We start from the raw sequence: 134,012 nt of genomic DNA, 5'->3' as shown, positions 1-134,012 counted from the left end.
AAAAAGGCAAATATTTTCTTGGAGCTAGAGATCTTTTTCACTGGTAAGACACGTGTGCAGCACAGGAATCCCTACTGACGAAACGCTTCGTCTGCGCTGCAGGCGTCATTAGTAGAATACAAAGATGACACGCACTCCTGGAGACATCAGGGTTGGTGGAAGACGAAGTAGAGGAAGTGGAGAGGTAATTTGATGTAATCAGACCATCACCCTCGATGTAAGATACCATCGTATCGTAGTACAGAGGATGTCTTCAACAGCTCTTTTTCTAACAGCTGTTTAGCATGACCAACTTCACCAGTGGGCCCAGCTCACCTGTGACCTCCAAGGTGCTACACCTCACCTTCCTGTAGTTTAGCGCTTCCCCCTTGATTATAATAATAATAATAATAATAATAATAATAATAACCTTCCTGTATATAAGCCTAGCCAAGTGCTTCTGCTTAAAAAAAAATTGATTGCAATTATAACCATAATTTTTAAAGGGGTGGATCGGTAAGCCAGTCGAAGGTCTTGGTCAGACGACCAAAAAACTTCAGCTGCAGATCATCATATAACTTAGACCCGCGTCAGGAAACACTTGTCCTGCTTCGTAACAAACCTACCTAACCCAAACTTCTGTTTTAGATTAAGAGACTGATCATCTTGCACCTAAGGTGATGACCACATCAAACTACCTTTCAGGCTTCGTCTCCCACCAACAGTGATGTCTCCAGGGGTGTGTGTCATCTTTGTATTAACTGAAGAAGTCTGAAGTGCAGGCGAAACCCATCCTGTGGGCGGTAGTCAAAAGATTACAGAGGTACATAATGGGTCCAGGGACTGGACCCCAAAGTTATGATAGCTGAACTAGTTACAAAGGTAATGAACTCCAGGTAGATCTGGTCACAATCATGAAGAAGTTACAAAGGTAATGAACCATCTACACTCCTATACATGGTTACAATTATGAACAAATTACAAAGTAATGAGTTACCGACATGTCCACACCCGGTCACAATTATAATGAGTTATAAATACAAATATTAAGTGGGTCATACAACCACACGAGCGCGCGCGCACACACACACACACACACACACACACAAGAGGGTGTTCCTAGACAGAGACAGAACAAAATCAGAACGACAGCAGCTGAGGGAGAGGACAAAAAAGCGAAAGGAGCTAGGAAAAGAGACAAGGAGGGAATCAGCAGAGGTCAGTCAGACCAGGACAGAACAGCAAGGGCAAGCACACACACAACTACTCTCAGAACCATACAACCTATCACACCATCCCAACACACACTACAATCCATACCCACAGCCTCCACCCAACACCGAGCTATAGAATCCCACAGTATGCCACCAGGTCTCCCACCCCCACAGGCCCCCCAAACCACAGTGTTGGAAAGGAAACTGAAGGTATGGTACACAAACGCTGATGGAATAACAAATAAGTGGGAGGAGTGGCACGAAAGAGTCAAAGAAGCATCACCGGACATCATAGCTCTCACAGAAACCAAGCTTACAGGTATGATAACAGATGCCATCTTTCCAACGGGATACCAAATCCTGAGGAAAGACAGAGGGAACAGGGGGGGGTGGAGGAGTGGCGTTGCTGATCAAAAATCGCTGGAATTTTGATGAGCTGGAGAGAGGAGATAGCGGAGAAGAAAGTGATTACATAGTGGGAACACTTCACTCTGGAGGTCCCAAGGTGGTAATAGCAGTGATGTATAACCCACCACAGAACAGCAGGAGGCCAAGGCAAGAGTACGACGAGAGCAATAGAGCGATGGTTGACACACTGGCTAGAGTGGCCAGAAGAGCTCATGCATGCAGGGCAAAGCTCCTGATCATGGGTGACTTTAACCACAAGGAGATCGATTGGGAGAACTTGGACCCACATGGGGGCCAAGATACATGGAGGGCTAAGATGATGGAGGTGGTACTGGAGAACTTCATGTACCAACACGTAAGGGACACTACAAGAGAGAGAGGAGAGGATGAACCAGCAAGGCTGGACTTAGTATTCACCTTCAGTAGTGCAGATATCGAGGACATCACATATGAAAGACCCCTTGGGGCCAGTGACCATGTGGTTTTAAGCTTCGAATACACAGTAGAGCTACAAGTGGAGGGAGAAGCAGGAAGGCCAGGACGAATGAAGCCAAACTACAAGAAAGGGGAATACACAGGAATGAGGAACTACCTGAACGGGGTTCAGTGGGACAGAGAACTGGCAGGGAAGCCAGTTAATGAGATGATGGAATATGTAGCAACAAAATGCAAGGAGGCTGAGGAGAGGTTTGTACCCAAGGGTAACAGGAGTAATGAAAAAGCCAGGATGAGCCCATGGTTTACCCAAAGGTGCAGGGAGGCAAAAACCAAGTGTGCTAGGGAATGGAAGAAATATAGAAGGCAAAGGACCCAGGAGAATAAGGAGAACAGTCGTAGAGCCAGAAACGAATATGCACAGATAAGAAGGGAGGCCCAAAGACAATATGAAAATGACATAGCAGTGAAAGCCAAATCTGACCCGAAACTGTTGTACATCCACATCAGGAGGAAAACAACAGTCAAGGACCAGGTAATCAGGCTAAGGAAGGAAGGAGGAGAGACAACAGGAAATGACCGTGAAGTATGTGAAGAACTCAACAAGAGATTCAAAGAAGTGTTCACAGAGGAGACAGAAGGGACTCCAGAAAGACGGAGAGGTGGGGCACACCACCAAGTGCTGGACACAGTGCACACAACCGAGGAAGAAGTGAAGAGGCTTCTGAGTGAGCTAGATACCTCAAAGGCAATGGGGCCAGATAACATCTCCCCATGGGTATTGAGAGAGGGAGCAGAGGCGCTATGTGTACCCCTAACAACAATATTCAATACATCTATCGAAACAGGGAGATTGCCTGAGGCATGGAAGACAGCAAATGTAGTCCCAATCTTTAAAAAAGGAGACAGACATGAAGCATTAAACTACAGACCAGTGTCACTGACATGTATAGTATGCAAAATCATGGAGAAGATTATCAGGAGAAGAGTGGTGGAACACCTAGAAAGGAATGATCTCATCAACAGCAGCCAGCATGGTTTCAGGGACGGGAAATCCTGTGTCACAAACCTACTGGAGTTCTATGACATGGTGACAGCAGTAAGACAAGAGAGAGAGGGGTGGGTGGATTGCATTTTCTTGGACTGCAAGAAGGCGTTTGACACAGTTCCACACAAGAGATTGGTGCAAAAACTGGAGGACCAAGCAGGGATAACAGGGAAGGCACTACAATGGATCAGGGAATACTTGTCAGGAAGACAGCAGCGAGTCATGGTACGTGGCGAGGTGTCAGAGTGGGCACCTGTGACCAGCGGGGTCCCGCAGGGGTCAGTCCTAGGACCAGTGCTGTTTCTGGTATTTGTGAACGACATGACGGAAGGAATAGACTCTGAGGTGTCCCTGTTTGCAGATGACGTGAAGTTGATGAGAAGAATACACTCGATCGAAGACCAGGCAGAACTACAAAGGGATCTGGACAGGCTGCAGACCTGGTCCAGCAATTGGCTCCTGGAGTTCAATCCCACCAAGTGCAAAGTCATGAAGATTGGGGAAGGGCAAAGAAGGCCGCAGACGGAGTACAGTCTAGGGGGTCAGAGACTACAAACCTCACTCAAGGAAAAAGATCTTGGGGTGAGTATAACACCAGGCACATCTCCTGAAGCGCACATCAACCAAATAACTGCTGCAGCATATGGGCGCCTAGCAAACCTCAGAACAGCATTCCGACATCTTAATAAGGAATCGTTCAGGACCCTGTACACCGTATACGTTAGGCCCATATTGGAGTATGCGGCACCAGTTTGGAACCCACACCTAGCCAAGCACGTAAAGAAACTAGAGAAAGTGCAAAGGTTTGCAACAAGACTAGTCCCAGAGCTAAGAGGTGTGTCCTACGAGGAGAGGTTAAGGGAAATCAACCTGACGACACTGGAGGACAGGAGAGATAGGGGGGACATGATAACGACATACAAAATACTGAGAGGAATTGACAAGGTGGACAAAGACAGGATGTTCCAGAGATTGGACACAGTAACAAGGGGACACAGTTGGAAGCTGAAGACACAGATGAATCACAGGGATGTTAGGAAGTATTTCTTCAGCCACAGAGTAGTCAGTAAGTGGAATAGTTTGGGAAGCGATGTAGTGGAGGCAGGATCCATACATAGCTTTAAGCAGAGGTATGATAAAGCTCACGGCTCAGGGAGAGTGACCTAGTAGCGATCAGTGAAGAGGCGGGGCCAGGAGCTCGGACTCGACCCCCGCAACCTCAACTAGGTGAGTACAACTAGGTGAGTACACACACACACACACACACACACACACACACACACACACACACACACACACACACACACACACAAGACCACAGACAGTATAGGCTAGATGGCCAAAGACTGCAAACCTCACTCAAGGAGAAAGATCTTGGGGTGAGTATAACACCGAGCATGTCTCCGGAAGCACACATCAATCAGATAACTGCTGCAGCATATGGGCGCCTGGCAAACCTGAGAACAGCATTCCGATACCTTAGTAAGGAATCGTTCAAGACACTGTACACCGTGTATGTCAGGCCCATACTGGAGTATGCAGCACCTGTTTGGAACTCGCACTTGATAAAGCACGTCAAAAAACTAGAGAAAGTACAAAGGTTTGCCACAAGGTTAGTTCCAGAGCTAAGGGGAATGTCCTATGAAGAAAGATTAAGGGAAATCGGCCTGACGACACTGGAGGACAGGAGGGTCAGGGGAGACATGATAACGACATATAAAATACTGCGTGGAATAGACAAGGTGGACAAAGACATTATGTTCCAGGGAGGGGACACAGAAACAAGAGGCCACAATTGGAAGTTGAAGACACAAATGAGTCAGAGAGATATTAGGAAGTATTTCTTCAGTCATAGAGTTGTAAGGCAGTGGAATAGCCTAGAAAATGACGTAGTGGAGGCAGGAACCATACACAGTTTTAAGACGAGGTTTGATAAAGCTCATGGAGCGGGGAGAGAGAGGGCCCAGTAGCAACCGGTGAAGAGGCGGGGCCAGGAGCTAAGACTCGACCCCTGCAACCACAAATAGGTGAGCACACACACACACACACACACGCACATGGGTATGGAGCGGGGAGAGAGAGGACCCAGTAGCAACCGGTGAAGAGGCGGGGCCAGGAGCTAAGACTCGACCCCTGCAACCACAAATAGGTGAGTACAAATAGGTGAGTACACACACACACACACACACAGTGCACAAAGTCAGGGTATTTCTCGAGAATGGTCTGTGATATACCACTGTGGATAAAATACTTTGCCATTTCTTGAACATTTCTGAGTGAGTTGTCTCTAAATTCATTAATTTTATCGCACTCCAGTATATCATAATGACGCAGGGTGTGACGCACTCCAGTACATAATGACGCAGGGTGTGACGCACTCCAGTACATAATGACACAGGGTGTGACGCACTCCAGTACATAATGACGCAGGGTGTGACACACTCCAGTACATAATGACACAGGGTGTGACAGTAGTGCATCTGGTGATTTAACCTGCCTAAGATACTTGTAACCCAGCCGGAGCCGGGCGATAGTGACATCCAAGAGTCTGCTTATTTTCTTGGATGCCCCATAGACATGTGGCTCCTCCTGCATGATAGAATGATGATAGATGGACTGACTTGTGTTAATCTTGCCAAATCTTAAGTCAATAAAGTTCAGTTGAAGTTCTTTTCCTATTATTGTTCTCAAACTGCTAACTGACAACCCAAGATTGTAATCTACTCCCTCTTTGAAAGCATACAGCTTAGCCAATTTATCAGTTCTATGAGTGAATATCAAAATGGTATACAATACCGACATGTTGGTAGGTAAGACACATATGCAACATTTAAGCAACTTTATTCCGAAACGTTTCGCCTACACAGTAGGCTTCACATCTCTACTGTTCCTGCCTACTTTCTGTACTCGACTGATGAAGCCTACTGTGTACCTGGAGTTTACCTGGAGAGAGTTTCGGGGGTCAACGCCCCCGCGGCCCGGTCTGTGACCAGGCCTCCTGGTGGACCAGAGCCTGAACAACCAGGCTGTTGCTGCTGGCTGCACGCAAACCAACGTACGAGCCACAGCCCGTAAATGTTGCATATGTGTCTTACCTACCAACCTTATCAGTTCTATCATGCATCTGAAGACCAATGTGAGACGGAATCCACAGCATGTGCACTCTGACTCCACTGTCCAAAATCTTACCATACCTACCTGGAGTTTACCTGGAGTTCCGGGGGTCAACGCCCCCGCGGCCCGGTCTGTGACCAGGCCTCCTGGTGGATCAGAGCCTGATCAACAAGGCTGTTACTGCTGGCTGCACGCAATCCAACGTACGAGCCACAGCCCGGATGGTCAGGTACCGACTTTAGGTGCTTGTCCAGTGCCTGCTTGAAGACAGCCAGGGGTCTATTGGTAATCCCCCTTATGTATGCTGGGAGGCAGTTGAACAGTCTCGGGCCCCTGACACTTATTGTATTGTCTCTTAATGTGCTAGTGACACCCCTGCTTTTCATTGGGGGAATGTTGCATCGTCTGCCGAGTCTTTTGCTTTCGTTATGAGTGATTTTCGTGTGCAATCACTCACTACGAAAGCAAAAGACTTGGCAGAATATGCAACATCCCCCCAATGAACATCAGGGGTGTCACTAGCACGTTAAGAGACCATACAATAAGTGTCAGGGGCCCGAGACTATTCAACTGCCTCCCAGCATACATAAGGGGGATTACCAACAGACCCCTGGCAGTCTTCAAGCTGGCACTGGACAAGCACCTGAAGTCGGTTCCTGACCAGCCGGGCTGTGGTTCGTACGTTGGTTTGCGTGCATCCAGCAGTAACAGCCTGGTTGATCAGGCTCTGATCCACCAGGAGGCCTGGTCACAGACCGGGCCGCGGGGGCGTTGACCCCCAGAACTCTCTCCAGGTAAACTCCAGGCAAGTTCGGTACTAGTCCCTCTAGGATTTTCCAGGTGTATATAATCATGTATCTCTCCTGCCTGCGTTCCAGGGAGTACAGGTTCAGGAACTTCAAGCGCTCCCAGTAATTGAGGTGTTTTATCTCCGTTATGCGCGCCGTGAAGGTTCTCTGTACATTTTCTAGGTCAGCAATTTCACCTGCCTTGAAAGGTGCTGTTAGTGTGCAGCAATATTCCAGCCTAGATAGAACAAGCGACCTGAAGAGTGTCATTATGGACTTGGCATCCCTAGTTTTGAAGGTTCTCATTATCCATCCTGTCATTTTTCTAGCAGATGCGATTGATACAATGTTATGGTCCTTGAAGGTGAGATCCTCCGACATGATCACTCCCAGGTCTTTGACGTTGGTTTTTCGCTCTATTTTGTGGAAGGAATTTGTTTTGTACTCTGATGAAGTTTTAATTTCCTCATGTTTACCATATCGGAGTAATTGAAATTTCTCATCGTTGAACTTCATATTGTTTTCTGCAGCCCACTGAAAGATTTGGTTGATGTCCGCCTGGAGCCTTGCAGTGTCTGCAATGGAAGACACTGTCATGCAGATTCGGGTGTCATCTGCAAAGGAAGACACGGTGCAGTGGCTGACATCCTTGTCTATGTCAGATATGAGGATGAGAAACAAGATGGGAGCGAGTACTGTGCCTTGTGGAACAGCTTTTCACCGTAGTCGCCTTAGACTTTATTCTGTTGACTACTACTCTTTGTGTTCTGTTTGTGAGGAAATTATAGATCTATCTACCAACTTTTCCTGTTATTCCTTTAGCACGCATTTTGTGCGCTATTACGCCATGGTCACACTTGTCGAAGGCTTTTGCAAAGTCTGTATATATTACATCTGCATTCTTTTTGTCTTCTAGTGCATCTAGGACCTTGTCGTAGTGATCCAGTAGCTGAGACAGACAGGAGCGACCTGCTCTAAACTCATGTTGCCCTGGGTTGTGTAATTGATGGGTATTTAGATGGGTGGCGATCTTGCTTCTTAGGACCCTTTCAAAGAAACCATACCCCGGCCGGGATTGAACCCGCGGTCACAGAGTCTCAAAACTCCAGACCTTTCAAAGATTTTTATGATATGGAATGTTAGTGCTATCGGTCTGTAGCTCTTTGCTATTGCTTTACTGCCCCCTTTGTGGAGTGGGGCTATATCTGTTGTTTTTAGTAACTGTGGGACGACCCCCCGTGTCCATGCTCCCTCTCCTTAGGATGGTAAAAGCTTGTGATAGGGGCTTCTTGCAGTTCTTGATGAACACGGAGTTCCATGAGTCTGGCCCTGGGGCAGAGTGCATGGGCATGTCATTTATCGCCTGTTCGAAGTCATTTGGCGTCAGGATAACATCAGATAGGCTTGTTAGGTAAGACACATATGCAACAGTTAGGTATCATTCTGTCAGACACTGCAACACAAGGGTATCTTGGTACAGACCATCAACTTCGACAACCTCTACTAGTGAGAACGGCTGGGTTTGAGAGGGACCTGCCCTCCCAAAGCAACCTACGTCTCACCTCCTGGCACTATATAAGGCCCCATCCAGTCACTTCAACTTCATATTGTTTCAGACAACGGAACAATGCTCTTCTCCAGACTGAGGGACTGACCACCTCAAAACTTTAAGGGTGATGGACTGATTACATCGTCTTCAAGTATCTTCTGCTTCTCTCAACTTTTCTGTACTCGACTGAAGAAGCCTACTGTGTAGGCGAAACGTTTCGAAATAAAGATACCTAACTGTTGCATATGTGTCTTACCTAACAATCTGTCGGTATTTTATACCATTTTAATGTTCATCAGATAGGCTTGTGTTAACCAAATTCTGTGGCTCTCTCATAAAAAATTCATTTTGATCTTCGACTCTCAGTCTGGTTAACGGCTTGCTAAAAGCTGAGTCATATTGGGACTTGAGTAGCTCACTCATTTCCTTGCTGTCATCTGTGTAGGACCCATCTTGTTTAAGTAGGGGCCCAATACTGGATGTTGTTCTCCACTTTGATTTGGCATTAGAAAAGAAATAATTTGGGTTTCTTTCGATTTCATTTATGGCTTTTAGTTCTTCCCGCGATTCCTGACTCGTATAAGATTTCTTTAGCTGAAGTTCGATGTTTGCTATTTCTCTGACCAGTGACTCCCTACGCATTTCAGATATATTGGCCTCTTTTAGCCGCTCTGTTATTCTTTTCCGTCGCCTGTAAAGGGAGTGCCTGTCTCTTTCTATTTTACATCTACTCCTCCTTTTTCTTAAAGGAATAAGCCTTGAGCATACATAGAGTGCCACCGAGTTAATCTGTTCTAGGCATAAGCTGGGGTATGTGTTGCTTAGTCTATCTTCCCAGCTATATCGTTTTGGACTTGATTTACTTGGTCCCACTTTATGTTCTTGTTATTGAAGTTGAATTTGGTGAAGGCTCCCTCGTGACTAATCTCATTTTGTCGGTCGTGGGCTTCGCGCATACATGTTTGAACCTCGATTATGTTGTGATCTGAGTATATTGTTTTTGATATGGTGACATTTCGTATCAGATCATCATTGTTAGTGAAGATGAGGTCTGGAGTTTACCTGGAGAGAGTTCCGGGGGTCAACGCCCCAGCGGCCCGGTCTGTGACCAGGCCTCCTAGTGTATTCTCCAGTCTAGCATGCTCTATTATTTGCTGGTTTAAGTTGAATTTTGTGCAGAGATTCAAAAGCTCGTGTGTATGTGAGTTCTCGTCAGAGCTGCCTCCTGGTGTTATCACTAACAACTTTATTTGCTATATTCCTCCATTTTAGGTGCCTCAAGTTGAAATCCCCCTATGTCTGGCTTCTGACACAAGCATGCCACAATTTATACTTATGAGTTGAAAGCATTTATGGATGACAGAGAATCAGTTACAATTAAAGTGTCAACCTTAGATACATGGACGCATTTGAGTGCAAGGAGTATGGCAAAGAGTTCTGTTTGAAGGGTAGAGGCCCAGTTGTTGAAGATTCCTAATGCTGCACATGTCTTATTTATTAACTTATCAGTATCTTATTATACCATTTATAATATACATTTTCATCAAGCTTGACGGCTAGAATATAATATACCCTTGCAACCACAAATAGGTAAGTGCACTGATGCAGTCCCCCAGACTTACACACTCAACACTAGTAGGGAACCCACACCTGGTCAAGCACGTCAAGAAATTAGAGAGCATGCATAGCATGCATAGTTCCTTTGTATAAAGGCAAAGGGGATAAAAGAGAGTGCAAAAATTATAGGGGGATAAGTCTGTTGAGTATACCTGGCAAAGTGTATGGTAGAGTTATTATTGAAAGAATTAAGAGTAAGACGGAGAATAGGATAGCAGATGAACAAGGAGGCTTTAGGAAAGGTAGGGGGTGTGTGGACCAGGTGTTTACAGTGAAACATATAAGTGAACAGTATTTAGATAAGGCTAAAGAGGTCTTTGTGACATTTATGGATTTGGAAAAGGCGTATGACAGGGTGGATAGGGGGGCAATGTGGCAGATGTTGCAGGTGTATGGTGTAGGAGGTAGGTTACTGAAAGCAGTGAAGAGTTTTTACGAGGATAGTGAGGCTCAAGTTAGAGTATGTAGGAAAGAGGGAAATTATTTCCCAGTAAAAGTAGGCCTTAGACAAGGATGTGTGATGTCACCGTGGTTGTTTAATATATTTATAGATGGGGTTGTAAGAGAAGTAAATGCGAGGGTCTTGGCAAGAGGCGTGGAGTTAAAAGATAAAGAATCACACATAAAGTGGGAGTTGTCACAGTTGCTCTTTTCTGATGACACTGTGCTCTTGGGAGATTCTGAAGAGAAGTTGCAGAGATTGGTGGATGAATTTGGTAGGGTGTGCAAAAGAAGAAAATTGAAAGTGAATACAGGAAAGAGTAAGGTTATGAGGATAACAAAAAGATTAGGTGATGAAAGATTGGATATCAGATTGGAGGGAGAGAGTATGGAGGAGGTGAATGTATTCAGATATTTGGGAGTGGACGTGTCAGCGGATGGGTCTATGAAAGATGAGGTGAATCATAGAATTGATGAGGGGGAAAAGGGTGAGTGGTGCACTTAGGAGTCTGTGGAGACAAAGAACTTTGTCCTTGGAGGCAAAGAGAGGAATGTATGAGAGTATAGTTTTACCAACGCTCTTATATGGGTGTGAAGCATGGGTGATGAATGTTGCAGCGAGGAGAAGGCTGGAGGCAGTGGAGATGTCATGTCTGAGAGCAATGTTTGGTGTGAATATAATGCAGAGAATTCGTAGTTTGGAAGTTAGGAGGAGGTGCGGGATTACCAAAACTGTTGTCCAGAGGGCTGAGGAAGGGTTGTTGAGGTGGTTCGGACATGTAGAGAGAATGGAGCGAAACAGAATGACTTCAAGAGTGTATCAGTCTGTAGTGGAAGGAAGGCGGGGTAGGGGTCGGCCTAGGAAAGGTTGGAGGGAGGGGGTAAAGGAGGTTTTGTGTGCGAGGGGCTTGGACTTCCAGCAGGCATGCGTGAGCGTGTTTGATAGGAGTAAATGGAGACAAATGGTTTTTAATACTTGACATGCTGTTGGAGTGTGAGCAAAGTAACATTTATGAAGGGGTTCAGGGAAACCGGCAGGCCGGACTTGAATCCTGGAGATGGGAAGTACAGTGCCTGCACTCTGAAGGGGGGGTGTTAATGTTGCAGTTTAAAAACTGAAGTGTAAAGCACCCTTCTGGCAAGACAGTGATGGAGTGAATGATGGTGAAAGTTTCTTTTTCGGGCCACCCTGCCTTGGTGGGAATCGGCCAGTGTGATAAAAAAAAAAATTGCAACAAGACTAGTCCCGGAACCGAGGGGTATGTCCTACGAAGAGAGGTTAAGAGAACTTAACCTGATGATACTAGAGGGTAGGAGGGATGGAGGGACATGATAACGACGTATAAAATACTGAGTGGAAATGTCAAGGTGGACAAGGCTCGAATGATTCCGATATGGGACACTAACAAGGGGCCACAACTGGAAGCTGAAAGCTCAGATTAGTCACATAAGATAAGATTTCGTTCGGATTTTTAACCCCGGAGGGTTAGCCACCCAGGATAACCCAAGAAAGTCAGTGCGTCATCGAGGACTGTCTAACTTATTTCCATTGGGGTCCTTAATCTTGTCCCCCAGGATGCGACCCACACCAGTCGACTAACACCCAGGTACCTATTTGCTGCTAGGTGAACAGGACAACAGGTGTAAGGAAACGTGTCGAAATGTTTCCACCCGCCGGGAATCGAACCCGGGCCCTCCGTGTGTGAAGCGGGAGCTTTAGCCACCAGGCCACCGGGCCACATAGATGTTAGGAAGTACTTCTTTAGCCTTAGAGTTGTCAGGAAGTGGAATAATCTGGAGAGTGTAATAATGTTGGTAGAAATACCGACAATATGTAAAGTAATAGGACACAAGTGCAACTAATATGACATTTTTATTGTGGCAACGTTTCTTTCTCCTGGAGATTTGTCAAGCCGTTAGAGCTTGACAAAGCTCCTGGAGAGCGAAACGTTGCCACAATAAAAATATCACATTAGTTGTACTTGTGTCTTTGTACCTTACAATCTGGAGAGTGAAGAAGTAGGGGAGGCAAGTTCCATACACAGTTTTAAGAAAAGGTATGATAAGGCTCGAGAAGCAAGCAAAGTGACCTAGTATGAACCAGTGAAGAAGCGGGTCCAGGAGCTGTAAATGGACCCCAGCAAGCACAACTAGGTGAGTACAGTGGCAGTGCGCCAGGCGCTGCGCTACACAAGGTAGTGAGAGTAAAGATGTCGGTGGTCAGCTGTCTCAGGTCTGGCACCAACCTCCTCAAAAATGTCTCCAGCCCGGCCAGATGCCTCTTCATGAGTGAGTTATACTAGTAATAATGTTATGTGTCTTCCCTCACGGGGTTTACACCAAATTATACCTTCATGTTGGCTCGAAAAATATATTAATGCCGCTGGCAGTAGTACCGGTACCTCAATAAGTTCGTTATATATCAATGGCACAATAAACTGAAAGTATTTCAGGTGAATCAGGAGAGGATATATTCTTTGAGGGATGTATTTCCCTGAGAGTATATGTACTTTAAAGAGTTATGAACTTATTTTGAGGGATTAAAGTATTCCTGAGACCCTTGTGGGTTTAACGCGTAGTTTTCATTGCAATAATAATAATAATAAAGTGTTCATATCTGATAGTTAAAAGGGTTATCATGCATCCTTAGTGACCCTAGTGTAGTTAATAGACTTTAATAACATTAGAAATAAGTCACTTTGACTTCCTCGGTTATCTTAAGTAATCTACATATATGCTGCTAGTCTAGATTATGTTAGGTTTGCTTGAGCTAGGTTGGGTTACATTATTAATTTTTACTTTATCAAAGCTTCTTTCCTATTTGTTCCCCGTCAAGGATGGTTCCTTGATGCTGGTGAAGGGTTCCCCTCAAGGAAGGTTCCTTGATGTTGGTGAGGAGCTCTTGATTTAGGGTATTGGATCTGTGCTCCAGTTCCCCGAATTAAGCCTGAATGCCTTCCACATCCCCCCCCCCCAGGCGCTGTATAATCCTCCGGGTTTGGCGCTTCCCCCTTGATTATAATAATAATAATGGTGAAGGGTTCTTGATTTAGGGTATTGGATCTGTGCTCCAGTTCCCCGAATTAAGCCTGAATGCCTTCCACATCCCCCCCCCCACAGGCGCTGTATAATCCTACGGGTTTAGTGCTTCCCCTTTATAATAATAATAATAAAAATAATAATAATAATAATAATAATTCCTATTTGTTCAACATATATCTCGTTTCCAGTGCAAAAACCTACTTGGTAAAAAGAATTTACATATTGGTTATTTTTGCCTAAATAAAAATTTTCCACATCAGATATTTATTTTTCGTGTGGAATGGATAGCAGGGATGTTTATTTATAATATAAAATATTTGCAGATTTCTCTCCTGAGGAAAAATAAACTGTGACCAAATTTAGTAAAATTATTGCAGATAGTAGTATAAGATAACCTATAATAAGCCCAAATTATTCTATTGGATAACTTATTTTTTAACATGTCACTGAACCTGATGATGGTGATAGGAAGGTTCTGTAATGTCACTGGATGTTGTATATTTCCTTGGTACTGTAAAAGGGGTTGGATCATTCAGGTTTATGCTTTGCCAGGGTTTTTTCAACATAATCACCTGTGTTGATTCAAAGTTTATTTAGAACATATTGCTCGAGTTGTGTGGTGTTATATATGTATTAAAAAATTTGTGAAATCTTTAAATATTGTATATCACTTGTTTTTTTCCTGTGTACATCTATAGTACAGTTCTGGTAGCTATATAGAAGGAATTTCTTTTTCTTTTCATCAAGCTTAATGGTTAGACTATAATATATGTAAGAAGCTGAGTTAGGATAACAGCTATTTGTAAAAGTCAGCTGTGTTAAAAAATATATCATGAAAGCTCTCAATATCCTCCATTTCTTATACTGCAGATTAACTTTAGTATAAAGTGTTTTATGAAATCATAATTTTTTCAACATGTTTTGGTAACAAGGAATTATGAATGACTCATGAAATCATAATGACATGATTGCAAACAGATCATACCACGGGTGCTAGCCTGGAGTTTTACAACTCGCTCACCACGAGTTCAATCCCTGCCTGTGGTATGGTAAAAAATTATGAAATGTGCATATTTTTTGCAGTTACCAAATATATACATGTATATATATATGTATTTGGCACATTTCCTAAAAGCTCATTAATGTTATGCATAATATAATGTTGTTGAAAATTAAAATGTATTGGCTGTTTTTTAAAGTAAAACTAAGAATGTGAAAGACTGTTGGAATGTGCTTTCCGAGCCTCTGATCTTCAAGTATTAATATTTGTCTTTGTGTTTGCAGTCCAGCGAGAGATGGGGGGGCATGGGCCCAGAAAAATGGTGATCACTCCCTCTCGTTGGCAGTGGCACAAGTTCAAAGATATGCTACACTTCTATTTCATGCTTGGTGTGATTCCCCTTGGAACATTGGTGTTTCTTGTCAATATCTTCATTGGTCCTGCTAAACTGTCTCCTATCCCCGAAGGTTACATTCCTAAAAATTGGGAGTACTACCCAGTAAGTACTGTGTTCAGATTTCACATTTTTGTTGTTTAAAGCTTATGTTTTAGCCCATCTCAGTTAATATTTAAATACTAAATTTACAAGAGACCACATGGAGATCATGTGTGCTTACATGGTGCATGTTGATCAATGATCTTATGGAAAGTTTCTGAGTAAATTTTAAAAATAGCGGTCTATTTTAGTGTGACATAATGAAAAATTAGTTGGGAAAGAAAAAAATGAAAATTATGAATTGTTATAGATTCTTTAAATGAATATAGAGTAGGAATGATAATGGGAGAGTGGGAGATAAAAGTAAGAATGTGCCAAGGGAAGAGTGAATGTGTGCTGACAGCCTTAGTGAATTAGATTGACCAGAAGCGTTAATCAAAACTGTCCTAGAAGTTAATGAAATTTAACCCTCTTTTTTTTTGGGGGGGGGGGTCATCCTTCCTTGGTGGGGGATGGCCAATGTTTGAAAAACTAAAAAGTGATAATGACTTACAACTCATATAGTGGCTAAGAAAGTTTCAAGATTGGCACAGCAGGAAAGTCTTCTTGAAATAGCACAGCTATGTGGGACAGTAATGGAGCTGTATTGAATAAGATACTAAATATCATTGTAGAAAGTACACAAAATAGAAGTAAAAACCCCTGAAAAAAAAGTAGTTGTGAGGAATGAGGCATTCTAGTGTTAATAAGGTGATTGTTTGCTTGTGATTAATTTAGTGGGAGAGGAAAGTTCAAGAAGCAGGCCCACACTGAATACGTCATCTTGGCAGTAGTAGTGAAGTGTGGTCAAGACCTTGCATTATGAAAAAATCTTGTACATGTACAACTCATTTCAAACTTAAGTTGAATATGAATGATATAAAAACAATCATCTGGCTTGTACCTACCATATGTATGGAAGGAGGTACCTGCAATATATAAAAATGTGTGTTATTTGGTTAATAAATGTAGTTTTATTTTTGTTGTGCAACTTTATTTGCCATCCATTTTGCATAAATACACTTGCATTTTCTTTGTCTTTCAAGATTTTCTGCAAATGGATTAAATATTCCATACTGCAAGATGCTGTGCTGGTTCTGTGTGTACTAAAATTTTGGGTGAATTCAAGTGTTTAAAAAATATTAATGTTGAGCATTGTGTATACTGTAGATTTTATCTGCTTAAGGTGTGGCCCTTGTAGTTATGCAACAGGAAGAGTGGTGGAGGCTAGATCCTCCATCCACTAACTTCAGCCTCCATCCACTAATGGCGATTGTCCATTTGGATGAATTATCTGATTCTTAAACGTAATAAATCCTGGCTATACAGGCTTGAAAGCTTCTGATAGCTGTATATATATTGAGAAACCATCTCAGTCTTAATTAAATGCATTGCAGTTGAGTGCTTCCTGGAATTTAATTACAATGTTGCTCAGTTGTCATTACTGTAAATTTAGACTGGATTTAACCCTTTGAGGGTCAACAGGCCCTCTCCGAGACTCGTTCTCAGGGTCGGCCAAATTTAAAAAAAAATAAATAAATTTCTCTTATGAAAAGATAGAGAATCTTTTCCCGATCATAATGACACCAAAAGTTTGAAATTTGATGGAAAACTTACAGAATTATGCTCTCACGAAGTTAGCGGTCTCGGCGATGTTTACGCATAGGCGATTTTGCCCACTTTGAGCCCCATTTTCGGCCAATTCCACTGTACTAGTCGGCAAAAAACATGAATATTTCGCTAGAACTCCATTTTTTTCTATCGAATGAGTGCAAGAAACCACCCATTTATCAATTTCAACTATCCAGTACAGTGGTCAGAATTTAGCAATTTTGCCAATTTCACACAAATTTCAAAAGATACCAATTTCCGAATAGGGTCCAGAATAATCAAGAAAGACATTCCTGGCACTAAAATGACATTTCCTCTGTTCATTAGTCACGTCTCAAGGCCCCTCTTATATTCTTTTGCTTTCCACTTTGAATTTTTATTCTCACAAAAAATAGAAGATTTACTGTTATGCAGACTACTGCATTAGTGTAAAAAATGGTATAAATAATATTGGCGCACTTGCAAAAGAATATTAGACTCACCAGTTGACGTGTATTGGAACCTTGGCATGATTTGTTTACTTTTGAACTTTGGTAAAAATCGAACATTTCTGTTACTTTGAGCTCAATTTCAAGGTACTTTTCATTGTAAAACCAGTCAAAATCATCTCAATTTCTGTAATATGTCTTCCATTCTATAAAATGAGACCAAGAAAACTAGAATACAACAATAAATACCATACGAAAATACAGTGCAAAGTCACTGTTTTATTTCAAAAAAACGGTCACAGTTTTTTTTTTCTCATGCAGTGTGTGCTGCACGATTTTTTTTATACTGTGCACACTGACCACATAGACCCATTCTTTCATATGTAGGCCTACCAGCTTTCTCCCACTAGATTTGAGAGTGCTAGAGTTTAGGCGTACTAGTACGTCAAAAACCCTGGGTTGTAAGCCGTACTAGTACGGCCGAAACCCTCAAAGGGTTAAGGTAAATGATGACACTGATGAGTTTTTATCTTTCAGCACCCAATCTCCAGATTCTTGGCACGATATTTATACACAAGTCATCAGCAGGACTATGAGAAGTACCTTCACTTCATGTATGAGGAGAAAGAGAAGCAACAGATGAGGTGAGTACAGTACATGGGGTAAAGAATGCTATATTCTTTTGTGTAGTGCTGTGACTTCCAGTAGTTTTAATGGAAAAAATTATTCAAGAAAGCTTACAAGTAAAATTCAGTAGCAGGGGCATATATATTTATTTTCACTAGATTTCATATATGTAAAATTTTCACATACAACCTCTCCTCACTTATTGACGTACTCGTTTACCGACGACTCGATCTTACAATGGGCTCTGACCAGTGTGCATACCTAAATAATGTATATTAGAGCTGATTTCCTCTATTCTGTATTACAATGTACAGTACACTACTGTATAAACATTTAAAAATATACCAGAAATGTTGTGGTGCAAAGATGATATTAAAATTATATCAATGATGGTTGACATAAACCCACTACCATTATAGTACACTCCTCACTTAGCGTCGAATTCATTTACTGACATGGTCTTAGGAGCGGAACTCTGTTGTTAAATAAAGAGAGGCTGTATTGCATTCTAATTATTTTCATTGAATTGAGAATTTGTAAAGGATGTTATATATTTAAGTAGCTTCTGAACAATGTTTTATGTTTAAAACATCTTTAGGATTACAGTCCCTGAAAACAATTATTTTCTCACTCTTCAAAATTCCCTAAGCATTCATTTACCTCCCAAAATCTGATTGCTTCAAATATTGTCATTCATTTTTTAAAACAAGTTTGGGGCTGATAGGGTTTTCAAATAATATACTTTTGTTATTCTTCCAAAGGTTGCTTGAGAAGAAGATTCGTACCTTGATGGCAGAGCGTGGAGATTCTCAGGCAATGTTCTACCGGCCAATCCTCACAAAGTACCATCGCTATGTTCGTGAAGAGTATGATAGATTGGAACACACTACTGGCCCTACAATTTAATTTGTTTTTAAAAGTTGGATTCTGTTGGTAAAAAAAGTTTTTGATGTGCAGTGAATCATAAGTGACTTTCCAAATTTTTAGTGAATTTACTGTGCTAATTAATAGTAATTTATTTATTTAGTACATAATGGTATAATTCATGAAGGATTCCTTGAGAAGAATATTTTGTATGACATTAAATACAAGAAAGAAGGAACACTGCAGCAGGCCTACTAGCCCATGCTAAGCAGGTTCAACTCACACCCACTCTTGTACTTGTCTAACCTATTTTTAAAGCTACACAAGGTTTTAGCTCCAATAACTATACTCGGGTGTATTTATCATACCTTCCATAGATATCAGGCATTGTGTAAATTGTAAATAAAATGCTTTATTATATAATATGTTGTTATATATCGTGTTTTATTAAACTCTATTTTGTTTGAATTTCATGATCATAGAACTCGTGAACAAACAAAGGGGTATTTGGTTCTTAATTCTTTCAAAATTTAGAGCAACACTTGACAGTTTGAAATTTTGCAGCCGATCTAATTTCAGTTATTTTACAATTATCACTGAATGACTTTCATTTAGATGAATGGTTCAGAGAGCTGACATGTTGTTGAATTAAACACATGTGCAACTCTTGGGTATCTTTATTGAGGAAACGTTTCGCCACACAGTGGCTTCATCAGTCCATACAAAGGAGAAACTTGAAGAACAGGAGGAGAAAGAGGTAATCAGTCCCTCAGCCTTGAGTCGATGTGGTCAGTCCATCAATCTTGAATAGAATATGTCATATTAGCGGAGAAGCATCTTATAAACCGTAGACAGGTGAGGGGCAGCAGTCGTAAGTGGTGTCACATTTGTCCAATGTGGAAGTAGGTCGTGCCCAAGGGTTAGGCAAGTGAAGAATTCCCAAGTATTCAAGATTGATGGACTGACCACATCGACTCAAGGCTGAGGGACTGATTACCTCTTTCTCCTCCTGTTCTTCAAGTTTCTCCTTTGTATGGACTGATGAAGCCACTGTGTGGCGAAACGTTTCCTCAATAAAGATACCCAAGAGTTGCACATGTGTCTAATTCAACGACTTTCATTTAGCGCTTTTTTTATGAATACAGTATAGTAATATTCAAACTACACTGAATCTCACTGTTTATTCAGATGAGCAATAAGATATTTATTTCCCATGGCTCTCTTTTATGCCCCTTAATATTTAGAAGGCATGTGGACCTAGGTTTCATTCTTACCTAAAAAAATGCCTACTGTTAGGTAATTTTTTAATTGTCATTATTTGTATTAGTGGTAATACTGCCAACACAATGAATGATTTTGAAAGTGTTTCCTTCTTTGGGTCATTACCTTGGTAGGAGATTGTTATTGAGGAAAAAAATTTAAGTGGACACAAACAACTAATGAGGCATTATGGCTGTTTCACACTCCAGGAGCTTTATCAGGTCAGTGTAATACAAGGACACAAGAAGGGATGTAAAGGGAACAAAAGGAGGTGCAGAAGGGGAGGTGTATTCACATGAACAGCAGAACACCACCAGGTACTTAGGAATTAAGGACCCAGAAGCCTGCATATGAGAATGAATAGAAGAGGCAATTATCTCTTTTTCAAAGAATTACACAGAACAAAGGCAGCATGAATCCAAGAGAGCTCACCATCACCTGACTGTACTACTACTACTGCTACTACAGATTTGTGCCTCTTCAAGGGGGGCTCCTTGGCGTGGTGAAGAGGCTCTTGGTCTGAGGAATTAGACTTGTCGGTCTCCTTCCTCAGACCGAACCTAATTACCCCCCAATCCCCCGTTCCCTATCCCATCCTCCCCTTTTTCCTTTCCTGCTCCTCCCCACCCCTCCCTTTTGCCCTTCCTTTTTGGCCTTTTTTTTTTTTTTTTTTTTTTTCCACAGGCACCCTAGTTCTTAGGTAGGGGAAAGGGTACCGGGGTCCATCCCATTCCGTTGAGGTTCTTGGCAGTGGCGTAGTTTGCCGTGGAATCTGGATTGCCTGGGGATGTCCCGATCCCTCTCCGGTATCCCAGAGGGTGGCTTTGGGTGTCTCTCGGGCGACGGGTGTATCTCTGGAAGCCACCTTTCGGATTCCGGGGGTGGTGGCCGAAGGAGGTATGCTTTGTGGCGGATTTCCGGCCGCCCTCTCTTTTGTCCACCGAGGTAGCTCGGCAGATGTGAGGTTGCTATCCCGGATTGCCGGTTTACTGGCGTGATGGGTAGGGTATGGCACGGGTTCCATGCTGCATCTGCACTACTTGCGGTGCTGAGGTCCTCTTGGGCCCGGAGGGAGATTTCTGGCCCTTTCATTCCTCCTAGGAACTATCCCTCCCCGGTCCCCCCTTTTTTTATTCTTTTTTTTTTATTTTTATTTTCTTTTCTTCTTTCTTTTTTTTTCTTAAAAACAAAAAGAAAGAAGTAACCTAACCATGGCAGCCCTAGTCCATGAACCTGCTACCCCCCGGGCCCCTTCTTGATACCGCACCCCGTTCTGACCCCGCCTCGTCTTTGGACCACTCTTCGGACACTCCTCATGCCTCTGTACCTCTTGCCGGTGCTGTTTCCTCACCCGCTTCAAGTACTGAGGCCTCGACTGACTCCTTCGATTTATCTGACCTTCGCTCTCCTCTGACTATGCTTCCGGCCTCTCCCTTTACAGTGCGGCAATTTTCGAATCGCCGACCCGTTTCACGTCAGACCAACTCTGGTCCCACGCCTAAACGCCAACGACAATTACCTGCTGATGATACTTCTCCACCTTCTCGTTCTTCTCAGAAAAGATCGACACGTCCTTCACTACCTTTCCACGCTCAGTTTAAGACTGCACAATGGACTAAATTCTTCACTTTACGACCGACTTCCTCTACTGCCTATCTTTCTGACCACAGTATTGGCAAGGCACTCCTACGCCATGTTAGTAAAGATATTTCTTTTCATGCTCTTAAGAGCGGTACGCGCATCATCACCGTACAGAATGCTACCCAGGCTCATGAGCTTTCTCGTCTTTCCCATATCGATACTGTTCCTGTCACTATTGAAAAACATCATTCCCTCAATTCTTGTAGTGGTACCGTCATTCTGCCCCATACCATAGTTCAACAAAATTTCCAGACATGTGGCACTGACATTCTTGAACAGCTGCAACTCCAAGATCTCCCAATCCTCAAGGTAGACACTTACTTTCTTCCTGCCCGTGGGTGGAGACGATACCCTAGCAATGTGGCTCGTTTAACTTTTGACAGCCGTGAACTCCCATCCTCAGTTTATGTAGCAGGACATCGGTTACAAGTTCGAAAGGTGATCCCTACACCGCAACAGTGTAGAAATTGCTGGCGATTTGGCCATCCAGCAAAATATTGCAGATCTATCGCCGAATGCCCAGTCTGTGGTGCCGATGACCATTCTAACACATCTTGCAATCGACCTCCCTCTTGCCTTAATTGTCATGAGGCTCACCCTTCGTACTCTCGCCGTTGTCAAGTCTACTTAAACGAGCGGGAAATCCGTTAACTCAAAGAGGCAGAAGGTCTCCCTTATGCCATGGCAGTTTCTCATCTCCGCCTCCAAGGAAGACTACCTCGTGTTTCTTATTCCCGTGTTTCAAAACGTCCCCCCACTTCTGGTATCCCATCTGCACCCACCTCTGTGGTTACCTCTCCCATAGTCACTCCTGTATCTAATTTTTTTGCTGTCCTCGGCTCAGATGTCCCTACTTCAACGCCTCAGTCTGATCTCGCTTCTTCGTGTTCTCTCTCACAAGCCTCAGTAGCGACGAGATCTCGTATGACACCTCCTCCCAATCGTCCCTCTACTTCTCAAAAGCCAAAAAAAGGTCCGTTAACACCTCCTACCCATCTTCCACCTCCTCATTTTACCTTCCCTGTCTCTGTACCTGGTTCTCCCCCTCTCACTGGCTCTGTTACAAGTGTAGAGGTTCACCGACCTCCTCGTACTGTACTTTCCTCCCCTGTTCCCTCCCAAGTTTCTTCCTCTTCTGCCACCTCCCAGGTTTCTGCCTCTTCTGTCCCCTTCCATGCTTCTCCAGTTCCCTCCACCCTTTTGCCCCCCCCCCCCTACCTTGGTAGAGTCCAATACAGTTCCAATCTTTACTCATCCTCCCCCTACCATTTCCAATATTGTCTCCCATACGACGTCTCTGAATTCTGAAACACTTGAAGCAATCTCTGAATATATTGCAGAGACCAAACCATCAATGGACACTGATCCACCCCCCACTCCTTCTCTCTCCTCTGCTCCATCTGCGCAACTCCTTTCTTCACAGCACACCATTCCTTCACTGCTTGAACGTTTTCCACTGCCTCCACATGTGGACTTTTCTAACCCCTCTAGTCCATAGGAACCCTTACCTGCGGATTTCAGGTATCTTTATCATTGCCAATCATGGCCTATATACAGTGGAATATACGCGGCCTCAGGGGTAATCGGGGTGAGCTTCAGATGTTACTCTCCCAGTTTTCCCCTGTTGGTGTTTGCTTACAGGAACCAAAATTACACTCTGCTGTTATCTCTCCCATCTCAGGCTATAATTTATTGTATTCTTCAGATCCTTTTCCTGATGGGACCTTTAATGAAAGTGCCCTTCTTCTACGCACTGATATTCCGTTCCATCAGCTATTTGTTCGTACTTCGCTGCATTACACAGCAGCCCGTATCCACTTGCATAGGTGGTATACGCTCTGTTCTTTATATCTCTCTCCTTCTCGGGCATTATCTATTCCGGATATTGCCTTTCTTGTTTTGTCATTACCGCCACCGATTCTGTTACTTGGTGATTTTAATGCCCACCATTTCCTCTGGGGGGGTCTTACTGTGATTCCCGTGGCATTCAGTTAGAGGCTTTTCTTGCCACCCACCCTCTCCATGTTTTAAATATAGGTACTCACCCATTTTGATCCTCGGACTCACACTCTCTCTTGCATCGATCTCTCAGTCTGCTCTTCCTCCGCCGCATTAGACTTCACTTGGTCTGTTCTCCCGGACTTACATGACAGCGATCATTTCCCAATCATTCTTACTTCCCCTTCATATTCACCACCTCTTCGCATCCCGCGCTGGCAATTTGATCAGGCAAATTGGAACCTTTACTCACACCTAACTGTTTTTAGAGAGGTTCCTTCTTCGTCCTCCATCGATGAGCTTTTACACCTCTTCTCGTCCTCAGTTTTAACCGCAGCTTCTCATTCTATACCCCAAACTTCGGGCAGGCATTCTCAGAAATGCGTGCCTTGGTGGTCTCCTGCTTGTGCTCGTGCAGTACGTTTGAAATGCGCTGCATGGGGCAGGTACAGGTACAATAGAACCACAGAGAGACTTCTTGATTTTAAGCAGAAGCGTGCGATCGCTCGCCGTGTCATACGTGACGCTAAATGCACTTGCTGGCGAGATTATGTCTCCACCATCACCTCTGCTTCCTCTGTGAGTGCAGTCTGGAAAAAAGTACGAAAACTGAGTGGTAAATATTCTCCTGACATGGCTCCTGTTCTGCGGGTTGCCGGTGTTGATATAGCAAACCCACTAGATGTTGCCAATGAAATTGGCAATCAGGGACTCCATCTATACCCCCCATTTCTTTCCTCAAATTCTGCCAGAGAGTTAGCACCCTTGGACTTTTCTTCTCTCAGAGAAGAACAGTATAATGTGCCTTTTACACTTCAAGAACTGGAGGCAACACACTCAGCTTGCCGATCATCGGCAGCTGGGCCCGATGACATTCATATTCGTATGCTACAACATTTACATCAGTCAGCCCTTGCAGTCCTATTACGCCTTTACAATCTCATTTGGTCACAAGGAGTTCTTCCACAGCTGTGGAAATCAGCCATTGTTCTCCCTTTCCGCAAACCAGGCACTACGGGACATGAAACCTCCCACTATCGTCCCATTGCTCTTACCAGTGCAGTTTGCAAAGTGATGGAACGCCTAGTAAATAGACGTTTAGTGTGGTATTTAGAGACACACAACAGTCTCTCCACTCGTCAATATGGCTTTCGTAAGGGACGTTCTACCATAGACCCCTTACTACGCTTGGATACGTATGTTCGTAATGCCTTTGCGAATAACCACTCAGTTATTGCCATATTTTTTGATCTTGAGAAGGCATATGACACAACTTGGAGGTATAATATTTTAGCCCAAGCCCACTCCTTAGGCCTTCGAGGCAATCTACCATCCTTCCTTAAGAACTTTTTAACTGACAGGCATTTCCGTGTTCGGGTTAATAATGTGCTCTCCCCGGACTTTATCCAGGCTGAAGGTGTCCCTCAGGGATGTGTTCTGAGCACAACACTTTTTCTCCTTGCTATTAATGATTTGGCCTCTAGTCTTCCATCAAATATTTGGTCATCACTCTATGTTGATGACTTCGCTATTGCCTGTGCAGGCGCTGACTGTCACCTCCTTACAGTTTCTCTCCAGCATGCAGTCGACCGTGTTTCCAATTGGGCCACCACATGTGGGTTTAAATTTTCCAGCACTAAAACCCACCAAATTACTTTCACTAGACGCTCTGTCATCTCCGATCATCCTTTGTACCTCTATGTTTCCCGTATCCCTGAACGTGATACAGTCAAGTTTCTGGGCCTCCTCTTTGATCGTAGGTTATCCTGGAAACCTCACATTACCTCTCTGAAGGCAACTTGTCACAGCCGGCTGAACCTTCTTAAAACCCTTACTCATCTTTCATGGGGAGCTGATCGTCGAACCCTCCTTCGCCTACATTCCACCCTTATTTTATCGAAACTTGATTATGGTGACCAGATCTATTCAGCGGCATCTCCTGATACTCTCTCTAGCCTTAACCCCATTCATCACCAAGGATTACGTTTGTGCCTTGGTGCTTTTCGCTCTTCCCCTGTCGAGAGCCTCTATGCAGAAGCGAACGTTCCATCCTTATCCGATCGCCGTGATGCCCATTGCCTTCGCTACTATGTACGCTCTCATGATCTCCGCAATCCTTCCATTTATAGAATGGTCACTGATATTAGTAGACATTCTTTATTTGTTCGCCGCCCCTGTTTACTCCGTCCCTTCTCTCTTCGCCTTCATTCGCTCTTGTCTTCTCTTCAATTACCACCTTTCTATGGTCATGTAGCATCTCACTTTTCCCTACCCCCCTGGGAAGTTCCAGCTGTTCGAGTCTGTTCTTTCTCTCTCCCTTGCTCGAAAGCCCAACTGTCTACTGTCGCTTCCCGCTCTCTTTTTCTTGACCACTTTCACTCTCATTCTCATGCCATTGCTGTGTACACAGATGGCTCTAAGTCTTCTGATGGCGTAGGATTCGCAGCATTGTTTCTGGACAGCGTCGTACGAGGGCATTTACTATCTTTGGCTAGTATTTTTACTGCTGAATTGTATGCCATCCTTGCAGCACTTATCCGTATTGCATCTATGCCTGTGTCATCATTTGTGGTTGTCTCAGATTCCCTTAGTGCTTTACAGGCTATACAGAAATTTGATACACCTCACCCCTTAGTCCTCCGTATCCAACTTTGGCTACGCCGCATCTTTACCAAGCATAAAGATATTGTTTTTTGTTGGGTCCCTGGTCATGTTGACATACAGGGCAATGAACAGGCAGACACTGCTGCGTGGTCAGCAGTACATGACCTACCAGTTTCATATAGAGGTATTCCACTTACGGACTATTTTGCTGCAATATCTTCCCACCTTCACACCCGTTGGCAACACCGTTGGTCTACTATGCTCGGCAACAAACTTCAATCTATTAAACCAAGTATAGGTTACTGGCCGTCTTCTTATCACCAGTGTCGAGGTTGGGAGACTACTCTCTCACGTCTTCGCATTGGCCATACTCGTCTTACTCATGGATATCTCATGGAGAGGCGCCCTGCTCCTCTCTGTGAGAATTGCCAAGCTCCATTATCAGTCAGCCACATTCTGTTGGACTGCCCACTTTATCAACGAGCACGCAGAATTTGCCTCCGTCGTCATCTTCGCTGTGCTGCTCTCTATTTACCTTCCCTTCTCGCTGATGGACCCACCTTTCATCCGGACTCTCTCATTGACTTTTTGACAACAACTGACTGACTTCACAAATTCTGATACCTTCAGCCCTTTCTACTTCAATGTCTTGCTACCCTCTACCCCCGTACTATCCCCTGCCCCGCTGTTTTCTGTAACCTACTGATCATCCCTCCTCCCTTCTGCTATCCTATACCCTCGCTTCCTTCCCTACCCTGCAGCGCTGTATAGCCCTTGTGGCTTAGCGCTTCTTTTTTATTATAATAATAATAATACAGATTTGTGATTTCACCTTGCCCACTGCACCTCACTTTATTCCCTTTATATATACTCTGTGCCCATGTACTGTTGGTATTAGCTTATTAAAGTTTGAGGTGAGTGAAATTCAGATGTATTAAATGTTTCATTAGTTGCTCTTTCTGTTCATTAACCAAAAGTCATTATTTTCATTAGGGAAGAATCTTACTGTGATTTGTGGAGAGACTTGTGAATCTTTTCTCACCCCTGCATGTACAGTGGAACCTCAAATATCGAACTTTCTTCGGTTCAGAAGGCTGTTCGAGTGCCTTTACAGAATGAATTTATTCCCATCAGGAATAATGTAAATTAGATTAGTCCATTTCAGACCCTCAAATATACACTTATAAAAGCACTTACAAAAATACACTTACATAATTGGTCGTGTTGGGAGCAGTTCGATTTTTGAGGTTCCACTGTATTTCTAATAATAGGCCCCTCAAGGGAGGTTCCTTGATGCTGATAAGGGTTTTTGATCTAAGGAATTGGACCTTGAGTAAAGTCTGAATGTTTTTCATTCCCCCAGGCACTGTGTGACCCCTATGGGTTTAGCATTCCCCCCATGAGTGTAATAATACCAGGGCCTCGACCTATGTGAACCCTTGAAGTATCAGGCTTAAACTTTTACTCTTATGGCGATCTCTTGACTTGCTTCAGTTCCACTATTATAGACTTTAAATTTAAAAAATTCTATTGTTCAAAGACTTAAATTGGAAAGATTACACTATTCCAGATTTATGAGATGTAGATGAAAGGGATCAGAGCTGCCCGTTCCTGCATCAAACTTGATTACGTACTTCCCATTCCCAGGCACTGTATGACTCCTACAAGTTAAGCATGTCTCTGTGAATATAATAAGTCTGCTGCTCCTGTTCATCTCTTGGTAAATGTGTAACTGGATGTTAGTTGACTTGACTTTGTGGGTCATATCCTGGAGGACCCCCATATGCTTGAAAGAAGACCTTGTACTGCTTGAAGGACCACCTCATACTGCTTGAAGGAGAACCCCATACTGCTTGAAGGATGATCCATACTGCTTGGAGGATGACTTTGTTCTGGAGACCTAGAGTTTACCTGGAGAGGGTTTTGGGGGTCAACACCCCTGTGTCCTGGTATGAGATCAATAGAAAGACCACCTTGTACTGCTTTAAGGAAGGCCTCATACTGCTTGATGGAACAATATTTTCAGAGCTCCTGACCATCTAGCTACTCCATGTGTGTTTAGTGCTTCCTGTGAACATTTGATATTGGAAACACCCTCCACATATATGGGTGAAACCTGATTGTGAATACACTCCCCAAAGCACAAACTGCTTTGGGTTTAGTGATTCCCCAGAAGTATAATAATTTAGCCTGATATTGAGAGCAATCTCTATCTGCTTGTAAAATAATTTTTTTGAAGTTACATCTTGTGTCATTTTGGATTTACTTTTTGTGAAAAAAGTGAAACATTAAGAGCAGGAGTCCCCTTATAGGAGGTTCCTCGATGCTGGTGAGGGGCTCTTTGATCTGTGCTCCAGTTCCCTGAATTGAGCCTGAATTCCTTCCATCATCCCCCCCCCCCCACACACAGAGGCCCTGTATAATCCCTATGGGTTTAGCGCCCCCCATGATTATAATAAGAGCAGGCGTATTTCAAATATAGTATAGGAAATAAATGCATGGTGTCCTGTAGCTCGGTTGGCAGCGCACTCAGCTCACCCACTGAGGTCCGTGATTCGATCTCCGGTATGGGTGGAAGCATTAGGACGTGTTTCTAAGACATCTACTGTCTATGTTCACCTATCAGCAAGTACCTGGGTGTTAGTCGACTGGTGTGGGTCACATCCTGGAGACAAAAATGACCTAATTTGCCTGGAATGCTCTGCATAACAGTTAACTTTCTATATACATGTAGTGTCATTGATGTCAACTAGATCAGTATAAGTTATATCACCTATGTACTTGTAGAAATAAAGACTATTATTATTGTTGAGTGCCCCTCAGGGAAGGTTCCTTGATGTTGGCGAGGGGCTCTTGATTTAGGGAATTGGATCTGTGTTCCAGTTCCCCGAACTAAGCCTGAATGCCTTTCACATCCCCCCCCCCAGACGCTGTATAATCCTACGGGTTTAGCGCTTCCCCTTTATAATAATAATAATGTTGTTGAGTGGTGTGTGATGTACTCATTAACACCAGTCTTCTTATAAGTTTTGTTCTGTTAAATGTCATTTATTTTTGTAAATATATATTTTTATTTTATTTATTATCACACTGGCTGATTCCCACCAAGGCAGGGTGGCCCGAAAAAGAAAAACTTTCACCATCATTCACTCCATCACTGTCTTGCCAGAAGGGTGCTTTACACTACAGTTTTTAAACTGCAACATTAACACCCCTCCTTTAGAGTGCAGGCACTGTACTTCCCATCTCCAGGACTCAAGTCTGGCCTGCCGGTTTCCCTGAACCCCTTCATAAATGTTACTTTGCTCACACTCCAACAGCACGTCAAGTATTAAAAACCATTCGTCTCCATTCACTCCTATCAAACACGCTCACGCATGCCTGCTGGAAGTCCAAGCCCCTCGCACACAAAACCTCCTTTACCCCCTCCCTCCAACCTTTCCTAGGCCGACCCCTACCCCGCCTTCCTTCCACTACAGACTGATACACTCTTGAAGTCATTCTGTTTCGCTCCATTCTCTCTACATGTCCGAACCACCTCAACAACCCTTCCTCAGCCCTCTGGACAACAGTTTTGGTAATCCCGCACCTCCTCCTAACTTCCAAACTACGAATTCTCTGCATTATATTCACACCACACATTGCCCTCAGACATGACATCTCCACTGCCTCCAGCCTTCTCCTCGCTGCAACATTCATCACCCATGCTTCACACCCATATAAGAGTGTTGGTAAAACTATACTCTCATACATTCCCCTCTTTGCCTCCAAGGACAAAGTTCTTTGTCTCCACAGACTCCTAAGTGCACCACTCACCCTTTTCCCCTCATCAATTCTATGATTCACCTCATCCTTCATAGACTCATCCGCTGACACGTCCACTCCCAAATATCTGAATACATTCACCTCCTCCATGCTCTCTCCCTCCAATCTGATATCCAATCTTTCATCACCTAATATTTTTGTTATCCTCATAACCTTACTCTTTCTTGTATTCACTTTTAATTTTCTTCTTTGGCACACCCTACCAAATTCATCCACCAATCTCTGCAACTTCTCTTCAGAATCTCCCAAGAGCACAGTGTCATCAGCAAAGAGCAACTGTGACAACTCCCACTTTATGTGTGATTCTTTATCTTTTAACTCCACGCCTCTTGTCAAGACCCTCGCATTTACTTCTCTTACAACCCCATCTATAAATATATTAAACAACCACTGTGACATCACACATCCTTGTCTAAGGCCTACTTTTACTGGGAAATAATTTCCCTCTTTCCTATGTACTCTAACTTGAGCCTCACTATCCTCGTAAAAACTCTTCACTGCTTTCAGTAACCTACCTCCTACACCATACACCTGCAACATCTGCCACATTGCCCCCCTATCCACCCTGTCATATGCCTTTTCCAAATCCATAAATGCCACAAAGACCTCTTTAGCCTTATCTAAATACTGTTCACTTATATGTTTCACTGTAAACACCTGGTCCACACACCCCCTACCTTTCCTAAAGCCTCCTTGTTCATCTGCTATCCTATTCTCAGTCTTACTTTTAATTCTTTCAATAATAACTCTACCATACACTTTACCAGGTATACTCAACAGACTTATTCCCCTGTAATTTTTGCACTCTCTTTTGTCCCCTTTGCCTTTATACAATGGAACTATGCATGCTCTCTGCCAATCCCTAGGTACCTTACCCTCTTCCATACATTTATTAAATAATTGCACCAATTACTCCAAAACTATATCCCCACCTGCTTTTAACATTTCTATCTTTATCCCATCAATCCCGGCTGCCTTACCCCCTTTCATTTTACCTACTGCCTCACGAACTTTCCCCACACTCACAACTGGCTCTTCCTCACTCCTACAAGATGTTATTCCTCCTTGCCCTATACACGAAATCACAGCTTCCCTATCTTCATCAACATTTAACAATTCCTCAAAATATTCCCTCCATCTTCCCAATACCTCTAACTCTCCATTTAATAACTCTCCTCTCCTATTTTTAACTGACAAATCCATTTGTTCTCTAGGCTTCCTTGACTTGTTAATCTCACTCCAAAACTTTTTCTTATTTTCAACAAAATTTGTTGATAACATCTCACCCACTCTCTCATTTGCTCTCTTTTTACATTGCTTCACCACTCTCTTAACCTCTCTCTTTTTCTCCATATACTCTTCCCTCCTTGCATCACTTCTACTTTGTAAAAACTTCTCATATGCTAACTTTTTCTCCCTTACTACTCTCTTTACATCATCATTCCACCAATCGCTCCTCTTCCCTCCCGCACCCACTTTCCTGTAACCACAAACTTCTGCTGAACACTCTAACCCTACATTTTTAAACCTACCCCATACTTCTTCGACCCCATTGCCTATGCTCTCATTAGCCCATCTATCCTCCAATAGCTGTTTATATCTTTCCCTAACTGCCTCCTCTTTTAGTTTATAAACCTTCACCTCTCTCTTCCCTGATGCTTCTATTCTCCTTGTATCCCATCTACCTTTTACTCTCAGTGTAGCTACATCTAGAAAGTGATCTGATATATCTGTGGCCCCTCTATAAACATGTACATCCTGAAGTCTACTCAACAGTCTTTTATCTACCAATACATAATCCAACAAACTACTGTCATTTCGCCCTACATCATATCTTGTATACTTATTTATCCTCTTTTTCTTAAAATATGTATTACCTATAACTAAACCCCTTTCTATACAAAGTTCAATCAAAGGGCTCCCAATATCATTTACACCTGGCACCCCAAACTTACCTACCACACCCTCTCTAAAAGTTTCTCCTACTTTAGCATTCAGGTCCCCTACCACAATTACTCTCTCACTTGGTTCAAAGGCTCCTATACATTCACTTAACATCTCCCAAAATCTCTCTCTCTCCTCTGCATTCCTCTCTTCTCTAGGTGCATACACGCTTATTATGACCCACTTCTTGCATCCAACCTTTACTTTAATCCACATAATTCTTGCATTTACACATTCATATTCTCTTTTCTCCTTCCATAACTGATCATTCAACATTACTGCTACCCCTTCCTTTGCTCTAACTCTCTCAGATACTCCAGATTTAATCCCATTTATTTCCCCCCACCGAAACTTCCCTACCCCCTTCAGCTTTGTTTCGCTTAGGGCCAGGACATCCAACTTCTTTTCATTCATAACATCAGCAATCATCTGTTTCTTGTCATCCGCACTACATCCACGCACATTCAAGCATCCCAGTTTTATAAAGTTTTTCTTCTTCTCTTTTTTAGTAAATGTCTACAGGAGAAGGGGTTACTAGCCCATTGCTCCTGGCATTTTAGTCGCCTCATACGACACGCATGGCTTACGGAAGAAAGATTCTTTTCCACTTCCCCATGGACAATAGAAGAAATAAAGAAGAACAAGAGCTATGTAGAAAAAGGAGAAAAACCTAGATGTATGTATATATATATGCATGTGCATGTCTGTGAAGTGTGACCAAAGTGTAAGTTGGAGTAGCAAGATATCCCTGTTATCTAGCGTGTTTATGAGACAGAAAAAGACACCAGCAATCCTACCATCATGCAAAACAGTTACAGATTTCTGTTTCACAGTCATCTGGCAGGATGGTAGTACTTCCCTGGGTGGTTGCTGTCTACCAACCTACTACCTATATATATACCTAATATATATATATATATATATATATATATATATATATATATATATATATATATATATATATATATATTATATATATATATGTCGTACCGAATAGGCAGAATTTGCGATCTTGGCTTAAATAGCAACGCTCATCCTGCCATATAGGACAAGTGAAAATTTGTGTATGCAATAATTTCGCCAAAATCATTCTGAACCTAACTAAAAAATATATATTTCACTGTGTTTGTTTAGTATTAAATTACTGTAAACAAATCTAAAATATATTTAGTTGGGTTAGGCTAAAATAAATTGTTCTTGTTATAATAAGGTTAGGTAAGTTTTCTAAGATTCTTTTGGTGCAAAATTAAAAATTTTTACATTAACATTAATGATAAAAATATATCTTTAAACGCATAAGAGAAAATTTTAGAACGGACTTAATTTTAAATGAGTTCTTGCTAATTGACCAGTTTTACATATTCGGCACGACATATATATATTACATATATATATATATATATATATATATATATATATATATATATATATATATATATATATATATATATATATATATATATATATATATATAATATATATTATATATTATATATATATATATACATTATATATATATATATATATATATATGTCGTGCCGAATATGTAAAACTGGTCAATTAGTAACAACACATTTAAAATTAAGTCCTTTCTAAAATTTTCTCTTGTACGTTTAAAGATATATTTTTTTCATTAATGTTGATGTAAAAATTTATAATTTTGCACCAAAAGGAACTTAGAAAACTTACCTAACCTTATTATAACAAGCACAATTTATTTTAGCCTAACCCAATTAAATATATTTTAGATTTGTTTACAGTAATTTAATACTAAACAAACACAGTGAAATATATTTTTTTAGTTAGGTTCAGAATGATTTTGGCGAAATTATTGCATACACAAATTTTCGCTTGTCCTATATGGTAAGATGAGCGTTGCTATTTAAGCCAAGATCGCAAGTTCTGCCTATTCGGCACGACATATATATATATATATATATATATATATATCTATATATATATATATATATATATATATATATATATATATATATATATATATATATATATATATATATATATATATATATATATATATATATATATATATAGGCCAAACATTCACAAAAATACAACAGAAAGTAAAACAACATAGGTAACTCAGAGCTGCATCTCGAACACTTCGTCCAGCTCCCCTGCGGTGGGCCGCGTGCCCAGAATGCTGCAGGCATTTCCTCTCTGGATCGCAACACTGAGATATATATATATATATATAATTATATATATATATATATATATAAATATATATCTATATTATATATATATTATATATATATATATATATATATATATATATATATATATATATATATATATATATATATATATATATATATATATATATATATATATATATATATAGATGTACGTGTTAGGTAAGCTTAATTAATGTTAGTTTTTGAGTAATAAATATATTAATCAATGTAACCGCACAATATGGTGTCTCCAGTTTTAATGAAAAGAAAATAATAAAAGATTACATACGAAAATTGTACCACACTGCTATAATGACTTATAAATTACATTAAATCAGAAATGTCAAATTTCTCCCTAAAACCCATTATTTATATATTTTTTTATGACTCAGACACAAGCACTCAATTATAATGCAAAGTTTATAGTAACTTATTCAAGATTTACAGTAAGAAATTACAAATGAGGCAAAAAACTTATTTATTCAAGATAATAATATATTACTGTAAAAATAATGCGTGTTTTTCCTATCAAATTAATTAAATTTTGATGTTCAGATTAGTTTCTTTGGGGGGGGGGGGGAGGGCGGTAGTTTGGGTTCTGACTTGATTGTTTACTATTATCATATGATCGGATCAAACCTCCTCATCTATGGTAAAGTTTCTTAGTTTTTATCTATTTCCTCAGTAGATTAATAATGCTACTATACGTATATATCGTACACTTAGTGTGGAAGCTGTAATATATGTGTATATTTCTCGTTACTACACCGAACTTGACTTAGAAATACGATGATGAAGTTCTTGGCTTTTCTTGGTCGTCGTCGCCTCATTTGTATCGAATTTTACAAGAAATATTGAATGTATGTTTATGTATTCTTGCAGGAAATAAAGAAATAAGTAGTGTGGTCATGAGAAGTCTCCATACCTGGAGTTTACCTGGAGAGAGTTCCGGGGGTCAACGCCCCCGCGGTCCGGTCTGTGACCAGGCCTCCTGGTGGATCAGAGCCTGATCAACCAGGCTGTTGCTGCTGGCTGCACGCAAACCAACGTACGAGCCACAGCCCGGCTGGTCAGGTACCGACTTTAGGTGCTTGTCCAGTGCCAGCTTGAAGACTGCCAGGGGTCTGTTGGTAATCCCCCTTATGTGTGCTGGGAGGCAGTTGAACAGTCTCGGGCCCCTGACACTTATTGTATGGTCTCTTAACGTGCTAGTGACACCCCTGCTTTTCATTGGGGGGATGTTGCATCGTCTGCCAAGTCTTTTGCTTTTGTAGTGAGTGATTTTCGTGTGCAAGTTCGGTACTAGTCCCTCTAGAATTTTCCAGGTGTATATAATCATGTATCTCTCCCTCCTGCGTTCCAGGGAATACAGGTTTAGGAACCTCAAGCGCTCCCAGTAATTGAGGTGTTTTATCTCCGTTATGCGCCGTGAAGGTTCTCTGTACATTCTCTAGGTCAGCAATTTCACCAGCCTTGAAAGGTGCTGTTAGTGTGCAGCAATATTCCAGCCTAGATAGAACAAGTGACTTGAAGTTGAATTTGGTGAAGGTTCGTTCATGACTAATCTCATTTTTTCAGTCTGGGGCTCCGTGCATGCATGTCTGAACCTTGATTATGTTGTGATCTGAGTATATTGTTTTTGATATGGTGACATTTCGTATTGGATCATCATTGTTAGTGAAGATGAGGTCTAGTGTATTCTCCAGTCTAGTAGGCTCTATTATTTGCTGGTTTAAGTTGAATTTTGTGCAGTGTGTGAGTTGAATTTTGTGTGTGTGTGAGTTCTCGTCAGAGCTGCCTCCTGGTGTTATCACTGCAACAATATTATTTGCTATATTCCTCCATTTTAGGTGCCTCAAGTTGAAATATCCCAGGAGCAAGATGTTGGGGGCAGGAGCTGGCAGATTTTCCAGACAGTAGTCAATTTTTAACAGCTGTTCCTGGAATTGCTGGGACGTTGCATCCGGAGGCTTGTAGACTACCACAATGACTAGGTTTTGGTTCTCGATCTTTACTGCTAAAACTTCCACTACATGATTTGAGGCATTAAGTGGTTCTGTGCAAACAAGTGACTCTGCGATATACAGGCCAACCTCCCTGTTTTGCCTGTTCACTCTGTCACATCTGTATAGGTTGTAACCTGGGATCCATATTTCGTTGTCCAAGTGATCCATTATGTGGGTCTCTCTGAAAGCCACGAACATTGCATTTGCCTCTGCAAGCAGTCCACGGATGAAAGGTATTTTGTTGTTCGTTGCTGGCTTTAGACCCTCTATATTTGCGAAGAAGAATGCCATTGGACTGGTGGTATTGTTGGTACTGGGGGGGACTTTTTTTTCTGACACTAGTATCTGTATCTGTTGGTTTGGAGTGGAGGCCATCGACTGTGGTTCCACTCCAGAAATGACTGGATTTGGCGTACGATTTCCGCCATTTCCTGCCAGTTTTTTTTCCTTCCTGGCACTAAAAAACCTCTCCCTCTTTAGTGGCTGTGACTACCCAGGTTTTCCCATGGCCTGGATGTTTTGTATCTTTTTGTCCCCTTTAGATGGTGTGCCTAGCAATTTAAGTTATAGCACAGTCTTTCCTATACTGAAGAGGGACACATTTCAGGGTGGAAAAGCTTACAGGAAGTGAGTTTGCATTTTCCTGTTGTCATATGGGCACGGCATTTTCTAGGGTGGTCATAGTTGCACGTCCGATCTGTTTTTCCAGATTTCCCATGCCTGCAGATACCAAGTGCATAGTATGTGCACAGGCTTGGTTTCTGTTTGCCTTGAGTTTCTGTGACTGTGTTACCTGTTGGTGCATGTTTACCTGTCTCATTCCTATCTTCACTAGTACTAACAATGGAGCTCTCACCAGTTGTTTCTGGTAATATATCCTCACTATTGCTAGTGGAGTCCCCTTGTTAGATTAACCCTTTGACTGTCGCGGCCGTATATATACGTCATACGAGGTACTGTATTTGATGTATATTCTTCTTTCTTTCAACACACCGGCCGTATCCCACCGAGGCGGGGTGGCCCAAAAGGAAAAACGAAAGTTTCTCCTTTTACATTTAGTAATATATACAGGAGAAGAGGTTACTAGCCCCTTGCTCCCGGCATTTTAGTCGCCTCTTACAACACGCATGGCTTACGGAGGAAGAATTCTGTTCCACTTCCCCATGAAGATAAGAGGAAATAAACAAGAATAAGAACTAGAAAGAAAATAGAAGAAAACCCAGAGGGGTGTGTATATATGTGCTTGTACATGTATGTGTAGTGTGACCTAAGTGTAAGTAGAAGTAGCAAGACGTACCTGAAATCTTTCATGTTCATGAGACAGAAAAAAGGACACCAGCAATCCTACCATCATGTAAAACAATTACAGGCTTTTGTTTTACACTCACTTGGCAGGACGGTAGTACCTCCCTGGGCGGTTGCTGTCTACCAACCTACTACCTATATTTGATGTATATATACTCATAAATTCTAGCGGCTTCAAATCAAGCAGGAGAAAGCTGGTAGGCCCACATGTGAGAGAATGGGTCTGTGTGGTCAGTGTGCACCATATAAAAAAAATCCTGGAGCACGCAGTGCATAATGAGAAAAAAAAAACTCAGACTGTTTTTTTTTAATTAAAATGCCGAATTTGTGGTCTATTTTCGTATAGTATTTATGGTTGTATTCTCGTTTTCTTGGTCTCATTTGATAGAATGGAAAACATATTATAGAAATAGAGGCGATTTTGATTGATTTTACTATAAAAAGAACCTAGAAATGGAGCTCAAAGTAGGGGAAATGTTTGATTTTTGTCAATGTTCAAAAGTAAACAAATGATGGCATTGTCCAATAAATGTCCAACTAGCCATTCTAATATGCAGTCATGAATGGGTTGATGTTATTTATACAATTATTACAGTATTGCAGTAGTCTGCATAATAGTAAGTCTTCTATTTTTTGTTTGAATAAAAATTCAAAATAGAAAGCAAGAGTAATATCAGAGGGGCCTGGAGACATGACTGATGAACAAAGAAAATGTTATTTTAGAGCCAGGAATGTCTGCATTGTTCATTCTGGACCTTATTTTAAAATTGTCATATTTTTTTAGTTTTTGTGAAATTGGCCAAATTGCAAATTTCTGACCACATTATTAGGTAGTTGAAATCGGTAAATGGGCAGTTCTTTGTACTCAGTCGATAGAAAAAATGGAGTTCTAAAGAAATGGCTATGAGTTTGGGCGACTGGAACAACGGAATTAGCCGAAAATAGTGCTCAAAGTGGGTGAAATCGCCGATTTGTAAACAGCGCCGAGGTCGCTAACTTCACGAGAGCATAATTCGTTCAGTTTTCCATCAAATTTCGTTTTTTGGTGTCATTACAATCGGGAAAAGATTCTCTATCATTTCATAAGAAAAAATAATTTTTTTTTTTTTAAATTTTGCGACACCAGGAGACACCACAGGATTGGGGGCTGCAACAGTCAAGGGGTTAAATTTTTTATATAATACATTTAAGTTTTTATTTATCATCTACAGTTCTTACATTATAAAAAGCTCTTGGTCCAAGGAATTAGACCTGATCTCCTCCTTCCTTGGCTTGAACCTGATTGCCAATCATTTCCTCAGGTGCTGTATGACCCTTATGAGCTTAGTGCTTCCTCTAATAATAATAATAATAATAATAATAATAATAATAATAATAATAATAATAATGATAATATACTATAGCATGCAAGTAGGGGGATAACCAGTAAACCTCTGGCTGTCTTCAAGAGGGAGCTGGACAGGCACCTGAAATCAGTATCTCACCAGCTGGGCTGTGGTTTGTACGTCGGTTTACGTGCGGCCACCTTTAACAGCCTGGTTGATCAGGCCCTGATCCACTGCAAGACCTGGCCATGGACTGGGCCTTGGGGGCGTTGATGCCTTGAAAAACTCTCCCGGTATACTCCAGGTAGAGGTACTTGGATGTTAGTCAACTGGTGTGGGTTGCATTGGAAATATGACAAGTCCTCGATAACACACTGACTTTCTTGAGTTATCCTGGGCGGCTAGCCCTCTAGGGTTAAAAATCTGAACAAAATCTTATTTCATCATCATCATAATAATAATAATAATACAATATAATAATAATAATACAATATAATAATAATACCACCAAGGTCTGGTCTCAGACCAGGCCGTGGGGTCATTGAACCTCGAAACCTTCTCCAGCTATACCACCACTATTTTCCATCAAGGTTCCTTGGTGCCGATGAAGGGCTTATGATCTGGGAATTGGGGCTACCCTCCACATTCTTTTATTAACCATGATTCCCTCCAGTTCTCCAACCCCTACAAATTTGACGTGTCCTCGTAAATACGTATATTACCATAACATAATGCTAGTCTAATATAATACCAGTCCTTAGTTTATGCCTGGGCATTTTTTTTTATTATGTACATTCTCCAATATGAAGTGGGTTGTGCAATTGAGCTATTGTTATATTTGTGATATTGGGGAAATTTTTTTTTCTAACCCATATAATCTAACTTAGAATTTAACTCCTGGTCTAGGTTAGATTGTTATGTTTAGTTTTTGAAAAACTGTCTTCATTGCACAACCCACTTAATATTAAAGAATTTACGTAATAAAGTACAGTAGTAGTACCTTGACTTATGAGTTTAATTCGTTCCATAACCTATTTCATAACTCAATTTGCTTGTATGTCAAATCAATTTTCCCCATTGAAATTAATTGAAATGCCATTAATCCGTTCCAGCGGAATTCCTGGCTCTCGGGAAGCAGGAGAAAATACTTCAATATAATGCTAATATCAACTTTATGGCTTATTTATCAATCACAATTGATCTAATATGACATAATAAACAATGTAAATAACAAAGAAACATGATGTATACTCTAGAATGAATAAAATAGGTTATGTGACAAGTGGTGGCGGCCACTCCTGAGGTAAAAATAGTTATTGCTATGACCATGTCTTCCCATTCTTGCCCTTCTGAGGTCTTATCATAAGAGAAAATGGAGTGTTTGTGAGGCTAACTTCACTAGATCACTAGTTTCATAAGGAAAACATTGAAACAAAAGCAATTTTCTCGTATTTTTCTATGATTTCATGCTTTATTTCAATGGCCATCATCCTCCTCCTCTTCTCAGCACTGTCCTTTGCACTTACTTTCTTAGGGCCCATGATTAGAAAAAAGAAATTTGGCAAAATAACTGCACAAAGCACTGGGATGCTGGGCGGATGTTGTGGCGTTCGCTGTGCCAAGTAGTGGCGGTGTACTATATGAAGCTCACTCATAACTCGAATTTTGGCTCGCAACTCAAAGCAAAATATCAACTGAGCGACGGCTCGTAACTTGGAAAACTCCTAAATTGGGGCACTCGAAAGTCAAGGTACCACTGTATTGGTAAGCACAAATACGATTCTGCCAAATATTTCACAAAAAAAAAAAAACTTGTTTGAATAGTATTTTGGTGCTTTAAGTAACAGTATATTAGTGGAGTTCTGCCTCAGGACTAAAGTAAATAGTGAAATGACCTAACTGATATGAGGAATTGCTATATTAATATTATACAGTACTATCAAGCAGAGAAGTAAGATACATGTGCAACAGCTGGATATCTTTATTGCTGAGATGTTTCACCTACTCAGTAGGTTTCTTTAGCTGAAATACAGGTGTGTCTTAAATACTGGAGATGTTAAAAGTATAGTGGGGAAATATGTATGATGTGGTCAGTCCCTCAGCCTTGAAGAAATTTGAAGGCTGAGGGATAGAAATAGATTGTATAAAAACTAGTCCTGATTGTACTCTGAATATAAATTTAGGACTTTAAAAGTGGCAGATTCCTAAGTAATAAAACTCGTGAAAGTTTTATTGTCTTAATACTTTAAGTCAAACTCCATTTAAGTAGGGAATCCTTGATACCAGGAAGGGCTCTTGATGCAAGAAATTGGAACCACTCTATCCGTCTTTTGATTAAACCTGATTTCCTCTCATTTCTTAAGCACTGTATTAGCCCCAGGGTTATTATTATAATAATAATCTCTGATTTTGTCATGTGGTAAAAGTGATTTACAAGTCAACTGTTGCTAATTTCTTTTACTGTGTCCCTTGACAATGTGATGATTCTGTATATAAGTAATATTAAGAATGTCGACATTATTAATATTTTCATTGTGATTAATTTAATACATGCTAAAGTATCACATGTTTTTGAACTATTTTTTTTACATAAGCCTAGGTATATATGTGCTTTTAATATTTCAGTAAGTTTTTAAGTGTCATAAATCATGTTGCTTTGACAGGCTTCGTACAGTCAAGAGGATGACGAACACTACCGAGGGGAGTTTGGGGCGGGATATGTTGTGGGATCCTTCCCCAAGGATTTTGTGTATGGGCCAGATGACCCAGACCAGGATATGACTCTCATCTTTGCACCAGATCAAAAGCCAAAAATCTTGCTCATGGGACTTAGAAGGTATGTAAATTGGAAGTTAGCTTACCGTAGATGTAATTAGCCTGTATACAAAAAGGTGTCTGCATACAATGTATTTAACATGTGTAATTTTATTTCATGGGTGATATATGAATATAAGATTTCTTTACAGATCCTGCTTGTGCTGAAAATACGAAATGTTGTTAGATCTTGTATTGCATAAATGAGTGTGGTACCATCCATATGGTACATCACCATTTATGTACTGAATGTTTACCACTTGGAGAGGTTCCCTCCTCTGTGGAAGAGCTATCTTTTAATGCTACTTTTCTCTCTGACTTTTTTTTTTTTTAAACTGACACTGATATTTCTGCACCAACTATGTTTATGAATGGGTCATTATATGATTTAAGACCCCTGTCTGGTGTTTTTTCCTCCTGACAGATAAAATAACAACCAACTGTGACTTCACCATTTGCTCTTGTTGTCACTCTTGATACTTCTGCCTCATTGCCTTTTCTGTGATCTGCTCAATGGCCCTCAAAGATATAGTGCTTTCCATGCATTCTATGCAGTACAGAATAATATAAAAATAAGGTCAATTTTACAACTTTACTATTATGGATAATTCAGTACCATGTTGGCCATGATGCAACTGCTATAATTTTTTACCTATAGGAAAGTTACTAAGTAATCACTAAGAAAACCATTATTAAGTGACAAATATATTACAATAACTGTGCTGTTAGAGTGTGAGCAAGGTAACTTTTATGAGGGGATTCAGTGGTAAAAAAGTTGGATGGACCTGTGTTCAAGAGGTGGGAAAGGTAGTGCCTGTACTGTAAAGGAGGAGTGGGAATGTTAGAGTCAGAGGGTAATCTGATTGTGTGAATCCTGGTAAATGAGTTTTTCTCTGTGTGGTCACCGTGCCTTAGCGGGAGATAGCCATTGAGTAAAAAGAAAAAATCTTTGAGGATGGGTGGGGATGTTGCAATTTGGAGGTCATTTATTTGTGATTGCCTTTATACTTCTCACAAGAGGACTGTTGAATGAATGATGGTGAATGTACTTTTTTTTTTTTTTGGGGGGGGGAGAAGCATCCTACTTTGGTGTAAGATGGCCAGTGTGCTAAAAAAAGATATGTTGATTGATGTGTATTATGAACACAGGTAATGAATGGCCTGTGAGACCTGGTCATAATGGGAATTGGAGCAGACAGTCTCAGCAGTAGACTATAATGTATATTTTGCCTTCACCCACTATATACAGATATTTACACTATGTACAGATAGAATAATAATAAATGTACATGGTGACAGATGGCAAAGCAGAAGCCAGAGAGAGTGCACTGTACTCAACCAGCAGGTAGGCAAGTCTGCCAATGCTTACCACAAGTGAACCACGTTGCTTCAGCTTTGGCAGGCTTGCCTGTGATTGGTCAATGAACCAAGGTACTGATTTAACGACGGGTACCCTATCAATCATTAAACCCTTAGCACCTGGTTTGCTGGTTGGGAGGCAGCCTATATGGGAGTGTGACATACGCCGAATAAATTGTAACATATTCTTTGCATGCCATAGTGTGTATGGTGAAAGATTTCTTGTAGTCAGCAGACAAAAATTAAATACAGTAATGTCTGGATAATTGCACGTTATCAAGAATTTTGCTTTTAAGTTTGTTTAATCATGAGTTGGATGAGTTTGTTACGTATTGTTTTAGGCAGTTATAAAGATTTCCCACTTCTTTTGGGTTCTATAATGTTTTAATTTGTCAGCCAGAAATGGATCAGAAAGAGTAAAAACTGTTATTAAACCAAGAAAATTCCTTTTATGTGGCCAACCAAGTTTTCCATTCCCTCTTCCTTCAGCCATGAGAGGCTCTTTTCGGTTCCTTCCTTCCCTTCAGAGGGTGAAGGATTGTTTTTCATTCCCTTCCTTCCCTTTATGGGTGAAGTGTTTTTGATTCAGGGAATTGGAGTTACCCCTCCCCTTTCTTGGATCAAGTGTGATTGTCTCTCAGTCTTCAGACATGGTATAATCTTTGCTAGTTAAGTACTTCCCCAAAATTTAACACACTGGCTGTCTCCCACTGAGGGAGGGTGACCCAAAAAGAGAGAAAATACATTTATCTTCCTTCAGAGTGCAGGCACTGTGCTTCCCACTTTGAGGACTCAATCCCATCTAACTGGTTTCCCTGAATCACCTCATAAATACTGTCTTGCTCACACTCCAACACTAACCCACTCTGCTTCATCAAATATGTAAGCAGGTGATAAGTTCTTCTTGTTTCTTCTCAGTGCAGAATAACCCATGTGGGTCCTGTGCTTTCTATGAATATAATTATGAGGTTCCTTTAATATTGTGATATTACAGACTTTACTATATAACTGTGTTGTCTGTGCTTCAACTTATTGCTTGTTTTATCCCTTTTCTAACATTTTTCTCTTGCAAACAGTTTATATAAATAAACTTGAGAAAAATCTGACCTGAAGATGTATGTAATTCAGTGTAAAAAACAAATATATATATTTAAAAAATATAGAGAAATGATTCTTGTTATGTGGAGCACAAAATGAATTCTAAGCAAAATTATTTTTTTTATTTCTGCATTCACAATTTGTTTACTAATTTGCACAGCTGAGTTCAGTTTGTTAATACACTGATTATGAATATTTGTTATTTAATACAGTGGAACCTCTACTTATGAGTTTAATCCGTTCCATGACCTTGCTCGCAACTGGATTTGCTCGTTTGCAGAGTCAATTTTCCTCATTTAAATTAATTGAAATGGAATTCATTTGTTCCAGTGAAATTCTAAGCATGAGAAAATACTTTAATAATTTCCCTAATATCAACTCTACAGCTTATTTATCTATCACTGTGGCATGCAAAGAGTACGTAACCTTTATTCAGCGCATGTACACACCCTCATTTACAGGCTATCTCACCCAACCAGGGAACTAAGGGTTGGCGATGGGGGCCCATCGTTCAACCAGTACCCAGGTTCCAGCCAATGAAAAGATGGTTTTGGCAATCGCAGAGGTTATGTGGGTACTACTCTCCTGTCTGCCCTTGTCATTCCCATTCTAGAGCTGGTTGAAGCACGGTCTGCTCTCTAGTGGCTTCTATTCTGCCTTGCTTACCGTGGAGTGCACTAATACTTATTGTTGTACATAGTGTATATAGTGTACATACTTCTGTTCTAAATTGGTGAAGGATAATAAAAGTTTTCCAGCTGTGTTTATTTTGCTCCCTTTACACCCAGGATAACAGGCCTTTGGGTCTCCTGGGTTGTAATAATCACAATTCATGTAATATGACATAAACAATATTAATAACATAGAAACATGATATATACACTAGAATGAATAAAATATACGTCATTAGGTATGTGGCTAGTGGCGGTGACAGCAGCCATTGTTGTTGGGGTTTATAGGGCCACCACAGTGGCCATTCCTGCTCCTGACTACATGTGTAGAGAACCTAGGATAACCCAAAAAAGTCAGACAGAGTGGCTTATAAGTGCTACACCCTTAATGCTTCACTTAATTGCTACACTCTTAATGCTACACTCTTAATGCTACACTCTTAGTGCTACGCTTTGCCACTGCTGCTTCATGTTGTCTGCGACTGCTACCTCATGATGTCTGCCACTGCTGTTTCATGTTGTCTGTCACTGCTACCTCATGATGTCTGCCACTGCTGCTTCATGTTGTCTGTCACTGCTACCTCATGTTGTCTGTCACTGCTGCTTCATGTTGTCTGTCACTGCTCCTTCATGTTGTCTGTCACTGCTCCTTCATGTTGTCTGCCACTGCTGCTTCATGTTGTCTGCCACTGCTACCTCATGTTGTCTGTCACTGCTGCTTCATGTTGTCTGTCACTGCTACTTCATGTTGTCTGTCACTGCTCCTTCATGTTGTCTGTCACTGCTGCTTCATGTTGTCTGCCACTGCTACCTCATGTTGTCTGCTACTGCTGCTTCATGTTGTCTGCCACTGCTGCTTCATGTTGTCTGCCACTGTTACCTCATGATGTTTGCCACTGCTGCTTCATGTTGTCTGTCACTGCTGCTTCATGTTGTCTGCCACTGCTACCTCATGATGTGTACCACTGATGTCGCCAAAGAATCGAACATTTCTGCAATTTTGAGCTCAATTTCTCAATTTATTTTTGTAGTACATCTTCCATTCTATCACGAGACCAAATAAAACGAGAATACAACCATAAAAACCATACGAAAATATACCGCTACGGGGAGGTTAATGGCTGAGAAGTGAACTCCGTTATTTATGGTCCGATTTCTTTCATTTTTGGTGTACATTAAGAAGCATCTTTTCTTCATACATTGCCCAAGTTTCAATAAGATAGTCCAACAAACAACTGAGATCCAATTCCCTTGATCAAGAGCAAGAGCCCCCTCACCAGTTTCAGTTAACCTTCCTTGAGGCCCGCTCGCATCTGGAAATTTTGCTCGCGTCTGGAAGCAAAAAATCGACCGAGCAGCTGCTAGTGTCTGGAAAAACTTTCGCATGTGGATGCACTCATAAGTAGAGGTTCCACTGTATTTTTATTTACAGTATCCTCATTAACACTGAGATTGTATGTACAGTAAACTGAGAGGTAGTACACCTTTGATATACCTTTGAAGAGTTTTCAGAGGTTTGACTACTCTCAGAGCCCGGCCATGGGCCAGGCATGTCCGGTGCTTGCCTGATCAACCAGGCTGTTGCTGCTGGAGGTCCCCTGCCCCACATATCCATCACAGCCTGGTTGATCTGGCACCTGGTGAAGATACTTGTCCAGTTTCCTCTTGAAGGCTTCTACACTTGTTCCAGCTGTGTTTCTATCTTCTGGTAAGATGCTGAATAGTCTGGTACCCCAATGTTGATACAGTGTTCCCTTATTGTCCCCACTGCACCCCTGCTCCTCACTGGGTTTATTTTACACTTCCTCCCATATATCTCATAGTTGTTATGGCAGTGTGCAGATTTAGGACCAGGCCCTCGAGTACTTTCCAGGTGTATATTAAGGTGTATATTATCATACATCTCTCTCTCCTCTGCTCCAGTGAGTACACATTCAAGACTTGAAGGCGTTCCCAGTAATTTAGGTGCTTTACTGGGTCAATGCGAGCCATAAACAGTCTCTATATTTGTTCCAGCTCTGATATTTCTCCTGCTTTGAACAGGACTGCCAGCACTGAGCAATATTCTAAATGAATGAGGGAGCACTAGTGATTTGAAGAGTGTCACCATCGACATTATTTCCCTTGTTTTGAAAGTTCTGGCTGTTGGGATCTTTGTCTTGTTATGTTCCTTAAAAGAAAGGTCAGCTGACATAATTATTCCCAGGTCTTTTATGTGTTCCTTTTGTTTTATTTGGTGACCCTCTTGAGTTTTGTATAGAGTGTTCCTTTTGAGTTCTTCATTCTTTCCATACCTAAGCAGCTGGAACTTATCACCATTGAACATTATGTTGTTCTCCATGCCCCACTGGAAAACCCTGCTTATGCCTTCCTGTAATTTTGCAGTGTCCTCTACCGTAGTGTACCGTAGTGATTTTCATGCTTATTTTAGTGTCATCTGCAAATGATGATACAAAAGTGTGATGGGTGTTTTGATCTATGTCTGCTATAAGGATGAGAAACAGCAGAGGTGCCAGGACAGTGCCTTGGGGCACTGAACTTTTGACCTCGCTGATGCTGGATCTTGCTCTGTTTACTACTACTTGTTGTGTTGTGTGTGCTAGGAACCTGAAAATCGATCTGCCTACTTTTCCCGTAATGCCCATGGCCCTCATTTTGTGTGCTGTCACTCCATGATCACATTTGTCAAATGCCTTTGCAAAATCTGTGTAAATCACATCTGCATTTTGGTCTTCCAATGCCTCCGTAATTCTGTCATAATGGTTCAGCAGCTGTGACAGGCATGATCGTCCTGCTCTAAAACCATACTGGTTCGAGTTATGCTGGTTGTGCTGGTCCATGAGATTTGTAATCTGCCGTCTCATCACTCTTTCAAAGATTTTTATGATGTGAGAAGTTAGGGCTACTGGTCTGTAATTTTTAGCTAGTGCTCTACTACTTCCCTTATGTAAAGGAGCTATGTCTGCACTCTTTAATGCCTCTGGTATTTCACCTGGATCTGAATTAAAAAATAATGAAATGAAAATGTATTATATTGCAAGATCCAGACCATTTCTGTAACTTCTTATTCTTATATAAAAGACAGAACCACAATTCTCCTTGGTTTGTGTATGTACAGTACTTTAAACATAAGAAAATATTACAGATTTTGACTTAAACATAAGAACATCTTACAGATGTTGACTTTTCATATGTATAATGTTGATGGAGATATGCCATGTCATTCATAGAATAGTACTTTAGTGCATCCACTAAGCTGTTTCTCATTGATTGAATTATTTAAAAAAAAAGATATTCTGTTTTTTTTTTAATTCTCATTGTATCTTTTTAGAAGTGGAAAATCATCAATACAAAAGGTTGTGTTTCACAAAATGACGCCAAATGAAACGCTTTTCCTGGAATCCACAAACAAAATGGAATCTGAAAATATATCAAATTCCTCATTCGTCCAATTCAAGATCCTTGATTTTCCAGGACAGATAGACTTTTTTGAGCCTTCCTTTGATTCCGAGAAGATTTTTGGAGGTCATGGAGCACTTGTGTTTGTCATAGATGCTCAGGTATGCCCATTGTTTCATATATGCACGCTGTATAGCCCTTGTGGCTTAGTGCTTTTTTTTTTATTATAATAATAATAATTCATATATGCAGTTATTGCATGTTTTTTTTAACTCTTACACTTTTCTTGAGATTTGATTGTATGCCTTGTTGAATGTTATTTTGAAGTTTTGTACCTGATGCTATTCACTGAATGACCTTCAATAAAAAAGTATAATTTATTTACAGAGCTTATGAAGTATGGGATTTCCATGGTTAGACTGTACATTAAAAAAAATTGACTTGATTCATAAACATCTGAGAAAAAAATTCATGGCTGTAAGAAAATGGCTAACTTTCCCTGTGAAAAAATTACAGAAAAAAAAGAAAAATTGTTACACAAATAACCCGCACATAAAAGAGAGAACCTTACGACGACGTTTCGGTCCGACTTGGACCATTGAGTGTGACTTTGTTAATGGTCCAAGTCGGACCGAAACGTCGTCGTAAGCTTCTCTCTTTTATGTGCGGGTTATTTGTGTATCGTTCCAGTCACGGTATTGTGCCTTTTTGTTATTTAAGAAAAACTGTTGTTTGCAGTTGCAACAACTAACATAACTACCAAAAGTAGATGAGCAGGGTTGGAGAGAAAACTCAAAAAGTCCTTTCTTGTTTTATTGGGATTTAGCTTGCTTGAAATGCTCTGTACTAACAGCTTTCCATGTGTACTATTAAATGTTATCCAATTTTGTGAAAACTGTATATCATGTAGAAAGAAATTATTATTATTAATTATTATGTTTTTTTATTATCACTCAACTGTTGTCTCCCACTGAGGTAAGAGGGTCCGAAAAAGAAGAAACACTTTTACTATCATTCACTCTATCACTGTCTTGCCAGAGGCACATCAGTACTACAGTTTAGATGCCCCTCCAGACTGCAAATATCCCCACCCCTCCTTCAGAGTGTAGGGTGTGTACATCCCCACTTAAAGGACTCATGTTTGGCTAATCTGTTTTCTTGAATCCTTTCTCAAATGTTGCCTTGCTCACACTTCAACAGCTCATCAAATCCCAGAAACCATTTGCCTCCATTCACTCCTACTTAACACACAAATGCCTGCTGGATGTCCAAGCTACTCACACACAAAATCTTCTTTACCCCTTCTCTACCACCTCCCTCCAACCCCTGCAATGCCTTCCTCCCAACCCCTACCATGCCTTCCCTCCAATCCCCTACCATGCATTCCCTCTTCTAGAGATTTATACACCTATAGACCTATAGACCTATTTGCCAACAAGTGCACTCCCAAATATCTGAACACATTTACTTCCTCCATACTCCCTCCTTCCAAACTGATATCTAATCTTTCATTACACTCCTAAATTTGTCCATCAACCTTTGCAATTTCTCTTCAGAATCCCCCAAAAGCATAGTGTCATTGGCAGAAAGCATTTGTGACAACTCATTTTGTACTAAATTCTGCATATTTTAACTCCACACCTCTTCCCAACACCCCAGCATTCACTTCTCTTACAACCCCATCTATAAATATGTTAAACAACCATGGTGACAAGACGCATCCCTCTTTAAGGCCTACTTTTACTGGAAAATTATCTCCCTCTCTCCTAAATACACTAACCTGAGCCTCACTATTATTATTATTATTACAGGAGAGAATTGTTGTCAGATGAAAATCCATCAAGTGACTGAGAGAGAATCATGGGCTAGCACTGAACTAAACTGAGTATTGTCAGCAGGTGGCAGGCCAGGTGCTAGGCCTACCATTGACAGGAATTACAAAAGGCTACATGGTAGACTTATGAAGCAATAATAACCCTCCCCTCCCCTCCAAACAAAAAGGAGAGGAATCAGATTTAGAACTTTATTACAGAGATAATATAAAGAAACGAGTAGTTCCTAAATTTAGATTAGAAAGGTGTTTACCTTTCTAATCTAAATCTAATACCATAGGGAAAGACGGCATATCTTGGAACTTCCATGAGACTTATTCTTATTTAAGCCACGTAGATTCGCTGGGACAGAGAAGGCACTCAGGCTGATACTATCCTCTGCAAACTGAAGGATCACACAGTTAACACAGAATCTGAAACATAAAATACATATTTCTTGATTTATTTTTTACCAAAGATTGTATGTGCATACCTCACATGCAACAAGTCATTTTTTTCTAGAACACATCCTTATCTCAAAGTAGTGGACAGTCTTACAATAGTCTACAGTACTCTTCTACTTTCAAATGGCTATACAGTTGGCATTCCCTACAACCCCAGTAAAAAGTATAGTATTACACTTTTGTGTAGTACTATACTTCTTTTGTGTTGATCTCACATGCATTCTTCTGCCTTAGGAACCTAACCATTGCAAATTTGGGGGTTTGCCTGTATATTTGGGTTAGTTATAAGTACTTCAAATATTTACCTTTGTCCTTAAAGTTTGTTGTAGGGATATACTAGGGAATCACTTAGGCAGGATCCTCATTAAGACATTGAGAGAAATGGTATAAAATAGTGACACGATGGAAACAAACAAATGCACCGTAATGAGATCCTTTATTGAAAACTTGTCACCCACACATTGGGCATAACATTGTCAGTAGTGTTTTTTTCTGCATTTGTCTCTATTTCCATTTGTGACTTAAAAATGCCCACTTTGTAGGCAATGTTGTCAATAAAGAATCTCATTACTGTACAGTGTGCTTGTTTCTTGTTTCGTCATTAAGGCATGTCAGTACTGGAAATGTTGATTTTTAATAAAAAATTGTTGGTGGTGTTACTAGAGTTGTTAATTTGATTTCAGGATGATTATATGGAGGCATTAAACAGACTTCATCAGACTGTTCTAAGAGCACACAAGGTCAATCCACACTTGAAATTTGAGGTCTTTATCCATAAAGTCGATGGCCTCTCAGATGACACTAAGATTGAGATTCAACGTGATATTCATCAGAGAGCGAACGATGAACTTATCGATGCAGGTGAGGTCATTGCAAACCATTTTTTTTAGGAGATATTGTGAATTTGTTTCTGTGCCTGCTGTACACCATACAGTATCTGCAGTCATGGTTCATGATTAATGTTATTCACCAGTTTTTTATATACTGGAGTGACTAAGTTTAGTCAGTCTATAGCCTCTCCTCACTTAACGATGGAGTTCCATTCCTAAGACCAAATCAGTAAATGAATTCGTCACTAAGCAAGGAGCATACTGTAATGGTGTGGGTTTGTGTCAACCATCATTGATATTGTTTTAATGTCACCTTTGCACCATTTATAACATTTTTAGTATATTTTTAGATGTTTATACTGTAGTGTACTGTATATTGTAATAAACAGAATAGAGGAAATCAGCTCTAATATACATTATTTAGGTATGCATACTGGTCAGAGAGCCCGTCGTAAGTCCGAGTCGTCGGTAAACGAGTATGTCACTAAGTGAGGAGAGGTAATTATATTTCCTTCAATGGGGGGAAAAAGGTGCCTTAATACATGTGAAGGGCTCATGATCCAAGGAATCAGAGCTACTCCTCTTTCTTGGATCAACTTTGATTACCTACCATTCCCCAGGCATTGTATGATTTCTACAGGTTTGGGGTGCTCCCATGAATATGCTGTAATAATAATACACATACTGTATTTCTATTTCCCATGAACACCTTCTTGAGTTGCATTTAGGTGATTCATATACCACACCACAGTTTCCTTATATTTAATATTTCACTCTTTCACATTTTCAACTTCCTGCCTTTACACTTCCTTCCAAACTCTTCCACCAACCTTTGCAACTTCTCTTTCATATCTACCAAAGTCCTGTGTCATCAGCAAAGAGCATCTGTGACAACTCCTGCTTCATATTAAATTCAGTATCTTAATCCCTTGCCTCTCTCCCACATTGAGTATTCAATCAAATTAAAAGTCCATCAGAAGTGGCAGGCTTGGTAGGTCCTACAGATGAAAAACAAATTATTCAAGGCTTGACGATGTGGTTGCTGGGTCATCGTCTTTCAGGTAGAATTGTCACTATGAGAGGACTCGCTTGTAGATTGAGACTAGAGTCACCACATCTCACCCACCTGCTTGCAGGTGGTCTTGTGTGTCTGTGATTTGTGGTCTGCTGCTGACTGGGTTATTGTTATGTTCATGGAAATGCACTAAACCTTCAAGATTCATACAGTGACTAGGCATTGGGAGGTGATCAGGTTTGATCCAAGGAAGAGAAGGGTAACTCCAGTTTCTTGGATCAAGGCACCCCATTGAAGGGGTTGATTGTCGTATCTGCGTGCCTCTGGCAAGACAGTGATATGTTTCTTTTTGGGGTTACCCTGCCTCGGTGGGAGACAGGCAGCGTGTTAAAAAAATAGATATACATGTATACAGTAGAACCCCTGTATCCACTGATTCGGTATCCACAGTTTCAGTTATCCATGGTACACTGTAGCCCAAAAATACCTCTTAATATTGCATAATAATGGCCCCAAAGCCTGTGAAGTGCTTCCCATTAGTGAAATAGTGATAATTCTCCACTTATTGTCCATAATTTATAATAGGTATGTATATTGGCAGTTTGGAGGGATATGCTGTGTATCTTTATACATATATGCTTCTAAACTGTTGTAATCTGAGCACCTCTGCAAAAACAGTGATTATGTGTGAGTGAGGTGAAAGTGTTGAATGATAATGAAAGTATTTTCTTTTTGGGGATTTTCTTTCCTTTTGGGTCACCCTGCGTCGGTGGGAGACGGCTGACTTGTTAAAAAAAAAAAATGTATAGAACTTATATATAGGGTTTGCTACTAGCCACAATTTTGGTATCCACGACAGGTCCTCGGAATGTATCCCCCGTGGATACTGTGGTCCTACTGTATACGTTTAACTCTAAGGATAATGACTATTTATTTTAAGAATATTATGGTACCATTTGATTTCTACTAACAACTGTGATATTTACAGGCATGGAACAGATTCATCTGAGTTTCTATCTTACATCTATATATGACCACAGCATATTTGAGGCCTTCAGTAAAGTTGTGCAGAAGTTAATACCACAGCTTCCTACCCTTGAAAATCTCCTCAACATATTTATATCAGTAAGTTTTTAATGCTTTATCTCATTTCATGGTCTCACTTCATTTCCTTAAAGCATCTAATTTACATTGCTATAATATATTCTTGCCAGTACCCACTTTACTTATTTTGTGATATACCTTTGACTGGTTTTGAGGTCTAATACTTTTGTAGATGTTGTAGTGCATCCTGAAGCCAAACTTCTTTTTGACTGTCTAGCAGAATAGGCTGTTGTTGATGAATAAGACACATCTAAAACACTTGGGTATCTTTATTGCCAAAAAGTTTTGTCTGCGTAGCAAGGTTTTTCAGTCGAATGAAAGTGAATATAACACTAGCAATAGTAAAAGTGGAGAGGTAATTTAAGGTGATCAGCCTTGATGAGAGGGGTCAGTCCTTCAGCTTAAAGTAGGGGGCATATGGCCAGATCTTATATTGTGGAGCAGAAGTGAGGTGCAACAGCTGAAGATGACATCATTGGTGAGTATGGTCCTCTAGTAGTAGTAGTTGTAGGCGGGGCCCTGAGGCAAAGCTGCAATATATTTACAAATTTGTAAAATTTCTTCATGCTTATTTCTCAAAAAAAAAAAAAATGGCATAATACAGTGCATTTTAATTGATTTGACAGAAGGAATGAAGCATTTAATGTGATTTGTTCAAGCAATTTTTTGTTATATTAATGGATGCTTGAGGCCCCTCACACCTGAGGGCTCTAAATAAACTATCTCTTTAACTTTTATGTTAACCTGCAGCTGCCCTCACCCCTTTTTCTTCCAGATGACAAATGCTACACAAACATTTTGTTGACTGGATTGCAGGAATGGAGGAAAATTTTTTCCTAATATTGTAGATCACTGCCATACAGCAGGGAACTCTTCATGAATATTTTAGATCATTGTCATACAGCAAGGAATGATGATGAATATTGTAGATCACTGCCATACAGCAGGGAACTCTTGATGAATATTGTATATCACTGCCAAACAGCAGGGAATTCTTGATGAATATTATAGATCACTGCCATACAGCAGGGAGCTCTTGATGAATATTGTAGATCACTGCCATACAGCAAGGAAAGCTTGATGATAGTTCATTCAACAGGGCTTTCCCGTACAGTGTGTAAAAATGGTGATGTGAAGGTGGATATTATATTTACAACTATTTTTTTTTTTTTTTTTTTTTTTTCAGAATTCTGGTATAGAGAAGGCATTCCTATTTGACGTACTTTCCAAGATCTACATTGCTACTGATTCCTCACCAGTGGACATGCAGAGTTATGAGCTTTGTTGTGAGATGATTGATGTTGTCATTGACATATCCGATATCTATGGGTAAGAAAGTTTGAACTTCAATTTTTTTTTTTTTTTTTTTTTCAAAAAAGTGTGTTCAGTTTCCTCCAAAACATTCTTTCATGGAATATAAAATAATTCAGATATATAATAGCCTAGGTATGTATCCATTATAGGTAGTAGGTTGGTAGACAGCAACCGCCCAGGGAGGTACTACCGTCCTGCCAAGTGAGTGTAAAATGAAAGCCTGTAATTGTCTTACATGATGGTAGGATTGCTGGTGTCTTTTGTCTGTCTCATAAATATGCAAGATTACAGGTAAGTCTTGCTACTTCTACTTACACTTAGGTCACACTAAACATACATGTTTTTTTTTTTTTTTTTTTTTTTTTTTTTTTTTTTTTTTTTCAACAAGTCGGCCGTCTCCCACCGAGGCAGGGTGACCCAAAAAAGAAAGAAAATCCCCAAAAAGAAAATACTTTCATCATCATTCAACACTTTCACCACACTCGCACATTATCACTGTTTTTGCAGAGGTGCTCAGAATACAACAGTCTAGAAGCATAAACATATAAAGATACACAACATATCCCTCCAAACTGCCAATATCCCAAACCCCTCCTTTAAAGTGCAGGCATTGTACTTCCCATTTCCAGGACTCAAGTCTGACTATATGAAAATAACCGGTGTCCCTGAATCCCTTCACTAAATCTTACCCTGCTCACACTCCAACAGATCGTCAGGTCCCAAGTACCATTCGTCTCCATTCACTCCTATCTAACACGCTCACGCACGCTTGCTGGAAGTCCAAGCCCCTTACCCACAAAACCTCCTTTACCCCCTCTCTCCAACCCTTTCGAGGACGACCCCTACCCCGCCTTCCTTCCCCTATAGATTTATATGCTTTCCATGTCATTCTACTGTGATCCATTCTCTCTAAATGACCAAACCACCTCAACAACCCCTCTTCTGCCCTCTGACTAATACTTTTATTAACTCCACACCTTCTCCTAATTTCCACACTCCGAATTTTCTGCATAATATTTACACCACAATTGCCCTTAAACAGGACATCTCCGCTGCCTCCAACCGTCTCCTCGCTGCTGTATTTACCACCCAAGCTTCACACCCATATAAGAGTGTTGGTACTACTATACTTTCATACATTCCCTTCTTTGCCTCCATAGATAACGTTTTTTGACTCCACATATACCTCAACGCACCACTCACCTTTTTTCCCTCATCAATTCTATGATTAACCTCATCCTTCATAAATCCATCCGCCGACACGTCAACTCCCAAGTATCTGAAAACATTCACTTCTTCCATACTCCTCCTCCCCAATTTGATATCCAATTTTTCTTTATCTAAATCATTTGACACCCTCATCACCTTACTCTTTTCTATGTTCACTTTCAACTTTCTACCTTTACACACATTCCCAAACTCATCCACTAACCTTTGCAATTTTTCTTTAGAATCTCCCATAAGCACAGTATCATCAGCAAAAAGTAACTGTGTCAATTCCCATTTTGAATTTGATTCCCCATAATTTAATCCCACCCCTCTCCCAAACACCCTAGCATTTACTTCCTTTACAACCCCATCTATAAATATATTAAACAACCATGGTGACATTACACATCCCTGTCTAAGACCTACTTTTACCGGGAAGTAGTCTCCCTCTCTTCTACACACCCTAACCTGAGCCTCACTATCCTCATAAAAACTCTTTACAGCATTTAATAACTTACCACCTATTCCATATACTTGCAACATCTGCCACATTGCTCCTCTATCCACTCTATCATATGCCTTTTCTAAATCCATAAATGCAATAAAAACTTCCCTATCTTTATCTAAATACTGTTCACATATATGCTTCAATGTAAACACCTGATCTACACATCCCCTACCCACTCTAAAACCTCCTTGCTCATCCGCAATCCTACATTCTGTCTTACCTCTAATTCTTTCAATTATAACCCTACCGTACACTTTTCCTGGTATACTCAGTAAGCTTATTCCTCTATAATTTTTACAGTCTCTTTTGTCCCCTTTCCCTTTATATAAAGGGACTATACATGCTCTCTGCCAATCCCTAGGTACCTTCCCCTCTTTCATACATTTATTAAACAAAAGTACCAACCACTCCAACACTATATCCCCCCCTGCTTTTAACATTTCTGTCATGATCCCATCAGTTCCAGCTGCTTTACCCCCTTTCATTTTACGTAATGCCTCACGTACCTCCCCCACACTTACATTCTGCTCTTCTTCACTCCTAAAAGATGGTATACCTCCCTGACCAGTGCATGAAATTACTGCCTCTGTTTCTTCCTTAACATTTAAAAGTTCCTCAAAATATTCTCGCCATCTACCCAATACCTCCATCTCCCCATCTACTAACTCCCCTACTCTGTTTTTAACTGACAAATCCATATTTTCCCTAGGCTTTCTTAACTTGTTTAACTCACTCCAAAATTTTTTCTTATTTTCATTAAAATTTCTTGACAGTGCCTCTCCCACTCTATCATCTGCTCTCCTTTTGCACTCTCTCACCACTCTCTTTACCTTTCTTTTACTCTCCATATACTCTGCTCTTCTTATAACACTTCTGCTTTGTAAAAACCTCTCATAAGCTACCTTTTTCTCTTTTATCACACCCTTTACTTCATCATTCCACCAATCACTCCTCTTTCCTCCTGCCCCCACCCTCCTATAACCACAAACTTCTGCCCCACATTCTAATACTGCATTTTTAAAACTATTCCAACCCTCTTCAACCCCCCCACTACTCATCTTTGCACTAGCCCACCTTTCTGCCAATAGTCGCTTATATCTCACCCGAACTTCCTCCTCCCTTAGTTTATACACTTTCACCTCCCTCTTACTTGTTGTTGCCACCTTCCTCTTTTCCCATCTACCTCTTACTCTAACTGTAGCTACAACTAAATAATGATCCGATATATCAGTTGCCCCTCTATAAACATGTACATCCTGGAGCCTACCCATCAACCTTTTATCCACCAATACATAATCTAATAAACTACTTTCATTACGTGCTACATCATACCTTGTATATTTATTTATCCTCTTTTTCATAAAATATGTATTACTTATTACCAAATTTCTTTCTACACATAGCTCAATTAAAGGCTCCCCATTTACATTTACCCCTGGCACCCCAAATTTACCTACTACTCCCTCCATAACATTTTTACCCACTTTAGCATTAAAATCCCCAACCACCATTACTCTCACACTTGATTCAAAACTCCCCACGCATTCACTCAACATTTCCCAAAATCTCTCTCTCTCCTCTACACTTCTCTCTTCTCCAGGTGCATACACGCTTATTATAACCCACTTTTCACATCCAATCTTTATTTTACTCCACATAATCCTTGAATTAATACATTTATAGTCCCTCTTTTCCTGCCATAGCTTATCCTTCAACATTATTGCTACTCCTTCTTTAGCTCTAACTCTATTTGAAACCCCTGACCTAATCCCATTTATTCCTCTCCACTGAAACTCTCCCACCCCCTTCAGCTTTGTTTCACTTAAAGCCAGGACATCCAGCTTCTTCTCATTCATAACATCCACAATCATCTCTTTCTTATCATCTGCACAACATCCACGCACATTCAGACTTCCCACTTTGACAATTTTCTTCTTCTTATTCTTTTTAGTAATCTTTACAGGAAAAGGGGTTACTAGCCCATTGTTCCCGGCATTTTAGTTGACTTTTACAACACGCATGGCTTACGGAGGAAAGATTCTTATTCCACTTCCCCATGGATATAAAAGGAAAATTAATAAGACCAAGAACTATTAAGATAAAATCAAAGAAAACTCAGATGAGTGTGTATAAATAAATGTGTACATGTATGTGTAGTGTGACCTAAGTGTAAGTAGAAGTAGCAAGACATGCCTGTAATCTTGCATATTTATGAGACAGACAAAAGACATCAGCAATCCTACCATCATGTAAAACAATCACAGGCTTCGTTTTACACTCACTTGGCAGGACGGTAGTACCTCCCTGGGTGGTTGCTGTCTACCAACCTACTACCTATACATGTACAAGCATATATATACACACCCCTCTGGGTTTTCTTCTATTTTCTTTCTAATTCTTGTTCTTGTTTATTTCCTCTTATCTCCATGGGGAAGTGGAACAGAATTCTTCCTCTGTAAGCCATGCGTGTCGTAAGAGGCGACTAAAATGCCGGGAGCAAGGGGCTAGTAACCCCTTCTCCTGTATATATTACTAAATTTAAAAGGAGAAACTTCAGTTTTTTCTTTTGGGCCACCCCGCCTCGGTGGGATACGGCTGGTACGTTGAAAGAAGAAGTATGTATCCATGTTATGATGCAGTCCAAATGAATCTACCTGCACACCCTGATTATATAGTTTTCTGTATTTTTTTTTTTTGTCATGTCAGCCATTTCCCCACAAAAAATACCCCTCAAGGGAGGTTCCTTGATGTTGATGATGGGGTCTTGAGTCAGGGAATTGGACTCGTTCTATTCTTCCTTGGACCAAACCTGAATGCCTCCCATTTCCTCAGGTGCTATATGGCCCCTACAGGTCTAGTGCTCCCCCACAAACATAAAATAATAATAATAGTAATAATAATCACACCAAAATAGGATGATCCAAAGAAAGAAACACATTTGCCATGATTTTCTCTATTTTTTTTTTCCAACAAGTTGGCCGTCTCCCACCGAGGCAGGGTGACCCAAAAAGAAAGAAAGTCCCCAAAAAGAAAATACTTTCATCATTATTCAACACTTTCACCTCACTCATACATAATCACTGTTTTTGCAGAGGTGCCCAGAAAACAACAGTTTAGAAGCATATACATATAAAGGTACACAACATATCCCTCCAAATTGCCAATATCCCAAACCCCTCCTTTAAAGTGCAGGCATTATACTTCCCATTTCCAGTACTCAAGTCCCGCTATATAAAAATAACCGGTTTCCCTGAATCTCTTCACTAAATATTACCCTGCTCACACTCTAGTTGTATTCCTATAAATTATTTATTTATTTATTAACACACTGGCCGATTCCCACCAAGGCAGGGTGGCCCGAAAAAGAAAAACTTTCACCATCATTCACTCCATCACTGTCTTGCCAGAAGGGTGCTTTACACTACAGTTTTTAAACTGCAACATTAACACCCCTCCTATAAATGTGTGGATGTTGCGGCCCCCTACCAAACTAGCCGTTAAATAGTTAACCTGCCGGCCGGCAGTACCACTGGATACGTCATCAAACCCAATGTGGGGACTGCTGAGCCGGCCTTAGAGTATTATGTACCTGAACACCTCACGGTACGCATCTAAGCAGTAGGTACCTGAACACCTAATGGTACACATCTACTGGCTTTAGAAGCAGTAAGTACCTGAACACCTAACGGTACGCATCTAAGCAGTAGGTACCTGAACACCTAATGGTATACATCTACTGGCTTTAGAAGCATTAAGTACCTGAGCACCTCACGGTACGCATCTAAGCAGTAGGTACCTGAACACCTAATGGTACACATCTACTGGCAGTAGAGTATTCTACTGGCTTTTACTGATTTTAGAAGAAGCGCTCACCGCAGCTCACTGAGTCTGTTGGCCTCAGTTACTTGACGGCCGCATTCAGTGAGCTTGCAGCATGGTGTTCTGCAAGCAGGATTAACCGAACCTCCTTGCGGTGTGTCAGTTGGTCTTGAAGGCGGTAGATAGTACTCACCAGACCATCTTACGGTGTACTTCTACCGGCCTTAGAGAGTATTTACAGGACTACCGGTGATGTCTGTGGACTCACCGCTTTCGCTGGTCAACTGTGGGCCGGAGTCAACTGATGCTGTTTTAATGGGACATTACATAAAGAAAAGGTTGGAGTGTTACACTGAACTGGGCTAGGACCGTAGTGTGACACTTAGGGAAGTATGATGGAGTGGAACACTGAGATATGCTACAGGACCGTAGTGGAACACTGAGAAGAAAAGGGTGTCGTGTGACACTGAAGATGGTCAGGTTGTAGTGTACATTGAATAGTATCATGTGACTGGCCGCGACAAAGACGCTATGCGGGTAGTGTGACGCAGAGACAAGGGTGTCAAGTGTGACACGGTTGCGAAAGTGTGTGTGTTACACGGAAAAAAGGGTGTCAAGTGACACGGTGGAGAAAGAGCGTCACAACTCGGATAAGTGTCGTGAGAAACACAGTTGATTGTAATTTATTATTTTAAATGTTACTTAATTTATTATTTTAGCATAGATATATATATATATAGTGACACAGTAGTGTCAAGAGAGTTGTACCCTGTGTAGGGTCATGAATTATTTATTATTTTAGTAAAATGCTAATTATAATTTATTATTGTAACCTGTATATATTATCAGATGTTTATTAGTTCAAATACCTCTAGACCAAAGATAGATGATTTTTATATTATATTAAAGATTCATTTATTTTAATGTGTGTATTTATGTATCCCGAACTCTTTATTACAAAATGAGTAAAACCTACCATCTTTAAAAATAACTTTTTTTGTAATAGTGGATATAATTCAAAAGACCCGGTGGTCTGGTGGCAAAAGCTCTTGCTTCACACACAGAGGGCCCGGGTTCGTTTCCCAGCGGGTGGAAACATTTCAATGCGTTTCCATACACCTGTTGTCCTGTTCACCTAGCAGCAAATAAGTACCTGGGGTGGGTCGCTTCCTGGGGGACAAGATTAAGGACAGTCCTCGATGACGCATTGACTTTCTTGGGTTATCCTGGGTGGCTAAACTTCCAGGGTTAAAAATCCTAAGAAAATCTTATCCTATCTTATCCTCTGCACAACAACAACCCCCACCCATCCTTAAAAGTGCAGGAACTGTACTTAACACCTGTAGAGCTCAAACCTGGCAACAGATATTTGCAAAGAGTGATTAAACCATCCTAACTCTTCTCTAATGTACAATACTGTATTATTGTTTTATGGATGGAGTCATTGCAATAAATTTATTGACTTGTTGAAAGCTCAGCATAGGGTATTTTTTGAGTCCCAGTTGTAGATAGGGCAGTGCCTGCACTATGAAGAAGGGATGTGGGATGTTGCAGTCAGAGACTAATCTGATTGTGACATCAGCACACTTCTGAAAAAAAAAAAACAATGATGGTAAATGTTTTCTTCTTCTTTGAGTCATCCTGCCTTGGCAGGAGATGATTGTTGAGTTAAAAAATTTGGAAATTGACATAAAAAGTATAATAATTATCCTTGTGAGTGCTCTTCATTTTAAAAAGAAGTAGCTCTGTATTTTAAAATTTTAAATGATATTTAGTAAACCTTGAGGTAGTAGGTTGGTAGACAGCAACCGCCCAGGGAGGTACTACCTTCCTGCCAAGTGAGTGTAAAACGAAAGCCTGTAAATGTTTTATATGATGGTAGGATTGCTGGTGTCCTTTTTTCTGTCTCATAAACATCCAAGATTTCAGGTACGTCTTGCTACTTCTACTTACACTTAGGTCACACTACACATACATGTACAAGCATATATATACACACCCCTCTGGATTTTCTTCTATTTTCTTACTAGTTCTTGTTCTTGTTTATTTCCTCTTACCTCTATGGGGAAGTGGAACAGAATTCTTTCTACGTAAGCCATGCGTGTTGTAAGAGGCGAGTAAAATGCCAGGAGCAAGGGTCTAGTAACCCCTTCTCCTGTATATATTTTTTTTCAACAAGTCAGCCGTCTCCCACCGAGGCAGGGTGACCCAAAAAAGAAAGAAAATCCCCAAAAAGAAAATGCTTTCATCATCATTCAACACTTTCACCACACTCACACATTATCACTGTTTTTGCAGAGGTGCTCAGAATACAACAGTTTAGAAGCATATACATATAAAGATACACAACATATCCCTCCAAAACTGCCAATATCCCAAACCCCTCCTTTAAAGTGCAGGCATTGTACTTCCCATTTCCAGGACTCAAGTCCGACTATATGAAAATAACCGGTTTCCCTGAATCCCTTCACTAAATATTACCCTGCTCACACTCCAACAGATCGTCAGGTCCCAAGTATCATTCGTCTCCATTCACTCCTATCTAACATGCTCACACACGCTTGCTGGAAGTCCAAGCCCCTCGCCCACAAAACCTCCTTTACCCCCTCTCTCCAACCCTTTCGAGGACGACCCCTACCCCTCCTTCCTTCCCCTATAGATTTATATGCTTTCCATGTCATTCTACTTTGATCCATTCTCTCTAAATGACCAAACCACCTCAACAACCCCTCTTCTGCCCTCTGACTAATGCTTTTATTAACTCCACACCTTCTCCTAATTTCCACACTCCGAATTTTCTGCATAATATTTACACCACACATTGCCCTTAGACAGGACATCTCCACTGCCTCCAACCGTCTCCTCGCTGCTGCATTTACCACCCAAGCTTCACATCCATATAAGAGTGTTGGTACCACTATACTTTCATACATTCCCTTCTTTGCCTCCATAGATAGCGTTTTTTGACTCCAGATATACCTCAACGCACCACTCATTTTTTTTCCCTCATCAATTCTATGATTAACCTCATCCTTCATAAATCCATCCGCCGACACGTCAACTCCCAAGTATCTGAAAACATTCACTTCTTCCATACTCCTCCTCCCCAATTTGATATCCAATTTTTCTTTATCTAAATCATTTGATACCCTCATCACCTTACTCTTTTCTATGTTCACTTTCAACTTTCTACCTTTACACACATTCCCAAACTCATCCACTAACCTTGGCAATTTTTCTTTAGAATCTACCATAAGCACAGTATCATCAGCAAAAAGTAACTGTGTCAATTCCCATTTTGAATTTGATTCCCCATAATTTAATCCCACCCCTCTCCCGAACACCCTAGCATTTACTTCTTTTACAACCCCATCTATAAATATATTAAACAACCATGGTGACATTACACATCCCTGTCTAAGACCTACTTTTACTGGGAAGTATTCTCCCTCTCTTCTACACACCCTAACCTGAGCCTCACTATCCTCATAAAAACTCTTAACAGCATTTAGTAACTTACCACCTATTCCATATACTTGCAACATCTGCCACATTGCTCCTCTATCCACTCTATCATATGCTTTTTCTAAATCCATAAATGCAATAAAAACTTCCCTACCTTTATCTAAATACTGTTCACATATATGCTTCAATGTAAACACTTGATCTACACATCCCCTACCCACTCTGAAGCCTCCCTGCTCATCCTCAATCGTACATTCTGTCTTACCTCTAATTCTTTCAATTATAACCCTACCATACACTTTTCCTGGTATACTCAGTAAACTTATTCCTCTATAATTTTTACAATCTCTTTTGTCCCCTTTCCCTTTATATAAAGGGATTATACATGTTCTCTGCCAATCCCTAGGTACCTTCCCCTCTTTCAGACATTTATTAAACAAAAGTACCAACCACTCCAACACTATATCCCCCCCTGCTTTTAGCATTTCTGTCATGATCCCATCAGTTCCAGCTGCTTTACCCCCTTTCATTCTACATAATGCCTCACGTACCTCCACCACACTTACATTCTGCTCTTCTTCACTCCTAAAAGATGGTATACCTCCCTGGCCAGTGCATGAAATTACCGCCTCCCTTTCTTCCTCAACATTTAAAAGTTCCTCAAAATATTCTCGCCATCTACCTAATACCTCACTCTCCCCATCTACTAACTCCCCTACTCTGTTTTTAACTGACAAATCTATACTTTCCCTAGGCTTTCTTAACTTGTTTAACTCACTCCAAAATTTTTTCTTATTTTCATTAAAATTTCTTGACAGTGCCTCTCCCACTCTATCATCTGCTCTCCTTTTGCACTCTCTCACCACTCTCTTCACCTTTCTTTTACTCTCCATATACTCTGCTCTTCTTATAACACTTCTGCTTTGTAAAAACCTCTCATAAGCTACCTTTTTCTCTTTTATCACACCCTTTACTTCATCATTCCACCAATCACTCCTCTTTCCTCCTGCCCCCACCCTCCTATAACCACAAGCTTCTCCCCCACATTCTAATACTGCATTTTTAAAACTATTCCAACCCTCTTCAACCCCCCCCACTACTCATCTTTGCACTAGCCCACTTTTCTGCCAATAGTCGCTTATATCTCACCCGAACTTCCTCCTCCCTTAGTTTATATACTTTCACCTCCCTCTTACTTGTTGTTGCCACCTTCCTCTTTTCCCATCTACCTCTTACTCTAACTGTAGCTACAACTAAATAATGATCTGATATATCAGTTGCCCCTCTATAAACATGTACATCCTGGAGCCTACCCATCAACCTTTTATCCACCAATACATAATCTAACAAACTACTTTCATTACGTGCTACATCATACCTTGTATATTTATTTATCCTCTTTTTCATAAAATATGTATTACTTATTACCAAATTTCTTTCTACACATAGCTCAATTAAAGGCTCCCCATTTACATTTACCCCTGGCACCCCAAATTTACCTACTACTCCCTCCATAACATTTTTACCCACTTTAGCATTGAAATCCCCAACCACCATTACTCTCACACTTGATTCAAAACTCCCCACGCATTCACTCAACATTTCCCAAAATCTCTCTCTCTATATGTATTACTAAATGTACAAGGAGAAGCTTTTGTTTTTCCTTTTGGGCCACCCCGCCTCGGTGGGATACGGCCGGTGTGTTAAAGAAGAAAGATTTAGTAAACCCTTAGTATAACTTACTAATGTGGAATTTCTCTAAGTGTTCATTAAATTAGAATGTTAAAAAATAGCAGAAAAGGCACTGAAGTACTCTACTGTATACCTAATCAAATATTGAACACACAGTTTATAGATTGTTTTTTACAATTCAGCAGCCATATCCTGGCAAGGCAGGGTGACCCAAAGAAGAAAATGCATTCACCAACATTCACTCAATTGCCATCTTCCCAGAATTGTGCTGACATCACAATCAGATAACACTCCGAGTGCAACATCATCACCTCTTTTTCAAGAGTGCAGGCACTACTCTTCCCACCTTATGGAATCAAGTCTGGCTAACTGTTTTTTTTTAATCCTTTCATAAAGGCTATCCTGCCTGCACTCCAATAACACACTCATTAACCCTTTGACTGTCGAAGGGCCCAATCCTGAAGTGTCTCCTGGTGTCGCAAAATATTCGAAAAAAAAAAAATTATTTTTTCTTATGAAAATGTTAAGATTATTTTTCTGATTGTTTTAGTCCCCCAAAAAATTTTTTCCCATGAGTACTTACCGAGATATAGAGTCCTGAAGTTTGCTGAAATTGATCTGCGAGTGGCAACAGCGGCGACTGCCGGTCACCCGGTAAACTTTGATTTACTTGTATTCGATGGTTTCTTGCTTTTTTCACTATTTTATTTTTTCACATAACTTTTGTGGCCTGTGAGACCAAATTATTGTGCAATGTTCAAATATACACTCGTTGAATGTAACACAATTATAGCAAAAACACTCGTATCATTATAATGTTGCTAAAACTTGTTTACACAAACAAACAATGTAAACAAATGTTTATTACGATTGTTTTATAATATATATACATATGTACAATCACTGGACACTTTTCTAGAAGTGCTGCAGCTTGTGGAATTCTTTGAAACATGGGTATAAGCACAATGGTGTCTTACACTCCTCACACATAAAACGAGTGTCTCTGCGTTTTTGTGGGCGTTTTGTGGTATGTCCACAGACAAAACACCTCTTCTGAGCATTTTTCTTGGCAGTAGTAGCAGGCAGTGGTATGGGGTAGTGATCACCAGGCCTCAGACGAGAGGACATGTGTTGATAATTTCGTGGGCGCTGGTCTATTGCAGGTGTTGTTTCTTGGTACTTGAATATTATTTGTCTGATGACTGACAAACAAAATTCACCATATTTGGGTTTATTCTTGGTCTTCAACTTATACATATTATAAGCATTCAGCATGAAAATGTCAAGAAGATGGAAAAACAGTTTTATATACCACTTATAACTCTTGCGAACACAGTCAGCAAACCCAATCTGCATGTCACAGTTGTCCACTAAGCGCATAATGAGGTTATAATCCATCACAGCTGCAGGTTTTACAATGGGTTCATTGGTCTCTCTATTCTGCTTGCCAGTGTCTACCATTTCGTGTTGGTGAACTGATGTCAGCAGTGTGACATCACGTTTGTCATGCCACCAAAATGCCATGATGTCATTGGCAGCAAACACCTGCACTTCACCTCTACGACTGCCAGCATCGAACCAAGGCATATGTTTATGATTTCTACGCACTGTGCCACACACATCTGTCATGTTCACTCGCAAGAAATCACTGAGTATAGGGCTTGTGTACCAGTTGTCAGTATATAAAATATGCCCCTTTCCAAGATATGGCTCCATCATTGTTCTAACCACATCACCAGAGATACCCAGTAACTTCCTGGTATCTTCCATTGTTTTACCGCCAGTGTACACAATTATATCCAAAACCAGACCAGTTTTGCAATCACACAGAACAAATAACTTTATACCAAAGCGTTTCCTCTTGCTTGGTATATACTGCTTGAATGAGAGTCTTCCTTTGAACAAAATCAAAGACTCGTCAATAACAAGCTTCCTGAAGGGATAAAAATACATACAGCACTTTTGTTTCAAGTACATAAACACACGTCTGATCTTATATAACCTGTCGCTTCTGTCAGGCCTGGTTTTGTCTGAAAAGTGTAACATACGTAACAGTAACACAAATCTATTCACTGGTATAATGTCACTGAAAGCAGGGGTTGAAATCAGGCGGTCTGTCGCCCAGTATGTGTTGACACTATGCTTATACACATGTGGCATAAGCATTATTGTGGCAAAGAACAGATACATCTCTGCCACAGTTGTGTCCTTCCACTGGTGTAGGCGTGATCTTGGTGACAGAATAGTGTTTGCCATGGTGTACTCATAGTATGTATTGCTTTCCCTGACAATAATGTCCATCAGGGGTTCATCGAAGAACAACTGAAAGCATTCCAGTTCAGTGGGATTGTTCCCAAGTGTACATGATGGCCATATTCCACTTTGTCCTCCATCAAAGTCATGGGGATTGGGAACAAACTCGTCATCTTGCTGCCAATCCCAGATGCGGTCAGCTGGTGCGTTCTGGATATTGTAATGTGGTTGTGGTTGTGCAGGTTGTGGTTGTGGTTGTAGGAGTGTGGGGTCGGGCGAGGCTGGTTGTAGTTGTGCAGAGTCAGCAGCGCGGGTAGTAGCGTGGCCCGCTGCTGGTGTCACATGACTCATGCCACCATCACTATCACCACCACCGCCTGCTGCCTCGCTCACATCATTTATACCCATCGTAACAATATCGTCATCTTCACTATCAGGACGTGGTGTAGGGCCACGGGATGTGCTCCGAGATGTACTCCTTCCTCTTGGAAGAGCATATGGCACACTACCAGACCGCATGCGACATCGTATATACTGCCGCTTCACTGGGGAATATTCACCCTCACTGTCACAACTAGAACTGCTTTCAATAACCTTGAAATCACTATCACTATCACTTGCACTGCTCACATCTGAGTCTTGTACATGGGCAAATAGTTTCCTCTTTCGTCCTGGTACAGGAGAACATGAACGAGCCGGCCCAGCACCAGAGGTGGAAGGTTGTGGGTCATCTGGGTTTTCATCACTAATTATGTTATCCTGGGTAATTTTCTTGGTCACACCCACTTCAAAACCAGGGAATTCACTTTCACTGACACTATCATAACTGTTTGAGCTATCACTTGGGAACAAAAGACCTCCAATCCGCTGAGGAGTGAGGAACTTCTTACCGCGAGGCATGGTGAAAATGGACTACCAACACGGCGTTCCCACAATGCACCGCTGAGTCCCAGATTTTTTTCACAGGGTGCACACCGACCACTGAGACCCATTCTCTCTCGTGTAGGCCTACCAGCCCTCTCCCGCTTGATTTGAAGCCGCTAAAATTTATGCTTATAGATACGTCAAACACGGTATCTCCAATGACGTATATATACGACCGCGACAGTCAAAGGGTTAATCCTTTCAGGAGTGGTGCCGTACTAATATGTCTTACGAGCCAGGATTGGTGCCGTACTAGTACGTGTAAATTTTAACGCCTTCAACTCTAGTGACAGAAAGCTGTTAGGCCTACATATAAATAAATGGATCTGTTTTATCAGTGTGTGCAGTATAAAAAAAATCCTGCAGCACACAATCCATAATGAGAAAAAAAAACTGACCTTACTTTTGGTTTAAAACAGCAACTTTGCAGTGTATTTTCATGTGGTATTTATGGCTGTACATGTATTCTCGTTTTCTTGGTCTCATTTGATAGAATGGAAGATATATTACAGAAATAGAGATGATTGTGATTGGTTTCACAATGACAAGTACCTTGAAATTGAGCTCAAAGTAGCAAAAATGTTCGATATTTGCCGATGTTCAAGACAAAACAAATCACACCACACGTCCAATAGACGTCAATTAACGAGTATAATATTCTTTCACAAGTGCGCTGATATTATTTATACCATTATTACAATGATGCAGTAGTATACATAACAGTAAATCTTCTATTTTTTGTGAGACTAAAAATTCAAAATGGAAAGCAAAAGTAATGTAAGAAGGGCATGGAGACATGACTGATGAACAGATAAAATGTTACTTAAGTGCCAGGAATGTCTGTCTTATTTATTCTGGACCCTATTTTGAAATTGGCACCTTTTGAAATTTGTGTGAAATTGGCCAAATTGCCAAATTTTGACCACTTTATTGAGTAGTTGAAATTAGTAAATGGGCGTTTTTTTGTACTCAATTGATAGAACAGAGTTCTAGCGAAATAGCTATGATTTCAGTAGCCTGGAACATTAGAAGTGGCTGAAAATAGGGCTCAAAGTGGGCGAAATCGCTGATGTGTAAATATCATCGAGACCGCCAACTTTGCAAGAGCATAATTCCGTAAGTTTTCCATCAAATTTCATACTTTTGGTGTCATTACAATCGGAAAAAGATTCTCTATCATTTCTTAAGAAAAAATAATTTTTTTTCTTCCAAAAATTTTTCGACCCTGAGAACAAGTTTGGGAGAGGGCTTCTCAACCCTGAAAGAGTTAAAAACATCTCAGTAAACATTGAAAAAAAAAGTATTAAACTTACAATTTACCCAGTGGAATTTGTTCTATATTAGACGTCCATTATGTCAAGGTTTGTTGCATAAGTTTTTTTTTTTTTTTTTTTTTTTTTTTTTGTATGTGGTATTTTTGACAATTTTAACTAAACTTGAACCTTCTTTTTCAGGAAAGATGAAGGTATGCAGGTCCCATTTGACACAGAAAGTTCAAGTATCATTAAACTTAACAATGCCACTGTACTCTACCTGAGAGAAGTTAGTCGATACCTGGCACTTGTCTGTATACTGAGAGAAGATAATTTTGACAGACAAGGTAAGAACATGTCCATTGTCTGTTTTTTTTTTTTTTTAATGAACTGACTATTCCACTGAGGCAGGGTGACCTAAAAAGAAAAATGAAAGTTTTTCCACTTTTAAATTTAATAATTTATACAGAAGGAGTTAAATTGCCTGAATTATTTACATAAAATTTGAATATTTTATATGTTTTCAACAATCTATAATGCAGATTTTCTATATTTTAATTAATTTAAATAGTATTTTGAAACTTTACACTGAATTAAAAGGAAAAACTGAATCTTGAAGTTAAAATTTAATTTCCTGAAGAAATCCATAAAGGTTTTGGTCTTTTTTAATATTAATGGAGCATAAGATGACAGGTGGAAGATGACTGGACAAAGGTAAGTGTAGGTACAAAACTGTATACAGTGGAACCTCGACTTATGAGTGCCCCAGCATACGAGTTTTTTGAGTTACGAGCTGTCGCTTGGTTGATTTTTTGCTCTGAGTTACCAGCCAAAATCCGAGTTACGAGCGAGCTTCAGAACACCGCCACTAGTTGGCGCAGCGAACACCACAACATCCGCTCAGCAGTGCACATGTTTACCTCGCCGTGTAAGCATTTCTCTTGTGTTGTGCTTGAGTTTTGTGCAGTTATTTTGCCAAATTTCTTTTTTCTAACCATGAATCCTAAGAAAGTAAGTGCAAAGGACAATGCTGAGAAGAAAAAGAGGATGATATCCATTGAATTGAAGAATGAAATCGTAAACACGAGTGAGGTGTGCGGGTAGTAGACTTGGTCAGGCAGTACCAGCGTAGCATTTCTATGATGTGTATGATACTAAAGCAAGAGAAGTCGATAAAGGTTATAGTGCCAGCCAAGCAATGAAGTGTAGCATTAAGAATGTAACAAGTATCCTGTCTTTTCCAACCTCCACCTCGACATCTGCCAGCATCTGTTCTCCAAGGTAAATACGTACACTTTATAAAGGCAGTTTATTTCTTTACATTCTCTATTATGTTTTATTATGTTTTTATACAACATTTCTTATTTATAAATACATTGTTTCAGTGCTTTCCTTATGAAACTAAGTGATCTAGTGAAGTTAGCCTCGCAAACACTTCATTTTCAGAAGGGAAAGAATGGGAAGATATTGTCAGAGTGGGAGGGGGAATGGCTACCACCACTCGTCACATAATGACATATTTTATTCATTCTAGAGTATACATCATGTTTCTGAGTTATTTATATTGTTTATTATGTCATATTAGATCAGTTGTGATAGATAAATAAGCCGTAGAGTTGATATTAGTGTTATATTGAAGTATTTTCTCCTGCCTCCTGAGAGCAGGAATTCCACTGGAATGGATTAATGGCATTTCAATTAATTTCAGTGAGGAAAATTAATTTGATATATGAGCAAATTGAGTTACTGTAAAAAATGCAAACAAGCATGAGAAAACTGTTCCCACAGCTGTGTTTACATGTTTACTGCTTACCAGCTGTGCCATCAGCTGTCCCAGCTAGCAGAAGCAATGTGAAATATTATTATGTATGTATTATGCATGTGTTATGTATGTATTATAGGTAGTAGGTTGGAAGACAGCAACTACCCAGGGAGGTACTACCGTCCTGCCAAGTGAGTGTAAAACGAAAGCCTGTAATTGTTTTACATGATGGTAGGATTGCTGATGTCTTTTGTCTGTCTCATAAATATGCAAGATTACAGGTATGTCTTGCTACTTCTACTTACACTTAGGTCACACTACACATACATGTACACATTTATTTATACATACTCATCTGAGTTTTCTTTGATTTTATCTTAATAGTTCTTGGTCTTATTACTTTTCCTTTTATATCCATGGGGAAATGGAATAAGAATCTTTCCTCCGTAAGCCATGTGTGTTGTAAAAGTCAACTAAAATGCCGGGAAAAATGGGCTAGTAACCCCTTTTCCTGTAAAGATTACTAAAAAGAATAAGAAGAAAATTGTCAAAGTGGGAAATCTGAATGTGCGTGGATGTTGTGCAAATGATAAGAAAGGATGATTGTGGATGTTATGAATGAGAAGAAGCTGGATGTCCTGGCTTTAAGTGAAACAAAGCTGAAGGGGGTGGGAGAGTTTCAATGGAGAGGAATAAATGGGATTAGGTCAGGGGTTTCAAATAGAGTTAGAGCTAAAGAAGGAGTAGCAATAATGTTGAAGGATAAGCTATGGCAGGAAAAGAGGGACTATAAATGTATTAATTCAAGGATTATGTGGAGTAAAATAAAGATTGGATGTGAAAAGTGGGTTATAATAAGCGTGTATGCACCTGGAGAAGAGAGAAGTGTAGAGGAGAGAGAGAGATTTTGGGAAATGTTGAGTGAATGCATGGGTAGTTTTGAATCAAGTGTGAGAGTAATGGTGGTTGGGGATTTCAATGCTAAAGTGGGTAAAAATGTTATGGAGGGAGTAGTAGGTAAATTTGGGGTGCCAGGGGTAAATGTAAATGGGGAACCTTTAATTGAGCTATGTGTAGAAAGAGATTTGGTAATAAGTAATACATATTTTATGAAAAAGAGGATAAATAAATATACAAGGTATGATGTAGCACGTAATGAAAGTAGTTTATTAGATTATGTATTGGTGGATAAAAGGTTGATGGGTAGGTTCCAGGATGCACATGTTTATAGAGGGGCAACTGATATATCGGATCATTATTTAGTTGTAGCTACAGTTAGAGTAAGAGGTAGATGGGAAAAGAGGAAGGTGGCAACATAAAGTAAGAGGGAGATGAAAGTGTATAAACTAAGGGAGGAGGAAGTTCGGGTGAGATATAAGTGACTATTGGCAGAAAGGTGGGCTAGTGCAAAGATGAGTAGTGGGGGGGGTTGAAGAGGGTTGGAATAGTTTTAAAAATACAGTATTGGAATGTGGGGCAGAAGTTTGTGGTTATAGGAGGGTGGGGGCAGGAGGAAAGAGGAGTGATTGGTGGAATGATGAAGTAAAGGGTGTGATAAAAGAGAAAAAGGTAGCTTATGAGAGGTTTTTACAAAGCAGAAGTGTTATAAGAAGAGCAGAGTATATGGAGAGTAAAAGAAAGGTAAAGAGAGTGCAAAAGGAGAGCAGATGATAGAGTGGGAGAGGCACTGTCAAGAAATTTTAATGAAAATAAGAAAAAATTTTGGAGTGAGTTAAACAAGTTAAGAAAGCCTAGGGAAAGTATGGATTTGTCAGTTAAAAACAGAGTAGGGGAGTTAGTAGATGGGGAGATGGAGGTATTAGGTAGATGGCGAGAATATTTTGAGGAACTTTTAAATGTTAAGGAAGAAACAGAGGCAGTAATTTCATGCACTGGCCAGGGAGGTATACCATCTTTTAGGAGTGAAGAAGAGCAGAATGTAAGTGTGGGGGAAGGTACGTGAGGCATTACGTAGAATGAAAGGGGGTAAAGCAGCTGGAACTGATGGGATCATGACAGAAATGTTAAAAGCAGGGGGGATATAGTGTTGGAGTGGTTGGTACTTTTGTTTAATAAATGTATGAAAGAGGGGAAGGTACCTTGGGATTGGCGGAGAGCATATATAGTCCCTTTATATAAAGGGAAAGGGGACAAAAGAGACTGTAAAAATTATAGAGGAATAAGTTTACTGAGTATACCAGGAAAAGTGTATGGTAGGGTTATAATTGAAAGAATTAGAGGTAAGACAGAATGTAGGATTGCGGATGAGCAAGGAGGTTTCAGAGTGGGTAGGGGATGTGTAGATCAAGTGTTTACATTGAATCATATATGTGAACAGTATTTAGATAAAGGTAGGGAAGTTTTTATTGCATTTATGGATTTAGAAAGGCATATGATAGAGTGGATGGAGGAGCAATGTGGCAGATATTGCAAGTATATGGAATAGGTGGTAAGTTATTAAATGCTGTAAAGAGTTTTTATGAGGATAGTGAGGCTTAGGTTAGGGTGTGTAGAAGAGAGGGAGACTACTTCCCGGTAAAAGTAGGTCTTAGACAGGGATGTGTAATGTCACCATGATTGTTTAATATATTTATAGATGGGGTTGTAAAGGAAGTAAATGCTAGGGTGTTCAGGAGAGGGGTGGGATTAAATTTTGGGGAATCAAATTCAAAATGGGAATTGACACAGTTACATTTTGCTGATGATACTGTGCTTATGGGAGATTCTAAAGAAAAATTGCAAAGGTTAGTGGATGAGTTTGGGAATGTGTGTAAAGGTAGAAAGTTGAAAGTGAACATAGAAAAGAGTAAGGTGATGAGGGTATCAAATGATTTAGATAAAGAAAAATTGGATATCAGATTGGGGAGGAGGAGTATGGAAGAAGTGAATGTTTTCAGATACTTGGGAGTTGACGTGTCGGCGGATGGATTAATGAAGTTTGAGGTTAATCATAGAATTGATGAGGGAAAAAAGGTGAGTGGTGCGTTGAGGTATACAGGAAGGCCCCACTTATACGGCGGGTTAGGTTCCAGGCTACCGCCGTAAAGCGGAAATCGCCGTAAAGTGGAACACCCTTTTTTTCCACTTATAAATGCATACAAACACTAGATAACAAGTTTACACTAACATATATTAAGTTAGCAATAGAACCAGGCATCAAAAAACAATAAAAAGGTACAATACACAATACAATACACAATATAGTCTTAATCTAGGGTGAGACAAATAGTATTTATTGTAAGAAATCAAGTGTGGTATGTATTGTAATAGCCTCACCAGGCCACCCCACCCACACATACTATTCTATGATATTTAAGCATCCCAGAGCGATAAAATGTATATACAGTTCACTCATTACTTACCTTAAAATATTTGTAGTCTTAATGTAGGGTCAGGAGTAAGTAAATGAGATAAAACGAATAAATGAGAGAGAGAAAGAATGAATACATGAGAGGGGGCAGGCGCAGTTATGTAAACAAACCAGGCGAAGGTAAGTTTTGTAAACAAACGAAGTGTACACGTCTGGTTTGTGTACAAGTTACATTGTGTACAGGTTGTCTCTACATTGATACGGTAGAATTAATAAAGAAGAACACTCCCATTCTCATGTAACATCATTTTGAGAAGAAATGAAGCTCTGAGTGAAGGCAATGGAAATAAGTCACACTGACTTTTTTGGGTTATCCTAGGTTCTCTACACGTATGTTGTTATGTATGATAATCTATGTAACTGTATTTGTGTATACCTGAATAAACTTACTTACATACATACGAAAGGAATAATTTTCTACAGTTACCCCCAGTAACACATTTACTCTTATGTTAGATTAGAGAAAATGTTATTCTTGGCGTCACTTGTACAAGTTATGTGGCTCCCACATCTTATATTTATGTTTATTTATTCTATTGTGGGGTGTATTTATCATCTTTTTATGTTATGTATCGTGTTTATTATATAATTTTGAAAAAAATATCATGGATGGATTAATGAAAATGTGTATATTACCGTAATATACGACATTTAATGAGACTCGGTATTGTTATTATCACCACTTGTGCAAGTCGTCTGCTACGACATCTCACATTTGTTTATTTATTCTACTGTGGGGTGTATTTATCTTATTTATATGTTATGCATCGTGTTTATTATATGATTTTGAAAAAAATATCATGGATGGATTAATGAAAATGTGTATATTACCGTAATATACGACATTTAATGAGACTCAGTATTGTTATTATCACCACTTGTGCAAGTCGTCTGCTACGACATCTCACATTTGTTTATTTATTCTACTGTGGGGTGTATTTATCTTATTTATATGTTATGCATCGTGTTTATTATATAATTTTGAAAAAAATATCATGGATGGATTAATGAAAATGTGTATATTAACGTAATATACGACATTTAAATGACTCGATGTAAGTTTATTTAGGTACAGGTATACATAAGTATAATTATCAGAGTATATATAAAATATGAAATAACTTTTAAAAACATTTGAAATTTTGGAGTTTCCAGACAAAATGGAGAGACTTAGTGCTTACTGAGCTCATGGAGAATGTAAACAAACAGGGTGGGGCACGGTGACCGTATTAGAAAGTCAGGTGGGGGGAGCCGTATAGTGAGTTTTGGTCATAATTTGAAATGTCCGTATTAGCGGAACGCCGTAAAGTGAAACGCCGTAAAGCGGGGCCTTCCTGTATGTGGAGTCAAAAAACGTTATCTATGGAGGCAAAGAAGGGAATGTATGAAAGTATAGTAGTACCAACACTCTTATATGGGTGTGAAGCTTGGGTGGTAAATGCAGCAGCGAGGAGATGGTTGGAGGCAGTGGAGATGTCCTGTTTAAGGGCAATGTGTGGTGTAAATATTATGCAGAAAATTCGGAGTGTGGAAATTAGGAAAAGGTGTGGAGTTAATAAAAGTATTAGTCAGAGGTCAGAAGAGGGGTTGTTGAGGTGGTTTGGTCATTTAGAGAGAATAATGGATCAAAGTAGAATGACATGAAAAGCATATAAATCTATAGGGGAAGGAAGGCGGGGTAGGGGTCGTCCTCGAAAGGGTTGGAGAGAGGGGGTAAAGGAGGTTTTGTGGGCAAGGGGCTTGGACTTCCAGCAAGCGTGCATGAGTGTGTTAGGGGTGAATAGAGACGAATGGTACTTGGGACCTGACGATCTGTTGGAGTGTGAGCAGGGTAACATTTAGTGAAGGGATTCAGGGAAACCGGTTATTTTCATATAGTCGGACTTGAGTCCTAGAAATGGGAAGTACAATGCCTGCACTTTAAAGGAGGGGTTTGGGATATTGGCAGTTTGGAGGGATATGTTGTGTATCTTTATATGTATATGCTTCTAAACTGTTGTATTCTGAGCACCTCTGCAAAAACAGTGATAATGTGTGAGTGTGGTGAAAGTGTTGAATGATGATGAAAGTATTTTCTTTTTGGGGATTTTCTTTCTTTTTTGGGTCACCCTGCCTCGGTGGGAGACGGCCGACTTGTTGAAAAAAAAAATGTATTATGCATTATTATTATCAGGGAACTGAAGCTCTATCATTATAATAATAATAATAATAATAATAATAATATTATATTATTAGTAGTAGTATTATATTATTATTGTTGTTATTAATTTAGGGAACTGAAGCTTTATTATTATAATTATTATTACAGAGGAACCTCAAATTTCGAACGTATCGCTTATTGAACTCTTCAAAAATAGAACCCCTTTTTTCGAACCAACTTTGTCCTTATTATCGAACTCGCCCCTATTTTCAAACCGCTGGGTACTGGACCTGTCCGGCAGCCCGCTCTGTCTGCGTCCCCCGCAGGCGCCGTGGGCCAGTCTGGTTTTGTTGGTGCTTGAGTGAACACTAACCTGCGCTCTCATTCAAACATTTTATAATTATTTCATTGTATTTAGTGCTTGTGGGACTGTAAAATAAGCTACAATGGGCTCAAAGAAACTTGCTAGTGGTACCCCTGTGGTAAAGAAAGTGAGAAACACCATAGATGTGAAGAAGGAAATAATACAGAAGTGAAATGATGTCCAAATGTTTGTGGAAAAGTACCACCCTGAGCAAGCTGAAACAAGCCATCTTTGCAACAAGTTCAGTGACAGAACCATGTTCCATTTTAGGGAAATCTTAAAGAGGCACCAGAAACAGAAGACTGTGGACAGTTACCTGAAGTCCTCATGGAGGGGGATTCTCCTTCCAAACACTAACCCCAACTCCCACTCTCCTCCTCCCTATCTTAAAGATGCCTACACCAATCTTCAATAAAGGTAAGTAAAATGTTATTTTATATGTTTATTTAAATTTATTAATACATAATTGAACACTATATTTGTTGTGTGTATGTAAAACTATAATTAATCTCTATAAATTGTATTTTTTTTTTTTTGTGAATATTTTTGGGTTTCTGGAACGGATTAATTGTATTTCCATTATTTCTTATGGGAAATATTTTTTTGCTTTTCAGACTTTTCGAATTTAGAACTAACTCCTGGAATGGATTAAGTTCGATATTGGAGGTTCCACTGTATTACTAATTTTGGTAACTGAAGCTCTATCGTTATAATAATAATATATTATTAGTAGTATTATTATTATTATTATTAATTTAGGGAACTGAAGCACTATCATTATTATTATAATTATTAATTTAGGGAACTGAAACTCTATCGTTGTTATAATAATACAGTAGACTGACATTGAAGAATTGCGGCACAATTTTATGTAACACGTCATATAATTAATTTAACATGGTTCAGTTTGTGGGAAAGAAAAAAAAATTCTCTGTTGCTCAAGCTGCCACCTTGTTGTGGAGCAGCCGGGAGCCCTCCCGCCATTCCCTGCCACTCCCTGACACCACCCCAGCGTCCATAATTCATACGTGTCCAGTCCAGTCTTTCTCTGCTACAAGGCAGCTTGTGAAGGCTTACTCAGCCCTGTAACAACTTCAGTCAGTATTACCAAGGCTGGCTCCTCCTCAGGAAAATTAATGAATAGAAAAAGAAATAACAGACAATGATAAACACTTTATTATTTAGAAACAGAAAATGTAAAACAATAAAACATGAATGGGTATCTTAATTAAAAAAAAATGAAAAATGAAATGAAAAAAATTACATTTGAACTCAACGCTAATATAGGTATATCGTGGTAATGGGGTGTCAGGTGTTGGTGACACTGCGTGTTGTTGAAATCGTAGCCGTTGCTGATGTGGGGGAGGGGGTAGCAGGTGTTGGTGACCACCACTGGCTCGTTCTTCACAGAGTATAGCCGTGAGTAATTACTTCAGATGACAGGAAAACAGGTTCGTTACCACTGCTATGATGAGGGGTTAGGTCCTGTGTTGGCTTACATAACAGGTAAGTAGATTAAACATGGGACGTCTCAGGACGTTAGTCCGTCTCCTTCTATTCTTCTCATTGGTTGGCAAGTGACCCTCTCTGTCATTCCAAGAGTAGTGTTGGGAGCTGTGAGTCGAGTGATTTACTGTTTGACCGGAGCCCCACACATCACCTTTTGGGGGGGGGGGGAAGAGGGAGGGGAAGAGATAGCGGGAGCTAGACTGACCCTACCTTAACAAGCAGCCGGCAATCAAACTATCACTTTCGGGGAGGGGGAAAAAGGGGGGGGGGGAATAGTGGGAGCTGGACTTACCCTACCCTAACAAGTAGCCGGCAATGAAACTATTGTTACTATATGTACTCCCTCACTACTCCTGTCTATTGAACTTTTCCCCTCACACTCCCCCATACCAAGACTTATAGTCAAGGAGTATAAGAAGAATAGGCGAGGAAAAAGTTATAACATGTGGAAGCCGCGTAAGGCAACAAATCTTCTACTGACTGTCACGACTTAACCAGTCAGAGAAATAATTGGATGAACCATTGATATACACAATATGGAACTTAAAAGCCTGGAGTGCCAATGTCCACCTCAAGAGGCGACTGTTGGTTCCCTTGAAAGTTTCTAGGTATATCAAAGTTTTGTGGCCCGTTTCTAAAATTAATTCTTTTCCCAGCAAATAAAATTTAAGTTTGGAGATACCCCACACAAGGGCCAAACATTCCTTTTCTATGGTGGAGTATCTCGATTCTGCGGGAAGGAGTTTCCGGCTTAGGAAGCATACAGGGAAGGGAGTACCATCATGGTATTGTAGTAGCACTGCACCTAAGCCAGTATTGGAGGCATCAGTTCTTAAACAAAATGTTTTATTAATATCTGGAATCTTAAGTATAGGGTCTTTCGAAAAGATACTTTTAATCTCATTAAACTTTTCCCGAGCTAGGTCAGAAAGTTCAAGAGGTTCTTTCACAGACTTTTTAAGGAAGTCGGATAAGATGCCTGTAAGATCAGTAAGGTTCGGGATAAACCGTGCATAAAAATTTACAGAACCAAGAAAGCTACGCATGAGCTTCTTGGTTTTGGGGAATTTAAATTCTAATAAAGCTTTGATCTTACTGGGGAGAGGCTGCAGAGAGTTATTAGAAAGTATCAGTCCAAGATATCTAATCTTGTTATACCCAAGGAAGCATTTCTTCGGCTTGGCAGTGAGGCCATGTGAGCGTAACATACGCAAAACTGATGTTAATGTTTGGATATGTTCGCCCCACGTGGATGTCATTACATAAATGTTATCAAAATAAACTGAAACATTTAGCATATTACCCAAGACCTTTCTTATCAGTCTCACGTAGATAGCACAGGCAGTTACCAAACCGAAGGGCATAGTTCTATACTGCATCAGTCCTTGGTGTGTAGGAAAAGTGGTGTACTGCTTAGAAGAAGGATCTAACATTACTTGATGATATGCCTGTGCAATATCAATTTCTGAAAAGAAGGAAGTGTCATAAAATTTGTGTAGATTGCTCTCTATTAAGGGCATAGGTTCAGCATCCCACCGAGTTATAGCATTAAGGCCTCTGAAGTCAATAGCAAGTCTATATGAATTATCCTCCTTCTTAACCATGACTACTGGTGAGCAATATGCAGATACTGAAGGTTCAATGATCTTTAGTTTTAATAATTTGTCTACCTCTCGGTCAAATGCATCCCTAAGGTGAACTGGAACTGGGTATAATTTCCGTTTGATCGGATTGTCCGTCAATAAGTCAATCTTATGGACTACCGTGGAGGTAACACCTGGAATATCAGTAAGGACATCTGAAAAGTTACTCACACATTGAAGTAGTTCATGTCTCTTATGGTCATCCAAAGATTCATTAATATTAATGTTGGTTGCACCCGAGTGGTCAAGTCACTAAGTCATGTAGTTCTTCATCATAGTCTTAGTTAGAGGTGTCAATTACACACACCTTACATTCTTCAGTTGTCTTATCAAGTTCGTGTGGAAAAACTAAGTCAAAGTTATTAAGGCAGTTAACCGGATTTCTTCAGTAATATTTCTTAAGGATGTTGATATGATAAAGCTTAGGTTTCCCCTTGACTTCTATGAGGTAGTTAACTTTCCCACAAATTTTTAATACTTTATATGGACCTTTCCATGCTACTAATAATTTATTTGACTTGATAGGCAAAAGTACCAGAACTTCATCCCCTACTTTAAAACTTCTCCTCTGACTTTTGGAATCAAAATAGGTTTTGTACTGGTCCATTGACAAGCTTAGGTTTTTTGAAACTATGTCAGAGGTCTCCTCAAGTTAGGATCTAAGGTCAAGGAGAAACTGGTAAGAAGATTGAACCTCAGCATTTACTTCCTCATTAGTCCATAAGTCATAAAGGATGGACAATGGACCTCTGGCCTGTCTACCATAGAGAAGTTCAAAAGGTGAAAACCCCAAAGAGTCATTGGGAACTTCCCTCATGGCAAACAAAGCACAGGGTAGGTAACGATGCCACTCCTTAGGTTTAAGGGAGCAAAGTTTCCTTAAAATGGACTTGAGAATCGAATGCTGGCGCTCAATCCTCCCATTACAGCTGGGATGATAGGGTGTGGTGAAGAGAGGCTTCACTCCCAGAACTTGGTAGAGATGTTGCATTAAGTCAGATGTGAATTGTGTCCCATGGTCAGACAAAATTTCTCTAGGGATGCCCACTCTGGAGAAGATGGACAAAAGGGCTTCAGCCACCTGTTTAAGGGAATGGCTTCAGGAAAACTCGAAGCATAATCAACTAATGTTAATATATATCTATGTCCCCCAGATGGAAGTGGAGATAAAGGACCAACGATGTCAATAGCTACTCTTTCAAAGGGTACCGTAAAGACTGGCATTTTGACCATAGGTACTCGCCTGGTACCTCGGGAGGATGACAGTTGGCAAACTTTACACGATCTACAATAGGTAGTGACATCTGAGGACATTTTTGGCCAAAAATAGGTTTCCCTAATTTTATTTAAGGTTTTACGATGCGAGAAATGTCCGGCCACTGGCAGGTCATGAGCCATTTTAAGAACAGTCTCTCTGCATTGACTTGGAACAACTAAGATGGAATAGTCTATCTCATCTGAATTTAATTTGAATACTGACTTGTACAAGATACCTTTTATATATTCAAATTTATATGAAAAGTTTTTCCTTTGGATAACTTGATTTTGTTTAGTGGCATTATGGCAATTCTGAAGAGAAGGGCAATTACGTTGTAAATTGACAAAGGAGTCCTTTGATTTATCTAAAGGCTTAAAGTCAGGGAAAATCAAAGGATGGACAGTAGGAGAAGCCTGGGCTTTGGTCTGACCCCTAGTCAAGACATTTATGGTATCGGAGGTGATATCTTCACTTTCATCTAACAAGTGAACCGGTGATCCTACTACCTCGCTTTCGAAAGTAGCATCACTGGTTTTTAATCCCACATGAATCTCACGAGACATTGTCTCAAATGAACTTTTGAGGGACTTCTCTGACTCTACAGGAAGAGGATCTGAAACACTTATGTCCATCTTTGGTGATGAAAGGTCAACCTCAGAAGGAAGAATGGCACCTTTTACATTACCTATTAGTACGGAGCAAGAAGTGATGGGAGGTAGTATGGCTTCAGACCAACCTGTGAACCATTTAGACCTAATGTAACAACGGATGGTAGGGAAAGTGTCCGTACAGCCCAAGTAGTCCGAAAGTATAGCAGAGGAATGAGTTTCTTTAAGATTAGGGAATAGCTTATCAGAAATGATTATACATGTGCATTCAGTGTCTCGTAAAATGGTAGATACATTAAGTCCATTAACTGTTTCCTGAACAGAAGGGTGCTTGGTCATTACAGTCTTCAAAACATCTTCCAACTTTTTGGACCTTCTTAGGACAATCTGGACGTTTATGTCCCGTAACACCACACAAATGACAAACAGGAATAAAAGAAGTCATTTTACTTTCCACTACCCCTCAAGGAAGGTTCCTTGATGTTGGTGAGGGGCTCTTGATTTAGGGAATTGGATCTGTGCTCCAGTTCCCCGAATTAAGCCTGAATGCCTTCCACAACTCCCCCAGGCACTGTATAATCCTCCGGGTTTAGCGCTTCCCCCTTGATTATAATAATAATAATAATACTTTCCACTAGAGGCTTTGATTTCTTAAGGTCTGATGAACCCTTGCCCTTAGGGTTCGATCCCTTTAGGTCTTTATAGGAATTGTGAGCCTCAGCATACAGGTCAGCAGCCTCAGTAACTTCCTCAGCTTTAATCAGGTTACGTTCTCTAATGAATGTTCTTATCTGGTGGGGAAGAGCTGTCAGGAACTGGTCAGCAACCATGAAGTCTCTAAGAGATTCATAACTGTGATCAATTCCTGAACTCTCTATCCAAAAGTCGAACAAACGAAAGAGTGTTACCTGTAACTGCTGAAAGCTCTGGCCAGGCTGTAAGGTGGCATACCTGAAATCTTTCCTCTAAGAATTAGTGGTTTTTTGATATGCTTTAAGGATTGCCTTCTTCAGTAGGTTATAATTACATAGGATATCCTGCGACAAAGTTGCATACTCAAGGCTGTACCAGAAAATAACATTCCTAACCTGGTAGCCCAGGTGTCAGCAGGCCATTCACAGAGAGTAGCAGTATTTTCAAATCTGATAATGTATGAAGTTATGTCGTCCCCCTCTGTGAAGGGAGGTAAATTAGGTGTTGGAATATGTGCACTGACTGCAGGTTGTTCCATTACTCCTTCCTCTAATTATTGTTGTGTAAAAGTTAACTTTTTATTCTCTAATTCAAGGCGAGATTTTTCAAGCTCGCGATCCTTTTCTCTCTCTATTAACTCATGTTCTCTATCCTTTGCTCTTTCCTCAAGTTCTCTTAATTTAACTTGTTCCTCACGTATTTTAGCTTGTTCCTCACGTTCTCTAGCTCTTTCCTCACGATCAAGTCTATCACGCTCTTTTTGGTCTTCTCGCTCTCTTTCTAACTGTCTTTCTTGGCTTTCTCTTTCAATTCTCTCTCTCTCCTTTTTCTCCTGTCTTTCAAGGTTCTCTTTCTCCTTTTTCTCTTCTCTTTCAATTCTCTCTCTCTCCTTTTTCTCTTCTCTTTTGATTCTCTCTCTCTCCTTTTCTTCTTCTCTTTCCCTTTCTATCTTTCTTCTCTCTCAATTCTCTCTCTTTCAAGTCTTTCCTGGATCTTAGCACTAATGAAAGATTCTAAATTTTTCCCTGTTATTCCTAACTTCCAGCGTTCATCCAAAACTGGTATTCCTCCATACTTGCAAGAATAACTTAAACTATCAGGGGAAATGACACGGGTATTAAGAAAACGGAGGGTTCAATTCCTGCTCTGCTCAAACTGTAAATAAACCAGAGGGCTCGATCCCTACTTCAATTAAACAATATGTATTAATTAAAAAGAAGGGTTCTATGCCGGCTCCGAGCAAACAGTAAGTAGAATGGGGTTACTTGACCATCCAATCTTCTCACCAACAAATCAAGAGTGTCCTACGACAGTTCCCTTGATATAATAAAGAGCTCAGTGAAACAAATTGTCACTGGAAAATCTCGGGTCCCTAGAGTCTAATCCTCCAAAGTGTTTCAAGCTCGAAAAGGTGGCAGAATTAAATATTATATCCTGCCTGACTTGACTTACAATAAATTGAGACTATAACAATCACCAAATCTTCTAAATACCTGTACCGTAGTCCTACCATAGAGAATGATTACTCATGGCTGGTGGTAACTGTCTGTGGTATGCGGTGTTGAAGTTCCAATGGTAGATTCGAGATGGAGTTGAATCTTGATTCAGTCGAGTTGATCCTGGCAAGGTCGCCACTTGTGAAGGCTTACTCAGCCCTGTAACAACTTCAGTCAGTATTACCAAGGCTGGCTCCTCCTCAGGAAAATTAATGAATAGAAAAAGAAATAATAACAGACAATGATAAACACTTTATTATTTAGAAACAGAAAATGTAAAACAATAAAACATGAATGGGTATCCTAATTGAAAAAAAAATGAAAAATGAAATGAAAAAAATTACATTTGAACTCAACGCTAATATAGGTATATCGTGGTAATGGGGTGTCAGGTGTTGGTGACACTGCGTGTTGTTGAAATCGTAGCCATTGCTGATGTGGGGGGGGGGTAGCAGGTGTTGGTGACCACCACCGGCTCGTTCTTCACAGAGTATAGCCGTGAGTAATTCCTTCAGATGACAGGAAAACAGGTTCATTACCACTGCTATGATGATGGGTTCGATCCTGTGTTGGCTTACATAACAGGTAAGTAGATTAAACATGGGACGTCTCAGGACGTTAGTCCGTCTCCTTCTATTCTTCTCGTTGGTTGGCAGGTGACCCTCTCTGTCATTCCAAGAGTAGTGTTGGGAGCTGTGAGTCGAGTGATTTACTGTTTGACTGGAGCCCCACACGTCACCTTTCGGGGGGGGGGGAAGAGGGAGGGGAAGAGATAGCGGGAGCTAGACTGACCCTACCTTAACAAGCAGCCGGCAATCAAACTATCACTTTCGGGGAGGGGGAAAAGGGGGGGGGGAAGAGCGGGAGCTGGACTTACCCTACCCTAACAAGTAGCCGGCAATGAAACTATTGTTACTATATACTCCCTCACTACTCCTATCTATTGAACTTTTCCCTCACACTCCCCCATACCAAGACTTATAGTCAAGGAGTATAAGAAGAATAGGCGAGGAAAAAGTTATAACATGTGGAAGCCGCGTAAGGCAACAAATCTTCTACTGACTGTCACAACTTAACCAGTCAGAGAAATAATTGGATGAACCTTTGATATACACAATATGGAACTTAAAAACCTGGAGTGCCAATGTCCACCTCAAGAGGCGACTGTTGGTTCCCTTAAAAGTTTCTAGGTATATCAAAAGTTTGTGGTCCGTTTCTAAAATGAATTCTTTTCCCAGCAAATAAAATTTAAGTTTGGAGATACCCCACACAAGGGCCAAATATTCCTTTTCTTTGGTGGAGTATCTCGATTCTGCGGGAAGGAGATTCCGGCTTAGGAAGCATACAGGGAAGGGAGTACCATCATGGTATTGTAGTAGCACCACACCTAAGCCAATATTGGAGGCATCAGTTCTTAAACAAAATGTTTTATTAATATCTGGAATCTTAAGTATAGGGACTTTCGAAAAGATACTTTTAATCTCATTAAACTTTTCCCGAGCTACTTCGGAAAGTTCAAGAGGTTTCTTCACAGACTTTTTTAAGGAAGTCAGATAAGATGCCTGTAAGATCAGTAAGGTTCGGGATAAACCGTGCATAAAAATTTACAGAACCAAGAAAGCTACGCATGAGCTTCTTGGTTTTGGGGAATTTAAATTCTAATAAAGCTTTGATCTTACTGGGGAGAGGCTGCAGAGAGTTATTAGAAAGTATCAGTCCAAGATATCTAATCTTGTTATACCCAAGGAAGCATTTCTTCGGCTTGGCAGTGAGGCCATGTGAGCGTAACATACGCAAAACTGATGTTAATGTTTGGATATGTTCGCCCCACGTGGATGTCATTACATAAATGTTATCAAAATAATCTGAAACATTTGGCATATTACCCAAGACCTTTCTCATCAGTCTCACGTAAGTAGCACAGGCAGTTACCAAACTGAAGGGCATAGTTTTATACTGCATCAGTCCTTGGTGTGTAGGAAAAGCGGTGTACTGCTTAGAAGAAGGATCTAACATTACTTGATGATATACCTGCGCAATATCAATCTCTGAAAAGAAGGAAGCGTCATAAAACTTGTGTAGATCGCTATCTATTAAGGGCATAGGTTCAGCATCCCACCGAGTTATAGCATTAAGGCCTCTGAAGTCAATAGCAAGTCTATATGAATTATCCTCCTTCTTAACCATGACTACTGGTGAGCGATATGCAGATACTGAAGGTTCAATTATGTTTAGTTTTAATAATTTGTCTACCTCTCAGTCAAATGCATCCCTAAGGTGAACCGGAACTGGGTATAATTTCCGTTTGATCGGATTGTCTGTCAATAAGTCAATCTTACGACTACCGTGGAGGTAACACCTGGAATATCAGTAAAGACGTCTGAAAAGTTACTCACACATTGAAGTAGTTCATGTCTCTTATGGTCATCCAAAGATTCATTAATATTAATGTTGGTTGCGCCCGAGTGGTCAAGAGTCACCAAGTCATGTAGTTCTTCATCATAGTCTAAGTTAGAGGTGTCAATTACACACACCTTACATTCTTCAGTTATCTTATCAAGTTCGTGTGGAAAAACTAAGTCAAAGTTATTAAGGCAGTTAACCGAATTTCTTCGGTAATATTTCTTAAGGATGTTGATATGATAAAGCTTAGGTTTCCCCTTGACTTCTATGAGGTAGTCAACTTTCCCACAAATTTTTAATACTTTATATGGACCTTTCCATGCTACTAATAATTTATTTGACTTGATAGGCAAAAGTACCAGAACTTCATCCCCTACTTTAAAACTTCTCCTCTGACTTTTGGAATCAAAATAAGTTTTGTACTGGTCCATTGACAAGCTTAGGTTTTTCAAAACTATGTCAGAGGTCTCCTCAAGTTTGGATCTAAGGTCAAGGAGAAACTGGTAAGACTGAACCTCAGCATTTACCTCCTCATTAGTCCATAAGTCATAAAGGATGGACAATGGACCTCTGGCCTGTCTACCATAGAGAAGTTCAAAAGGTGAAAACCCCAAAGAGTCACTGGGAACTTCCCTCATGGCAAACAAAGCACAGGGTAGGTAACGATGCCACTCCTTAGGTTTAAGGGAGCAAAGTTTCCTTAAAATGGACTTGAGAATCGAATGCTGACGCTCAATCCTCCCATTACAGCTGGGATGATAGGGTGTGGTGAAGAGAGGCTTCACTCCCAGAACTTGGTAGAGATGTTGCATTAAGTCAGATGTGAATTGTGTCCCATGGTCAGACAAAATTTCTCTAGGGATGCCCACTCTGGAGAAGATGGACAAAAGGGCTTCAGCCACCTCTTTAAAGGAATGGCTTCAGGGAAACTCGAAGCATAATCAACTAATGTTAATATATATCTATGTCCCCCAGATGAAAGTGGACATAAAGAAGCAACGATGTCAATAGCTACTCTTTCAAAGGGTACCGTAAAGACTGGCATTTTGACCATAGGTACTCGCCTGGTACCTCGGGAGGATGACAGTTGGCAAACTTTACACGATCTACAATAGGTAGTGACATCTGAGGACATTTTTGGACAAAAATAGGTTTCCCTAATTTTATTTAAGGTTTTACGATGCGAGAAATGTCCGGCCACTGGCAGGTCATGAGCCATTTCAAGAACAGTCTCTCTGCATTGACTTGGAACAACTAAGATGGAATAGTCTATCTCATCTGAATTTAATTTGAATACTGACTTGTACAAGATACCTTTTATATATTCAAATTTATATGAAAAGTTTTTCCTTTGGATAACTTGATTTTGTTTAGCGGCATTATGGCAATTCTGAAGAGAAGGGCAATTACATTGTAAATTGAGAAAGGAGTCCTTTGATATATCTAAAGGCTTAAAGTCAGGGAAAATCAAAGGATGAACAGTAGAAGCCTGGGCTTTGGTCTGAGCCCTAGTCAAGACATTTATGGTATCGGAGGTGATATCTTCACTTTCATCTAACAAGTGAACCGGTGATCCTACTACCTCGCTTTCGAAAGTAGCATCACTGGTTTTTAATCCCACATGAATCTCACGAGACATTGTCATCTCTGAACTTTCGAGGGGCTTCTCTGACTCTACAGGAAGAGGATATGAAACACTTATGTCCATCTTTGGTGATGAAAGGTCAACCTCAGAAGGAAGAATGACACCTTTTACATTACCTATTAGTACGGAGCAAGAAGTGATGGGAGCTAGTACGGCTTCAGACCAACCTGTGAACCATTTAGACCTAATGTAACAATGGATGGTAGGGAAAGTGTCCGTACGGCCCAAGTAGTCTGAAAGTATAGCAGAGGAATGAGTTTCTTTAAGATTAGGGAATAGCTTATCAGAAATGATTATACATGGGCATCCAGTGTCTCGTAAAATGGTAGATACATTAAGTCCATTAACTGTTTCCTGAACAGAAGGGTGCTTGGTCATTACAGTCTTTAAAACATCTTCCAACTTTTTGGACCTTCTTAGAAGGACAATCTGGACGTTTATGTCCCGTAACACCACACAAATGACAAACAGGAATAAAAGAAGTCACTTTACTTTCCACTAGAGGCTTTGATTTCTTAAGGTCTGATGAACCCTTGCCCTTAGGGTTCGATCCCTTTAGGTCTTTATAGGAATTGTGAGCCTCAGCATACAGGTCAGCAGCCTCAGTAACTTCCTCAGCTTTAATCAGGTTACGTTCTCTAATGAATGTTCTTATCTGGTGGGGAAGAGCTGTCAGGAACTGGTCAGCAACCATGAAGTCTCTAAGAGATTCATAACTGTGATCAATTCCTGAACTCTCTATCCAAAAGTCAAACAAACGAAAGAGTGTTACCTGTAACTGCTGAAAGCTCTGGCCAGGCTGTAAGGTGGCATACCTGAAATCTTTCCTCTAAGAATTAGTGGTTTTTTGATATGCTTTAAGGATTGCCTTCTTCAGTAGGTTATAATTACATAGGATATCCTGCGACAAAGTTGCATACTCAAGGCTGTACCAGAAAATAACATTCCTAACCTGGTAGCCCAGGTGTCAGCAGGCCATTCACAGAGAGTAGCAGTATTTTCAAACATGATAATGTATGAAGTTATGTCGTCCCCCTCTGTGAAGGGAGGTAAATTAGGTGTTGGAATATGTGCACTGACTGCAGGTTGTTCTATTACTCCTTCCTCTAATTATTGTTGTGTAAAAGTTAACTTTTTATTCTCTAATTCAAGGCGAGATTTTTCGAGCTCGCGATCCTTTTCTCTCTCTATTAACTCATGTTCTCTATCCTTTGCTCTTTCCTCAAGTTCTCTTAATTTAACTTGTTCCTCACGTATTTTAGCTTGTTCCTCACGTTCTCTAGCTCTTTCCTCACGATCAAGTCTATCACGCTCTTTTTGGTCTTCTCGCTCTCTTTCTAACTGTCTTTCTTGGCTTTCTCTTTCAATTCTCTCTCCTTTTTCTCCTGTCTTTCAAGGTTCTCTTTCTCCTTTTTCTCTTCTCTTTCGATTCTCTCTCTCTCCTTTTTCTCTTCTCTTTCGATTCTCTCTCTCTCCTTTTCTTCTTCTCTTTCCCTTTCTGTCTTTCTTCTCTCTCAATTCTCTCTCTTTCAAGTCTTTCCTGGACCTTAGCACTAATGAAAGATTCTAAATTTTTCCCTGTTATTCCTAACTTCCAGCGTTCATCCAAAACTGGTATTCCTCCATACTTGCAAGAATAACTTAAACTATCAGGGGAAATGAAACGGGTATTAAAGAAAATGGAGGGTTCAATTCCTGCTCTGCTCAAACTGTAAATAAACCAGAGGGCTCGATCCCTACTTCAATTAAACAATATGTATTAATTAAAACGAAGGGTTCTATGCCGGCTCCGAGCAAATAGTAAGTAGAATGGGGTTACTTGACCATCCAATCTTCTCACCAACAAATCAAGAGTGTCCTACAACAGTTCCCTTGATATAATAAAGAGCTCAGTGAAACAAATTGTCACTGGAAAATCTCGGGTCCCTAGAGTCTAATCCTCCAAAGTGTTTCAAGCTCGAAAAGGTGGCAGAATTAAATATTATATCCTGCCTGACTTGACTTGCAATAAATTGAGACTATAACAATCACTAAATCTTCTAAATACCTGTACCGTAGTCCTACCATAGAGAATGATTACTCATGGCTGGTGGTAACTGTCTGTGGTATGCGGCGTTGAAGTTCCAATGGTAGATTCGAGATGGAGTTGAATCTTGATTCAGTCGAGTTGATCCTGGCAAGGTCGCCACTTGTGAAGGCTTACTCAGCCCTGTAACAACTTCAGTCAGTATTACCAAGGCTGGCTCCTCCTCAGGAAAATTAATGAATAGAAAAAGAAATAATAACAGACAATGATAAACACTTTATTATTTAGAAACGGAAAATGTAAAACAATAAAACATGAATGGGTATCCTAATTGAAAAAAATGAAAAATGAAATGAAAAAAATTACATTTGAACTCAACGCTAATATAGGTATATCGTGGTAATGGGGTGTCAGGTGTTGGTGACACTGCGTGTTGTTGAAATCGTAGCCATTGCTGATGTGGGGGGGGGTAGCAGGTGTTGGTGACCACCACCGGCTCGTTCTTCACAGAGTATAGCCGTGAGTAATTACTTCAGATGACAGGAAAACAGGTTCGTTACCACTGCTATGATGAGGGGTTAGGTCCTATGTTGGCTTACATAACAGGTAAGTAGATTAAACATGGGACGTCTCAGGACGTTAGTCCGTCTCCTTCTATTCTTCTCGTTGGTTGGCAGGTGACCCCCTCTGTCATTCCAAGAGTAGTGTTGGGAGCTGTGAGTCGATTGATTTACTGTTTGACTGGAGCCCCACACGTCACCTTTCGGGGGGGGGGGAGAGATAGCGGGAGCTAGACTGACCCTACCTTAACAAGTAGCCGGCAATGAAACTATTGTTACTATATACTCCCTCACTACTCCTATCTATTGAACTTTTCCCTCACACAGCTGTGTTAGTGAATTGTGTTATGATATTTTAATTACTATATCTTGTATTTGCCAAGCAAACATGACACCCAGTAGCCATACCAGTGTTGCTGAAAGTGGCACAAAGAGGTCTAAGCACTTAAGTCTTAGAATTAACAAAGATATTAGACAAGAGATAACCTGTAGCCATAATGAAGTGTTACGTTGTACATGGAAAAAGAGGTATACATGAGTTTGTGTGACTGACTTACTGAGTGACTTGACTGAATGAATGACTTGACTGTAATATTATTATTATTATTATTATTATTAATTTAGGGAACTGAAGCACAGATCCAGTTCCCTAGATCAAGAGAATTGGATCTGTGCTCTAGTTACTTAATGATAATAACACCAATAATAATTATTTTTATTATATGTAATAACAAATGCCGGTAACTCATTGCACTGTTTAGGTCACTGGAGGAGTAGTTCTTTCCTGCTTTGCTTACATTTTTAACAGTCATTTGGCCAAATTTCATTTTTCTAGGCATGGGCCCTAAGAAAGTAAGTGTAAAGGACAGTGCTGAGAAGAAAAAGAGAATGATTTCCATGAAATTAAAGCATGAAATCATAGATAAACAAGAGAAGTGTCCAGGTCTTGGGTTCAGGGGGCGGGGGAGCTGGCTCATAACTCAGAGTAAAAAAATCGACCCAGGGACGGCTCTTATCTCAAAAAACTTGTACATTGGGACACTCGTAAGTCAAGGTTCCACTGTACTGAGAATCTTATTTTTTTTTCCAACAAATCAGCCATATCCCACTGAGGCAGCATGACCTAAAAAGAAAAACAAAAGTTTTTCTTTTTAGGTCAAAAAAATTTAAAAAGAAAAACTTTTGTTTTTCTTTTTAAATTTAATAATTTATACAGGAGACGGGGTTACTAGCCCCTTGCTCCCAGCATTTTAGTTGCCTCTTACGACACGCATGGCAGAATCTTACATATGTTTATTATTTTAATAATTTTTAAGAACTTTATGCACTGTTTCCTTTCTAGCTGCCAGTATAGATAAACATTATTCCACAGGCATAATCGACTACAATTTCTTGTGCTTCCGTAACGCAATCCAGGAGGTGTTTGACGTGAGAACCAACCACCTAGCGCAGCTGACCAACAGTACGTCTCTCATCCAGAACAGCCACACCAATGGACCCACTTCCTAGTATATCTTCAAACAAGAGTAGCTTTGTTGTCATTTCTGCTCACACACTTGTAGTTTATAGTTCTGATTTTAATTAATTGACCTTGATGGTTTTTGTGGACAATCAGTGACTGTTCAAACAGTATTATATAAATTTGATTAGGTAGACAAGATAAATTTGATAGGTAGACAAGATAAATATAATTTTTTTTTATTCAGATTTGAAAATATAAAATTTACACTATTTCTTCAACAGTATAGGAATAATTTTATTCTGTATGATGCTTTTGATGTATTTTCAGTATCTTGAAATAATTTTGCCACTACCTGTTTTTACACTTCTATGATTTCTTTTGTACAAAGTTAGGAATACATGACATAAAAAACATATTTAAATGTGTGTTTTGAGAATGAAACTCATGATTGTACCAAAAACTGTATCCCTGCATAAACAGAGATGAGTTTTTTGAAGATTTGACTGTTATTTCCTTCTGCTGATCAGAGTTGTTGCTCTGACACAAAATACCAGATAAAATGTTATCCTATCTCAACCCATCCTCCTAAGCAGATGGTGTTTTGTTTTGTGACCCAACTGTTGACTAAAATGCAAACACCTGGATTTTACTCTCATGCTTCCTTTGTCTTGGCATGGGCCATAGGTTTCTGTTTGTGCATGAAAACCATCTAGTCCTTATGCATTTTACATTTATTGGTGTTAACATATATTAGTTAATTTTAACCTAACCTAATTAGTATGTGTGAGAAAGTAAAAACCAAGGTTGGCATTAGGAGGATAGGTCGACTGTTTGTAAGAAACTAAGTAATGTTGCTCTCTGCTTTGCTGATGATGTTTGATGTGGAGCAACCAACAAACACACTGGTTGCTCATTTTCTTAGTCATGGATTTTTTGTAACCTGTAAAAATTGCCTTGGTAGAAGTTTAACTTATCTTTCATTCAGGTAACTTTTTTTGTAAGTCATTATGCTCAAACAAGTTTTAGATATACAGTAAACCCTTGTACAATGTATCTTCACATATGATTTGTTTGCAATGCATTTCTAAAAGTGCAACCAAAAAATTTCTATATTATGCACAAAAAAAATCGTCTGCTTACAGATGGGTGGATTAAGTGTAGCCTCATGCCATTCTTGCTAAACACGTCCACTAGATGGCATTTTTTCCTTACCTAATGTTTTCCAAAATTTATATAAGACATCTGAGGGGGAGGGGAAATATTCATTATGCATAAATATCAAGGATCTGCAATAGTTCAGTATGATACATTAATTAGACCACCTTCTGCCTTTTATGGTGTATCTACTTCAGCTGTATTTTTGCTCTTGTTGACATTTAGTGAGTGATAATAAAGGCTGTGTGTTTAAACAAGATAATTTAGTGGAGGTAGTGTGCATATTCACAGAATCTCTGCCATGACACGAACTAGCTGCCCAAGCATGTCACAGTCTGGAGATTTTCCACGCCTTGCTAAGCAAGGGAAACTTGTACTTAGTTGACTAACACAGTGAAGAACGATATACAGCAGAGCCCTGAATTACGATGATGCAGTATGTAGTAAATGGTATTTGATACCAAATGGGAATATGGAACCACTTTATTACTTCTAAACAGTAGGGCTACTTACGGCCATGGAAATATCGCTTCCACTGAGCAAGACAGTATCAGTATTCAATGAAAAATACCATACAGGCATACGTCACTAATATGGCATTTTTTAATTATGTTCCTGTGGTGATGCACACCTGGTTAGCAATACAATACTGTAGCATTTGTTTTATTATTTTTACTTTTGCATCTTTTTTAGACCTAGTGCTATTGTGCATTTAATAAATGGGAGTGTAAACATGTTTTTAGGCTTCGGTATGCACATAAAAAAAAAGGCTGTGATTCACTTTACTGCAGTGGTCTGGAACCTAACTTGCCATATTAGCAAGGAATACCTGTACTTTCTTTAATTAACAAGTACACACTAATTAAACATTACACTGGACAGTTTGTAAAGAGGAATAGTACTGAATATAGTGTAAATATTCTTTGATGAAAAAATAAATTTAGATATGGAATATTATGGTTTGGGAAAACATCTCCAATTATAATAGAGGGCCTATGGGAACAATGATTCTGAGCTCAGATCACCTAAGTTTTCAGTAATGCATTACTGTTGTAGCCTTACTAAATGGGCAAATCTCTTGTCCTTTTTCATATGTACTATCAACACAGTACAGTAATATGTTGAGAGAGGTGGCAGAAGCAGGCATTCACTTCATTAGTCCTGTTATCTCTAGCTTGTCTTCTGCCAAGTGTATGTAGATGACTGCCTTCTTTCTGAAATACACACAACATTACTGGCCCCTCATGAATAGACATGTTGAAGATATACAAAATAATAGCTATACAAACACATTAGATATGCACTGAAGAGTTTCATAAAGAAGTCTACAGCATTGCTGGGAGCCAAAGCCAGAATCAGCAGCTCTTACCACACCATCATTTTGTTTGTTTTGTACAATTTGATAAGGAAATATGGCTTTTATTATGATGTGCACATGTACTGACAAAGCTCAGTTGATGCTGTTGCTGCCATTTTATTTTTTCTATTCCCTGACTATCAAATGCATTTATCCTTGGTATTGGTTTAGTGAATTCCTATTTGTTTGGTACAATTTGATAAAGGAATATAACTTTTATGATGATATTCATATGTACTGAAGGGGCTTGCTGATACTGCCACCTGCATTCTTTTATTAAAACTTTTCTCATCTAAAACTATCACATGCACTTTACTTTTGAAATTTTAGTGCTAGATGGCTTGAGAGTTTTAAGAAGCATAATAAAGTTCTGATGACAGCATATTAGCTGATCAAGCATTTCCCTTCGCTACATCCAACTCAGCCCAGCAGGCCTACATTAATTCTCTCTACACTGTATAAAGGCCTCAAGTAATGACTAATAGAATATGAATTAACTAATTTTATAGTAATTTTTACATTGTACAATATTAAAAAAAACTTGGGTGGCAAATCTGGAGTGGAACCCTGTTATTACCACATGTTTACACCTTGCACAGTGCTGTGTGTTCTAGTGTACCAATCTTCAGGAACGTAACCTACATGTTATGTGAGGGTTTACTGTATTGCAACAGGTAGCTAAATACATTCAGGTAAATGAGTGTTTGTTATGGTGATGCAAAATTTCGTGAAGTGTTCTATTACGATTGATATGCACATTACAAATTCTTATTATATTTAAATGAAGCACTGAACCCACGTGGGTTCAGTGCAAATAGAGGTGGAGGCTCGACCCTCCATCCTCTAATCAGGAGACAAACTCTGCTCTCAGCCAGGCTTGCCAATTTGTCATGCCAAAGACCCACACAGGGTTAATTCTTGGAAAGACAGAAATGCTGTATAATGCATTCTTCTGCTGACAAGGTTTTGCTCATACAATGACTTTTATAAACTACTGATCTGCTTGTAACTTGACAAAGCCCACTGTGTGGGTGAAATGTTGTCAATAAAAGTGCATTATACTACATTTGTGTCTTTTGTTTTTCCACGTTGGTATTTTATACCCTTTCTCTTCATGAGATTAATTCTTGTTAACTAAGGCTACTGTCCTAAATACCTGCAACGTCACATGAAGGACATAGCTTTGTCGTCCACATTGCCTGCCCCTCGGGTCATCACACACGGTGCTGTTGCCCTAGGGAGACTAAGGTACTTGAAGCTCCCTAGGGCAGAAACTATTACTGTACAGCTTGTTTTAGTATTGTATATACTCTGCTAGATGCAAGTCATTTATGAGACTCTCTCAGGCTTTTTGAGCAAATTGTGTCTATAGTATAGATGTTCATTTCAGTAAGCTCTCTTATGAAACTTATTTAGAGCAATTTTTTTTTGCAAATGCAATTGAAAAAGACTAGTATGAAGGCTCTTTCATGTGCTATTCAATTTTGGATTAATTTTTTTTTTCAACTGCATTCACAAAAAAGAATGCACTATATAGAGGAACTTTTTTGAGAGCTGACTATATACAGTGGACCCCCGCCTTATGATATAATTTCATTCCATAAGTATGTTCAGGTGCCGTTACCGAATGAATTTGTTCCCATAAGGAATATTGTGAATTAGATTAGTCAGTTTCAGACCCCAAAAATACACGTACAAAAGCACTTACATAAATACACTTACATAATTGGTCGCATTGGAAGCTGATCGTAAGGCGGGGGTCCACTGTATTTCCATAAGTAATAATTAATTCGATTATTTTGTACATTGATGTCAACTAAAAGGATACGTTTTTAAAGTATTTGATTATCTCTACCTATTTTCCCAATCTTGACTCTTGTGTACAGTGTTTACATAGATAAGCCTTTCTAGTGTAGTGTAATTCTCTTCAATGTAGATAAAGCTAAAATATTCCAGAATTGCTTTTCACTTAAGTTTCTAAGTGTTGAACACTTTTTAAGCTTAACTGCATGCTTCAGATTTCCTTAATATAGACATGCAAGCAATAATTGATACCCTTATTAAGATGCTTTGCCAGTGCAGTAAGCTTGAAGAAGTCTGATAAAAGATGCTGAACAGGCAAAGCATCGTCTAAATGAAGCTAAACTACTGCTGATTGTATTTTTATCAACTATGGCTAGTTGGTTTTCCCATACAATCTATTGTTATAAATTTTTCTTGAATTGCTAAAGCAATTGCACCTCTCGTTTATTATATTCATGTGGAAGATCTGAACCTAGTGCGGTTATATAGTGCTTGAGAAATGGGAGGTGATTAGGTTTGATCCAAGGAAGAGGGGGAGGGGGTAGCTGCAGTTCCTGGGGTCAATAAGCCTTCACCAGCATCAAGGCATCCCTAAGACTGTGCTTCTCAAGATGCTGCTTAAATTTGAAAATTTCTTCATGTTTTAATAAATTTTTGTGCAAGTATATGAAATAATTAAAGGATGTGTTTAAATTCAAATTAAAAAAATACTGCATTAGTATTAACCACTGCACATGATGTACACATGTACATGTACTGTACAAAATCTGTAATTTTATTCTCTAGAATAGTTTATCAAACCTTAATTTTTTAATGAAATAATTTGAATGAAAAAAAAAAAAATAAATTCTTCAGTACAAATTGAAATGCACTTGTTTCTGTAACTTGCTACAAATTGTGTGTGTGGGTCACCTCTCAAGTATTTTATTTATTACTTGCTTACCTTTTGAAATTATCATGGCATCCAAAATTCATTTAAAATCAATATTGGTGGTGCATTGTGCCAAGTGAAAGCACATTACACTAACCATAATGCAGAAAATATTATTATTTTTTAAAACTGCCCTTTCCTATCAAGACAGGGTGAACCAAAGAAGGAAATACACCAACACTCATTCCCTAGTTTTCTTTCCAGTAGTGCCCCGACAACACATTTCAAACTATTCTTTGAACTGCAGTGTCCCTACCCATCCTAACATAGACTCACTCTTTGATATTTTGGTAGAAAATGACTTATTGCATCAGCTCTGACTTCAATTTTGCACCTTCACTAACCTCTTCCCTCGCAAACCCCTCCTTGCAGAGCTGTATGACCCATACAGGTTTAGTGCATGCTTTTTTGATAAAAGTAACTGACCTATACAATCATATGTATAGGTGAGTGCACACACAGGCAGACAAAAAAAAAAAGTCCCTCTGAGACCCCTGTATCAGTTCAGAAACTGGGAGCTCTCTACTGGGTTAATGAACTGGGAGCTCTCTACTGGGTTAATGAACTTGCAGCTCTCTACCAGGTTCATGAGCTGGGAGCTCTACCGGGTTAATGAGCTGGGAGCTCTCTACCGGGTTAATGAGCTGGGAGCTCTCTACCGGGTTAATGAGCTAGGAGCTCCCTATCGGATTTCTATAACTAGACCAGTGCTATATGACCCTTATGGGTTTAATGCTGCCCCATGAATACAATACAACAACACCCTGCTCCCGTAGCCTCGTCTGGTCAACTAGGCTGTTGGTACCAGAAGTCTGTGGTAATGCCTCCAGTCCCATTCACTGGGTTATCATTTCTAGCACTGAATGACTCAATTTACCAACAGCCATGGATGAGTTCTTGATCCCAGGAACTGGAACAATTCTCCTCCCCTTCCTGGTATCAAGTCTGATTGACCTTACTAGTTTTGGTCTTTCCCTCTGAGCATAAAAAAAGCAACACAGGCAGGTCCTGCTTTACAACGTTGTGCTAATGCAGCACTTTTCAATTACACTCATTCTTCATTTATTCAGACTTCCTACAATAAATATATTCCCTATTCACCAATCACTATAAGCTAAGGACGAAAATATTTTAAGGTAAATCATGAAATGAATGATGATGAAAATTTTTCTTTTTCAGGCCACCCTGCCTTGGTGGGAGAAGGCCGATGTGTTAATAAAATATAAATAAATAATGTGTGTACTGTATGTGCATTTGTGGGGCCTAGCTCTATTCCTCACTTAATATATGATGGTGTAAACATGTTTTCAGGTTTTTATATGCATTTGAAAGTGAAAAATGACTAAGTTTCATTTTACAGCAATTTTTGCTTTACAGTAGTAGCCCAGAACCTAACCTGCTGTATAAGTGCGGCCCTCGTGTAATAATAATAATAAATTATCAACAGTATTTTAACATTACTATAATAATAAATTATTAATTTTTTTTTTTTAACACATTGGCCATTTCCCACCGAGGCAGGGTGACCCAAAAAGAATGAAAAATACCTTTCATCATCATTCAACACTTTCACCATCACTCATATATAGTCACTGTCTTTGCAGAGGCGCTCAGATCCGACAGTTGAGAACTCCCTCCAAACTGCCAATATCCCAAACCCCTCCTTTAAAGTGCAGGCACTGTACTTCCCATTTCCAGGACTCAAGTCTGGCTAACTGGTTTCCCTGAATCCCTTCACAAAATATTATCCTGCTCACACTCCAACAGCTCATCAGATCCTAAAAATCATTCACTCCTATCTGACACACTCACACATGCTTACCGGAAGTCCAAGCCCCTCGCCCACAAAACCTCCTTTACCCCCTCCCTCCAACCTTCTCGAGGACGACCCCTGCCCCTCCTTCCTTCCCCTACAGATTTATATGCTCTCCATGTCATTCTACTTTGATCCATTCTCTCTAAATAACCAAACCACCTCAACAACCCCTCTTCAACCCTCTGACTAATACTTTTATTAACTCCACACCTTCTCCTATTTCCACACTCCGAATTTTCTGCATAATATTTACACCACACATTGCCCTTAGACAGGACATCTCCATTGCCTCCAACCACCTCCTCGCTGCAGCATTTACAACCCAAGCTTCACGCCCATATAAGAGTGTTGGTACTACTATACTTTCATACATTCCTTTCTTTGCCTCCATAGATAACATTTTTTGTCTCCACATATACCTCAATGCACCACTCACCTTTTTTCCTTCATAAATCCATCTGCTGACACGTCAACTCCCAAATATCTGAAAACATTCACTTCTTCCATACTCCTCCTCCCCAATTTGATATCTAATTTTTCTTTATCTAAATCATTTGATACCCTCATCACCTTACTCTTTTCTATGTTCACTTTCAACTTTCTACCTTTACACACACTCCCAAATTCGTCCACTAACCTTTGCAATTTTTCTTTAGAATCTCCCATAAGCACAGTATCATCAGCAAAAAGTAACTGTGTCACTTCCCATTTTGTATTTAATTCCCCATAATTTAATCCCACACCTCTACCGAACACCCTAGCATTTACTTCTTTTACAACCCTATCTAAAAATACATTAAACAACCATGGTGACATTACACATCCCTGTCTAAGACCTACTTTTACCGGGAAGTAGTCTCCCTCTCTTCTACACACCCTAACCTAAGCCTCACTATCCTCATAAAAACTCTTTACAGCATTTAGTAACTTACCACCTATTCCATATACTGTACTTGCAACATCTGCCACATTGCTCCCCTATCCACTCTATCATATGCCTTTTCTAAATCCATAAATGCAATAAAAACTTCCCTACCTTTATCTAAATACTGTTCACATATATGCTTCAATGTAAACACATGATCTACACATCCCCTACCCACTCTGAAACCTCCTTGCTCATCCGCAATCCTACATTCTGTCTTACCTCTAATTCTTTCAATAACAACATTACCGTACACTTTTCCTGGTATACTCAGTAAACTTTTTTTTTTTTTTTTTTCAACAAGTCGGCCGTCTCCCACTGAGGCAGGGTGACCCAAAAAAGAAAGAAAATCCCCAAAAAGAAAATACTTTCATCATCATTCAACACTTTCACCACACTCACACATTATCACTGTTTTTGCAGAGGTGCTCAGAATACAACAGTTTAGAAGCATACACATATAAAGATACACAACATATCCCTCCAAACTGCCAATATCCCAAACCCCTCCTTTAAAGTGCAGGCATTGTACTTCCCATTTCCAGGACTCAAGTCCGACTATATGAAAATAACCGGTTTCCCTGAATCCCTTCACTAAATATTACCCTGCTCACACTCCAACAGATCGTCAGGTCCCAAGTACCATTCGTCTCCATTCTCTCCTATCTAACACGCTCATGCACGCTTGCTGGAAGTCCAAGCCCCTTGCCCACAAAACCTCCTTTACCCCCTCTCTCCAACCCTTTCGAGGACGACCCCTACCCCGCCTTCCTTCCCCTATAGATTTATATGCTTTTCATGTCATTCTACTTTGATCCATTCTCTCTAAATGACCAAACCACCTCAACAACCCCTCTTCTGCCCTCTGACTAATACTTTCATTAACTCCACACCTTTTCCTAATTTCCACACTCCGAATTTTCTGCATAATATTTACACCACACATTGCCCTTAAACAGGACATCTCCACTGCCTCCAACCGTCTCCTCGCTGCTGCATTTACCACCCAAGCTTCACACCCATATAAGAGTGTTGGTACTACTATACTTTCATACATTCCCTTCTTTGACTCCACAGATAACGTTTTTTGACTCCACATATACCTCAACGCACCCTCACCTTTTTTCCCTCATCAATTCTATGATTAACCTCATCCTTCATAAATCCATCCACCGACACGTCAACTCCCAAGTATCTGAAAACATTCACTTCTTCCATACTCCTCCTCCCCAATTTGATATCCAATTTTTCTTTATCTAAATCATTTGATACCCTCATCACCTTACTCTTTTCTATGTTCACTTTCAACTTTCTACCTTTACACACATTCCCAAACTCATCCACTAACCTTTGCAATTTTTCTTTAGAATCTCCCATAAGCACAGTATCATCAGCAAAAAGTAACTGTGTCAATTCCCATTTTGAATTTGATTCCCCAAAATTTAATCCCACCCCTCTCCCGAACACCCTAGCATTTACTTCCTTTACAACCCCATCTATAAATATATTAAACAACCATGGTGACATTACACATCCCTGTCTAAGACCTACTTTTACCGGGAAGTAGTCTCCCTCTCTTCTACACACCCTAACCTGAGCCTCACTATCCTCATAAAAACTCTTTACAGCATTTAATAACTTACCAGCTATTCCATATACTTGCAACATCTGCCACATTGCTCCTCTATCCACTCTATCATATGCCTTTTCTAAATCCATAAATGCAATAAAAACTTCCCTACCTTTATCTAAATACTGTTCACATATATGCTTCAATGTAAACACTTGATCTACACATCCCCTACCCACTCTGAAACCTCCTTGCTCATCCACAATCCTACATTCTGTCTTACCTCTAATTCTTTCAATTATAACCCTACCGTACACTTTTCCTGGTATACTCAGTAAACTTATTCCTCTATAATTTTTACAGTCTCTGAACAGGCCTGTACATTGCAGAGTCACTTGTTTGCACAGAACTGCTAAATGCCTCAAATGATGTAGTGGAAGTTTTAGCAGTAAAGGTCGAGAACCAAAACCTAGTCATTGTGGTAGTCTACAAGCCTCCGGATGCAACATCCCAGCAATTCCAGGAACAGCTGTTAAAAATTGACCACTGTCTGGAAAATCTTCCAGCTCCTGCACCCAACATCTTGCTCCTGGGGGATTTCAACTTAAGGCACCTAAAATGGAGGAGTATAGCAAATAATATTGTTGCAGTAACAACACCAGGAGGCAGCTCTGATGAAAACTCACACTCACACGAGCTTTTAAATCTCTGCACAAAATTCAATTTAAACCAGCAAATAATAGAGCCTACTAGACTGGAGAATACACTAGACCTCATCTTCACTAACAATGATGATCTGATAAGAAATGTCACCATATCAAAAACAATATACTCAGATCACAACATAATTGAGGTTCAGACATGTATGCATGGAGCCCCAGACCAACATAATGAGACTAGTCACGAGGGAGCATTCACCAAATTCAACTTCAATAACAAAAACATAAAGTGGGACCAAGTAAACCAAGTCCTAACCGATATAAGCTGGGAAGATATACTAAGCAACACAGACCCCAACGTATGCGTAGAACAGATTAACTTGGTGGCACTCGATGTATGCACAAGGCTTATTCCTCTAAGAAAAAGGAGGAGTAGATGTAAAATAGAAAGAGACAGGCGCTCCCTTTACAGGGGACGGAAAAGAATAACAGAGCGGCTAAAAGAGGTCAATATATCTGAAATGCGAAGGGAGACACTGGTCAGAGAAATAGCAAGCATCGAACTCAAGCTAAAGGAATCTTATAGGAGTCAGGAATCGCGGGAAGAACTAAAAGCCATAAATGAAATCGAAAGAAACCCAAAGTATTTCTTCTCCTATGCCAAATCAAAGTCGAAAACAACATCCAGTATTGGGCCCCTATTTAAACAAGATGGGTCCTACACAGATGACAGCAAGGAAATGAGTGAGCTACTCAAGTCCCAATATGACTCAGTTTTTAGCAAGCCACTAACCAGACTGAGAGTCGAAGATCAAAATGAAATTTTTATGAGAGAGCCACAAAATTTGGTTAACACAAGCCTATCCGATGTTATCCTGACGCCAAATGACTTCGAACAAGCGATAAATGACATGCCCATGCACTCTGCCCCAGGGCCAGACTCATGTAACTCCGTGTTCATCAAGAACTGCAAGAAGCCCCTATAACGAGCCTTTTCCATCCTATGGAGAGGGAGCATGGACACGGGGGTCGTCCCACAGTTACTAAAAACAACAGACATAGCCCCACTCCACAAAGGGGGCAGTAAAGCAACAGCAAAGAACTACAGACCGATAGCACTAACATCCCATATCATAAAAATCTTTGAAAGGGTCCTAAGAGGCAAGATCACCACCCATCTAGAAACCCATCAGTTACACAACCCAGGGCAACATGGGTTTAGAACAGGTCGCTCCTGTCTGTCTCAACTATTGGATCACTACGACAAGGTCCTAAATGCACTAGAAGATAAAAAGAATGCAGATGTAATATATACAGACTTTGCAAAAGCCTTCAACAAGTGTGACCATGGCGTAATAGCGCACAAAATGCGTGCTAAAGGAATAACAGGAAAAGTCGGTCGATGGATCTATAATTTCCTCACTAACAGAACACAGAGAGTAGTCGTCAACAGAGTGAAGTCCGAGGCAGCTACGGTGAAAAGCTCTGTTCCACAAGGCACAGTACTCGCTCCCATCTTGTTCCTCATCCTCATATCCGACATAGACAAGGATGTCAGCCACAGCACCGTGTCTTCCTTTGCAGATGACACCCGAATCTGCATGACAGTGTCTTCCATTGCAGACACTGCAAGGCTCCAGGCGGACATCAACCGAATCTTTCAGTGGGCTGCAGAAAACAATATGAAGTTCAACGATGAGAAATTTCAATTACTCAGATATGGTAAACATGAGGAAATTAAATCTTCATCAGAGTACAAAACAAATTCTGGCCACAAAATAGAGTGAAACACCAACGTCAAAGACCTGGGAGTGATCATGTCGGAGGATCTCACCTTCAAGGACCATAACATTATATCAATCACATCTGCTAGAAAAATGACAGGATGGATAATGAGAACCTTCAAAACTAGGGAGGCCAAGCCCATGATGACACTCTTCAGGTCACTTGTTCTATCTAGGCTGGAATATTGCTGCACACTAACAGCACCTTTCAAGGCAGGTGAAATTGCTGACCTAGAAAATGTACAGAGAACCTTCACGGCGCACATAACGGAGATAAAACACCTCAATTACTGGGAGCGCTTGAGGTTCCTGAACCTGTATTCCCTGGAACGCAGGCGGGAGAGATACATGATTATATACACCTGGAAAATCCTAGAGGGACTAGTACCGAACTTGCACACGAAAATCACTCACTACGAAAGCAAAAGACTTGGCAGACGATGCAACAACCCCTCAATGAAAAGCAGGGGTGTCACTAGCACGTTAAGAGACCATACAATAAGTGTCAGGGGCCCGAGACTGTTCAACTGCCTCCCAGCATACATAAGGGGGATTACCAACAGACCCCTGGCAGTCTTCAAGCTGGCACTGGACAAGCACCTAAAGTCGGTTCCTGACCAGCCGGGCTGTGGCTCGTACGCTGGTTTGCGTGCAGCCAGCAGCAACAGCCTGGTTGATCAGGCTCTGATCCTCCAGGAGGCCTGGTCACAGACCGGGCCGCGGGAGCATTGACCCCCGGAACTCTCTCCAGGTAAACTCCAGGCTCTCCGCCAATCCCTAGGTACCTTCCCCTCTTTCGTACATTTATTAAACAAAAGTACCAACCACTCCAACACTATATTCCCCCCTGCTTTTAACATTTCTGTCATGATCCCATCAGTTCCAGCTGCTTTACCCCCTTTCATTCTACGTAATGCCTCACGTACCTCCCCCACACTTACATTCTGCTCTTCTTCACTCCTAAAAGATGGTATACCTCCTTGACCAGTGCATGAAATTACTGCCTCTCTTTCTTCCTTAACATTTAAAAGTTCCTCAAAATATTCTCGCCATCTACCTAATACATCCATCTCCCCATCTACTAACTCCCCTACTCTATTTTTAACTGACAAATTCATACTTTCCCTAGGCTTTCTTAACTTGTTTAACTCACTCCAAAATTTTTTCTTATTTTCATTAAAATTTCTTGACAGTGCCTCTCCCACTCTATCATCTGCTCTCCTTTTGCACTCTCTCACCACTCTCTTTACCTTTCTTTTACTCTCCATATACTCTGCTCTTCTTATAACACTTCTGCTTTGTAAAAACCTCTCATAAACTACCTTTTTCTCTTTTATCACACCCTTTACTTCATCATTCCACGAATCACTCCTCTTTCCTCCTGCCCCCACCCTCCTATAACCACAAACTTCTGCCCCACATTCTAATACTGCATTTTTAAAACTCATCCAACCCTCTTCAACCCCCCCACTACTCATCTTTGCACTAGCCCACCTTTCTGCCAATAGTCGCTTATATCTCACCCGAACTTCCTCCTCCCTTAGTTTATACACTTTCACCTCCCTCTTACTTGTTGTTGCCACCTTCCTCTTTTCCCATCTACCTCTTACTCTAACTGTAGCTACAACTAAATAATGATCCGATATATCAGTTGCCCCTCTATAAACATGTACATCCTGGAGCCTACCCATCAACCTTTTATCCACCAATACATAATCTAATAAACTACTTTCATTACGTGCTACATCATACCTACATCATCATACATCATACTTATTCCTCTATAATTTTTACAATCTCTTTTGTCCCCCTTCCCTTTATATAAATTCAAATTCAAATTCAAACTTTATTCTCTATAAGTATTACAATTCTCTATAAGTATTACACACTCTCTGCCAATCCCTAGGTACCTTCCCCTCTTTCATACAAGTATTACACACTCTCTGCCAATCCCTAGGTACCTTTCCCTCTTTCATACATTTATTAAACAAAAATACGAACCACTCCAACACTATGTCCCCCCTGCTTTTAACATTTTTGTCATGATCCCATCAGTTCCAGCTGCTTTATCCCCTTTCATTCTACGTAATGCCTCACGCACTTCCCCCACACTCACATCCTGCTCTTCTTCACTCCTAAAAGATGGTATACCTCCCTGGCAAGTGCATGAAATTACCGCCTTTCTTTCTTCGTTGACATTTAAAAGTTCCTCGAAATATTCTCGCCATCTACTAACTCCCCTTCTCTGTTTTTAACTGACAAATCCATTTGTTCCCTAGGCTTTCTTAACTTGTTTAACTCACTCCAAAATTTTTTCTTATTTTCATTAAAATTTCTTGACAGTGCCTCTCCCACTCTATCATCTGCTCTCCTTTTGCACTCTCTCACCACTCTCTTCACCTTTCTTTTACTCTCCATATACTCTGCTCTTCTTATAACACTTCTGCTTTGCAAAATCCTCTCATAAGCTACCTTTTTCTCTTTTATCACACCCTTTACTTCATCATTCCACCAATCACTCCTCTTTCCTCCTGCACCCACCCTCCTATAATCACAAACTTCTGCCCCACATTCTAATACTGCATTTTTAAAACTATTCCAACCCTTTTCAACCCCCCAACTACTCATACTTGCACCAGCCCACCTTTCTGCCAATAGTTGCTTATATCTCACCCGAACTTCCTCCTCCCTTAGTTTATACACTTTCACCTCCCTCTTACTTGTTGTTGCCATTTTCCTCTTGTCCCATCTACCTCTTACTCTAACTGTAGCTACAACTAGATAATTTTTTTTACATTAATGATGCAAACACTACACCAGTAAGTCATACAGCATCTAGGAAATGGAAGGCAATCTGGTTCTAAATGAAAGGGAGGACAGGGCCAATTCCTTGAATCAAAAGCCATTTACTGGTGTCATGTTATCCATCTCAGATAGCCAATAACTGGCAGACCAAACTTAACCAGTAGTTTACAAACTACTAGAAAGCGAGCAGTGTCTAAAATCTCCAAAACCGGCCCCCAAATATACTGCTGCTTCGTGATTTCACATTAAGATTACTAAAATGGAAATAGGAAAGATTGTAAGAGCAGAGAGAATCTCAGGAACCATTTGGACGAACAGTCTCACACAACTGTGCAATAAGTTCACCTTATGCCACTATATAGCAGAACCAATCAGACTAGGAAATATTCTTGATCATGTATTAGCAAACGTTGAAGGTATGGGAGGGATCATAACTATCGAAGACAGTTAACTCAACTGACAACCAAATGTAAGTTAAAACATGCATACTCACTGATCCTAATCAACCAAAATGCACTCAGCCAAGAGGGTATGTGCAACAAATTTAATTTCGGCAACAAGAACATTAACTGGAGTTAAATAAATTGGAACCTTACCAAAAAATGCTGGTAAGATGGTATGATTAATGTGGATCTGAAGCAGTATTTCTAAAGGATGAACACAATGGCACTAGATGTATGCTTCAGACATACCTTTATGAAGGAGGAGAAGGTGCAAGTTGGAAAGGAAGAGGCATGTTCTTTGTGGGCAAAGTCAATGGATCACAGAGATTCTCAAAGGCTGCAGACTTTCTGAAAAACAAAAACAAACACTGGTTAGAGAAATAAAGAAAGTTGAGCTTAAACTGATGGAGGGAGTAAAAAGCTACGAGTGAAATTGAAAGAAATCTGAATCGCTTCTAAAATGCAAAATCGAGGGTCGAAACAATCGCAGACCTCTAATTAGAGGAAATGTATATACAGTGATGACAGTAAAGAAACGAGTGACATAACTAAGTTACAATACGACTCGGCCATTAATCAGACTAAGGATTGGCAACCCAAGTGAGTTTTTAATGAAAAAGATGCAAAACACCATGAGCATTGTTACAAAAAATGCGATATCTATTAAGCATAGACATCTCCAGGGAACACTAGAAAGGTCTGTCCTTCTAGCATTCAGCATGCTACTGGAATTTTGTAACAAGTAGTCAGTATACTGGTCCAGTTATCCATTAAACTTGAATACTATTTTAGGATCACAACTGATAGGATACTAACTAATCAAAATTAAAATTAAGATATGTTTATTAACAAAATTAAAGTTGTCTAGGTGGACAATATCAAAGTAAATGCTTTATACAATATAGGACATAAGTTCTTACACTTCTCTCGTATTGCAAAAGTAAGTTATACAGTATAATAATGCTGAAGACACATTTCATATCTTAATGGCTCTTAAGTACCATCTGGTACATTGTCAGCAGTTATAAACATAATACTAATATATATATACAAGTGAGTGTGGGTGAATGTGTGTATGTATGTGATCCAAGTAGTTCGCTATGTCTCAAGATTCGGCTGGACTTAACCAGTGACTGACTAAACATCCTCAAATAATCTAATTCCTGACCAAACTGGCAATCAAAACAGCTTGCTTGAACAGTATGGCAACCATTCACCAACAGCAATAAAGTTACAAGCAGCAGCAGCACGGAGTCAGGAACAAGGAGACAAAATAACGACCCTAACTGGGGGCCTTCTACAGATCCTCCATACAAGGCATACAACTCCCTTAATACTGAATTTAAGTTCAGCATAACCAAATCCCCAACTACAACAGTGCGCAGATGCCAGAACAAATTAGGTCAATAGCTATAGCTCAGGACCTGGGGTATCTTAGGGCGTCAGTGTGACACACAACCTCAGTAAAATGTCGAAAATCACTAAGTCTAAACTATGGTCTTGACAAAAGGCAAGGCATCTCCTAACTCAGGTGCAATCACGCCACTAATCACGTGACTCCTGTGGACTGCCCAGCTACTCCCGAGAAGCTGGCAGGTAAACAAGCGAGGCAGTAGTTAACAAGGTAGTTAGCCAATGTGAGCAGCTACTCAACACTCTCAAACATTAAGCACAGAATAAAGTGTAATTTGTTATATCCTACCTAATGACATAAGCTAAGTCAAATAATAATATAAGGTATGATACTTTCAATTTAGCTAATACTGAAAATATCAGCAATATGAAATTATATGAAAAGATAAAATACATTATAATTACAATATACAGTGGACCCCCGGTTAACGATATTTTTTCACTCCAGAAGTATGTTCAGGTGCCAGTACTGACCGAATTTGTTCCCATAAGAAATATTGTGAAGTAGATTAGTCCATTTCAGACCCCCAAACATACACGTACAAATGCACTTACATAAATACACTTACATAATTGGTCGCATTCGGAGGTAATCGTTATGCGGGGGTCCACTGTATATACGCAGTAGAGTATATACATTGGGCCCCATTCAGGGGGCACAATAGGCATCTTCCTGATTTTTTATGTAACCCTAACCCCAATGGATTTCAGAGAAGCAATCAATTGCATGCTCATGCACTCTGCCCCAGGAACTGACTCCTGAAACTCCATATTCATCAAGAATTGCACGATACATTACCACGTCCCTTAAATATTCTATAGAGAATATGTACACTGGAGTCATCCCACCATCATTAACAACCACTGATATTGCTCCACTTCACAATGACGGCAGTAAAGCAACAGTGAAACACTTCAGACCAAAAGCCCTAACATCCTACATTAAGATTTTTGTAAAGGTTTCAAGATGCAAAATTACCAATCACACAGAATTACAACAGTTGCACAACTTATGTCAACATCGGTTCAGGACAGGTCGCTCTTGTCTTTTGTAACTGCTGAACCATGTAATGATCCAACAGTAAAGTGGCCCCAAGTGTATATACACTAAGTGGCCACTTTATTAGTTACACCTGTACACCTCATTAATGCCTAAAAGCATGCAGATATCGTCAAGAGGTTCAGTTGTTCAGACCCAATATCACAATGGGGAAGAAATGTAATTGAAGTGAATTCCACTGTGGAATGATTGTCAGTGCCAGACAGGGTGGTTTGGGTATCTCAGAAACTGCTGATCTGGGATTTTCATGCACAACAGTCTCTAGAGTTTACAGAGTGAGTGGCAGGTCTGTGGGCAAAAATGCCTTGTTAAAAGAAGCCAGAGGAGAATGGACAGACTGGTTCAATCTGACAGGAAGGCGACAGTAACTCAACCATGCATTACAACAGATGAAAAGCATCTCTGAATGCACAACACATCAAACCTTGAAGTGGATGGATACAGCAGCAGACCACACTAGACTCCACTCCTGTCAGCCAAAGAACAGGAAATTGAGGCTACAGTGGGTACAGACTCACCAAAGCTGGACAGTGGAAGATTAGAAAAACACTGCCCAATAATAAGCCACATGGGAAGACAAATTCATCTTGTGAATTTGTCTTCATGTGGGTTACTGAGAATATTTACATTATATATACATATACATGTCGTGCCGAATAGGTAAAACCTGTGATTCTGGCTTAAACAGTGATGCTTTTCTTGCTAAATAAGGCAAGCAAAAATTTGTGTATGCAATAATTTCGCAAAAATCATTCTGAATCTAACAAAAATACTACATTTCATTGTATTTATCATTAAATTATTGTAAACTTATCTAAAATATATTTAGTTGGATTAAGCTAAATTAAATTGTAATTGTGCTGAATACTGAAGACAAAGTAAAACAACTGAAGTTAAATCAAGTTTATAAAATTGCTCACAGTGTCCAGAATATCTTGCTGCTAATTTTGTCAAGTCTGGGAACCAAGCCAATCATAGTACTAGGGGAAGAGAGCACAACTTTGTAGTACCCATAGTCAGTGGCCAGGCTTCAAACACCTTTTATTGTACAGCAATAAAGGAATGGAACAAATTGCTTGCACATGTCAAAGCCAGTCATAGCATGAACCAATTCAAGAAAAGAGCCAAAAGGTACCTAATGAATGTAGTGACAGAGAGGCAGGAGAATGAATTTTTATTTTTTTAAAAGCTAACACACATAAATGTAGATAACTCTTTTTACCTTATTCCTAGTATAGTATATCCTTTATACAGGTCGGCCATCATTAACCCGGCATCATTGGGACCTGTAATTGCTGGATTAGCGAGTTTGCCGGATTACAGAATGGTTAGGTTAGAATACACTTAATTTAACCTATCAATAGAAACTCTTTCTGTTACATCTTCCTCATTTTCATTGCTGCTTTCTCCTCCACTGGCTTGCTGCTGTGGATTTACAACCATCTGCACAATATCTGAGTCAGTATAATGATGAAATTTGAGTCAGTATAATGATCTGAGCCAGTATAATGATGAAATTTGAAATTATGCTAGCCAAAATTAGTGCCAGATTACTGATGGAACCGGATAACTGATTGCCAGATTAGTGATGGCCAACCTGTAGTATAATAATAAGATATTATCTCCTACATTGTATAATAATAAGGTATTAAAAGGACCCCAATGGAAATAAGTAACTTTGTCTGACTTTTTTGTGTAATCCTAGGTTCTCTACACATACACATATTTATTTATTTATTAATTTGAACATGATACAGTGAAGTACAAAGTTATTACAGTGCAACATGCCAAAGCCCCTTGTATGCATAGCATTATGGGCAGGCTTAAAATTAACTTAAGATTAACTAAGCAATGATATATTCAGTGGTAAAAACATTATTGTAAACAGATAACAATTTAGCACAAATGAGTATTACAAAGACAGGTCATATGGTCATTTACTGTGTTGCTGAGCATTCAGTAGAATGGAGTATTCTGTTAGGTAATGTAATTAAAAAATAAAGTTTGATTGGGTCACAGGTTAGACATTTATGAGATACAATAATGAGAAACATTTACGAGATACAATAATGAGAAACATTTACGAGATACAATTTATGAGATACAATTATTCAGTATTTATTTAGTTGTGGGTGAGTAAGTGATTTTTGAGAAGAGACTTGAATTTATAAACAGTGTTTCTTTTATATTCACAGGTAATGAATTCCAGATTTTAGGGCCTTTTATGTGCATTGAGTTTTTGCATAGCGTGAGATGGACTCGAGGAACATCAAAGAGTGATCTGTGCCTTGTGTTATGGTCGTGTGTTCTGTTGAGGTTGGTAAGACATTTGAGGGGAGGGTTTATATCAGAATTAAGTGTTCTATGAATGTAGTAGGTGCAGTAATAAGTATGGATGTTTTGAATGGTGAGTAGGTTTAGAGTTTTGAGTATTGGTGGAGTGTGCTGCCTGTAATGGGAATTTGTTATCATTCTGACTGCAGCCTTTTGTTGGGTAATTAATGGTCTGAGATGGTTTATTGTTGTTGAGCCCCATGCACAAATTCCATAAGTGAGATAGGGGTAAATAAGTGAGTGATATAGGGCCAGGAGGGCTGACTGTGGAACATAGTACCATATCTTCGATAGTATGCCTACGGTCTTGGAAATTTTTTGGGAAATTTGTTGTGTATGTGTTTGAAATTTGAGTCTATTATCAAGGTGGATTACTAAGAATTTTCCCTCTGTGAGTTTTGTGATAGGTGATCCGTTTATCATTATGTTAAGAGGGACGTCTGTAGCTCTGTTACCAAACTGAATGAAGTAGGTATTGTCAATGTTTAGAGTAAGTTTGTTAGTACTCATCCAGGTAGATATTTTCTGTAATTCGGTATTTACAGTAATGGCTAGCGTGACTGTATTTGTGTATACCTGAATAAACTTACTTGTTATAATAAGGATTGGTAAGTTTTCTAAGGACCTTTTGGTACATTATTCATTTTTACATTAACATAAATGAAAAAAAAATATTTAAAAGTATAAGAGATAACTGACCAATTTTATCTATTCGGTATTACACACACACACTCCTCTACACTCTCTCATCTAGCCTTCTCCCCCCCCCCACACACACACCCTGAAAATACATAAACTTCTCTCTATGGTAAAATACATAAGCTTCTTTCTGTGGTAAAAAAAAAAATGGGTGGCCCTAGAGGGCGGAAAACCAGAGGTCAAGTGGACGAACCAGGGAGGAAAGATTGGGAGTTAGAGCTCCAAAAAAGGGAGGAAGAGTGGGGAAGGAAGATAGAAGAGCTTGGCAAGATAATGGAGGAGAGGATAGCTGAAGAGTGCAAGAAGTGGGAGCTACAAGTCTTAGCAGCAGAAGCTAGGATAAAGTGCTTAGAAGAGAAACTAAAAAACCTAAAACAGATTAGAGAGACAAATGACAATTAAGATATGACATCAGGAAATTCTATGTCAGGCACAGACAAGGGGATGGTAAGAAACAAAGGAGATATGCCGTATGCGAAGGCCCTATCAGACCCACGTGGGGCAAGGGAAAAGACGAGGAGCACACTAAGATCAAATGACAGGTCAGAAGACAATGAAGGTATGTTATATACAGAGACTCTAACAGCCAACTGTAGTAGCAAGGAACTGCTGATCATGAAAGACAGTTCACTGAGCATAGAAGTTTCAGAAAGGACAGGGATTGAAGGCAAGAACATTTCAATGGAAGGAGCTGAAACACCTCAGAGGATGCTAATGGAGACTCAGTGGGAGAATGAAAGGGAGAGGTCAGTTTTTGTCTACAACGGGCTCCAAGAAGCCAAAGGGGACAACTTTGAAGAAATAAAACAGGAGGAGGAAAAAATGATTGAAGGCATCATGAAAGCAATAGGTGAGGGCGATATGACCCAGGTGACAAATTTTTGGAGAATTGGGTGGTTTGTGAGTAGAAGGAAACGGCCTGTCAAAGTAATTTTCAAGGAAGAATCAGCTCGAACCAGGATACTGCAAGAGAAAGCACAACTGAGGGACAAACTGGGGTACCAGAGCGTATACCTCGATCGCGACAGAACACAAGAAGAAAGAACTACACTGAAAGAGAGGGTACAGAGACGCAAGGAGGAACGAGAGGCAATGATGAAGATGAGCAGGACCCAGACACAGGAGGAAGGGCAAACACACCCTGCAGAAACTCCCACAGAAAGACTCCAACTGCGAGAATCTCAACGCAACTGAGCAATCTAAACCAAAACCCACACACTGTTCCCCCTGCCACCAACCCCCGCATCACCCCAACAGCTGCCCCTTATGGGCATTCAGACCCCACCCCCTCATCACAAACCCCACCCACACCACAGCCCCCCATAGGCCCCCACAAGGCTCTCACTCCCCCAACCCCAATATTCTCCCAGGACCACAGTGATAGGAAAAGCTGAAGGTTTGGTACACAAACGCGGACGGAATAACGAATAAATATGAGGAGTGGCACGAAAGAATCAGTGAGAAATCCTCAGACATCATAGCAGTCACAGAAACGAAACTCGCTGAGACAATAACAGACGCAATCTTCCCACCGGGATATCAGATCCTGAGGAAAGATAAAAGGAGTAGACAGGGAGGAGGGGTTGCACTGCTCATAAAAAACTGATGGGGATTTGAGGAAATGGAAGGCATGGATGTGATTGGAGAAAGGGACTAAATAGTAGGCACAATTCAGTCTGGAGAACATAAAGTAGTCATTGGAGTGATGTATAACCCACCATAGAACTGCAGGAGGCCAAGAGAAGAGTACGAAGAAAACAGAGTGAGGGTGGACACACTGGCTGAGGTGGCAAGAAGAGCTCACTCGAGCAGAGCAAAGTTACTGGTAATGGGCGATTTCAACCACAAGGAGATTGACTGGGAAAACCTGGAGCCACATGGGGGTCCCGAAACATGGAGAGCCAAGATGATGGATGTGGTACTTGAAAACCTCATGCATCAACATGTCAGGGACACTACCAGAGAGAGGGGAGGATGAGCCAGCAAGACTGGATCTTGTGTTCACCCTGAGCAGTTCAGACATTGAGGACATCACTTACGGGAGGCCCTTGGAGCTAGCGATCACGTGGTTCTGAGTTTTGATTATATAATAGAGTTACAAGTGGAGAAGGTAAGAGTAAGTGAATGGGAAAAGCCAAACTATAAAAGGGGGGACTACACAGGTATGAGGAACTTTCTGCAGAAGGTTCAGTGAGACAGAGAACTGGTAGGAAAATCAGTAAACGAGATGATGGAATATGTAGCAACAAAGTGCAAGGAGGCAGAGGAAAGGTTTGTTCCCAAGGGAAACAGAAATAATAGGAAGACCAAAGCGAGTCCTTGGTTTACCCGAAGGTGTAGGGAGGCAAAAACTAAGTGCACCAGAGAATGGAAAAGGTACAGGAGGCATAGGACCCAGGAAAATAAGGAGATTAGTAGAAGAGCCAGAAACGAGTATGCACAGATAAGGAGGGAGGCCCAGCGACAGTACGAAAATGACAGCATCGAAAGTCAAGTCTGACCCAAAACTGCTGTATAGCCACATTAGGAGGAAGACAACAGTCAAAGACCAGGTGATAAGGCTGAGGAAAGAAGATGGAAAACTCACAAGAAACGATCAAGAGGTACGTGAGGAGCTCAACATGAGATTTAAGGAAGTGTTTACAGTGGAGACAGGAAGGCCTCTGGGGGGACAGACCAGATGGGGACACCAGCAAGGAATATACCAATAAGTGTTGGATGACATAAATACAAATAAGGAGGAGGTGAAGAAGCTGCTAAGGGACATTGATACCTCAAAGGCAATGGGACCAGACAACATCTCCCCGTGGATCCTTAGATTGGGAGCGGATGTGCTGTGTGTGCCACTCACCACAATCTTCAACACATCCCTGGAAACTGGGCAACTACCTGAGGTATGGAAGACGGCAAATGTAGTTCCCATTTTTAAAAAAGGAGACAGAAAAGAGGCACTAAACTATAGACCTGTGTCACTGACGTGTATAGTATGCAAAAATATGGAGAAGATTATCAGGAGGAGAGTGGTGAAGCACCTGGAACGGAACAAGAGTATAAACGCCAACCAGCACAGATTCATGGAAGGCAAATCCTGTGTCACAAACCTTCTGGAGTTTTATTATAAAGTAACAGAAGACACGAGAGAGAGGGGTGGGTTGATTGCATCTTCTTGGACTGCAAGAAGGCCTTTGACACAGTTCCTCACAAGAGATTAGTGCAGAAGCTAGAGGATCAGGCGCATATAACAGGAAGGGCATTGCAATGGATCAGAGAATACCTGACAGGGAGGCAACAACGAGTCATGGTACGTAATGAGGTATCACAGTGGGCACCTGCAACGAGCGGGTCCCACAGGGGTCGGTCCTAGGACCAGTGCTATTTTTGGTATATGTGAACGACATGATGGAAGGGTTAGACTCAGAAGTGTCCCTGTTTGCAGACAATGTGAAGTTAATGAGAATTAAATCAGATGAGGATCAGGCAGGACTTCAAAGAGACCTGGACAGACTGGACACCTGGTCCAACAACTGGCTTCTCGAATTTAACCCCGCCAAATGCAAAGTCATGAAGATAGGGGAAGGGCAAAGAAGACCGCAGACGGAGTATAGGCTAGGTGGCCAGAGACTGCAAACCTCGCTCAAAGAGAAAGATCTTGGGGTGAGCATAACACCAAGCATGTCTCTGGAAGCACACATCAACCAAATATCTGCTGCAGCATATGGGCGCATGGCAAACCTGAGAACAGCGTTCCGATACCTAAGCAAGGAATCGTTCAAGATACTGTACACCGTATACGTCAGGCCCATATTGGAGTATGCAACACCTGTCTGGAACCCGCACTTGATCAAGCACGTCAAAAAATTAGAGAAAGTGCAAAGGTTTGCGACAAGGTTAGTTCCAGAGCTAAGGGGAATGTCCTATGAAGAAAGGTTAAGGGAAATCGGCCTGACGACACTGGAGGACAGGAGGGTCAAGGGAGACACGATAACGATATATAAAATACTGCGAGGAATAAACAAGGTGGACAAAGACAGGATGTTCCAGGGAGGGGACACAGAAACAAGAGGTCACAATTGGAAGTTGAAGACTCAGATGAGTCAAAGGGATGTTAGGAAGTACTTCTTCAGTTATAGAGTTGTCAGGCAGTTGAATAGCCTAGAAAGTGACGTAGTGGAGGCGGGAACCATACATAGTTTTAAGACGAGGTTTGATAAAGCGCATGGAGCAGGGAGAGAGAGGACCCAGTAGCAACCGGTGAAGAGCTAGGGCCAGGAGCTAAGGATCGACCCCTACAACCACAAATAGGTGAGTACACATACATCAACCAGATAACTGCTGCAGCATATGGGCGCCTGGCAAACCTGAGAATAGCGTTCCGATACCTTAGTAAGGAATCCTTCAAGACACTTACACTATGTACGTCAGGTCCATACTGGAGTATGCAGCACCAGTTTGGAACCCACACCTGGTCAAGCACGTCAAGAAATTAGAGAAAGTACAAAAGTTTGCAACAAGGCTAGTTCCGGAGCTCAGGGGAATGTCCTACGAAGAAAGGTTGAGGGAAATCGGACTGACGACACTGAAGGATGGGTCAGGGGAAACACGATAACGACATACAAAATACTGCGTAGAATAGATAAAGTGGGCAGAGACAGGATGTTCCAGAGAGGAGACACAGAAACAAGGGATCACAATTGGAAGCTGAAGACTCAGAGAAGTCACAGGGATGTTAGGAAGTATTTCTTCAGTCACAGAGTCGTCAGAAAGTGGAATAGCCTAGCAAGTGATGTAGTGGAGGCAGGAACCATACATAGCTTTAAGACGAGGTATGACAAAGCTCAGGAAGCAGAGGACCTAGTAGAAATCAGTGAAGAGACAGGGCCAGGAGCTGAGTCTCGACCCCTGCAACCACAAATAGGTGAGTACAATTAGGTGAGTATACACACACATACATTATATATATATATATATATATATATATATATATATATATATATATATATATATATATATATATATATATATATATATAAATATATATATATATATATATATATATAATATTAAGATTTTGAGTTTCAAAATATAAGTTTTCGTAAGTTAAATATCTTTTGGTAGAAGAAAGGGGTAGCCAGGAAGAGGAGGAAGTGGTGGAGGTAGAGGAAGAGGGAAGGGGTTTGTATGATGTCCCTATTCTCCCTTAAACTTACACCCACTACACCTTCCCTCAATCCCTTTTATATCTCTCACCTTGACCCGCCTAGCCCTCTTGCCTTCCTCACTGCCTCTCACTTTCTAACCCCCTTAACTATTATCCTTCCTTCCCTCCCACATGTTCTCCCTTTCTCATGCTCTCCGTCTAATATCCCTGTCTTATCTCAATGTTTAACATCTCTCTCTCATACTCTCCCTTCGTCCTCTTAGAAAAACACTAAGTCCTACCTATCTACACATTATTATTATATTGCTAAACACAATAAGGGCAAATTCCTGGGCCCACACCTTGACAGCAACCTGAAATTCAGCATCCATATCCAACACATAACAAAAAGGTATCCAAAATTGTTGGGATACTCTCTAAGATACGTTACTACGTACCACAATCAGCCGTACTCACACTATACTATTCACTCATCTATCCCTACCTCACCTATGCTATTTGTGCTTGGGGATCAAGAGCAGCAACACACCTAAAGCCAATAATAGCCCAACAAAAAGTCGCAGTATGAATTATCATGCAATCCAATACTAGATAATCCCCCTCCCCACTCTTCAAAGACCTAAACCTCCTCACTGTACAGAACATCCACACTTACTACTGTGCAACCTACATTTACAGAACCATAAATTCCAATATTAACCCTGAACTAAAACATTTTCTTGACAGCTGTGACAGGACCCATACCTGGAGTTTACCTGGAGTGAGTTCCGGGGGTCAACGCCCCCGCGGCCCGGTCTGTGACCAGGCCTCCTGGTGGATCAGAGCCTGATCAACCAGGCTGTTGCTGCTGGCTGCACGCAAACCAACGTACGAGCCACAGCCCGGCTGATCAGGAACTGACTTTAGGTGCTTGTCCAGTGCCAGCTTGAAGACTGCCAGGGGTCTGTTGGTAATCCCCCTTATGTGTGCTGGGAGGCAGTTGAACAGTCTCGGGCCCCTGACACTTATTGTATGGTCTCTTAACGTGCTAGTGACACCCCTGCTTTTCATTGGGGGGATGGTGCATCGTCTGCCAAGTCTTTTGCTTTCGTAGCGAGTGATTTTCGTGTGCAAGTTCGGTACTAGTCCCTCTAGGATTTTCCAGGTGTATATAATCATGTATCTCTCCCTCCTGCGTTCCAGGGAATACAGGTTTAGGAACCTCAAGCGCTCCCAGTAATTGAGGTGTTTTATCTCCGTTATGCGCGCCGTGAAAGTTCTCTGTACATTTTCTAGGTCGGCAATTTCACCTGCCTTGAAAGGTGCTGTTAGTGTGCAGCAATATTCCAGCCTAGATAGACACAATACCAGACACAAAATTTTCTGACATTTCCCGTGTCCGGCTAAATCTATACAAAAATTCAATGCATATAAAAGGGCCTAAAATCTGGTACTCCCTGCCTGAAAACTCTAGAACTGCAGACTCAACAACCATTTTCAAAACTACCGTTAAAAAACATCTTATCTCCCTAACTACCCCATCATCAGCTAACATGAAAACTATCTATTCTCTTATTCGTATCATACACACATCCAAAACAAAATAGACTTACTCTCGATATCTGTGATTCCTCTTAATTTACACTTATATTCACCCAAATGACTGTAAACATAGAATTCCTAATATAGCAACTGCCTAATAAATCTTAAGCTAGTCCTAAGTTTACCTGAGATACCCCAATATAGGAACTTCAATAGAAACTGTGTATCATGTCAAGACAAAACCATCTCATTACTAAATTTACAAATTTTTACATTCTTGTATGTTTTGTAGTACTTCACTATTGTAAATCTAACTGAACACTGCAGTTACCTAACTTTAATATCAGTATGATCCATAACCTGTGTCAATATAGAGTAAGAATTAGTAACAGTCTGCCAGAAATGCCTAGGCCTGCTAGTGGCCTTCCTTGTAATTAATATTTTACAATATGTAAACCACACATTATAAACTTTACAAAGAAATAAACATTTCAGTTTCAATAATAATAAACGGGAAGCGCTAAACCCACAGTGGTCATACGGCACTATCTTATCTACAGTTCTACCCTCATTTACAGGCTAAAAGCTGTTATCCTGCCTCGGGGGAGAGAGAGAGAGGAGTGAGGAGAGAGTGGGCAGAGAGGAGAGGGGGAGGGAAAAGGGTGGGTAGTCAGACTGAAAGAAGGGTGGGGTCACGGGGAGGGGCAGAGGAAGGTGGGAGCAATAACAAATAACAGCAGAAGGTTGAATGAAAAACAGCAACAACAGCAGCAGCAGCAGCAGCATTTATTCCTGCTGCAGGCTGTATCAGGTGGTGAGGATTGGGGTACTGGGATAGGTGGGGATAGAAGAGTGGGTGGGGTATGGGCGAGGATAGAAGAATGGAGGGGAATAGACGAGGATAAAAAATGAAGAGGGATAGGCGAGGATAAAAAGTGAAGAGGGACAGGCGAGGATAGAAGAATGGAGGGGGACAGGTGAGGATGGAATAATGGAGGGTATGGGGAGGATAGAAGAGTGGAGGGGATAGGCGAGGACAGAAGAATGGAGGGGGAGAGGCGAGTATAGAATGGTGGAGATAGGCAAGGATAAAAGAATGGAGGGGATAGGCGATAGAAGAATGGATAGGATATGCAAGGATAGAATGAAGGGGACAAGCGAGGGGGAGGGGAAGATAGGGAAAGGGTTGACGGAAGAGAGATTAAGGTGGGTAGCGGGGTGGGTGGGTGGCAGGGAAGGAAGGGTGGTTGGGTGGCAGGGAAGGTAAGGTTGGTGGGTGGGTGGGTACTGTAGTGATTAATTCCATCACTAGGGCAAGTGCTGCTCCCACCACTAACACGTCATCCTGCGTGTACAGAATGTCAATTTCAAGTCTCCTCTGCCTTGATGGATGGCCAAGGTGACCTATATACCTAACCAAAACACCTGTGCTTATATATTAACTTAAAAAATATATACACATATATACGATTGATGTTATATCAGATGTTTGTTTGCCTGTCAACAAATCTCTGGAAAAAATGTATGTGCTGTTGCTATGTCACGGGAAGACAAATAAACTGTTCTGTATTTTTTTATTACGTAGGATTAAATCGTGATTGCTTTCAAGGCAAACAAATGAGGCACGAATTGGTGTTTGTGGAGGTTAGTTCCTAGCTCCTGAGCCCGCCTTATAGGGCTTATCATTCTCTTTGAAAATTGTGAATGGAATTCCCTTCAACTTCATCCAGTTCGTTCTCCTGTGCAACTACCCTGAGGCTGAAAAAGTACTTCATAACATATACCATCTGTGTGTGTCTGTGTGCAGGGGTTAAACCACAGCGAGGCTTGGTCACAGACCGGGCCGCGGGGGCGCTGACCCCCGAAACCCTCTTCAGGTATAGCCCCTGAACCAGCCTCTGAACTCTCATCAATTATCTTGACTGAATCATAGCCTGCATGGCTCAATCATACCTACTCTTGAATTATTATTATTATTATAATCAAGGGGAAGCGCTAAACCCGGAGGATTATACAGCGCCTGGGGGGATGTGGAAGGCATTCAGGCTTAATTCGGGGAACTGGAGCACAGATCCAATTCCCTAAATCAAGAGCCCCTCACCAACATCAGCCTACTCTTGAAGCTGTGTATGGTGCTTGCCCTCATCCTCTTTATCTAGTGCGTTACACATACCACCCTGAGACTTAAAAAGTACTTCCTAATATCCTTATGACTCATCTGCCTCTTGGCTGTTATAGCTTCATTTCGCACCTCAAACTTCACGAGAACATATCAAGAGATTCGGGAAAAGTATAAGTACTGTGATCGCCAAGTCGAAGAAGCAAGGAAGAAGGTTCTAATACCACTTATAATGAATCTAGTGAGCACCAGTCAGGCCTGAACGAGCTTGTATGCCTTAATTTCAGGGTCAAGGAACAAATGAACAGCGTCCAATCTGAAGGATCACACTGATATAACTGGGCTTTCTAGGTTAAATCTCTATGACATCAAAAGTAGATGTCTACAACCTCTATGTCCTGGAAGCCATTGTACAAGCTTACGGTAATGTCTGTATAGACCTATAAATTCTCTAAGCAAAACCTATCGTATATGAAAAGGACATAAGAGTATATACACATGGAGGTGAATATCTCTCAGGGTATGTACACAAAATTTACTTTAATCCCAATATTAAGGATTAAAGTATTCTAGATTGGTGGTGCACAGGTGATATGCAGTAGACAGGCTTTAAACTTCATTAACCGGCCAACGAAAAGGAGTCTTAAGGCAAACTAGGTTGGTTAATGGGGTTTGAAACCTATCAACTACACGGAGGGTCATATCACTTGTTCACCACCAGTCAAGATATACTACAATCCCTAAAACAGGGATAAAAACCAATTCTGTGTGTATAAAATAAAGAGACATACACTTCTCAGTGTAAATACGTCCTCTGAACCGTAACTAAAACTAGTTACGGTGAATAAATCATGAAAAAAAGGAGAAAATCTTAAACTGTCTTTATTTTCCTTATCAAATCTGGAGATAAACGAGAGAGGCAAGTTTCGAGCCCTGTGACTGATCACGTTAATTACGTTAAGCTGTTACCTTTGCAGGAGTCGCTGCCAACGTATTTATCCCGGTTAAATTAGGTAATAGTGGAGGCACATTAAGAGAGTCACAACATAGTCCATAAAGCGTCCACCTGACCCTCCATGTCTGACAGGGAGGGAATCAGTAATACCCCCAGGGAGAGATGAAGGAGAGAGAGAATGAAGCGAGGGTGGGAGCAAAGACAAAAAAGATAGAGAAGAGGAAGGAGGTAGATTAAGCAAGTGAAAAAAAGAGAGTGGAAATAAAAAAGAGGAGAGGGAGGGAAGAACAATGTAAATGTTTATTTCTAGAATATAGTTTACCCGCTTCAGGACAAAACTTTTGATATTACTGACATAATTTAAAGAAAGTCCCTGGTTATATACAGCATTTCAGGCAGAAATAACTATCCTATATGGGGAAAGGAAGGAGATAAAGGCATGAGAAAAGGTGTGAAAAATATGGGGGAAAAAAGATGAAAGTTGCCAAGGGAGAGATTAGGAGGATGAGCAAAGGACATAACCGAGATGGATAGAAGAGATGGAGAGAGAACTGGAAGAGAGATACAAGAAGACGGAGAGAGAACCGGAAGAGAGGTCAACAACCCCACACGTGAACTCAATGTACAACAGCACCTCCTCAATAAAATATTTTCAATCTTTATAACACTAGTCTCCACACCCCCCTTCCTCCTTCCCTCCCTTCACACCCCCTCCCTCTCTCCACACCCCCCTCCCTCTCTCCACCCCCCCCTCCCTCTCTCCACACCCTTGTACATTATGTCCAGTTTTTTGTAGCCTGACCTAATTGGCTTTCCTGTGATAAACTGCTTTGCGTGATGTCTTCTGAAATACGTAACTACAGATTCGCCATTTGATAGATACTCGGATATTATATAGACCTGATATTATACATGCCTGATATTATACAGGTCTGATATTATATAGGCCTGATATTATACAGGCCTGATATTATACAGGTCTGATGTTATACAGGCCTGATATTATACAGATCTGATATTATACAGGCCTGATATTATACAGGTCTGATATTATACAGGTCTGATATTATATAGGCCTGATATTATACAGGCCTGATATTATACAGGTCTGATATTATACAGGTCTGATGTTATACAGGCCTGATATTATACAGATCTGATATTATACAGGCCTGATATTATACAGGTCTGATATTATACAGGTCTGATATTATACAGGTCTGATATTATATAGGCCTGATATTATACAGGCCTGATATTATACAGGTCTGATATTATACAGGTCTGATGTTATACAGGCCTGATATTATACAGATCTGATATTATACAGGCCTGATATTATACAGGTCTGATATTATACAGGTCTGATATTATACAGGTCTGATATTATACAGGTCTGATATTATACAGGTCTGATATTATACAGGCCTGATATTATACAGGTCTGATATTATACAGGCCTGATATTATACAGGTATGATATTATACAGGCCTGATATTATACAGGTCTGATATTATACAGGCCTGATATTATACAGGTCTGATACTATATAGACCTGATATAAAGACCATCAGTTGGATTCATCAACAACTGTCATAACAGTAATAGCTGACCCATTCAAAACACCTCGATCGTCTGCATCCATAGAGTGACTAACACCTACAATGAACCAATACCTACTATAAACCAGTAACGTTTTGTTTTCATACTTATTATAGTCAAAAGAGTAGAAAACCTCCAAAAGTGGCCCATAAATACACTTCTCATGTTGGGAGGTGCACTGTGCCTGTTCAGTACATAGGTGTGATTGACACACACACAAAAAATAATGATTTCAGCGTAAAAGGTTTATCAGTTACAAGTAATATCTCATCACTGAAAGCTTTGATATTTGAGCAACTGATATAAAAAAAAATTGAGTAATGTATTGTGGTAGTAGTAATGATCTCTATGGAGCACTCTGATACCATAGGTCAATCAGCAAAGATTTTATATAACACACAATAAAAACAAAGATAAAATTAACAATTAATAAGAGCAACGAACAAAAACACCCAAAACAAATAAATGTTATTATGCTAGATTAAGATAAGCAGCATTCTGTAGTTCGGTTGGTAGCTCACTCAACTCACACACTGAGGTCCTTGGTTCGATCCCCGGTACGGGTGAAAACATTAGGACATTTCCTTAAGATACCTGCTGTCCATGTTCACCTAACAGTAAGTAGGTACCTGGGTGTTAGTCGACTGGTGTGGGTAGCATCCTGGGGGCAAAATTAACTTAATTTGTCCGAAATGCTCTGCATAACAAGATTTCTATACACTATTTTTTTTAGATTTCTATACAATATGTCAGCTACGGTCTGTATACAATGTACTTGTAGACATAAAGATTATTATTATACAAGATTATATCCTCTAATCACAGATCGGGTGGGTCCCAAACTCATGGCAAGAAAAACCAAAGTTTCTCTACTTCGAGTCATTATACTCTCTATTACATAATATCTGCACATAATGTAGCCTCCACTGTGTTCCTGAACACGTCATGCACCACTGCATGTAACTATGGGTCATTAACTATAGAACTGAAGACATTAATGACGTTTTACTCACTCGAGTATCTGAGTTGTACCGCTGTTGGACGCCATGATCAATGTCAACAAACATTTATAAAGGATTACGATCGTAAGTGTAAGAGAAAACTTCAGTAAAACAAAGAAAATGGATTACGGGACACATTGAAAATTAAAAAAAAAATGCTTGTATGTTAGGTAAGGTTTGTCAAGAAACAGGACAAGTGTTTTTTTTGACGCGGGGGTTAAGTCATATGATCACCCGCCACTGGAAGTTTTGGTCATCTGACCGAGGCCTTCTGCTGGCTTACCCCTCCACCCCTTTAAAAATTATAGTTATTTTGCATATAATAGGTTTGTCTTTCGCACTTATATAATTTTTAGTGTGTCCCGCGTTTTGGACAGCATCCCTTTGTGTGTTAAATGGCATTTATCCGTTTTCAAGCTTATTGTCAAATACTGGTTTGGCTTTTCGCTTTTTTTTTTCAATTGTGCCTAAACTAATAATGTAACTTATTTAATTAACAATGAACTGACTCTTATCTTTCTTTGATTCACCTGAATTTTAACCTTGAAATTCCTAGTAAATCTGGGATGCGCTGAATTAGTGAAGGTGATTCAGTGCCTGGAAAGACAGGCAATCATGTCTGATCCACTTTCTTGAATCAAGAGCCCTTCACCAGTATCAAGGAATCTCCCTTCAATAGTTCGCTCGTAAAGGAATATTAACATTCCTCTGTCCTCTTTATTCTTGACTTGCTCTTATTTATTGGATTAGCCCCGATTATCTTGCATTTTGTTTGCCACTTCATATTTACTTCATCCAATTTTCTATATTGTTTGTCCCTTCTTCATATTATTTGGTGTCATTTCTAGTTGCTTTGAAAGTCACTTCCTAGATTCTTGTGATTCTAGCAAGTGGTTGTACCCTTAGTTTTGAGGAACCTCTGAATAAGTAAGTTTATTCAGGTATACACAAATACAGTTACATAGAATTATCATACATAGCAGCATATGTGTAGAGAACCTGGGATAACCCAAAAAAGTCAGACAGAGTGGCTTTTTACAACATATTTGTGATGAAAGGCCTCACATATTCTCTTTTTTTTCCACATGTCGTTTTTATAACTAATCACTTACCTGTGAATCTCTCTCTCTCACACACACACAATTATATATATATATATATATATATATATATATATATATATATATATATATATATATATATATATATATATATATATATATATGCAAGGAATTCGCAAGAGCACGCGAAATATATACAAACACTGATCTCTGGCTGAAGGAGACTCGAACCTACGAACCAGGTACGCAGTGCTATACCATTCTCACCACACTGGACAATACTTTGGCGTCCAGCTTGCGGTAGACGTTGATCTAAGGCAGCCAGCTTTCATGGAGAAGGCTTACAGCTTTTCATCTCATCCCCTGCATGCATCAGCCTTACTAGAGATTTTAACAATGCAAGGAATTCGCAAGAGCAGGCGAAATATATTATATATATATATATATATATATATATATATATATATATATATATATATATATATATATATATATATATATATATATTACATGTAAACGTATAATAAAACTCAGAAAAAGGAATGTAGTATAATAAGATTAAAAATAAGGACAAAAAAAAGAGATAATGCAGTCATAATGAATAATAAAGTAGAAAGAGACAATATTAATGTGAAAGCCTCCCCGCTGTAAGAATCAATAATATTCTCAGCTTCCTCTCTAAATCAGAGTACGTCCTAATCTTATGGCTAATTACACAGGAATGCTTCCAGGGTTCGAACTAAGGTGCTTAGCAGGCTACTGAATGTGTAGAAGAATTTGCTAATCCTTTTATTTCTTGCAGGCATCCTCCTTCTCTTCTGAATGCTTACGTGAACAACCAACACAAGGAAAAAATGTAAAAAAAAAAAAAAATAGTAATAATCACGCGCTTGAAAGTCCGCAGTACTCGAAGGTTAAAAGGATGCGACAGAAAACGGCGATCGGAAGCAAAGAAAACGCCGTATAGCTGCGAAAAATAGCGGAGGGTAATAGCGTCGGAGGCGTCGTTGTTCCCCGCTGTGTGATGGGCCCCCCCGCTGCACAATTTGAGAACTAATCAAACTGAACACAATCAACACCTTTCCAAGAAAGTTTCGGTCGGCTTCAGCAGACATCAGACACTGGCGTCGTTTCCACCTGTGGAAGTGTTGCTTCCTCTAGACGAGTTACCCTTCAAGTCCTCTATCACAGCAAAATCCTATCAGTTCAGATAAACAGATGGAAGAACGAGGAACGTTATACTAGGTGTGAGAGTGGAGGGGGAACGTCCGTTATCTGACGATCTATCACCTGCTCGGACAAGATGACGAAAGAGTTCATAAAAAAAACTAATTTCATGATTTCGCTAATAATATCTCACAGTCATCCAGCTTCGTACCTGAAGAACGACAATTACGCTGATTCACAGTCGTGGCTCTACAAACTGAGAGAAAAAAAACTTCAGCAGCAAAGTATATCAAGTGAGTCCATGACGTGGAAAATGTTTTCTGAAAATTACTAGTACGGAAAAATAAAAAGGTTATAATCAAATTGAGGCATAGAAAATGAAAAATCCAAAGATATTTAATAAACAAAATAAAACGAAGAAAACACAGAGAAGTAGATGGTGCAGGCAGGCTGGTGTCAGAATGTGACACAGCAGATGGTGCAGGCAGGCTGGTGTCAGTGTGGCACAGTAGATGGTGCAGGCAGGCTGGTGTCAGGATGTGGCACAGCAGATGGTGCAGGCAGGCTGGTGTCAGGATGTGGCACAGCAGATGGTGCAGGCAGGCTGGTGTCAGAATGTGGCACAGCAGATTGTGCAGGCAGGCTGGTGTCAGAATGTGGCACAGCAGATGGTGCAGGCAGGCTGGTGTCAGAATGTGGCACAGCAGATGGTGCAAGCAGGCTGGTGTCAGAATGTGGCTCAGCAAATGGTGCAGGCAGGCTGGTGTCAGAATGTGGCACAGCAGATGGTGCAGGCAGGCTGGTGTTAGAATGTGGCTCAGCAAATGGAGCATGCAGGCTGGTGTCAGAATGTGGCACAGCAGATGGTGCAGGCAGGCTGGTGTCAGAATGTGGCACAGCAGATGATGCAGGCAGGCTGGTGTCAGAATGTGGCTCAGCAAATGGTGCAGGCAGGCTGGTGTCAGAATGTGGCACAGCAGATGGTGCAAGCAGGCTGGTGTCAGAATGTGGCTCAGCAAATGGTGCAGGCAGGCTGGTGTCAGAATGTGGCACAGCAGATGGTGCAGGCAGGCTGGTGTCAGAATGTGGCACAGCAGATGGTGCAGGCAGGCTGGTGTCAGAATGTGGCACAGCAGATGGTGCAAGCAGGCTGGTGTCAGAATGTGGCTCAGCAAATGGTGCAGGCAGGCTGGTGTCAGAATGTGGCACAGCAGATGGTGCAGGCAGGCTAGTGTCAGAATGTGGCACAGGAGATGGTGCAGGCAGGCTGGTGTCAGAATGTGGCACAGGAGATGGTGCAGGCAGGCTGGTGTCAGAATGTGGCTCAGCAAATGGTGCAGGCAGGCTGGTGTCAGAATGTGGCACAGCAGATGGTGCAGGCAGGCTGGTGTCAGAATGTGGCACAGCAGATGGTGCAGGCAGGCTGGTGTCAGAATGTGGCACAGGAGATGATGATGCAGGCAGGCTGGTCTCAGGAGATGCCACAGACGTAGATGGTGCAGGCAGGCTGGTCTCAGGAGATGCCACAGACGTAGATGGTGCAGGCAGGCTGGTCTCAGGAGATGCCACAGACGTAGATGGTGCAGGCAGGCTGGTCTCAGGAGATGCCACAGACGTAGATGGTGCAGGCAGGCTGGTCTCAGGAGATGCCACAGACGTAGATGGTGCAGGCAGGCTGGTCTCAGGAGATGCCACAGACGTAGATGGTGCAGGCAGGCTGGTCTCAGGAGATGCCACAGACGTAGATGGTGCAGGCAAGTTGGTCTCAGGAGATGCCACAGACGTAGATGGTGCAGGCAGGCTGGTCTCAGGAGATGCTACAGACGTAGATGGTGCAGGCAGGCTGGTCTCAGGAGATGCCACAGACGTAGATGGTGCAGGCAGGCTGGTCTCAGGAGATGCCACAGACGTAGACGGTGCAGGCAGGCTGGTCTCAGGAGATGCCACAGACGTAGATGGTGCAGGCAGGCTGGTCTCAGGAGATGCCACAGACGTAGATGGTGCAGGCAGGCTGGTCTCAGGAGATGCCACAGACGTAGATGGTGCAGGCAGGCTGGTCTCAGGAGATGCCACAGACGTAGATGGTGCAGGCAGGCTGGTCTCAGGAGATGCCACAGACGTAGATGGTGCAGGCAGGCTGGTGTCAGACAAGATCATAGACTCTACTCCCAGAGACGATGGCTAATTCAAATATTTATTTCTTTGCATAGTATACAATGTGTAGTTTACATGTAATGTTAAGCACAAAGAAAGCCACTACCATGCATGAGCATTCCTAAGAGAAGGAAACTCTCGATGTGTGAAGGCCTTTAGGGTATCTGGTCGCTTGATAAGATCACTAAGCAGTACAGTCATGTCAGCAGTTTTGAGTTCCCAAGAATGGATGGGTGAATGTGGCTGCTGTCTTCCACCGGCAACGACAAATATGCCTAACAGATGGTGCTATTTATGATCACTCTGATCCTGCCGATCACAATCGCAGTTGCTGGCAATAAACTCAAGGAAAACTGATTATGCTCTTTTTCCCTCACAGTCCACTCGTAAAGAAAACCATTACACACACACACACACACACACACACACACACACACACACACACACACACACACACACACACACACACACACACACACAGGTTTCAGAGACGGGAAATCCTGTGTCACAAACCTACTGGAGTTCTATGACATGGTGACAGCAGTAAGAGAAGAGAGAGAGGGGTGGGTGGATTGCATTTTCTTAGACTGCAAGAAGGCGTTTGACACAGTACCACACAAGAGATTAATGCAAAAACTGGAGGACCAAGCAGGAATAACAGGGAAGGCACTGCAATGGATCAGGGAATACTTGTCAGGAAGACAGCAGAGAGTAATGGTACGAGGCGAGGTGTCAGAGTGGGCACCTGTGACCAGTGGGGTCCCACAGGGGTCAGTCCTAGGACCAGTGCTGTTTCTGGTATTTGTGAACGACATGACGGAAGGAATAAACTCCGAGGTGTCACTGTTTGCAGATGACGTGAAGTTGATGAGAAGAGTTCATTCGATCGAAGACCAGGCAGAAATACAAAGGGATCTGGACAGGCTGCAGACCTGGTCCAGCAACTGGCTCCTGGAGTTCAATCCCACCAAGTGCAAAGTCATGAGGATTGGGGAAGGGCAAAGAAGACCGCAGATGGAGTACAGTCTAGGGGGTCAGAGACTACAAACATCACTCAAGGAAAAAGATCTTGGGGTGTGTATAACACCAGGCACATCTCCTGAAGCGCACATCAACCAAATAACTGCTGCAGCATATGGGCGCCTGGCAAACCTCAGAACAGCATTCCGACATCTTAATAAGGAATCGTTCAGGACCCTATACACCGTGTACGTTAGGCCCATATTGGAGTATGCGGCACCAGTTTGGAACCCACACCTAGCCAAGCATGTAAAGAAACTAGAGAAAGTGAAAAGGTTTGCAACAAGACTAGTCCCAGAGCTAAGAGGTATGTCCTATGAGGAGAGGTTAAGGGAAATCAACCTGACGACACTGGAGGACAGGAGAGATAGGGGGGACATGATAACGACTTACAAAATACTGAGAGGAATTGACAAGGTGGACAAAGACAGGATGTTCCAGAGACTGGACACAGTAACAAGGGGACACAGTTGGAAGTTGAAGACACAGATGAATCAAAGGGATGTTAGGAAGTATTTCTTCAGCCACAGAGTAGTCAGGAAGTGGAATAGTTTGGGAAGCGATGTAGTGGAGTCAGGATCCATACATAGCTTTAAGCAGAGGTACGAACAGGTGGACAGAGACAGGATGTTCCAGAGAGGGGACACAGAAACAAGCGGTCACGATTTGAAGTTGAACACTCAGATGAGTCGAAGGGATGTTAGGAAGTATTTCTTCAGTCATAGAGTAGTCAGGAAGTAGAACAGTCTGGCATGTGATGTAGTGGAGGCAGGGACCATACATAGTTTTAAGACGAGGCATGATAAAGCTCCTGGAGCAGGGAGAGAGAGAACCTAGTAGCGACCAGTGAAGAGGCGGGGGCCAGGAGCCAAGTCTCGACCCCAGCTCCCACAATTAGGTGAGTACACACACACACACATTTATATATATAATAAAATGCATATGTGTGTTTGTGTGTACTTTCCTACATGTGCTTGCAGGAGTTGAGTCCTAGCTCCTGGCCTAGTCTCTTGTCACCAATCAGATTCATCCCTTCCTAGCCGCAATTGCCCTGTCATACCCGCTGTTTAAACTGTGTATGCAGATTACCTCCACCTAAGTCAGTCCTTTTCCTGACCACCCTGAGGCTGAACCTGTTGTGCCTCAACTGTCTCTAGCTCCCAACTATGCCCTTAAGTATCTGTTTCCAGCCTCTCAATCAGTCTATTCCCGTCTCTCTTATTTATTCTTCTGGGTATTTTGCATGTTATGTCTGCTGTTTCTTTTGTTCCCTAAATCAGCGTAATGACTGCATTAGAGAACGTCTCCTCGTAGCTCACACCCTTTAACTCTAGAACAAAAGCCTCATTGCATACCTTTACACTTTCTCCAGTTTCCTAAATCTGCTTCGTCAGGGATGGGTTCCACAATGGTGCTGCTTACTTCAAGATGGGCCTGATATATATAGTATAATGATTACTGAAGGCTACTCACAGATTTACCAGACGAGCATTGGCTGTAGAGATTATGCGGTTGATACGAGCCTTTGTTGTGTGTACTCACCTAGTTGAGTTGCAGGGGTCGAGTCCAAGCTCCTGGTGTGTGTGTGTGTGTGTGTGTGTGTGTGTGTGTGTGTGTGTGTGTGTGTGTGTGTGTGTGTGTGTGTGTGTGTGTGTGTGTGTGGTGAATATCATACAAAGAAATAGGAGAGAGAAAAAAACAGAAGACGGTGCTGGTGGGTGTGTAGGAGTGGAGGTGGTATGGACATTAAGAGAGGTTAGAGCAGAATAAGATATCTATAGGGTGTGTAAATCTTGCGTGAAATGAAAGATGGATAAGGGTCATTCCAGAAAAGGTTGGAGGTTGGGTACAAGGAAGGTATAAAGCGGTAGGGGCTTGAGCATCAAGCAGGCATGTGTATAAGCTCGGGATGAGTGGTGATAAGGGGTTCTAGGGATTTGACGTGCCGTTGGAGTGTGAGCAAGGTAACAGTTTGTGAAGGATTTCGTAATTATTTACAGCCACTTTTCTCAGACGAGCAGAGGATTCTAACCCATGCTCTCATCTCTCCACCCAGGCAGAGAAACGAAACTAGTGTCTCAGCCCACCCAACCACACGTATATATATGTATTAGTATAGCATGACTCACGAAATCGTAATGACACGATTGCAAACAAACCATACCACGGGCGGAGATAGAACCCGCGGTCAGAGAGTCATAAAACTCCAGACCGACGCCTTAGCCACTGGGCCAGCTGGCTACAATAAGCTTCATCCAGCTAGCTATATTTATACACCATAGGAAGGTTAGCCCCGCCCGTGGTATGGTTTGTTTACAATCGTGTCATTACGCTTTCGTGAGTCATGATGACGGCTCTGAGGGGACTTGAGCTAGAGTTCGTCACAACCACACTGGCGGGTGACTTGTCTGTAAAAACTTGCATTTGTAGTCGCAGTGGTGCCTATGCTATCCTTCCTATAGTGTATAAATATACCTAGTTGGATGAATTTTATGGTAACCAGCTGGCCCAGTGGCTAACGTGTCAGTCTGGAGTTTTATGACTGTGACCGCGGGTTCTATCCCCACCCGTGGTATGGTTAGTATAGCAAAATTATTGTTACACAAACTTTAGTACGCACGTGACACTGTTCAAGGTGATATAACTGACAAAGAACGAACTTACATACTGACGTCAATCAATAACCACAGAATTATACTTAAATATTTTTTTTTAATAATTATTAATTATTATTAAAGATTAGCCCGGACCTTTTCCAAGTGGTGGCCCGGACCTTTTCCAAGTGGTGGCCCGGTCTTGGCTCCCTCTTTAGGG

At 40.5% G+C, this 134,012-nt stretch overlaps 2 protein-coding genes across 3 annotated transcripts; both read left to right on the top strand.

Annotated features, from left to right (window-relative positions):
* Nucleotides 1–12,627: 12,627 nt before the first annotated feature.
* On the top strand, nt 12,628–19,075 carry ND-SGDH (NADH dehydrogenase (ubiquinone) SGDH subunit). Of its 2 annotated transcripts, none has more exons than XM_053790189.2 (4): nt 12,628–12,747; nt 14,920–15,134; nt 17,687–17,793; nt 18,538–19,075. In XM_053790189.2, the coding sequence occupies exons 2-4, from the start codon at nt 14,931–14,933 to the stop codon at nt 18,680–18,682; spliced, it is 456 nt and encodes a 151-aa protein (XP_053646164.1). In that variant the 5' UTR covers nt 12,628–12,747; nt 14,920–14,930; the 3' UTR covers nt 18,683–19,075. The 2 variants fall into 2 exon arrangements, with proteins under 2 accessions (XP_053646164.1, XP_053646163.1); XM_053790188.2 differs by lacking the exon at nt 12,628–12,747 and adding an exon at nt 12,748–12,882.
* A 15,605-nt stretch (nt 19,076–34,680) lies between these two features.
* On the top strand, nt 34,681–97,034 carry RagC-D (Ras-related GTP binding C/D). Its single transcript, XM_053790190.2, has 8 exons — nt 34,681–34,760; nt 41,408–41,580; nt 48,018–48,246; nt 51,044–51,221; nt 53,194–53,330; nt 54,496–54,638; nt 69,948–70,093; nt 92,596–97,034. Exons 1-8 carry the CDS (start codon nt 34,758–34,760, stop codon nt 92,730–92,732), a joined length of 1,146 nt encoding a protein of 381 aa, XP_053646165.1. The 5' UTR covers nt 34,681–34,757; the 3' UTR covers nt 92,733–97,034.
* The last annotated feature ends 36,978 nt before the right edge of the window (nt 97,035–134,012 follow it).

This window comes from Cherax quadricarinatus, chromosome 58, assembly GCF_038502225.1.
Source record: "Cherax quadricarinatus isolate ZL_2023a chromosome 58, ASM3850222v1, whole genome shotgun sequence".
NCBI lineage: Eukaryota > Metazoa > Arthropoda > Malacostraca > Decapoda > Parastacidae > Cherax > Cherax quadricarinatus.
Note: the sequence above shows the minus strand (reverse complement) of the source record. Positions and strands in the feature narration are given on the sequence as shown.

Bases quoted from the DNA above. Each gene is read 5' to 3' on its own strand.
- ND-SGDH (XM_053790188.2), top strand. From the start codon at position 12,804: ATGTCGGTGGTCAGCTGTCTCAGGTCTGGCACCAACCTCCTCAAAAAT. The intron at 15,135-17,686 runs GTAAGTACTGTG...TTTATCTTTCAG, and splicing joins AAAATTGGGAGTACTACCCA to CACCCAATCTCCAGATTCTT. The intron at 17,794-18,537 runs GTGAGTACAGTA...ATTCTTCCAAAG, and splicing joins AAAGAGAAGCAACAGATGAG to GTTGCTTGAGAAGAAGATTC.
- RagC-D (XM_053790190.2), top strand. The intron at 53,331-54,495 runs GTAAGTTTTTAA...TTTTTTTTTCAG, and splicing joins TCCTCAACATATTTATATCA to AATTCTGGTATAGAGAAGGC. The intron at 70,094-92,595 runs GTAAGAACATGT...ATTATTCCACAG, and splicing joins AGATAATTTTGACAGACAAG to GCATAATCGACTACAATTTC.